At 46.8% G+C, this 118179-nt stretch overlaps 2 protein-coding genes across 4 annotated transcripts; one reads left to right on the forward strand and one right to left on the reverse strand.

Annotated features, from left to right (window-relative positions):
• The first annotated feature begins 2540 nt into the window (after positions 1 to 2540).
• AKAP12 (A-kinase anchoring protein 12) lies at positions 2541 to 82785 on the forward strand. Of its 2 annotated transcripts, XM_045842835.1 has the most exons (4): positions 2541 to 2854; positions 47179 to 47305; positions 74403 to 79389; positions 80015 to 82785. In XM_045842835.1, the coding sequence occupies exons 1-3, from the start codon at positions 2693 to 2695 to the stop codon at positions 79379 to 79381; spliced, it is 5268 nt and encodes a 1755-aa protein (XP_045698791.1). In that variant the 5' UTR covers positions 2541 to 2692; the 3' UTR covers positions 79382 to 79389; positions 80015 to 82785. The 2 variants fall into 2 exon arrangements, with proteins under 2 accessions (XP_045698791.1, XP_045698792.1); XM_045842836.1 differs by lacking the exons at positions 2541 to 2854; positions 47179 to 47305 and adding an exon at positions 62707 to 62869.
• A 7374-nt stretch (positions 82786 to 90159) lies between these two features.
• ZBTB2 (zinc finger and BTB domain containing 2) lies at positions 90160 to 115439 on the reverse strand. Of its 2 annotated transcripts, none has more exons than XM_045844243.1 (3): positions 115140 to 115439; positions 100510 to 100694; positions 90160 to 92865 (listed from the first exon to the last, which is right to left on the reverse strand). In XM_045844243.1, the coding sequence occupies exons 2-3, from the start codon at positions 100680 to 100682 to the stop codon at positions 91494 to 91496; spliced, it is 1545 nt and encodes a 514-aa protein (XP_045700199.1). In that variant the 5' UTR covers positions 100683 to 100694; positions 115140 to 115439; the 3' UTR covers positions 90160 to 91493. The 2 variants fall into 2 exon arrangements, with proteins under 2 accessions (XP_045700199.1, XP_045700200.1); XM_045844244.1 differs by lacking the exon at positions 115140 to 115439 and adding an exon at positions 114607 to 115073.
• Positions 115440 to 118179: the final 2740 nt, after the last annotated feature.

Consider the following 118179-nt stretch of genomic DNA (forward strand, 5'->3'; position numbering starts at 1 on the left):
CGCTACCACCAACTGCCCCATGGGAGAAGATGTGTGGGAGCACCTGCGTCCTGCTGTTGGGAGGAGAAGGGGCTGCTGGGGAGAAAGGGCGGGGGGTGGTGGGGCGTGGGTAACTGACGGCCGAGCGCTGAGAAGTGGAAAATAGAGAACAGCTGCTTTCCTCTCCTTCACTGACACTCATGCAAGCAATTCTGAAGGAGTCTTCCAGACCCTCGAGAAGAAAACCTTGGTCATTGGAGTTACAGCCTTGGATGGGGAGATACTAACTGTGCTTGGCCCATCATAGGCACTCAATAAGTATGTTGAAAGAAAGACTGACTGAATGGATGAATGAATGAACAAATGAACTTTGTACTGTTCTGAAGAGCTAATAGCATATCCAAAAAGGCTGGGACATCTTATTGCTGGGGTAGTGCATAACAACCACTCTTCTTAACAAAAATAGGAATACCTCCCATCTACACCTAACATGGAAAAGAGTCTTTGGTCAGTCTCAGAACCAATGGCAGTCATGTGGGTGCTTGTGTGAATTTCCAAAGGAGTCCATTATTCTTAACACCTTCTTGTCAAGGAGCTGTTACGGGCAGAAAAAAGAGAAGTAGAATATGCACATTTTTTAAAAAATAAGTTTTGCTTTAAAAAAAAATAAGAACACGAACATTTTTACAGCCTGGAAAAGAAACATGAAGCAAGTACTTGCTACTCTAAGCAGATACTGGTGAGGTCTTCCTCAGTATGCGGGGTGCGTACTATTGGCTTGCAATCTTTGACCTTGCGATCTACAGAGGCTAGGAGATGTGAAAAGCTTTGTTAAGAATTTCCCAAGAACTGAATAAATGTAATCTCACATTTTGATAGTATTTGTACCACTTACTGATACATTTTCAGATGTGTTGAGTTCATCCTTCTCAAATAGGCTTTAACAGTGTCCTCAGCTCTTAACATCCGAGCTGTTGTCTAAATGCGAGGTTCCAATCCTGAGAAGAGAGAACTCATTTGAAGCTTCCCTGCAGGAGGGTGAAGTGTTGAGCTGCGCAGTGTCAGACCAATGGACTCCTCACAACTCCATCTGCCAGCTGTGAGACCCTGGGCACCTGGGTTAATTTCTCGGAGCCTGCTTTCTCCCAGTACATTGATTGGATGTGAATAATAGGACCTATGTCATAGGGCGGTTGTTGCAAGGGCTAGATGTGATTACATATGCAAAGTGCTTTGAACAGTGCCTGATACAGAATAAGTAATGTTTCCTAAAGAATCAAAATTTAAGTTGAAAGGGATGAAATGCTTAAAAATGCTCAGAGCCAACCATTTGGCAAATATACTGCTTCTTCAGGGGTAAAATTCCAGCGAAAGGGGTACTTATGTACTCCTTCAAATAAAAATGGTAAACTCAGGAAAATTTCATTCCAAATAACTAGCACACAATTAATTAGGCATAAAATATTCCAGTGCTGAATTACTACTTACATCAGCTCTCCACTGAATTGTACTACATCTGGGTATGGATATTTATCTCCCATCTAAAGCCAATATTCCAATTACTTGTGAAAACTAAGGCACGTAATTTGCCAGCTAAAACTGGGGTGACTTTTCTTGCAGCCCCACCACCTTCATGCTTATGTGTCAAATAATCCAGCTAAAAATTTAATGTATTTCAAATATTTATCGACTGCTTGTTATACAACAAACACTATATTCAAGAACATGAAGGGAGAGAAAGGAAGCCACTTAGGCTGATACTATTTAGAGCCCTTATCTGTGGAGAAACACTGATGCAAAGGAACAGATCTATCCCATCACGGCCCAGCATGGCGCAGGCAGAAGTGGCCTGGACCTCCAGCACCAGGCCCTCATTTCCAGTAGCCCGTCTCATTTCCCCAAATTCCCCAGGGCAGGAGGGCGGCCAGTGTTGCTGATGACATCGCCTGACATCACTGTTCCGGATGATAGGAGAGCGTGGGGCCGCCTGGTCCACCTCATCCGTGGCCTGACTGCATTAACCCCTCGGTTCCCTGCTGCTGGCCACGCGAGGTGTCCTAATATGGTCCGACTACGGAGGAGCCAAGGAGCGCTTGCCTTTCTCCAGCTAATGGGGAGGAGGCAGGAACAAACGTTTCGAGTCACGCAATTTGAAGCAAAGCAAATGGGGCTTTGGGGTCGCTTCTGGGCGAGTTGAAAGTCAGTCGCAGCAGAAGCTTCTGCCTCGGGGTATCTATCATTTAATAAACCCGGGCTAATCCAGTCTCCCCAGAGGCTTTCTGCCTCCCGTCCCCTCACCACCGACAATCCTGGGTCGTCCCCCAGGTCTGGTCCCCATTTCTGAACCGGAGGCGCCCTGGGGGTTGCTCGCCTGGACCTCTGCGCGCGGCTCTTGCAGCGCCTCGGGTCTTAGCAGCCTGGGGGGAGATGCTGCTGAAAGGCGTGTCTGGGCTGTGCTCATGTGATGAAGCGAGGGAAAAACAAGGGGGAGGAGGAGGAGGCAAAGAGGTGGCTTTTTTTTTTTTTTTCTTTTAAGGAGTTTGCCGCGAGCGCGTCTCCTGCATTCGCAGTCTGGGCGCGTTCGGAGGAGGAGCGAGAGAGGAAGGCGCTCTTGGGACCTCGCGGGCGCACGGCTTCTGGCTCTGCCCGGCGTCCCTGCGATTTGGAGAAGGCGTAACCCGGTGGCTGGGCGCGGGAGAACTGCAGAGAAGACATGGGTGCTGGGAGCTCGACCGAGCAGCGGAGCCCGGAGCAGCCGGAGGCGGGGAGCCGGACGCCTGCCGAGCCGGAGCCCAGCGGCGGTAGCCCCGCAGCAGAGGCGGCGCCTGGAGCTCTGGAGGACCCGGCCATCGCGGCCGCGGACCCCGCCACCAAGGTACCGGAGCGCGGGGCCACCTGCCGCGAGGAGGCGGGGGTGGGGGAATTCCTCTGATTTCTGCCTGCCAGAACTTCCCGGCCCCGTCCAGCCCATCTGTAAACTCGTGCGCACAAACCCCTCTTTTCGGGGTTTCTTCTTTCTCTCTCTCTCTGTTTTTGCGCCGGGGCAAGACCTAAGCGGCGGCGAGCGTGGCGGGGTCTCACATCTTTGTCGCGGGTCTCCGGGGGAGGCGACTGCGCCATCCGCAGTCATAAAATCCTGGCCCTGCGCGCCGCTAACCGAGCCTTTCTCCACACTCTTCCGGTGGTAGCGACCCCACCCGAGACGCCTGGGCTAGGGAATCTGTGGAGAACTGATCCTGGGCTGAGTCTTGAGCCCTGGCCCCGCTTTCTCCCAGATGCGGAAAGTCATCTGCTTGGCCAGGGCCAGTGTAGTAGCCTGGCGATCGGGTGACTCGTGGGATCCCCACCCCGTACGGTTCTTGCTACTTAGCTGTGCCTGGAGCGACCTGGGTTTGGTACCCAGTCCTCCTGCGGCAGGGCTGGAGCAGACACCGCCTTCCTGATGCAGAGAAAGCCTAGGGTGTAGCTCGCTCGCAGCCAAAGAAAACCTGGGCAGACGCTGCATTCCGAAAGGAATGACAGGTTTCACAAACAGGGCAGCGTCTTCCTTTTCGCTCAGTGCATTGCCTATGGACTCGTTTGGATAAACAAATACTGGAGGAGTAGTTAGAAGTTCTCAAAGGATGCGATCCGGCATAGACGAGCATTCCCTGTATTCTTGTCTCTGGAGGTAGTGCTGAACCTGCTAGGAAATTTGCATTTTATAGTCTCAAGTCTTCAAGGCTGAAATATATCTTCTTGGACACTACAGCAGCCAAGTTTGTACTTGTTCAAGTCTGAATTTTAGATCCATTTTCCAGCGTGTGCGTTCATTAGCAAAGCCTCACCCTATCTGTTTTATGATATCCTTATAGAAAGATGTGAACAATCCTAGTTAATGTTTTTTTAATCCATGTGTAGAATTTGAGTATGCAGATTATATGAGGATCTTTAAGAGTTATCTCAGAAGGTATAGATGTGTAATGTATGTTAATGCATAGGTAAGAATATAGGGGAAAAAATAAGCTGAAATCTAGGTAAATTTCACAGAACCATGACCTCATTGTCTTGACCTCTTTAGCTGCCCCAGTCTAGTCTGGGTTGCAGCTGCCCTTAAAAACTAGATTACCTTTAGTCTTCAATTTACAAGCACTTGTAAAACCCATGGCCCCACCCTGGCCCGTGTGGCTCAGTGGATTGAGCCCTGGCCTGTGAACCAAAAGGTTGCCAGTTTGGTCCCTGGTCAGGGCACATGCCTGGGTTGCAGACCAGGTCCCTGGTTGTTCAAGAGGCAGCCAATCGCTGTTTCTCTCCCTCTGTCTCTCCATCCCTTCCCCTCTCTCTAAAAACAAATAAATAAAATCTTAAACAAACAAACAAACAAAAAACCATGGTCCCCACAGCTGTAGATACTAACCAGTACTAACTGCCTGGTGTATCTACATTTTCTAAGAGGTGCCCAAGGTGCTCCTTGGGCCTAAGGAATGTACTGTTCTTTGGAGGTCTGAATCACACTTTAATACTTACCGTACATCACTTTTTCATGCCAACGACTGTCCAATGGTTGTATAAGCAGTATTTACAGTCCAGTAATGAAAGTAGCTTTAATGTGTAATTGCTCAAAGCTTACAGTCAGGTTCATTTTTTTTCCCTTGGCTGATACTACGCCTAGGTTTTCTTATTAACAGTTCACAGGGAAATATGGTACTCTCATCCCAACACACTTCAGATTTGTTCATTTAAAGATATTCCTTCCGCTTTCTTTTTTAAAATTTATTGATTTTTTTTTTTGAGAGAGAGAGAGGAAGGAGGAAAGAGAAACATCAATTTGTTCCACGTATTTATGCACTGATTGGTGGATTCTTGTGTGTGCCCCGACCAGGGAACAAACCCACAACTGTGGCCTCTCAGGATGACATTCGGTTCTAAACAACTGCATTACCCCCCCAGGGCTCCATCTTCTGATTCTCTTCTCTTTATGTCCTTCTTCCATTGTCTTCTCCCTCTTTCCTGGCCACCACCGTCTTGAAACAGCCACATGATGTCCTTTAAAAAAAAATGACTTAAGTGACATCCAGAATATCACTGAACTTTTTGGCATTCTGCCCAGTTATCAATTTGGAAGCAATCAATACACTTACATGTAGCCTTGGAAGATGTGTAGTTTCCCATTTCAATTAGCCAGATTCATCTCTCAGGTTCTGAGGACCTACGTATTTTGGAAAGAACTCTCTCCCATTGAGGATGACTCAGCACATGCCTCCCCCCCTCAGCCTGTTCAGCTCCGGTTCCTGACCTCTGAGTAATCCCATCTGCCATTCTAGGCTCTCACCACTCCGTGGGCTCTCCTTCCCGGCAGTTTCCCCATTGGTGGGTTTGCTGACTTGACTAGGAAGTGTTTTTCCAGCTAGTCTTAAGGTTTCACCAGGGCAGGAGCCATATCTGTTTTCTTTGTAACAGGTGTTTCCCCAGGTGTGTCCCGCTGCCTGGCACATAGCAGCCTCCTAGGAAGGGTTGGTACTGGCTCCCTGGTTCTGACTGAAGACTATCACAGTGGGGAATGCCCTGGCCCATCTCATTTGTTTACAGTTTAACCTTTGACCTTCTCATCATCATCCATCTTACGTATCAAGACGGTGATTACGTCAAGTCAGTCCGTTCGGTTATTAATAGATCTAGTGAATATTTTGGCAAAAATTCAGATTTGGGGATTTTGTTTTCTATTTCACCAGAAAGTGTGGCATGCTAGGCAATTTCGAATTGCCTTTAATCTCAAGTAGACAAATATATTGGCCACAAATATGCAAGTGGCTCAAATGAGACCACTTCAATGCATTGAATTAGTCATGAATTGCATCTTGAGCTTTCTTGTTTGGGTCTGTGGGCATTTGAGGAGGTTTAGACTCATGCATCATTCCCTTCCCACTAGGAGAATGCTGATCATTAACTAAAGGCTGTTAGCAGATTTTTTCTCCCATCTAAATGACACTCGTATCATGCATCGTGCCTATTTAGCAGTCCAGCTTTGACTTTTCTCTGCTAATTTCAGTTACCAGTTACCGAGTCGGTGCTCACACATCAAAAGATGTTACACTGAGTTATTACTCCTATCAGATCAAACTCAATTACTCAAGCCTAACATTTAGATGAAGAAGTCTTGTTTTTGATCTGTGGTATTTTTCAGTAAACAGGGAGGTACCTTATCTTCCAGTCGATCTTTTACAGCTTTAATATGTGAATTCTGGGAGAAAATGGATTGATCAGTTATTTTCCAGGTTTAATGTTGAGTCTTGGCTATTTTGGCCATTGCAGGGAGAGGAGTATTAGACGGCCAAACACATGTAGTAAATAAAACCTCAGTAACCCTCAGTCATCTGCTTTAAAATTTGCCTTCCAAAGAGTGTTTTAAATCAGCTGGCAATATGGGGTGGCGTATATTGGGTAGAATTGACAAATTTACTTCCATGTCTCTGGCAAATCTTGATTCTGGAGTCAAGTTCCAGGCTAAGTCCAGACAGTCATAATCCTCTAAATTAGCTTTTCTGTGTTTTCTGCTCAATCAGTGACTTTGGAGCTAGAAATGGAACAGTGGTCAGTTGCAACAGTGTGAGGCCAGTGTCCCTGGCAGGTGCGGTTCTGGGGACTTTCGTTGATCCTTCAAGCTGTGGTTCCATTTGATTATCCAAGAGCTGAGTCACCAAAACGTAAACATGCACTCAAGTAGAAGAATCCATCATCTGATGAGTAGACTGAAGGATCTTTGCCTTTCATGCATTAAAGCGGACGATTGAGTTGACCAAGTGCATTTCGTAATTCCTCTTCCAGCCTAAGGGGTGGGTGCTTCCTTCTCTCACTTGCCCTCTGTTTACAGGACGGGAATGGAGACCGAAGGTGGCTTTAATGTGATGATGTCACTGGTTCTCCACTAAAAGGGCCAGAATTTAAGATGATGAGGGGAGAATTGCATGTTTGTTAAGACAGTAGGACATTTATGTGTGTGGCTACCTGTATTCTTAGGGATGTCCCTTAGATTATAAGCGGTGCCGCTATCTGATTGGAACACAGCCCCAGAATTGAAGATACAGGTGTGAGGATGGTCATTTAGGGCAGCCACAGCCTGTGGGGGCCGCAGGGCTTTCTTTTGAATCTGATACAGCCTTTTGGTTCGCAGCCCGCGCTCAACCCACTGAGCTACGCCAGCCAGGGCTTAAATTTGATACAGCCTTTTACGCCGGTAGCTGTATGAAATCAGTAGGGATTTCTCCTTGAAAGGCACCCCTCTACGAGCCACGGACCTCGACTGTGCATCCTTTTGAGTTAAGTTTGTCGACTGAGCTCTGTGCCTGGACAGCTTTAAACTGATGCGAGAAGGCTCATTCTAGTTCGACATCTTATGGGATAATTAATAAAATGGAAATAAAATGTGTTATTTTAAAGGGTGGAATGGAATTGCTTTTTCTTTTTTGCCATCAGCTTTCACACGTATGCAGTGCTGTAGAACACCAAAGAGAGGAGAATCAAACTCAGTGGGACTTATCCTTGACCTGTATGTGCCATCGCCATCCATGAAGTGAGGGATTAGAATTTACAGCACTCCGCATTCTGAGAAAAAGACAGTCAGTGCTTTTAGCTCATGAAAAAACCCAGAGTCTCCTTGAACCCAATTCCTAGTTCTCTTGTAACCCCCCCCCAAAGTTTACAATTTAGAATAAGTTTAATTTAAAAATAATATGGTGAAAAAATATGGGGGAAAGAGCTGGGTTTGGAAGGGAGAAGCACTATGTGTATTTTTAATACATTCTTGAAAAATTTATAAATCGGTTGATGTATCTACTTAGTTTTGGGGCCATTGTTCCTGCAAATTAGCACCGAGTTGGGGAATGTGAGTAAGGGTAGGAGTTGGTACCTATGATCGTCCCTTTGTGTCCTGCCCGTAAGCACATCTAGGGAAAGGACTGGGGTGAAGATGTCAGTAACTACTAGTTCCAGCCACATGTGCCTTCATGTTTGTTACCACGTCTGATGAAGTTTACTTAAAGATGACTGTAGCTCTGACATCATTTTTGAGTCGTAAAGATTATACAAGATGATCAGAAGCATTTGTTTACTTTTATTGAAATGATTTTTTATTTACAGGTATTGCATAACAGGATTCATTTAATGTTTATTTTTTTTTAAATGTTAATGGTTGAGAAGCTCAGTTTGTAGAGTGCAGTGAAAATGCAGGTCCCCTGTTCTTTCGGATCCCTCACGTACTTGCCAGTGACAATAGTTTGAAATCAGTGTTGGTGGTTTTTGCTTGTTCTTTCAAAAACTTTATGCATGGGCAAGGCTACAAATAAAAATAGTTCCATCTTTAACAAATAAGATCATGTTACATATATTCGGTTACCTTGGGTTTTGGATATCTTTTCATAACAGAATGTAAAGATCTACTCCTATTTTTATTAATGGCTACATATATAAATTCCTCCTTTATGGGTTGAAATACCATAATGATTTAACCAACCATAATGATTTATAAGTAAATATAAATCTATTTACATTTCCCTAGGCTTTTGCTATATGAAATTGACCCAGGGGATAATATCCTAGTTCAGATATCTATGTGTGTGTGCAAATGTACCTTTAGGGTAGATTTCTGAAGCAGAATTGCTGGATCAAAGGATTTCTGTTTATTTACAGTTTTGAGAGCCCTTGCTACATCTCCCTTTCCAAAGAGATTCCACCACTTTGCGTCCCTCCTCTGTGTGGGGCAGCACCTGCTTCCCAGCGCCTTCCCTTGGGGGACGGCGGATTGTCTCGCATCGGCCACTCTGCACCAGTCTGCGGGCACCTGAATGTCCTTGGTGCATGTTTGGTTACGAGGTTGAGTGCCTTGTCATATGTGTCGGCCACCCAGTCGTGAACCAGACTGGCTTTCGGAGCATTAAAGGCGATGGTTTATTTTACAGTTGATTAATTTTTAAAGACTTTTTCTCCCCCAGAAATGACTCCAAATCGGGGAAAAGCAAGTTTAAGAACACAGAGACAGCTGAGGGACTGCTCTTCTTTATTTCTTTTTTTTCCCCCAAATTAGTAAACTGTCTTCAAATTTATGTGCTTAGACAATGACCTACTTCTTCGGCTCTCAATTTAAAAATTTCCCCTCTGGGAACAATCTGAAATCTCGTTGCCAGGAATTTCTTCATCCTTAGGATCCATGAAATGTTGGAAACGGGGGTCGGGGGCCGCAGAAATCCTTTTCCCCTGGGCTTCGTCCGCTCTGATTCTCTTAACAAATGGTGTCCTGGCTCGGTTAACTGGAATAAATCCGTTTTCCCAGAAAAACGGAGGTGTTCAACGCTCTGGAAACTTCAGGATCTTTCCCAGACTCTCAGGCTTCTCTTAATACAAGTATTCATTCAAGGTCAAATGTTTTTGTCTTCCCTACAGCTTCTCCATGATATTTAAAAAAAAATGAGAAGAAACCCTGTAATTTCATTCTGTCTAACCTTAACCAGTTATAATAAAATGGTAGTGTTATGTTTGGGTAGTAAACGAGAGAAGCCACAATTTAAGAAGGGGAGGTTACTGCAACCCATGGGCCGCTCTGCTCTTTCTGATATGCAGATGTTGCAAATCGTGGGAATAGTGAGAGATTCGATTTTCCCTGGTTCCCAAACCTGGTTGTGCAATTCCATCATCTGGGGGCTTTTGAAAGACACCCGTGGGCCCACCCTAGGAGCACTGAATCAGAAAGCCCGGCAGGCGGAGGTCTGAGCTTCTGTAGCCTCAGTGCTCTTTGGTATTCTGGTTGGCCCGGTGTGGCCACCGTTGCCTTAAGAAGGGACATGGGGTGTAGGGGCTGATGGAGGGCCGGGGCCAGGCGGTCCAGGCCTCGGTGACAGCAGCACAGACTGACGGAGGTTGGAGCTAGTGTGGGTGGGAGAGAGGGTTTCAGAGGATGTTGGACAAGTTGTTAGGCATTTTCCTTCTCACATCTTCAGGAGAAAATAAAAATATTTCTCCTACATAGTTCCAGCCCTGTATCCTCCTGTATTGCATATGTGTGCTGCGGGAGAGCCTTCCCTGAAAAGAAGGTGCTGTCCTGGGTGAGGAGGTGTTGAACCCAGTGCTATTGCGCTTCCCGAGCGAGAAGCAGCTCCGTGTCCTTGTTCACCGTTTCGCTTCCACCTGATTGGCTCTCGAACCTTTTCCCTCTCTGATCAGTTTGCAACTTCTTTTGTGCTAGGAAAGCAGACGGCAGCTGAGGGTACTATATGGCATTGGGCTGCCCCAAAAATCTGTGGTGAGATCGTAAAACCTCACCTTTCCCCACACTTGTCCCTGTTCAGTTGTGATTCTGTAAACATTTATTTACTGGTTTCTAGGCTGTGGGAACCGTGTTAGGAACCGTGGAGACGAAGAGAGGATTCCAGAGCTCAGCCCTAAAAAAAAAAATGAATGTTTTCCCTTTCATATATTTAGCTCTTTAATCCACTAGAAATTTGATGATTTTATGTTTAGAGGGAGAAATCTAAATTCATTTTCCATACAGTTACCTATTGTTCCACTGATTAAATAGTCTCTCCTGTTAAAACTCCATATATGCATTCATCTGTTTATTGATTTTGTTTTACTTTAAAAAATTCGTGCTGTTTTTGTGCAGTAAGTTAAAAGCCCTAACGGAGCGTGGTTCAGTGGATTGAGCACTGGCCTGCGAATCAAAGGGTTGTTGGTTCGATTCCTAGCCAGGGCACATGCCTGGGTTGTGGGCCAGGTCCCCATTAGGGGTGTGCTAGAGGCAACCACACATTGATGTTTCTCTCTGTCTGTCTGTCTGTCTCCCTCCTTTTCCCTCTCTCTAAAAGTAAATAAATAAACAAATAAGTCTTCAAAAAAAGCATTAAGGGAATGGCTAAAAATCTAGTCAATTATAATAGCAAATATGCAGTTTGAAATACTTTCATATTCTACATATGAGGTGTTACCCTGGTCCCTCATGGTAAATATATATATATATATATATATACAAAATGTAAAATAAGTGGGAAGCAGGTGTCATCTTATAAACTTGTTTTCTTGATATGTAATAACATTATGCAATAAAAATAGTTGATTAAATTCAGCATCTCTCAACCACTTACAATATGAAAGGCGCCAGTCTAGATGCTTTGGGAGATAAAGAAATAAGACCACACAGCACTGCCCTTTCAAATCTCATCATCCGGGTGAGTTGATAGAGTCCCACTAGAGGAAATAGTCAATAATAACAAAGACTGGAGTGAGTTGGAGGAACAACAGAACAATTGCCATTAGTTGGTACTCCTCTGTCTGCTCAGTGAATTGTCCGGCTAACTGCTGGAGAAAGAAGAGCATTTCGGAAAGTGTTGCAGACAGATAAAAGGCCATTAGTCGGGAGGCCAGAAAGTACATGACATATTAAGGGCTGAATGATTGTAAGGGAATCGCAGAAAGAGCGCGATGAATAGAGTTGCAGCCGGTTGGTCGTGGTAAGAGCTGCGCGGGTAACCGAGAGCCAGTGAAGGTTTGCGGTAGAAAACCATGCAGAGAGAGAGAAATGCGGCCTGGGGGGCTGGTACCCTGCTGGGAGACCACCTCCCACGTGACCGAGGGACGTCTGCAGGAGAGTGCAGGGGGTGTGAGACTGGAAAGTCGCGTGGCAGACATCTCCGCAGTGTGGTAGATGTGTGTGTGTGTCAGATATTGATTAGCAGGGGGCAGGGAATATAGACGGCACTTGGGGGCAGTCAGAAATAACCAAGATTGCCGAAGTTGGAAAGCGGAGTACCTGCGTTTCTCCACTAGTCAGACAGGAGCGTCCCCCTCTCGAGGTTGGCTTTAACGATCTACTGATGACCCACTGCTGAGTATCCAACCGTGCCAGCAATGCTTTCTCTTTAGAAGGGAGGGCATCGCTTGATAGTAACGCATTTCAAAAGGAAGGGGTTTGCGGCAGACCCTGCAGGTAAGGACAGAGGGCATCCGTGAGATCAGTACCATTTCTCTAACAGTGGCGTGCGTCGGAGCAGAGACCACGGGCATCGGGGACAACCCAGGCTGGTGGGGTGCCGGGCGCTGGATCAGGGCGGAGGGTCACGTGTCACAGAATGCGAGACGACGGCACTGAAGGAGCCATCGGTGGTGTCTATGGAGAAGGTGGAACCCAAAGTGAAGATTAAGATGATGAAACAGATGGCGCTGGATTCAACAGCTATTAGATCGCTGCGTCATCGGGCCGCAGTGACCGTTGACCCCAGCACGTCTGCGTTCCCGTAAAAATGAAAGAGCCTGATGGTTGACTCACGTCCCTTCCATTTGTCGGCGAAGAAACTGGGCAGCTTGGGAAATGTCTGTCTTTATTTATCATCTTTCTTCTTTGCAATTCTTTCCATGGCCAGCGTCTGCCCTTTGGTCTTTCGTTCAGAGGACGAATTACGGTTTGTTGTTTTTCATTCTGTCAGAGCACATGATTGCTTATTGAATTGAGCCGTTGCTGGCCCTGGGTTTTGTCTGCTGCACGGTCTCGTTTCTGCCCTCACTCCCAGACGCTGGCCATCCTGGCGGGAGACTCGCGCCATTTCATCCCTGGTGATTTTCCTTTCTCTCTCACGTACGTGTTGTTGTGATGCATTAAATAAGATTTGGACAGATTTGATGGCTTATTAATCTTTTTGATTCTGGATGATAATTTTTCACTAAATTAGCGCACTCTTATAGAATGCCTCTTAAGAAACTTCTGTTTGAATGTGCCCTTTACTTGGGTATGTGTGTAAAAAAGTCTTATCCACACCAGTGGCATATTGAATGCTATGCAAAGCTCAGTCCTAGGTGCGGCCTATCTATGTTAAATTTATAATTGGTGTACAGTGCTGTATACATGGGGGCAGGGGATAGGATTATAATCTACAGGGAATTTCTAAGAATTAGCCAGTCTGTCTGTGATGAATTTTTCTGAATTATTTCAGAAATGACACATTTAACCAATATTTAGACATCAGTTCCTGACTCCTATAGTGCTAACGTAAATATTTAAATGGAAAATTCTGTCCTTGTTCTGCTCTGTTTTATATGAATTGAGTTACTGAAAAGCAGTGAAAAGTGTCCCATCTGAGGTTTGCTAAAACCAGTCCCGATTATTAAGACCTTTTCTCCAATCCTGATGAGACCTAGTGTATAAAATTTAAGCAAAAAAACACACACAAAAAACAAAAAACAGTTGGCAGTTAGTAATGGGGACCCAAACCCAGGTCATTAGTTTTAATATCTATTTATTTTCCATGTAAAGCCTTCAGGAGTTTAAATTCAATTTGATGGCAGTTTTAGATCTGTTTCTGTTTTATTTATGATGTAGAAAATTTGTTTTATTTGGATGAAAATGGAGATTGCTTATTCTTTTGATACTTATTCAAGGTACATTGATTTTTTGGGTTTTTTTTTGTGTGTGTTTTTTTGGTCCTATAACGGGAGATTCTGTAGTGACCAAAGAGGACCTGCAATATTATCTAGCACTGAAGCAGTGTCAAGAGGTTTCGAGTCACTTTGGAGCTGTGCCTGTGAAAGAGTCCTCTGTGACAGGGAGGAATGCAGAGAATGCTCAAGTATTCAGGGAAGTAGGTCATGGTTGAAAGTACTACGTTTGTCAGAGCAAGTTTCCCAAGCCGTGGCTGTGGTCCTGCTCCCTGCTCGTTACCCAGGGTGCTTTAGTCTTAGGCAAATGAGGTGACTAGAGGCTCTTGCAGCCTCCGGGAGGGCCAGATGAAAGGAACAGATTCCCCGTCCCCCATCTGTGCCTGCACTCCCCACAGCAGAAATAGAACATGAGGGCAGTGGATTGGGGACTAGAAAATCACAGATGTGACCGCTAGGGTTTTTCTTAATTGCATGATCTTGGAATAAAAATTATTTAAAGAGGAAATAGGCAGAGTGTATTTAGGAAGAAAAAGGAAAATTAAGAGAGTTCATTTGGAGTGCACTGAGGATCCTCTTTTGTTCCGACAGGTGTTAGGTGCTGAATTACCTCTAACTACCTTTGACCTTAGTGCTCACAGTCTATTGAGGGTTTAGCAAACTTGTGGAAACCACATTTTGGGGTGAGTTTCAGCCAAGAGCTGAACACGAGGCATGAACACGACAGATCCCAAAGGCAGGAGAGAGAGCACGTGCTGGTATACTACTAGGAAAGGTGGCGTCGAGGATGCCATAAGCTGAATGCATGTGCCCCTCTGCCCCCTAAATTCACATGTGGAAACTAACCCTGGATGTGCTGGTATTTGGAGACTGGGTCTTGGAAAGGTGATTAGGTCATGAGGGTGGGACCTCGTCCTGGGATCAGTGTCCTTATAAGGAAGGACACAGAAGAGCTTCTCTTGCAATCAGAGAGTGCCTTCAGCAAACCGGGGAGAGCCCTCTCACCAGGAACCAAATCAGTCCTGGCCGTGATGGACTCCCAGCCTCCCTAATTGTGAGAAGTCCATGCTGTCTAAGTCACCCAGTGTGTGGTAGTTCCTCACAGTGGCCTGAGCTGAGACAGGAGGAATGGAATTTATGGTGAATTTTTGAAGGATGAGATACTTGAGAGGAAGCAAGAAAGTAACATTTCAAATAGTAAGAAAGTGAGCCTCATGATACTGGGAGAGATACTGAGTGAAAAATAGTCTAGGGAAAATGCTAACTGCAGGACTTTGCAGAACCTTTCCGATGTTGGTATTAATTATGCCTCTCCAAAAGGGGACAGACAGTACGCATTTCACCCAAATACAACTAGGAAATGCCAGGCCAGGGAGGGGAGCACACCTAGAATAGCGAGTAAGAAACTCAGAGAGAGAGGTAGCTAGTTTGTGGCTCTGTGCTGTGGACAGTTCTGGGTACTAGGGTGTGACTTCTGCATCTCTTGTGATTGGCAATGGGAGACCAACAATTCATTGGAACCCACATCGACATCTGTTGGGATGTAGGTGGGGACTTCAAACTTAACTTTTTATTTCCAATATGAGACAGAGAATAATTCTGAGATATTAAGGAGATTTGTTTTTGTGGAGGCGGGGCAAGGAGGTTAGATTTTCATTTCATTCATATAAAAATGATTGTATTTTTTATATACCTAATTTTTAAATTAACAACTTGTAGAAAGATTCTTGCTGTCTGGCTTAAGAGAGTAAATGGAAATATGGAGGAATATGTCCCAACTTCGAAATGTACATTATTTGAGGAATGCCTCACATCACCTTGAAATGAAATATGTCATTTACATCTAAACTTGATGATACGTTTGGGGAGGGTGAGAGAAAGAAGTAGAAAATGGAGGAAACAATAAGGATCATTAAAATTTGGGGGATGGAGTATACTTTGGGTCAATTTCATTGTATTTGCAGGCTGCAGTAAGTCTAATAACTGTTTATAGACTCAATTTCTATGGCACTTAATTAAGTGCTCTTAGGGCTAAACATCCCAGTGCAAGCCATGTTATGCCTTCATAGTTTCCCTTAACCCTATTTTCTGGGGCCAAAGACAATTAGACTACTGTGGAGTTAAATGCTGTAAATTATTGTGTTCCTCAGACTCTTTCCAGCTCCTGCAGTGCATACTAGAGGTATTGTAACTGTTTGTGCACTTGAAGGAAGATTGGGAAAGGTCGAAACAGAGCCTTCTTGAATGGAGTTGCAAATCCTTCCTCTGGCAAATAAGAGTAAAGGGAAATGTCACCCGTTTGTTGCTTTTTATGGTCATGCAGAAGGAAAAATCCCCAAAGCTTATGATTCCTTTGCTATGAGCTGAGCAGCTGGCTTATTTCGGCCTCGGATAAGAAGTTGAGAGAAACACTGATGTGTTTTTTTCCTTGAGCCCGATCAAAGCAAATAACTGTATTCTGGGATTGCAACGAAGCTAAGTTTTTAAGGAAGCTGCTCCTCTGTAAAACCTTAAAGTCACTGTAGGGCTTTCCTTTTAAGATTAAAAGGGCGTTAGCCCCTATAAGCAGGAGTCACTTGATCTAGGCACGCAGTCCAGGTTAAGTTCCTCCTTCATAATAAATATTAACTAAAATGGTTTATTTTTAAACTGGCATACATACACATCAAGTTCTGTAGGCCCACTTATTGACCCCTTTCTTCAATGTGACTTCCTGTGCTCTTTCTCACCGAAAGCTTTACCATAACTGGACACGGGTGAGGGTGGGAGGGATGTGCCAGTGTTGTGTGTGCGGAAAGCTGTAGAGAATGAACTAATAAATGCGTCAGTGTTAAGCGTCAGTTTCATAGGGAAATCTACAAAATAGAGTTCCTTCTCTCAGTGACTGTTAAGTCACCAAGTCGTCTCCTGGATTTGAGAACCTCTCAGGGACCAGGCCAGTTTGAGGGAAACTTGTACATGCTTTTTCCTGTCTTACCAGTTGCTCAGCCCTTTTGTGAGGTGAGAGGCATCCTCATATTAAAAATCAGCGCACACACCTGGCTGGTGTGGCTCAGTGGAATGAGCGCCAGCCTGCAGATCAAAAGGTCACTGGTTTGATTCCCACTCAGGGGCACATGCCTGGGTTGTGGGCCAGGTCCCCAGTTGGGGACATGTGAGAAGCAACCGACCGATGTATCTCTTGCATATTCCTGTCCCTCTCTTTCTCAATCCCTTCCCCTCTCTCTAAAAGTAAATAAATAAAATCTTTTTTTTAAATGAGCCAACAAAGTGAAGATTTAACTCAGATGCCAATGCACTCTGCCTATATAGGTGTTTTAGGAGGTATTACTGTGTCTGCTGTCAAATAAATGACAAACAATCCACCTTTATTGACCAGCTAGTTGTTTCAGACTCTGTCCTTACTCTCTCCATGCTGTCATGGCCTGGAGACAGCTGATGCCGGGTTGTAGGCACTCTCTGGGTGGGAAGACAGGCCACAGACCTACACGAGAATGGACGGCACTCATTTTTCTCCTTTATTTGGGGGTCACTGAATGCCAGGCCCATACACAATGACCGTGTTCTTTCTTCCTTCCTGCTTTGCTCTGCCCTCCTGACCTCCAGTTCATCATCCACCGTCCTGCACCTCGTTGAGCTCTATTCCATTTTAAACACGTTTCCTTCCTTACGATCCCCTCCCAGCTGATTTGCCAGCTGAGGCCGAGGCGTCATGTGGAGGGGATTCTGTCCCATTCCAGGGTTTTCACACTCAGCCACGTTCCCCAAGTCTCAGACCCCTGTGTACATCTGTGTACTGGCCAGGTTTGCCTCCAGAACAGCGTTTCTCTGTCCCCTTTGCCCACCTCCTTCTCCGTAAAAGGGAACTCTGGCTGGCACCCTCCCCGTCTTGCAGATGCTGCCATCGGTCCACTGCTCCTTTTCCTTCTGCTTTCCAACACCCAGGCCGTCCAGAAGTTCTGTTACTTAAAATAATGGGGTTATGGGGGGGTCACTTCGTAAAGCATATGATTGTCTAATCACTATGTTGAACACCTGAAACTAATACAAAATAATGTTGAATGTGAACTGTAATTGCAAAATAAAATTAAAGTCCTGTTGGTTCTAGTCTGCTTCTTCAGATCTTTTCCTCATTCCCAAATTTTAATTATCCTGTGCAATATACCACAACATGAGTCCACAAACTAGTTTTCCTGGTTCTAGCCATTTTTCTCTGCATGCCATGGCTCTGAAGATGTAGACAGGAGGTGAAAGTACCCCGGGACCCCGTGATGTGGGAGGCCCCCTGCTTGCAGGGAGGTAGATCCCCCCAAGTCCTCCCTTTCGGCTTCCAGCCATTGGCCTCTGCATCCCTGACCCTCCACTCCCCAAGGTGCCCCTTGAGGGCTGGGAGAGAAGACACAAACCAATGGTGTGTTAGGTGTTTGCTTCTGATCTCCTGTATGTTTCCCTCCATTCGGTGAATGTGTTAATAAAGGGAAGCTCTTTTAATTTTTAAATACTTTTTTCCATGTGGTGCAATAGTGTGGCCTCAGAGAAATATCTACAGAACCGAAGTCAGTTTTCCACCACCTTGGGCATCCTAAGGTGGATGCAGACTATGGCATCTTGATCCTATTTGTCCAAAACATAATTGTAGTTCGGGCTGTAAGTTTATTCCTTGAGTGGGTGGGCTTTGTTTTGTGAATTCTGTCTGAAGCAGAAATACGGGCGAACATTTGATCTATAGGCATTTTTATTTTCAACAAACAGGTGTCTGGTATGCATGAACTAAAGTTCAGAAAATTTTTGTCTTCCTTCTCTTCCTTCCTCCAAAATGAAAAACAAACAAACAAACAAACAAACGAAACCCGGAAGCCTTTTCCAGCCTTCAGCAGCAGCCTCAGGGCAGGGCGGGTCTTCCCCAGGCCTGGTCCAGCAGGACTTGCCTGCAGGTGTGCGCTGTTGCCCAGCCCTGCGCTGCTCCTCCCTGGGTTCTTTTTTTTTTGAATCCAGAGACAGACATTCCACAACTTCAAGTCTACGATTTTAATGAGTTTTCTGGATTTTAGTTTCCTTATGCTTCAATGTTTAAGCTCATTTTCTTTTTTTTTAAGATTTTATTTATTTATTTTTAGAGAGGGAAGGGAGGGAGAAAGAGAGAGAGAGAGAAACATCAATGTGCGGTTGCTGGGGGGCCGTGGCCTGCAACCCAGGCATGTGCCCTGACTGGGAATCGAACCTGCGACACTTTGGTTCGCAGCCTGAGCTCAATCCACTGAGCTAAGCTCATTTTCTTTATAAAAAAGTTTTAAATTTGATTATTGATTAAAGAGAGAGAGAGAGAGAAGAGAAAAGAGAAACATTGACCTGTTGTTCCGCTTGTCGCGCATTCATTGGTTGACTCATGCACTAGCCCTGACCAGGAATAGAACCTGCAGCCTTGGCATGTAGGGGCAGTGCTCTAACCAACTGAGCTACCTAGCCAGGGCCTCAGCCCGTTTTCTTTGCCTGTATATAAAAGATGGTTTATTAGCAGCCTTTCGATTCCTTCTTTTCATGGGACTTTTCCAGAGTGCTTCCTTCTGTCATTTTTTTTGACTCCCATGGTGATTCTCTGAAAATCTGGGTGCCCTCACGGCAGGAGGGTTCCCGCTGACTTCCCGAACCAGCAGCTTCGGGCGTTCTCCAGCTCAGACCTCTTGCAGGCTCTGTCCATGCAAAATTGGTCTTTGGAGCATCACTTACCAAATACTAAATTCCTTCTGTTGACATTTCGTCACCTTTATTCCACAAGTTCTCCTGAGATACCTTGTCCACAGTCTAGGCTTCCGTGACCTGCGTGCTGTTGGATCCTGAAACTATCCGGCCCTCCTCCCGGGCACCCCTGTTCCGTTGTCTTCTGCCCTTGCGAGTGAGGGCACCCACCTCAGATCCATACCTTCTGTTCTTCTCCCTGTGTCCGGCTGGGGGCAGAGGGACAGCAGACGGTTCCAGGAGGAGAGCCAGTGGTATGTCCACAGCAGGGATTGCATGGAAGAGAGGAAGGGAAAGGAGACGTCAGCTTGGAGGACGGCCCGGCAGCCCAGCGAGCCAGGACAGCAGCTGGAGCGGGGCGTAGCCCTCAGCGGAGGCGCGGAGGGACTGCTGACACTTGAGGACCAGAGACAAAAGCCTGTCAGCTTTCTGGTGTTGTATATTTCAAGCACTTCACTAGTGTTGCACGCTAACAGTGTAAAAGAAGATGCGCATTTACTGTAAAATCCTAGGTGGTTCTTTTGCCTGTAATTCTACATGAAGATAGTGTGATAAACTAATGCATGTGAAAATACATTTTTACATACTATAAACATGCATGTAATATTTCTGGTTATAAAAGGTAATTTAACCTCCAAAATCTTATTTATGTCGATGATGTAGACTGAATTTAAATCTGTAGGAAAATAGGATGTCTAAAAGCTTATGTTTTAGGGACAAAGTCAAATTTATACACGTTAAGTCAAAGCAGTCTTTTCCTTTTTGCAACAGTTTTATTAATAGATAATGCATGTAACATACAGTTCGCCCGTTTAAAATGTATAACTCAGTGGTTTTTAATAATCAAACATTCTTAACTGAAAAACAGGAAATAGGTGATATTTTTTAACTGATCTGAGTTAGATTCTTATGGCTGCTTAAAGTTTTCCTTCATAAGAATTCAGTTGGCCCCTTCTAAACATTTTTGGAAAATCAAAGTCTAAAAAGGGAACTCCTATTGCTGTTTGAACTTTAAATCGTCACAGAGGGATTTCATGACCAGTTAAATCAGTGAGCTAAACGAATCTTAGTCCAGTGGACTGAAAATACAGCAGCAGCAGAAGAACTTGAAGACAACATAGCAGAAGAAACTGAACTTGAACATTAGCCTCCTGGGAAAAAAACCCACTTAGTTTAAAATTCAAAAATAATAATGTTTGTTAAAAATCTAACAGTACATGCATAGGTATATAAAGCCATTCTTTCTCCTTACCTCTCCATCCCCCCTCAGTCTCTTATCAAAAGGAAACGTATCATCATCATCATCATCACCACTGTCCCTATCTTTGTCCCTATTGACTGTCCCCATTACTGTCCCTAGCATCACTGTCCCTGTTGATTGATGGTTTTTTGTATTTCACCAAAGAGATACTAGACAAAAAGAACCCCAAATTTCCCCCTCCCCTCAGTGGATCCTGGTAACCACGGATCACTTTCTCTCTCTAAAGATTTGCCTGTTCTGGGCGTTCCGTGTCAATGAGGTTACATAGTGTGGGGCCCTTTGTGTCTGGGGTTTTTCACGTGGTGTAACGTTTGCAAGACTCACCCACACTGTAGCATGTACCAGTACTTCATTCCTTTTTGACAAATGGCGTTGCATCCTATGCACATCCCCCACGTTTTATTTATCCAGGAATCAGCCGATGGACACGTGGGTGGTTTCCCCATTTTGGCTGTTACGAGTAATTCTGCTATGAATGTGAGTGCGCACGTTTTTGCATGGACATGTGTTTTCATCTCTCTCGGGCACTTGGCTAGGCGTGGATCTGCTGGGCTGTACGCTGACTCCTGCGGAGGGGCTCACAGACCCTTTTCCAGAGCAGCCGGGCGTTTCACCTGCTCTCCAGCAGGGCGCCCGGCTTCCGGTCTCCCCACACCCTCCCCCACGCTTGTTATCTGCCTTTTTGATGACGTGGCGTGTGTGTGGTCTGTCTTTGTGGCTGTGATTTGCATTTCCCTGATGGGTGATGGTGTTGATCCTGTTGGTGTTTTAGTGAACTAAGTTTCTGGTGTTCTTCTGATACACCAAGTGCAGCCAAAAATTAAAGATGCCTTCTGAAATGACTGTGTGTGCGGCAGACACCACGATGAGCCCAAGTCAGAGTTCTGCACCCTTGGCTGTTCAAGCACGTGCTGTTCTGTTGTCTGAGGAATGGTTCTCCCAGGGCTGGCTTAATAGATAAGAAGGACTGTCCTGGGGCAGGGGGGAGTTGCTCAAGGGGTAATGTGTTTTTCCATGGTGGGGGGCAGTGAGAGTGGTGAGGATTTCTGTAGGTTAAATGCTTCTCACCAGAGGTCGTTTCTTCTGGAAGATTCACCAGTCATCAGTGTTTTGCCAGATGCTTTCTCTTGTAACTTTTTGTTGCTGTTGAAAGTTTTAGGCATCAAAATACTGCACCCCCTAAAGAGTTTAACACTGTCTCCTAAGAATAAATTCCTGTATTTCTCTGCTTACCCATGTTACTTTTATCACACTTGAGAAATTTACTATTAATTTAATGATTTAATGACACTAATGCAGTCTCCATATTCACGCTTCCTGTTATTCCTTAAATACATGTTATACCTGCATTAAAAAAAAATGGGTCCAGGATCGAATCAAGGTTCCCAAATCGCATTCAATTATGTTCCTTTTTAAAGTCTCTTAAACTAGAATACTTTTCCTGCCTTGTTGTTTTTCATGGGATTCGTGTTTAAGAAGAGCTCAGGTCAGTTTCTCGCATCGTGGATTTGTCAGACCGGTTATTCTGTGACTGGATTCAGGCTGTGCGTTCGCAGCCAGAATCCACCTACCCACCGGATCCTGAGCAGTAACGGTGACGTCACACCAGCAGCCTGCTTGCCCCGTAAAGGTACTCTGTGGAGCTTGGAGACTGGATTGAGGGCTCCCACCACATCCTCTCATCAGAAAGGTCTGCTTTCCCCGTGGGGTGATGCGACCTTTGGATGCCCGCTGTTTCGCTGCCCGTGTGGCAGCGTCTGTTGAGGGCCCTCGCCTGAATCACGTCGAGGGTAGCAAAATGGTTCTCATCCATCATTCCTTCTGCATTTCTACACCTGGCATTCTTCTGCATGGAAGAGCCCTTCATTTTTATCTTCTTCTCTCCTTTTTTTCCCTCTTAAAGTTAAGTTTTTTTTGCACTGGCTGGTATGGCTCCGTTGGTTGGATGTTCCACGACACTGAAAGGTCGAGAATTTGGTTCCCCATCAGGACACATGCCTGGGTTGTGGGCCTGGTGCCCAGTTGGGGTGCACACGAGAAGCAAGTAATCGATGTTAGTGTCCCTCTCTTTCTCCCTCCCTTCCTTTCTCTCTAAATATATATGTAAACATATATATTCAAAATGTATAAATATGTATTTTATATATTATATGTAAATATAGGTTTAGAATTTTTCTCCCCAATAATAAAGGTTATGAGCATATTCCCAATTTTATTTCAAACTAATGGAAAGAAACCTGTGTGCTGATTCAAAGACTTCCCTTGGTAGGGACATTTAATAAAAATCAGAGGATGATTAGGTAATCATTGTTAGACTGGTTCACAGAATGGGATCAAGACGGTTTTTCTGAAGATCACCTGAGTTCAGCGGCAGTGGTGGAAGCGGTGGGAGGAGGAGGGTGGCAGGGAAGTAGTTCACTGGAATAATAGATATTTTACATTTTTTTATCCTTACCTGAGGACATTTTTAAGATGCTTTGAGAGAGAGACAGACAGACAGACAGACGGACAGAGAGAGAAACGTCAATGGGAGGGAGAAACGCTGGCTTGGCTGCCTTCTCTTGTGCGCCCTGATAGGGGATTGAACCTGTGACCCTTTGGTCTGTGGTTTGATGCTCCAACCAACTGAGCCACACTGACCAGGATAGAAATAATGCATCTTGATTTCTTTATAGTGTGTCAGAAATATTTTGTCAGAAATGTCGATTTTTTCCCCTAAAGGTCGTTACGAATTATATGATAAAACAAAACTAAAAAAGATTCCATTCCAGACCAGGTAGGGGTCTTGAAGCATTGTAAGTATGGAAACTAGAAGTCGTAGGAAGATTTAAAAGTACCAGGAAAAAAAAACAGAAGTCCCAATATAACACGATCATTATATCTTGTTATAGATCCTTAGAAAAAAGGAATGTTGGTGACTGGGTGTCAGTTCACAATTTTATCGATTGTTTCTAGCTTCAAAATCATGAAGAACAAACTCCGGTTGATAGAAACAAGGCATGAACACGGGGGTGTGAATTATCCGCCAGTTTGCACAGCTGTGTGACCGGTCTGTGGAGGGGCCCTGATGCCCGACCTGTCACCTCGTCTCCATGTGCGCCCTCGGTCACCTTGAAGCGTGCATGTGCATCGCACATCCAGGAAAGGAAAACAACCTGATTTTTGAAAAATGATTTTACCCTCCAAGAAGGTGATAAACAAAACAGCTTGACTGAGACCTTCCCTGAGAAACCCCGTCATCGGAGACTTCACATTTCTAAAACTCACATTTTGTTGTAGAAGACATTTGAAGGAATGAGTCCTTAAGCATTTTTTTTAAAAAATCACAATACTGTACACATGTTATATTGACTGAGTAATTTGAATATTAGCAGCAAATCGTGTGCTGTGCCTGTCACCGGGAGGAGCAAGCTTGTATAGAATGACTTTCCTGCCATCTGTCTCGGGAGCACCCCCTGCATGTCGTTTGCCACGCCAAGTGGTGCATTTGTATTTTTCACCCCGGTGTGGGATTGCAGGAGGGCTGGTTTCCATTGTTATTTGTGTTGAGTGGCTTTGTGCAGATTAAACCAGTAGGATACTGCACGGACTGGGAAAACTGTTCTAATTATCTAGACATCTAGGCTGGTCTTGTTTAATTGCTTAGCATTCATCTTTGCAGGAAGAAGATAGCTAGTAAGTAATAAAAATTAGATGGAGCCTGATGAGTAATTGGTGACATCACTGACCATTTGTCTTGGTCTAATCATGGTTGGTTAACAAATGGGTCGGACTGAAATTTTGCATGAACATAATTATGATTGAGCCTGAAGATTATGTTGAGTCTAATGAGACCTTGAAATAAAATTATTAGCATAGCACAATAAATCCTGCATTTCTTTTATCCTTCCATGTTCCTGAACACTTTTTTAAAAATCTTGAACAAAATTTAAATGTAGCAAAGCTAAAAACAGTAAGAGTTCATGTGGACAGCATGGTGTTCTGGCGGTTTAGCATCATTGTTGCAAGCTCCCTAGTAGAGCCAGGAACGAGCCGAAAATGCAGATTCCTACCTCCAAGCGTTTGCTTCGTGTTAGAAGTGATGAAGACATTTTCGCAGGTGCCAGTACATTCAGTTGCACGTTTCTATTTCTGCCTAGGGCTTCAGTGGAACTGAGAAGGGGTGGCTAATGAAACCACGTTAGCTTTGTCAGCGTTCTGGGAAGTAGGAGGGATGCGGTTCGCTCCCACCTCTGAATGTGTCACCTCAGCCAGCCGACTCCCCTGGACAGAGCATCCCCAAGCCTCACACAAAGGGAAGCCAGCAGGGCTGGAGTGGCTCCAGGAGCACCATGCACCAGGAGATGCAAGATTTGGAGGAACTTACTTACCATTTATTTTGCCTTCCCTTCCCTACCCCCAAGTCACTGATTGTGTTTTATCGCCGTCATATGCTTTTGTGAAAGATTTAGCTAGCCCAATGATGTCATTGTCCCTTTATTGATTTATCTGTTTAATCAGACACGGCGACACGGGTTTTACAAGATTATCCCTTATGGAACGATAAGGAAGGATTGCATTTTTCCTGGCAGTTTCGAGGTGGAATTCTTTGTGTGTGTTTCCATAGGCACATACGCAGTTTCAGCTACGTATTTAAAGCAGATCTTGATCTTGGGCATTTAGTTAACAAGAAGACAAACCAACCTAAACACAAATACAGCACCTCATACAATCTTGAAGATACAGAAGGAAATGCATCCGGCCTTCCCCAGGGGCAGTTACTTCTGCAGCTGTCTGAAGGTGGGTTCCACCGCTGGGGCTCCCGGTCTCCGTCGGAGCAGATGGGGAGGCTGAGCCAGCGTCTGAGTGTGCCTGTTAATCGATGGGGCTGCAAGCAGTGTTTGTCAGTTATAAATGTTACATAGACCGGAGTGCTTTACTAAGCAGTATGCATGTTCGTAATTTAAAAGAAAGCCAGATTTATCTTTTTGGGGGTGGAAAGCTCTTCCGGTAATCACCCCCATACAGCTAAAACTCACTTTCTGGACCTACTCCTTTCTAACAAGAGTTTTAAAGATGCTAAATGAACGGAAGGAGGGCTCGTGGTACATTGTTTCTAAACATCGAGGTGTTTACAGTGGGAGAACTTCATAGGAGGGAAATAATTTGAAATAATACCTGTTAAATTCCTTTCCCTTAAAATCTGATGCTTAATAAATGGTAGAAGCTCAATAGATCTGTATTGAATGAATTAATTCATTGCTCTTCAAAGTAACCAGTTTTCTTAACAAAACAGGAAAACTTAAACCCACAAGTAGTCTGTAGCATCCTATTGAACCATTTTCTTTGTTGTGCTGTATTCAGAAAAGGCTAGAAATACAACTTATTTAACTTTGTTCTTTTGAACAAGCATAAAAAGGCATGTTAATGATAATAAGAATAGACATAGGAACAAATTTTAGGAGTAATATGTGGGTTTTGTAAGAATTCATTCTCCAACTGTATTGGTTCTCCTGGAATTGGTGTTGTCTTTTTCCTAATATTAAATAAAGCATTAATCACTGAAATATATGAGACATATTAAGCCTACCCTTAGGGAATAGCTAATAGGTGTGTGTGTGTCTGTGTGTGTGTGTGTATGTGTATTTCTTTCTTAGTGAAGAAACATTTCCATTAAACTCTATAATGAGAAAAATGTAGATTGCATCACTTAAGATAGTATTTGAAAAGTTCATGAATTAGTTTCATGTTAATCCCTGGGTCAGAGATAACCTTCGGGTCGCTACTGTGGGTAGACTCACAATGAAGGAGAAGCTAGGTGTGGTTTACTGCCATCAAAGAAGGACCCTAAATCGGGTTGGACTCAGGGTTTTGGAAAAGTCCATCCTTTGAACCAACCCAGTTTTGTTAGAGATCACTTTCTAGCTGCAGCGATGTTTTTGATGTTATAATTATCAAAAGATAGTATCTGGTTCATGACTTAGAACGATGAGTTTAAAAGCGTCCTTCATCAAAACTTACCTCCTTCTTTCTAAAACTCCGTGGATACATTTTAAAAGTTATAGTGGATTTGAAACTGGGAACAACAAACCTTGAGTGTCCGTAGTACCTCAGTGGCTTGCAGTGCCCACACCCAGAATCTAATTCTGACTCTTGGGAAAACAGACATTATTGTATTAAAAGATTGTATTTCTTGGTATTATCTTACATTATCTTATGAAAATGTTATCTTTTTTCTTTTTTTTTTTTAAGGGGGAGGTGGGGGAGAAGGAGACGGGAACAGTGGCCTGGAAGCTGAGCATTTTTAGCATGGTTTCTGTTCCCTTGGAGGTCTGTGACCTTGACCAGTGGCATTCTCTCAGGGCTTGGTTCTCAGCAGCATAATGGACGGCCTGTTGTGGACGAGCTCGAGGAGGAAGACTCTGCAAGTTCTTATGTTTCTTTCCTGTTAAGAAATACCATAGTGCGGGATACTTCCTTTAATCCTTACAACCCCCCACTTTGGCATTGCATTTCTAATTTCTTGACTTAGTTCTTAATTTACGAATTGGTAAGCCTATGAATTTTGGGGTTGCTGTTAAGGTTGGAATACTTCCGCTTTGCTTTCACTTACAGAATAACCACCCCGTATGTTTCCATGTCCTGTAAACAATATATTACCGTTACCTAAGCCAGTCTTTCTGTTTGCCAGCGAGCACAGCACAGCTCATGTCTGGGCCCTTCTCCTGTTATCTCCTGGGGGTAAGTCTCGAGGCTTTGGGGCTAAGTAGAAAGCCCGTGTTTTGTAGTCAAGACATGGATTTGAGGCCCCAGTCTGCCTCTTACCGAGTGAGCTCCCTTCTACTGGCTGGATGGAAACCTATGAAAGGGTATGAGTTCACAGCGTATGCTAATTTTGATGCCGCCGGCGACAGATGAGTGTCGAGATTTCACTGCTTCATCATTGGTATTGGTAGCCTTGACTTTGACAGGTGAAGGATGGTTTGTATCTTAGCTTTGCTTTGGTTTGTGCATTTCCTTCATTTATGGGAGCTGATAAATATATGTCTATGTGTTGATTCACTGATTTAATTTCACGTTATACACGGCGCTTATTGCTCACTTTATCTGCTAGGGTCTTGTGATATGCTTCGAAACTCATGTTCATCTTTCACATCTGCAGGCATTCCCTCAGCTAATAATTTTTCCCCCCAATTTTTTTTTTAGTGAGTTGAGTTGCTAGAAGTGTCTTCTCTTAGAAGTTTCTTACACACAGGGATTGGGCTTCCAGGCAAAGCCCCAGTCCTGGCTTAACCCATTGTATCCGCGTGATACCGTAGAATGTTAAGTCAGTGACTCCTGTAATCCTCTCACCCTATGAGGTGTAGGTACTATTAAATGAAATGTCGCATGCTCTTATCTTGGCGATTAACCCTTCAAAAGGACCTGGAAGGCCAGGTCTGAGTTTACAGTTCTTAGACTCCGGACCTTCCGTGCTAGAAGGTGGTAACGCAGGGAGCACTCGCCTCCAGCCTGTCGTCTCCCCACTCCTGGCTGCCCTTGCACCTCGAGGGGCCCTCAGCCCATGCAGGTGACAGTCCAGCCCACTGTGCATGCTCTGTCCCTCCCTCCCATCCTCCACCATAGCAAATGCCCTTTGGCTGGCCCCCTGGCCTAGGGGTGCCCTGGGAACTCCACAGTCTGGGGTCCCAGGGCAGGTGGGGTGTGCATGTCAGGCAGGTGTGACCTCCTGATTCATGAAGTGGGGAGGGAAGGGCCAGAGCAGGGCGGGAATGGGGCTCTCTAAAATGAGGGGCCCTTTGGTTGAGGTCTGTGGGTGTTGTTACTGCTCGTGGTGATTTTTTTGAAACAACCGCGTTCCCCCTGATGCCTCCTGTCTGTTTACTTGATCCTTTAATCCTGGGCTAATCAGAAAGAAATCCTCAGCCCTCACCAGTCACCTGCGAATTTGTATCCAACACAATGCATGCTCTGCTGTGGGAAGCAAGAGCTAAGCCAGGATAAAAGCTTTCAACTCTGCGAGGGTGGGGACAGCAACTCCCTCACATACCCAGCACAACAGAACACATAATGTGTATTCAGTAAGTAATTACTGAATTCAAGTTTGACCAGCTCCCCGCCACCGCCCCCCCCCCCGCCCCCCAGCCCCAACAGTGTTACAGCAACCCTGCTCCCTGCCTAGGGAGCAGACTCCAGGCACCGGGTTTCTCTGGGGAGAGGGATTGGGGGTGGGAGCTGGCCACGCCCACCACAGTACTATCCCTCTACCCCCCTCTACCGCCCCCTTGTGACCGGTGCGCAGTGAGGCTGGGCTGTCTTGCCATCGAGGTTGGGGTTTCCAGGCATCGTGCAGTGACGGGGCACAGGGGTCAGCAGCGCTGCGGCCGCCCACCCCACCCTTCTTGAACGTGGATCAAGGAGCCTTAACACGTGTGTGAAGTCAGGGGCTCCCAGGAAAGCTGCTCGTGGGGCAGTGAAGGTGAAGGCAGCGCTGCCTGCTGCGAGGTGGGGTACGGAGACCTCTCCAGCAGGGTGCACCGCCTGCCCCTCTTGCACACTGGGCGGGGGGCGGGGGAGGTGGAGCGTGAGCCATGGGTTAGGACGGGAAAGATGGTGAACTGTGCCTGGGCAGGGCCAACCCCGAGGATGCTCTGGTGGAGGCCCATAGTGGTCCTGATGTGACCTGGGATATAGGCATGGAAGACTAGCGAACCATCTGGTGGCTGGTTTCCTCTGAAGTTTCCCTTCCGATAACTGGCGCTGTGGCCTGCGAACCCGTGCAGTTTTATCCAGTAAAGCGAATGATTTAGAAGTCTTGGGACCACACGATCTCAGACTTTGAGTGGGTAGGAAGCCCAGCCAGCTGGCTGGAGCCCCGGCCGAGGTGGTGGATGCGAGTGCCTAGCGGGACACTTGGTAAGCAGCGCTGCGGGACGAACCCGACGCCGGTTAAAGCACCCGATGGCGATGCTCATCAGACCGCAGAAAAGGTGGTTATCCCGACAGTAGTCAGAAACTAGAGGCGGGCCGCAGGGAGTGGATTACGAGGCTGAGGACCCATGCTTCTCTGCCCAGGGCCTCGTCGGGACTAGGCATTTTCCGGGGCCAGAAAGGGGGTGATGAGGAGAGAGCAGTATAAAGACAGAAAGCCCAGAATTAGAAGCAGTGAACACGGGTGGGTTCTTTCTATGCTCAGAAACTGTCACTGACATAACCAAGCCCCAAAGTCGATTTTTCACATTGGCTTGTCTCCAAAATACATGTTTCGGGTCAATGCTTCCTATCCAGGTCCCCTCCCGGGTTCCCGCTCCAAACAGGATGCACAGCAGCTTCCCTGCCTCCTCTCAGCCTCCAGATGGATGGTTTGGGGGATGTTTAGGTTTGTTTGCTTATGGCCAGCTTACATCTAGTCCAGCATACAGCCTTAAGTGTAGAGCTAGATGGATTCTTACAGAACCCACACGTGTATGAAGACCCCCTAGTCCGGGCTGCTGTGGCTCAGTGGACTGAGTGTTGACCTGCGAACCAAAGGGTCGTGGGTTCAGATTTCTGGTCTAGGGCACACGCCTGGGTTGTGGGCCGTGTCCCCAGGAGGGGGCCCACGAGAGGCAACTACACACTGATATTTCTCTCCCTCTCTTTCTCCTGCCCTTCCCTCTCTAAAAATGAATGAATGAATAAATAAAATCTTTTTTAAAAATGACCTCCCAGATCAGTTTCTAGAATATTGCCAGTGGTGCAGAAGCTTCCCTTGTGGGCCCTTCCAGTGACTACTCCCCACTGTGGACAAGTCATGTTCCCCCAAACCCGCATGTTGAAGCCCTAACCCCCATGTAACTATATTTGAAGACAGGGCCTGTAGGAGGTCAGTAGATTAAATGAGGCCTTGGGGTGGGGCCCTGATTGAATGAAAGTACCCAGGTCCTTGCAAGAAGAGGCACCAACGAGAGCTCCTGCTCCTTCTGGTTTCTCTCCCTCCCCCTGGCCCTGTGAGCACACAGTAGGAAGGCAGCCATCTGCAAGCTCGGAATCAGGCCCTCACCAGAAATCAGACTGGCTGGCATCTTGGTCTTGAACTTCCCATCCTCCAGAACTGAGAGGCGAATGTCTGTTGTTTCAACCACCCAGGCTATGGTATTTTGTTACAGCAGCTTGGGCAGACTAACGCAGAGACTTTGGAGAGTGACCTTAGAAGGTCAATAAAGAGAGTGAAATGCAAGATGCGGAATTTGTGTGCAGTGGCCTAGCTTGCAAGGTTGTGCGACTTGGAGACTAGGAAGTATGAAGACCATCGTTTGTGAAGCAAAAGAACGGGGTTGCTGGAGATCAAGTGAGACTAATTGCATCATAGAAACTTACCTAAGAAAGCAAAATGCTGTCCCCTGCCCCTCCGAGGCAATGAATGGGAACACTTTCATAGGACATTTGCTGACCTAATTGATATACAAACTTTTCAATCTCAAAACTATATTCTGTTATTACAGGAATGGGTACCAAATCATGTATTTCTGTCTTGGCAGTGACTCCTGTTTTTGTTTGCCATTGAGTTTGCCAGAGAACCGTGTTTCTTTTCTGTGTGTGTCCTTTCAAAGTGCTGACTACCAGGGAGCTCACAGTCCTCAGGGGAGAGCTTATGGCAAAGATGAAAAGAGGATGTTTTTAAGAAGAATGCACAAGTCTGAGACAGATGTGTACTAAAAGAATCAAAGTTCTTTTTTGCAGTAACTTTCCAGCGATGATCCACGATTGTTTTTGGGGGGGCGGGGGGAATCAGTCTCATGCAAGAAGAGGGGAGTGTAGATTCTGTAAAGAGAACAGAAAAAAATATACTCATCGTATTACAGTTTACCATGGAGTGAGTAGGAGGGGGGAGAGAAAATCGTTTGTACAGTCTGTAATGAAGAAAGCTGTTAGGTGTTTCTGTGAATTTGAAGCAAGTCGTTTTCTGTAAGTTAGTGTTGGATCCCCAAAGAGCAGAGGTGCTGCGATCATTCACACCTGTAGTACGGTCACCTGCTGGAGGTGACAGTTTGCAGAAAGATGAAGATAGCGACTTCGAGAGCGGGTCATTGATCCGACACTCGTTCAGGAACAGGTTTCCCCCCCAGGAGCAAACTTGCTGTAGGAACGGCATCACGTTGAAAGGATTTCGTTCGCATTTCACATAACGTGAGCCGGAAAGGCTGGCATATGTCTCCCCAGCTCTGTTCTGATATCCAAATAATTTCTCCCTGGCTTGCTCTCAAACAAAGTTCAAGATCAGCAGCAGCCCACACTGCTTCACGAGGAACCCCCACCCTGAGTGAGGCCAGGCGTTGCCTTGCATTCTCGAAAAACAAAAACAAAGAAGCTTCCTTTTCGACTCCCTGAAAAATGGGAGTATCAGAGACTGTTTCACTACCAGTTTGAAGTCTTTACGTCTGGGATTCCTTTTACTTGCCTACAAGTCTTTTGCCAAGTGGTTCAGGAATCTGCCATCTCCATCCGTTGTTTATTGAAGCACTTGTGGATGAAACAAGCCACTTTCTACTCTTTGTCTGTCCAGGCGTCAACGCAGCCTGATGTGTTGGGCCTGACTGAGTCCTGGGAACCCTCTGACTCGAAGAAGGTTAGCCCCCAGAGCTCGCCAGCTCGCTGGGCTTAGGAAACAATCCAACGAGAACCAGAGCTGACGCGGACACTGTCGCGTGGGCCGAGGTCCCACGGTTGTCGGGGTGGCGAAGCCAGCTGCGTGGCAGTAAATACGTTTTATTAGGTTGAAGACACACAGGTGCATCATTCAAACTGACTTCTCAAACAGTAGGCTCTAAAACACAGTGCTGTTCTTGGGAGTTGGTAGGTAAAACTCATGGTTATGGAGATCTCCTAAAATATTCATGTTTCTGAGTGGGGTTTGGGATACATCTGATTACCCCTCATTCCTCTCGGCCCCGAGCCACTCCCTCTCAGGAGTAAAAGCTTCTACACGTGGCGGACAGAGCGGGAGTCTTCCCAGTTAATGCCCAATTCCTCCTGAAGCAGGGCAGGACTCCTCGAGGGTGCCGATGTGGGGAGCACGGCCTGCCCTGTGCTCCCCTGTGTTACTCTGCAGCTCACGATGAAGGCATTCATGTCGTTACTGAGTGTGCTCCGTGATAGCTGGCAGCTCTAAAAGCTATTTTGACAGGGATAACTTATGATTTATAAATTGGGTTAATGGAGTCCCTTTTTAATGGCAAATGCACTTGTCGAAGATCGCTTTTATTCACCCAGTAATTAAGTACCTGCTGCAAGTGCTTTCCTCTCTGAGGCTCGTATTTTTTCAGAGGATTTTCTTCTTTTTTTACTAGGTCTGGTAGGACACTTTTTCTTTTTTCTGCGACTGGGCTGATTTTGCAGGGAGAGGTCACTTCCCTCATGGAGTTGTAATAGGCTTGACCCTTAGCTTGGTCAAAGCCAAGGCCGAGATGCTTGACTCGCAGAGATTTCTGTTGTGTGACCTGGACTGTGATTCTTTGCTCCATAGGTAACATGATGACGAGTGTGTTTAGGATGAGTCGGTTTTGGTTTTTTTGTTTGTTTGTTTGTTTGTTTTAATATGTATTCATTGACCAGAAAGTATATTAAGTATCTTAGAATAGTCACTATATATATATATATATATATATATATATATATATATATATATATATATATAATTTATTTATTTTTTACAAAAAATTATTTTAGCACCTACTAATGCATAATTATGGGAACTAGTATTTGGAGTTCCCTTCCCCACTGAGTTCAGGTAGCCTGATGGGGTCATTCGGGTGACAGGGACCCTGGGGAGTAGTGTTCCAGAGGCTGAAGTGCCACCTCTGCAGAGCACTTGAGAGGAAGGTGGGGCGGGAGACCGCTCTGCCACGCTGCAGCAGCTGGGCTCCAGGGTGAGCCAAGTCCCAGCGTGGACCGGCCGGACATAATGGAGAAGCGGTGCCCACTGCCGCCCCTCGCCCAGCCTCAAAGCCCTGCTGCTGAGCGCCCCCAGAGGAAGCTCTCAGGTCAGGCCGGTGGATCCCCCCGCCCTGAGAGCTCAGGGTTCGGTCAGCGCCGTCGTTTTATCCAGGGCTGCCTTCCTCTCCTCCGCCCCTCAGCAGCGACGGGCAGCATTCCCGGGTCTCCGGTTTTTACCACTCCCCCTCCCCCAGTCAGTGACCTCCGCCCCCTTCCTTAGCAGTTACCCCTGCGAGGTCCCGCCCAGGAACCTGCTTGCGCGGAAACTGCCTCCCTGTGCATGGAAACTTGCCTCCTGCAAACTCACCTGCATTCTGACTTGTTTTCCTTTTGGGAGTTGGTTTCCGGTTACAGACAACCAAATGCAGGGTCCCCGCTCACCAATCGTCAGATTCCCTTGGTCCCTATCGTGCCTCTGGGCCAGTGCCTGCGCTGGAATCTCCGGGGGAGCTTTAGAAAGTACTAAACAGGAGGTTGTGATTTAATTGACTTGGGGCGTGGCCACAAGGTCCACTCTGCAGAGGATTATCCGTTCTCTAGGCAGAGAAAACAGAGGCTCAGAGCCTGAGAAGTGGGCCCAGATGTCTCAGGGCTGAGCTGGGGTTCTCTCCCCGTCTGTGTAATTTTAGAGCGTGCTCGTCCCTTCATCGCATGGTGCTCTGCTGGCTCCACAGAAGCACTGGAGCATTTTTACCCGTTAAGGGAAGGGTCCCACCACGACCTGCCTTTTATGAATCAGGGGCCCTAGACCAAGTCCTTGCGTTGCTCACACCAGACTTACCGATAAACACTGGCTGCGCCCCAGGAGCTGCAGGCCTGGGCTCCCGTCACTTTGCTTTGGCATCCTGCAGGCCGTTGGCATTCCAGGGAGTGCTGAGCTAAGCACACGCGTCAGAGGAGCCCATTTCAGTTTATCATTTTAATTCTGCTATTAACCATCCACCAACCCTAAATGGATTCTCCAAAACGGCCTCTGCAAGGCCATTATCAGAGCTGAATGTTTAATAACTTTCTTAAATGATTCCTGCCATGGTGCATTGGGAACTTTTTTTTTTTTTGCACTTTGTTTTTCACAAAGAAGGAGGCATTTCTGGAAGTCCCTCAGGATGGCTTAATATAGCTCTCGCTGACCCCCTCCCCTTCCTTCCTTGCCCACCGCCTTCCATCCTAACAGCTTCGGTGGGAGAGGTTCTGGCAGTGGAACCCCGACCTAGCAGGTGTCAGAAAGCAGCAGATGTGAGGCAGACACTTAATCAATGGAGAAGTGGCTTAGAATTCAGCGTTGGGAGCTGTGGATGCTCTTTAGCAAACAGAGCACGGCTCTTTGTGGGTTAGCAATTGGCTGCTTTTCTGTTCTGTTTCTGAAGTGTTCCCGTGATTGTGCTAGAAATATTTGGAGTAGAACATGATAGAATCACAATAGTTATTCTTGGTTAAAGCACATTAACTTAGATGGGCCATCTTTGCAAATTAAGCTCATTCTGCTGGAAATAGGACAAACGATGCTGCTTGTTCGTTTTCTTTCTCAATCAGATGGAGCACAGACGTAGGGAGGGAACACCTGGGTGATGGAAGAATTCTGACTGGATTTAAAAAAAAAATCAGCAGTCATTTTAAGCAATGTGGGTCAAAAATAGTATAGTCACTAAATTTACATACTGATAGTATATGTTATTTAACTTTGACAGTCAGCTCAATTACCCTCCTAATTAAATAATATGTTGCCTGTTTGGGTGGCATTGGGAGTAAGCTTCTGTTCCCATCTCCCTGTATTGCACTCATCACCAGGATGTAGAATCTGCAGGGGGGTTGGTGGGGTGCTTAAAACAACCAACCAACCAACCAACCAACCAACCAACAAATGAGCAAAATAAACACTTCTTAGGATGGGAGAAGAGCTTCTTATAAGAGATGTTCTGGTGTCTCCCCCTTTCCTGTATCTACCTTCTCTCTTCTAAATAGGTGATGGGCTTCTGCCACTGGAGCTTTATTCAAACCCGCATGCGCATCCTGTTTTGGAGAGTGGAGGTTGACGCGCCCAGTTTGGGCTCTATACATTTCTCCTCACTGACTCTCTCTGTGGTGAGGTGTCTCATACCGTGGCTTGGGGACACGTCTTTGATTGGAGGAAGTAACATTAGCATCCAGAATTTTTTGATCCTTAACATCTAAAGTTTACTTGAGATGATGCTGCTTTCCAACTTTTGTCAAAATTATTTATCCGCCAGCCTAAGAAACTATTTAGCCTTTCTGTGGCACACAGTGGATATCAAAATATTTTATATTATCAAATTCTTAAGCAGGTATGTGATGTGAGTATTTCGCTACCAAATGCAGATCCCTTTGAGAGAAGCAACCACTTAATGAGGGAGTAGTTACTTAAAGGTGACGTGGTGTGCGGGGATTGAGTGGGAATTGGGATCTTGACTTCTGCATGGACCACAGATGGTACTTACTATGAACTTGCTGGTGCAGGGACTCAAAAGGAACCAGGCATGACAATGGTCAGGAATGTCTTAGAACACAAACTTGTGCTTCTGAGCTACTCATTTTCGTTGTTGTCTTCCCAGGAATATTTTGCACTTGGGGTCTGTAGAGTCCTTACAAAGTCAAGGTGGAGGTTGACTTGCCCTGTACGTCTTATAGGTGCAGCCACTCACAAGGGGGGAAAATAGCTTGTCTTAGACATTCATGAGCTCTGAGGTCTGTGTCCTGAAGTGTCCAACTTGACAAGATCTATAGACAAGATCTTGACAAGCTGAAGGCCCCACCCATGGAGGGGGGCCCAATGTCAAATAAGTAAACCGGTCAATCTTAGGTGCTTCCTTTTCCTGTAAACATGGAACATGAGCATTGTTTTGGAGTTTAAGAAGAGCGTGGGTAATGTGAGAGAGGAGCTTGTCTCCTGTTCTTAACACAAAAGCTGTTTGAAGTGTTGGTTGCTTAGTCTTCTCCCCCAAGCAGACACCCCAGGTCAACCTCGGTTCACGGAGCAAGATCTGTGTTAGCTGGCTTGTATCACTGATCCAGCGTACTGTAACTAGGAATGCGTTTCCTTGGTTTAAGGCAAGTCGAGGAAGAATACAGTTCTTCAAGTTCGGTGCACCTCTTCAGGTTCCTTTTTGATTCCATGAAGGTGAGTAGTGGTGATTCTTAACCAGGAGAGTTAGGTGGCACATTTGGGGTGTGGAACAAGAACGGCTTGTGTCCTGCGATACCTAAGTAGAGTTTCCACCTAGAGGAGGATGCTGATGGTGTCAGAGGCTTGGCCTGGGATTCACAGGTTTCTACAGTTGTATTTATAGAGCATCTCTCTCTCCTAAGTTCAATGTGGACCTAAATGTCATGGGGGTTCCCAACATCCCAAGGTAGGCATTTCACGGACTTCTGGTAGACCACCTTCACGCGGTGAATTGCTGTTGTTAGTAGGTGGTGCCTTTTATTTCCTACATCTCAAGCAGAGATCTTATAAATTCCCTTTGCCTGAAATCAGCATGGTTGATCTCCCGCCTCTCTGGATTTAGAGCTCTTGGTTTTCTTTTACGTACTTTCCCAGAGAATCCAGGAGTTTTAATACTTTTAAAAACAACTATAACTTTTTACAGTAGGGCAATAGTTGACTGAAGTGTTGTGTGTTAAAACACATTGCATTTTTCCTGGTGTCTTTAGTTATGGGGGATGTTAATAGCTGTGGCTCAGAAAGGGTTCTCTGAGTCATGTTAGAAAGTGCTACATGGCCCTCCTTCTTAGAGGTTCAGAATGCACTTGAATGAGTCTCCAAAGTCCAAGAAAATCTGCTTACCTTTGTCTACACCAGAGTTTCCCCAAACTAATTGGAGCACAAAACATTTCCGAGAGAATACCTGGTTTAATGGTATTGGTACACCTGGTGTAGTACTAATATTTTTGGATATTGGTTTGGGAAAAAAGCTGATCTTTAAAATGTAGAGGCCTCATTTATAAGACAATACTATTTTTTGAAAGGATTTTGTTTATTTTTAGAGACAGGGGGAGGGAGGAAGAAAGAGAGAGAGAAACATTGATGTGTGAGAGAAACACTGACTGGTTGCCTCTCGTACACACCCCGACCAGGGACCGGCCCCATAACTGAGGCATGAGCCCTGACTGGGAATCAAACGGTGACCTTTCGCTTTGGAGGACTGCATCCAACCAGCTGAGCCACGTTGGTTAGGGCTGTAGACAATGTTCTTTTTTTTTTTTTTTTAAAGATTTCATTTATTTTATTTTTAGAGAGGGAAGGGAGGGAGATAGAGAGAGAAACATCAATGTGCGGTTGCTGGGGGTCATGGCCTGCAACCCAGGCATGTACCCTGGCTGGGAATCGAACCTGCGACACTTTGGTTCGCAGCCTGTGCTCAATCCACTGAGCTACGCCAGCCAGGGCTGCTGTAGACAACGTTCTTGATAAAATGAGTTCACCTTTAGTAGCCAGTGTCCTTTGGGATGTAAGTATGTAATCTGTGATATTATTCTCTGAGACACTCAACAGTTTGAATATTGGAATGTTACTCAGGTGAGCTGAAAATTAATTTTGCACGCTAAAAACAAACCAGTGATTTCAGTGGCTCTCTCTTAGCTTTCATTCTTTCTCTCATGTCTGGAGTAACGAGTCTGAGTTTCTCATGAATTCCACCGGAAACTTCGAGAAACCAGGGAGTCGCACACAGCGACCGGAGGCTATCCGGTGCGTAGCCACCCTGCACCGCGTGGCTTCTAGGGCCCCACGAGCTCATGTACAGTGCAGAGACTCTTCCAGAAACTTCCCTTATACAGTGAGTGTTGCCATTTCAAAGGGAAGATAAGATTGATTTTTGTATTCTGAACATTAGAATCTGTTCCGCTAGGATTTAATTAAATTAATGGAGCACAACAGAGATGGTTCTTAGCCAGTCAGGTGTGAACTTGGTTTGAGTGTTGCCTTTCGGTGAGTCGTTTTCGGTCCTGGCAGCGGGCTGGGGGCCGCGGCCTGGCCGCACAGCACGGTGGGCTCCGTGTCCCGTCTCCGAAGTGAAGGCCCGCAGGGTGACATATGGTGTGGCACACGGAGGGGCCCGGCAGCTAGCAGGACTGGGTGTGGGTCTCACTGTACGGGCCGGGGAGCACAGCGACTCCGCAGGGTGGGGACGGGGTGCCCGCCCCGCTTCCTGGGCCCTTCAGACTCACGCAGTCGTGCTGGAAGCAGCGTCACCCGTCAGGAGGTTCTTGTTCGCCGGTTGTATTTTGCAGAATATCGGACTGGAAAGAAGTCGCGTGAGATGTAAAACAAGCAGGGGTTTTATGGAAAGATCTGAGGCTTCAGGGCGTGCGTAGGCAGGAGGGGAGAGCTGCCGCACTTCCAGGAGGGTCTGTCGGCGGCTTCCGGAGGCAGATTGGGGTCGGAAAGGGACCTCCATGGGTCAGCTTCTCAGAGATGAGGGCTTCGTGTGTTCACTGGTCGTGAGCCTCACTCCCGACCCGGGGTGCACACTCTTCTCGGCGTCCTGTGGTCCGAGAGAGCTTCTGGCTCAGCGTGCGGACAGGACCTCTGAACCCCGATGTGCGGTGCATATTCTGTCTCTTTGAAAAGCTTGCAAGTTAAAAGGTCTCCTCATATTTTTCATCTGTGGCTTGCCTTACATCTCTTTTAAATGCATGGAATATAAATGCATCTTCCTTACTATATAAAGATTGCCATAGCACCGCTCACTGTATGCCTTAGGCTAATTAGGAATTAGATCATTACCAAGGGATGAACCATTTTACTGTCTAAACCACGAAACAGTTAAAGTATCCTGCTGACAGTTTTGACGTGTTCTGGATTTTACAGATTTTGACTGTACCCCAAAGTTAAACTGTGAGGAGCTTCTCTTCAAGAAGACTTATTTTTTTTAATTTTAATTCTGAAAAATGTCAACGCATATGCGAAAGTAGGGAAGAGTGGAATGAACCCCATGTACCCATCCCGCAGCTTCAACTGTAATCAACATTTTGCCAGTCTTACTTTGTCTAGTTTTAATTTTCATATTTTATTTATTTTAAAACGCACAAGCTATGTCATCGGTAGAGCCATCAGTTTAGCTCTTCAAGACCTGAGGACTTTAGAAAATGATATAACCATGTTGTTATATCACACATCACAGAACTCACAGTAGTTTTTTAGAATCTAAAAGAAAGCTTTTAAAACGATTTTAGCGCTGACGTCTCCCTGATGTTGCACGTCTGCGTCTCAGGCGGGGTGCGCCTGTGGGCGAGCATGGCCGCGTGGGAGGGGCACGGAGGGACTCCAGAGCCGGCCCAGCTCCCTCAGGACGGAGGGCCCTGGACCGGCCGCAGCTCCTGCTGTGTGGATCACTGGTGGAGTGTCACTGGTGGGTCGCTTCCCACATGGGGCCTCCCTTCTAGGTGCTGCGGGTTCCTAGAAACCTAAACATCCATTGGACCATTTTCTGTGTGCTGGTGTTTAAATAAGAGGGGAAAGGAAATATTCTTCCCATTGCCTGGATGTTTGCTGTCTGGACAGCGTGGTCCTAGAGGTATGAATTTGACTTGTGTAAGGGAAGTCCTCAGCCGTAAGATGGTGAACTTTTCCAGTGATGTTGGCAGGTGGGCTCTCACCACAACCAGGGGCTGTGCGGCTGTGTGTGGGTGTGTCGGGGGCCAGGGGTGGGGTGTCATTACGGTCCCATTCCCACAGTAGCATGACTTTTGCTACCTGAGGGTCAAACCAATCCTGTACCCAAGACAGAAAAGGCCACACCCCTCCAGCCACAGGTTCCTCTTGTTGTGACAGTCTGCTCCAAGGTCACGGCCACTTGACTGAGTCTTGAGCCACAGCTTTGAGTGCCTGTGATGGAGATAGTAAGGCGTGCGTTCCCCCTTCAGAGCTCTAATGATGCTGGATCTCCTTGTCTCAGATCCGATGCTGCCTCCTTCCAAGCCCCCAACACAAACCTGAGGACAGTCTATAACCTCCCGTTTGCTGGCCTGGAGTTACCGCCTGTGACATGGGGGGAGGACGATCAAATCCCAGATTTGGATTCAGTCTCGCGGCACCGGAGTACCCAGCGCCCACTCTGCTAGTCTGCTGTGAGCTCATGCCCCCCAGGGTTGAGTGACTAGGATTTGGTTTGCATAAAAAAAAAAAGCTCCTGAAATACGATTTTACCATTCAGTTTTTATCTTAAAGCAGTTCTATTTTTCCATGAAAATTCATGGGACTGGTAGAAGTTAGAATTAAAATGCTTCCCTTGCTTAACTGTTTCCTGCCCATACTCAGAATAAACAAACTCAAATGAAATAACTCGTGAAGGAAAAGCTTCCCCACCACCCAATTAATTGTAAAAGTAATCATGTCAATTAGGTAAACAACAAAACACAGAGAAGTAGAAAATTGAAGGATATTAAATAATCTTAGTTCCCTTCCCAGTGATGATTTGGTATGTTGTGATAGTAGCAGTTTGGTAATATAGTTGCTGTTTTACAGTATGTTCTTGTATGTACTTGTGATCATTCTGTGTACATGTGTTTAGTTTGCTTTTTAAATTTAATATGATGACATAAAATACATCTCCACACCATTACATATGCTTTGTAGGTACCACTTTCAATGCCCACAAGCTAGGCTGTACCCCCCCCCCCCAATTCTGGGTACTTACAGTTGTTTTGCATTTTAAGGTAGTTTTTTGTGTATCTTTTCTTTCCTTTTGAATTTTTTTTTGTTTGTTTTGAAGTAACCTTATCTATAGGGATCAGATCAATTTCATTGAATTAACTAAAGCATCTCCTCTTCTGTACCTTGTTCTCTGCCCTAAAGTTTTGTGCCCTGTTTAGATTTGGATTTTACAAAGGTGTCTGCTTAGAAATGATTCGTTTGAAATGTGATGGTTACTTTTAAAGCAACTCTTCCAGTTCGTTTTCCAACACCTCTGGAAGCAGTTCTCTTAGTGTTCTGTAAACGACAGCCAGGTTCAAGGGAAAACTTGTTGGCGCTGCACATCAGCTGGGATGGTGGGCGTCGTCGTGGGGACAGAAACGCCCATCCTATGGCCTGTGCCAGTTTTTGTGAAGAGGGTGGGCTGCTGGTTTCCCGAGTCAGCGACTCTGCTCCTAAGCGGCTCGGGCCTGAGGCGGAGCATTGAGACCGCACCGCGGCTCAGCTCACCTGGTTGGAGTTCTGGCCTCCCTCGCCTCAGCTCACCTGGTTGGAGTTCTGGCCTCCCTCGCCGACCCTGCCGCTCCGGGGGCGGAGCTGCAGTGCTCTGCTTCCGCCGCTGGGATGGTGATAGCAGGCGGAATCCTCCCAAAGGCGGAGGCTTACATGAGCAGCTGTGCATAAACATGTTTGTGAAATGAGGACACAATGCAGGTGTTAATGTATCGGGAGCCTCTGAACGGTGGTGGTATTCTCAGCTCGGCTGTGGTTTTGATGAATGGCTTGCCTGAGGACGCTCATACGCTGATCCCCTTTGGAGAGGGCTGGACCTGGAGTTAAAGCTCCCTGAGGGCGGTTTGCTCCTTAGGCTCAGCAGACCTGAAAAGATTGATGTTTCTCCTTTTTTATAAATTAAATGTGTTGGGGTGACAGGGGTCAATAAGATTATAGGTTTCGAGTGTACATTGATTTTTTATTAAATTTGTTGATAGGACATTGGTTAATAAGGTTATAGAAGTTTCCAGTGTACCTTTTTATTGTTGACACTATTACAGGTATCCCGCAATTTCTCAATTTCCCTTCCTCTGTCCCGCTCCACCTGGCCTCCAAGCCCTGCCCCCCACCGCCAGCCTTCACCACACAGACGTCTGTGTCCGTGGGAGGTGCACGTGTCTGTGATACGTGATCTGTATGCTACAGCGTTCACCCACTGCCCAGAGTCAGATCACCTGGTGTCACCACATGTGTGACCCCTTTATGCTTTACCCCCTCCCCCCCTTCCTTCTGGTGACCACAGCACAGTCTGTGTTGGTGAGTGTTTTGCTGTTTGTTCATTTGTTACTTTCAGTTTTATGTCCCACACGTGAATGAAAAAGCCTGTGATTGCTATTTCTTTCTGACTGTCTTGCTATTTCGCATAGCATGGTATTCTGTGGTCCCTCCGTGTTGTCCTAAGACTTACGAACCCTGGAAAGTCAGGTTCTTAGGCATGCTCACAGCGTCAGAGCTCATGGGCTTTAGGGTTCAATGCCTTTTCTACCTTTATAGTGATAGAGTGAACAGAAAGAACACCATGTCTCTTACCCAAACCCGCTCCAAAGGACACAAGCAAACAGCTATTCCACAGAGGCAGCCGTTGTTAAAGAGTTGGGATGTGTGATTCCTGACTTTTTTTTCATGCTTCTGTAAACCTTGGAGCTAGCACTCTACCCCTCGTTCCCTCCCTCCCTGTGAGTTGTTTTTGTTTTATTTTAAAGGAGTCATAAAGGATTCAAACATTCTCAGCAACTTGCTCTTTTTTCCACTTCAGCTGGGGACAGCAGTGTGTCCAGATGTACCTCGTTCCTCTCAGGGCGATTATATGGACGTCTCAAAATTTCGTTCTTCCCCTCCCCTGGCGGGCACTGCCCGTTGTAGCTGTTACAAACTGCACGTCTTTGCACCGGCATTTGCACACGCATGTAAAGCCACGCCTGTTCGAATGGACAGCGGAGCCCGTGGGTGTGCACACTCAAAATTCTTCTCCAAAGATGTCGTGTACTGATTTAGCCTCTGATTTCTGTTTGACTTTTTTGAAGGTTTACTCTCAAAACACTTTCGGTTAGGAGGAAGAAAACACACTGAAGAGTTTTCTTTACACATCTTGTCCTGGATTTAAAGTTCCTTCCGGATAATCGGTTTTATTCTAATTGTGTGTGTGTGTGTCTCCTTGTCACAGTCACAAGGTTCTGGTTCCTACAGCCACTTCAAGGTTCTGTGTCGTGGGGGCCGCCGCCGGAGTCGGGGTGCGTCGTGTGCTCAGAGCCTGTATGCCCCCTGGACTGTGGGACCCCGGGCTACTCCCACCTGCGTTGTCACCCGGAGAGAGGGAGAAGCTGGGGGCACCGCTTCTGGGGTGAGCACAGTGGCCTCAGCGGGCTCCCCTCCGCCTCCCCGGCGCCCCGCCAGCCGTCAGGAGCGCCTCCGTTTTGCTCCTTCGCTCGGGAGCTGGACCCCCTCTGACGGCCGCGCAGGAGGAAGCAGGACCCCCAGCGTGGCCGTGCTCCTGCGGTGCCCTGGCGGCCATGTGCGAGACGCTCGGTTCTTGTTCTTGCAGGAATGCGAGGAAAGTGCTGGAAGCATTTGAGATCTCTCTTCAAAAACTTTTTTTAGTTGTAATGTGGTAATACACCACGGGAATAAACTCTGGCTGACCTACTCGAAGGACGTAAGCTTGGAACCACGGAGGGTTTTGATTTGCTCAGAGGAGGCGTTCACCCTCTTTGAAGCGCAAATCCGGTGGGAAAACAGGTTTCCTGGTGCTGGCTACGTCTTTGAGTGCAAGGAGCGAGTCTTTCAAGTCGAGTTCCCATCCCCAAAAACATAACTTTTGAGAGAATGGCCGACAGCGAGCCAGATACGTGTGTATTGATTACTGATGAAGACATGGAAAAGAGAACAGAAAAGGAAAAACCCCGAAGAAATGCATCCACAATGCATTTAGTGAAGCAATTAGGTTATAAAAAGCGTGTATTCTCCATTTTTGTTTTTAGTTTTAAAAGAATATACATGTGCCTTTATAGACACAGAAAAGACAGAAAGGGCCTCAAATGTTAAGGAGCGTGGGTTAGGTTTCTTATGATTTGGGGTGACCTTCCTGTATTGATAACTCGGAGAGGCATGGGCAGCCTTAGCAATAATATGAATTGTTTAGGTGGTTGGGGTCGGGAGAAAAGGAAAAGAAGCGCCCCTTTTTGTGGCATGGGAAAAAGTTCATGATCCATCCTCGAGAACAGATGAGGTTTTGTGAAAAGCACCTCTAAGTGAAACACAGAATGGTAAAAATGGCTTGAGTGTGGCTAGGAGTGAAGTCCCATTTTTGTGTGGGGGTTGATGTGTCGCGGACTCTGAATGCTCACGGGAGACCTCACCCGTGGGTGGGGTCACAGCCTGGGTACACTTGCCAGACCCAAGCTGCGCGTATGCTGAGATCGTCCCCAAACTCAATTTTAACACTGTCACCGCCATAAATTGCCTGTCACTGAAGTCAAGTCATCAAATGCCTTCCTGAAGGAGAGGCAGTTGCCCTGAGGTCGCTGGGAATGACTAACCCAGGATTCACTTACCACACTTCAGATATAAGGAGGGCTGGCAGGTGAGCTCGGTTTTTAAGACTCCTTTTATTTACATCGTCTAATCTACTTCATTATATACATCTGCCATTTCTAAGCGTACAGGAAAGTTTGTACCTGTGTCTTGTAAGATCCTTCATGGTTTTTTTTTAAGATTTTAAAAATTTATTTATTTTCAGAGAGGGAAGGGAGGGAGAGAGAGAGAGAGAGAGGGAGAAACATCAATGTGTGGTTGCTGGGGGTCATGGCCTGCAACCCAGGCATGTGCTCTGACTGGGAATCGAACCTGCGACACTTTGGTTTCGCAGCCCGCGCTCAATCCACTGAGCTACGCCAGCCAGGGCGATCCTTCATGTTTAAAGATACTTGATATGACTCTCACTGAAGATACCTCGGGTTTGATAATTCACAAAGAATTATGAGAAATCTTTTGAGATTCATAGAAACTGTGTAGAACTGCAAACTCTGTCAGACGTCAGAGCTGTGGTTCCTAAACCAGGGCCAACATTTACTACACGTTTCTTATTTTAGTTGCCGCATTATGGTCTATGTGCCACCAGTTTTCAGGGTTAAGATTCATTGGGTTCCTGGGCATCCTATGATGATACGTTTCTTGCTTTCCTCTCCTAGCTCTTCATGTTATTAATCAAATATAAGTCTAACCTGTGCATGTAACTAGTGATATTTAGTTAAAATACTCTTTTTTTAAAGACTTTATTTATTTTTTAGAGAGGGGAGGGAGGGAGAAAGAGAGAGAGAGAGAAACATCAACGTGCGGTTGCTGGGGGTCATGGCCTGCAACCCAGGTATGTGGCCTGACTGGGAGTCGAACCTGTGACACTTTGTTTCGCAGCCTGAGCTCAATCCACTGAGCTACACCAGCCAGGGCTAGTTAAAATACTCTTAATCACTGATGTTTTTTGCTCATAAGCTGATAAAATTGTGGAGGGCCCCCCCTCCGCCCTTGCTTTTGTCGTTGGGTTTCATGTGAAAGTCCCATCTTGCAGAGTTCGGTAAGAGAAGACTTTAAGTGGAAATGTGATCCGAGCGTTCTGTCTAGTAAATGGACTCAGCCTGGGCCTGCGGAAGCCAAGCATGAGTATTCCAGCCCCGTGGCATCATTTCAGGAGCAGCTCAGGCCGCTGAAGGGCAGCTTTGCTGGGTGCGGGGAGTGGCCAGGTGAAACCACTTTAGCGCAGTTGCAGCCTCCTGGGTGGACTGTCTTGAACCCGCTGGCCCTTCCAGGCCCTGATGGAAGTCAGCGATTTGGCCCATGTGCTCCGCTGGCCTGTCGGCGCCGTGGAAGGCTGCCAAGGGGGGTGTTGAGCTTTGAGGTTTCTTTGGAGTGGCAGGGCTGGAGACCGTGGAATGCTCTTGCAGGCATTTTATCATCGCATGTAGCAACAGCTCCTTCAACAGCTCGTGTCGTGGAAAAACCCTGGGGCTTGTCAGGGGTGAGTCCTGGCCTTCAGGCCACGGCCGGCCCCGTTCCTGAGCGGCGGGACCTCGTCCAGTCCACCCGCTGCTCCGCCCTGGCCTCGCGCCTCAGGGCGCTCATCCGGAAAGTGGGGACACCAGCACCTGCTACGTCGGTGTTGAGACAAATGAGAAAACCATATGAACTATAAAACGTTGTTGACATCTTTAGGTTCCTCCAGGTTATTGTGCTATTTTTATTTGGCTTGAAACTTTTTACTCATACTCGCAGGATTTAAAAAATGGCCTGCGGGCATGTCTATAGGTCTACAGTTTTTGCAGCTGATGACCTCGATTGCACACGCTATATTCTATGGGGGAGATTGCAGATGACTATTTCAGTGATACTTTTTAAAGGGAAAACAATGACCGTAAAAACACGCATTCCGTATTTCCTTCTTGTTCACTCTGGATAGGCTGGCCTTTGAACCAAGGGGCCTTTCCACCTGCCCCTCTTCTCTGCACCCCTTTCCCCTTGTCTCAGACGCCCCTTGCTTGCCTGGCAACTCAGATCTCAGGGTTACCTCCACTTCCCCCGAGGAGCCCCCCTACCCCGGCCCCCCAGCCTAGGTGAGGGCCTGCTGTGTATTGTCACTTGTTCCATGCATTCCTCCTTCCTGACCGTTTGTGTATTTTTTCAACTGTCTGCTCTGTACCTTGAGAAAGGCACATTGTCCCTTATGCATATTCTAGTCAGATAGGCTTAACTTCTAATCACGAGGGAACATTATTTTAAGGTAAAAGATATTTAGAGAAGTCTGGCTTCCACGTCAGTTCGTCAGCTCCACGCGGTGGGGGCCACACGGGACGCGTTCCTTGTTTGTCATATCTCAGCCGAGCCCCGGGACAGTGGGGGGCGTGAGTCACGAATGGCGTTGGGGTGCACGAATGGGTGGCGTGCACAGCTACACGGATACAAAGCCTTGTCTGCCTGACAGCAGCTCCTGGTACCTTCTGTAAGGTGGCTGGGTCATTCAGGTGAATAAAAGACTTAAATCTTCACTGTCACCGACCCTCTGTTTCTCCCTATTTCTCCTCTAAGTGATCTGTTTTTCTTGAAGTTCCAGTGTCTCTAACTTGGCTGTGAAGACTGAAAGTGAGTTTTGTCTTCCCCATAGCTCCTGCAGAAGAATGGTCAGCTGTCCGCCGTCAACGGCTTGGCTGAGCCCGGAGAGCTCAGCCTCCAGGAGGGAGCCCTGCATGGCCAGGAGGAGGAGGAGGAGGAGGAAGTCATTGTCACAGAGGGTAAGCCACCTTTCCAGGCTGTGGGCCAGACCAGGGGCCCGAGGGCGAACCGCATCTGCAGTGGATGTGAGCTGAAGAATAAACACAGGTCTGGGCAGAAAGTATATACTGTCATCCTCCCTGGGGGCGTTTGGGGGGGGGGATGTTGACAACAAGCGCAGTGAATCGGTTACAAAAGGAAGTATTTATCTGACCATTTGTGCAGGCCCTGCGCTTAGGCTGGGAAGTTATACCGGTCCTCGGGGGACAGGAAGTGAGGTCATGTTTCCTTTCTTAGACCGTCCTTTTCTGCAACCTGCTGTTGTTTTTTTGGTTTTTGTCTTTTCACTGTTGCCTTGTCCCAACTACTTGTCTCGTGCCCCATGTGAATCCTTGTTGGAAACGCTGGGGTTGTGGTTGCTTTGAGAGCTGGTCCGCCCCCCCCCTCCCCCCCCGCCCCAAAGACTGGCCCCCTGACACACGGGTAGGTTTTCCTGGTGATGCGCGTTTCAGGGCGCACGCCTCTCCTTGCCCCTGTGATGTGCTGCGTGTTTGTAGCTCCGGAGCCTTGAAGCCCTGGAGGAGTGGTCGTGGGAAAGCGCCCCTTTCACCACACTGCCCGTGGTTCGGTGTCGGCCCGCGTGGAGTGTGGGGAGAGCCACACCTGCGGCGCGGAATCAAGCACCTTGACCAGTAGGTCTCGTGCGAAGGGCCACACGTTGAAGAAGAACCTTGCCCCATCCTGGAGGTCCGTTTTCACCGTTCTCTTTAATCCTAAATGAAGGGAGAATTTAACAGCCACTATTGGAGATACATAAGTTGATGATTTGGCGCCCAGTAAACTGACTCTTACTATGTGTCACGTGACCAAGACAACTGCACGGGAAAGGCCTCTGAAAGGAGAGGGTTCAAAGCAGAGGGAGCCCTGGCCGTTGCCGGGGTTCGATGAGGTGCTTCCAACACATGGAGCCGGCGTCCCCATAAAGCTGTGAGGGCGGGAAGTTTTTCCTTTCTTTCCCTGTAGGTTCTTCGGCTGGTCAGACGAAATGACATGACAAATTCACAGGAGAAAACAAATTTAATTACTGACATACGGGGTGGGGGCGCAAGGACAGGAGACCCAAGAGGCAGCCGGTCGTTGAGCCTTATCCAAGCTCCCGAGCTGAGGAGGGGGTGGGGGTCTGGAGATACAGAGCGGAAGAAGGCCATTCTCGGGGAGGCTGAGATGTTTGGGGTCGGGGGGGGGGGCAGGGGAAGATGCTCCCCTCTGTTACGTAGGCGAGTTTCTTAGGTAAAAAGGAATCTCTGCTGGGTACAGGCCCCTCCCCACTGTAAGTTAGTGGAGAGCCGGACACAGTTGAGGGTGGGGGTCAAGACGTTTCCCTGAATCCGTGGGGTTTTGACTGCCTCCAGCTCACAATAACCCTCATGCCGGAGTGGCATGCCGGGAGCCTTGCTTTGAAGCCCTTCACTACCGATCTTCATGCAGCAGCGTGGGCGCACCCTGAAGTTAGAAATGCGTACAGTCTCACAGGGGGAGGACTTGGCGTGACCTAGTGTGAGAGTTTCAGATAATTTCCGTAAACATCATTGCAACGGTCCACCTCAAATTCCAAGGCCCCACACTTTGTCCTCCTTGTGTTAACTTCCGAATCCAACCACACCACAGCAGTTTGGGGGTCTCCCGTGGCCAAGTGCAGGGTGCTGGGTGCTTTGGGGAAGATGGGTCCACCACCTACGGTGCTTGTCATCAGGGGAGACGGGAGGCCAGTCTACGGAAGGACACATCCCGTAAAAATAAGGTTAAGACGTGGTGGCGATCTAAGGAATTTTGCAAGAGGCGAGAGGTGCTCCAGGTTCAGGCAGAACAATCGTTTGGGGTCAGAGGGTCGGGTAAGAGCTGGGGGCTGAGGCGAGGATGGTGTAGGATTCGTGGAGGCGAGGGATGCTGCCGAAGCGAGAACAACAACAGCCAACACGTCACAAGTTTTTATTCGGGTCTCGGAACTGTGCCTTTGGTGCGCTGCAGCCCTGAAAAGTTACAGCAACGCTGTGAGGTAGGTTGATTGAGTTTTTGGGATTCAAAGCCACATCGGCACGCTGCTGAGGATGAGCTTATCACCACCGTGCTGTTCCTGTGCGGGGCACGTCCACAGACTCACCTACTGGAGTCATGGACTCAGCAAAGGGTGGGGTGGAAGCCCGGAAGGGAGAACAGCTGGGTGGTAGGGCCCTGAAAGCAGCGTGGTGCTTAGACAGTGTTCAGTAGGTCACGTGGGGTCACTGAGATGTGCCACGGAGGTGGCGCGGGGCCAGGCTTCTTATCCAACCGACGCTGTTGTTCAGGATTGACGAGAGCAGGGAGACCAGGGCTGATGCCCGAGGTCTCGTATAATCCTTTTATCTGGGACATGTCTGCTGGAGGTCTGGCTGTTTTCCTTCAGTCTGGTTATGATTTCATTCATTCACAGTTCAGCCCTGTGGGTCAGCACTGTTGTTAGAGAAAGTGATCTCTCCCTACCCTGTGATTATTCCATTTTCTCCCTGAACCCAGCCAGGCTTCTGACCCTGGCCTTGGGGGTCTGAGCCAAAAGCAAATGCCTCTTGCAAGAAGAGTGGTCACCCATACACTTTGTTCTTTAAAAGATCCCTAAAAGGCCTTGTTGTCTGGAGAACCGGCCCCTACCCCCCAACTCATACCCAGGGCTGCGGAGGCCACCGCCGGGACATTCCCGGATTCCCGGAGGCCCTGCCTTTGGGACGAGCTCTTACTGTTCTGGGCAGAGCTGTTACTCGTTTGGGCGAGTGGGTCTCTGTCTGAGGCAGCTTGGTGTACTTGCTTTGTGGTTCCTCTCCCTGTTTTGTCTACCTGGTGAGGTACATACAGACAGAGTCTTTGTGTTAAATTATTATTTTTTTAAGATTTTATTTATTTATTTTTAGAGAAAGGGGAAGAGAAGGAGAGAAATATCAATGTGTGGTTGCTTCTCCCACGCCCCGTACTGGGGATCTGGCCCGTAACCCAGGCATGTGCCCTGACTGGGAATTGAACTGGTGACCCTTTGGTTTGCAGCCCATGCACAATCCACTGAGCTACACCAGCCAGGGCTTTATGTTAAATTATTAAACAATATTTTTAGAGTCAGGCTATCTCTTGACATCAGTGATAGCCTGTGGTTAGATTTTATGATTATTTCATAAGAAATAATTAAAGAAATCCGTTCTACCTGTAAACAAAGGCATCATTTGTTATGTAACACTTAAAACTGAGAGTTTGGGGGACCTTGGTCTCTACCACCATCCACTTCTGGAAGGAGAGATGTGAGTGACTTATCGTGGTCCCGGGGGGACTGGCCAACAGCGGACCTGGTCCTGCCGCACGTGGGTCAACTGTTGAACTAGGGGCATCCCTGCCAGAGTGTTTTCATCTGAAGTGACAGACAGCATTCAGACAAAGCCGTACGTGAATATATGTTCGCACCTTTGCCGTTGGTGGGAGTCAGGCTCTTGCACCGGGTCCCGAGGCAAGCCTTCCGAGGGCCCATGCCTGGGAGGCTGTGGTGTGGCGAGGTGGTCTGTGTGGGGAGACGGCTGCCCCGGGTTTCCAGGGCCCCATCTCTGCTGTGCTCGCCGGGAGAGAAGTCCAGCTGTGTCCTCGGCACGGCCAGAACAAAAGCTGTTGTCCAGAGTTTCTGCTTCATAGTGAAGCTTCGTGTTTTGGAGTCCATGCCATCTTCTGCGGGCCCCAGTGGCTGCTTGACCACATGGCTGCGTGTTCCTGGGTGGAAGGGAACCTGCAGATGCCTGGGGGGGGGAGTGCATTGCCAGGTGGGGGAGGGAGGGAGAGGAGGGAGAGAAAGAGTAGGAGGGAGGGGGGTGGGAGAGGGAGAGAGAGGGAGAGAGGGTGGGATCGAGAGAGCGTGCTGCTTTGTTCCTCTGGGGTTGTATTAGCTTGGATTTGGGACAGACCAGGTGCTTTTTCAAAAGAACCAATGAACTTCCCAAGCTTTTACAGGCTTTTGATAGGTCCACACCCCCTAGGTGGACTGACAGGCCTCTTCAGTAAAGCACCTCCCCCTTGTGCCCCCCCAACAATCCAGTCCTGGAGGGCGAGAGGGAAGAGTGTTAATCCCCTCAGTGGAGCATTGCTGTGATGCCCTGGGGTGTGACGCTGTAGCTTCCCGGTGAAGCAAACAGGCTCATGCTCCCCAGCTTGTTAATAAGCTCACTGTCTAATTCTCTTTGCTCTCTTTCTTATTAATAGTTAGCTAACTACCTACAGTAACACCTTGACTTGCTTGCTCGCTCTCTTTTTGCAGCCAGAAATACTGGCAATTCAGAACCAGTCCTCTTCCTGTAATGAAGATGTAACCCTGTTCCTTGTAAATGTTCTGTAAGTGATAGCAAAAGGGAACAGCCCGCTAAATGTTTTCTAAACTGTGGAGCCGGGACAGATACGTGTGTTTTGGAGGGGCTTGAAGGTTATTTAATTTCAGGGGCCATCTTGTAGGTAGCATACAATAAGAAATACTTAACTAAAATGAAAAAAATTCACAAGAAATTACTTTAGGCTGGAAGATTTAGTCCCTTTGAATTCTTTTTAGGTGATTTATCATTGATCAAAACTACTTCTATAGAAGTGCAGCTTTTTCCAGACTAGAAAGTTCTATCACAGCGTGACACTCCTGGGGTTCACAGGGGCTGCGTGAGTGCTATTCGTTTTGTGGAAAATCTGCTTCTGCTGAAGAGATTAAAAAAAAAAATCTCTCAACCCAAATTGTCATTTGTTCTATAGTCTTTGGCTTGTATGGTTTTTTATGAGTTAAGTGCCTTAAAAGGAGTTTTAAAACATTATCTCTTGGTCTGGGTCCAATTTTAGATTTAAAACTTTTGTAGGTATTTGTGTGAGCAAATAAACAGCGGTGGTCTTCTCGGTTTTGACGTTTTTGTTGACATTTTTGTTCACATATGCTTTGTATGATTTGCATACCCAGCGTGAGGACATTTCCACCAGCAGTTGGACACTCTGCCAATGGCATTTGCCACGGGGGTGGGGTTGGGGTCGGGGTGGGGGGCACTGCTCTCAGAGTAGGGGCCAGCTAACCGGATGGACAGGCTTTGTTACACTAACCCGAGAATGGTGATGGGGTTGTTCAGGTAGTGCGTAAGTGGAACACTGTTGTGTATCTGCTCTGACCCTGGGGGCAGTCCTCAGCCCTCAGAAAAAAACAAACAAACAAACAAACAAACCCCAAATCCCCAAATAGTGTTGCTTAAAGCAGGTTTTCTGAGGGTCTGTTTCTTGCATTTCACAGAATTCCACTTTTTTCTCTCTGGATATTTCTCCCAGACCCAGTAAACAAATGGAGAATTCGTTGCTCAGTTATCTAGGAGCTTAACTTGCAACACGGTGGCGGATTTCATTTTTCAAATGGTGCTTCCTTCGTGTCCCAGTCTTTGCTTGTATGAAATTTGCCGTTGGAGCCTGCCAGCTCCTGGCGTACAGTGAGCGCCTCTGGGGTGTGGAAAGGCCGTGAGGGCCAGGCGATCGCAGCCCTCCCTGCAGACCTTGTTACCTTACAGAAAACCCATTCTGGAGTGACAGGTGGTTTTTCTTGGCTTTTTGATCATTTCAGAACTTTCCGAATAGTGAGTACCCTAAACGCTACTCCAGGTCTATGTTCAAAGATGACCGCCCCGCCACCCCTGCTCCCCTGCAGCCAAATACTTGTTTTTCTCTGAGAGGCTGCTTTCTCTGTGGGAGAGAAGTGTGTTTATGATTCAATCCCCTTTCTCTTTCACTTTGTGACATAATTGGCACCTTGTTAGTATTTTCATGAAGACGTGCCTGTTGCCCACACTGCTACATTCCATTCTGCGTTATTTCTCTCCACATCACTTGCCAGCAGCTGGCAGTCCCTGCCTGTCTCTTTCCCCCACCCCCACCTCTGGCAGGGACTGGGGGAGGGGTCTGGATGGTTCAGTCCTGAACCCCCTGGTCTGGAACAGTGTCTGACACCTTGTAAGTGTTCCACAAATATTTGAGTAAATAAGACACAGTTTTCAGTTACTTCTGTGGGAGAGGAAGATCTGGTAGCGTTTCACTTTCTAGCCACTTATTTCCTTCATAGTTACCTTTTCACTGTTTGTTCATTTATTTCCTGCATGGTTAAATATACAGCTGTATAGACCCACCCAGGGCTTTCATTGTGGCAGCAGCACTGGCAGAGCGGGATGAGTTCCAGCGCACCGTGCTGGACCCTCACAGGTGTTCATGCTAGCGGTTGCCCAGGTGTCACCTGGAAACATGAAATGAGACCCCGACCTGCTTGTGATTAAATTAAGACCTGCTGGTCCTGAAATGTTATCAAATATAGGTGCTCAGCAGACAAAGAAAGGGATTTTTGTTTTTCCCCACTTTGGTGTTTTGAGTATAATATTATCACATGACAATTTTTTCAAGCTGTATCCTGTTTTGTAATATTTTGAAACCTAGGGAGAACACTCACAAAATGGGCCTTGACAGGTTCCCCAGTAGGGGGCGCATGAGAGGCAACCACACATTGATAGTTCTCTCCCTCTCTTCCTCCCTCCCTTCCCCTCTCTCTAAAAATAAGTAAGTAAAATCTTTAAAAAAAAAAAAAAAGGCCTTGAACTTAGGCAAAAGCACACTGGTATCCAGTTTCTGGAAGTTTCTCCAGTTTCTCCAGTTTCTGATTTTTATGCATTCCCCTGCTCCGCGGACATATTTTTAGTGTGCCTCTCTGAAATGACTTATGTCATTGACAAATTTCGGGTGTAACACTCTAGTGCTTTCATCTTTAAAGAAACACAGATTTTTCTTATTCTTCTTTTTTTTTTTTAGTAATTACAGCCAAACTGCATAAAGAAGCCTTTTTTTCCTCTGAACTATATCCAAGTAATGAACCTTTATTTTTTCTTCTAACTTAAAAAATGGGGGTGAGGAGAAGAAGAAGAAGGAGTAAGATCTTTATTTACCGTCCCTTGCTTTGGTAAATCACGTCAGTCCACTGTGTGACCTTGACTTGAATGCACCCCCTTATCTCACGGAGCGTCAGTTTCTGTCTGTAACGTGAGCATCCTCATCCATCTGTGAAATTCTACGACCAGCAGCATCAGCACTGCTAGTAACATAGGTATTCGAAACCAAGTGATGGATTAGCTGTTGGAGACACCCAAGCGACCTTGGGCAGGTGGGAACTTACTTGCGTAATTTCATTATGCTTTTTTATAAAGACACTTTTATGCTTTTTTCTTTTGAGTCTGATCTTAAAAGCCGTCTTCTAGATTTGAAGTTTTAATGAACAAAAAGTTCAAAAGGGGAAAATGTATTGAAGAATGCCTCCATATGTAATCATTTAGGTATGAAAGAAAGATAAGGAGCTTCATAAATGTGTCTACAGGTAACGTATCTCTCTCCCTATACGAGAGAATATGGGAATGATGTAATTGGGGTTGGTTATGGCCCAGGATGGGTACGAGATGTTGATAAAGGCCGTATCTGCTTGCCCTAAAGACTGTCAGTCAGTCTGAAATTACTGCAACGACTTACAAGTGGCAGTCGTTGGGGGCTTCTTGAGTTCCTCACGAGTAGGGTGGATGCTCTGGTCCATTGGAGGGGGAGTGCAGGTGAGCGTAGGTGGGCTCGTCCAGACCGCACACCGAGAGTCAGACCCTTTCCCTCGGAGAGAATGGGGTGGTCCGCGATGAACGGTTCTCTAATATGACTAAGCCACCAATGGAGACCTTAAATTGTTTTAGCCATTTAATTTATTTAGTGAAACAGTTTGGGTGCTTTCTCACAGACTGACTCATCCCCAGTGTCACCTAACATAGCGCCCCTATCAGGGGTGGGCCACCTGCAGCCCAGGGTGGCGGTGAATGCGGCCCAACACAAAATCATAAATTTACTTAAAACGCTGTGAGATTTTTTGGTGATGATGTGCTGCAGTGTATAGAATGTGCGGCCCAAGACACCTCTTCTTCTTCCGCTGTGGCCCAGAGATGCCAAAGGGCCGGACACCCCTGCCGGGTTCCACACTGATGTGCGCGAGCGCGGCGTCCCTACGTTACGGGAACGGACGCCTCGCTAACTTCCAGGAGACACGTTGTCGGGGCTGAAATTTTACAGCTTCTTAGCTTACCCATATGGCGTCTTATTCCTGAGTGCCGTACTTTGGATTTTTTCAGACTACTTTTTAGTGAAAGCGTCAGCGCAGTGCCGATGTCCCCTCCGACCTCCAGTGTCCGCGGTGTGTGCATTAGTTGTCCTGGTGGAAAGCGTGCTGGGTTAGAAAGCGGGCACCTACGTGCTAGATTTGATTAATCCAATGAACCTGTTGCTTCAGTGCGTCTTCATGTCGGACGTGCCGCACTTGGACTGACACCGAACACGCAGCGGTCATCATCCCGCTGTACCGGTTTGCTAGGGCTGCCGGAAGAAAACATCACGGAGCGGGTAGCATAAACAACAGAAATTTATTTTTTCACAACCTGAAGGCTGGGAAGTCCAAGATCCTGAGGTCCCTCTCTTTGGCTGGCCAATGATGGCCTTTTCCACATGGTCTTCCCATCATGCTTGCACATCCATGGTGTCTGTGTATCCTAATAACCCTTTCTAAGAAACGCTAGTCAGACTGGATTCTGGCGCCCCCCGGGCTTATTTTAACTGAATCACCTCTTTAAAAGCCCTCTTTCCAAATACATTTAGATTCTGGTGGGCTGGGTTAGGGATTCAACAAAGGAATTTGGAGGGGACGTAGTTCAGCTCCAAACAGCTGCCTTCATGTAGGACCAGCTGAAGACTCAGGTTTGGGCCAAGGAGCCTTAGTGGAAGGGGGCTGTGGAGCTGGCTGCCTCACCGGGCTCTGCCGCCACGCCGGAGGCTCTTCTGCTCCAACCGGGCAGGCCGGGGGAGTCCCCCTGCAGCTCGGAGCCCAGCTTTGCCCCCGGTGCCGCCTTCCGAAACTGCTGAGCACGAGCTCACCTCCTTTTTCCACACGGCAGCCCTCTAAATATTTGAAAACATTTATCATGTCTTCCCTTTCATCTTTTCTTCTCTAGGCAAAACATCTCCAGAGAAAATAAGCTGTCTCGCGTTAAAAGGAAAATGTCGGGGCTTATATATGTATTTCAGATATGAGTGCTGGTGGTGGAGGCTTGCCAAGCGTAACTGGGTTTCATTTTCAGCATTCCTGCTCCTTAAAAATAGTTTCTCCCTCTAACTCTATAAACAGTGAGAACAACTTGGTTGCTTCACACCGAGTGAGTACCATGTAGCAGAAGAATTGGTTGGGTAGAGGAGGTAAGCACACTGATGGAGAATACATAAAAGACACCCCTTACCAGAGGGTGTTAGTGAACAAGCCAAACCCAAAAAGGATGAAGAAAATATCAATATATGTTGTTATATATTTCTTCCTTTTTTTTTTTAATCCTCACCCAAGGACATTTTGTCACTGCTTTTAGAGACAGGGGAAGTAAGAGCAATCGAGGACAGTGGGGGAAGAAACAGTGAAACAGTGTGAGAGAGAAACACCAGTTTTGCCTTCTTGTTCGTGCCCCAAATGGAAATCAACGTGGGTGTGTGCCCGACTGGGGACCGAAGGCGCACAGCCTTTGGCTTTGCAGGTTGGTGCTCCAGCCAACCAAGCCACACCCAGCCCTGCTGGGGCTGTTGCTGTGTATTCCTCCTGATGCTGGAAACGTCACTCACCGTTTTGGTGCTTCACTCACCATGACCATAAGCTCATAGCCTCACCCACTACAGCAGCTAGAAAGAAGGATAAGAGAATTCCCACTTTCCAATTAAGTGTTCGTTGTGAACGACGTAGCAGAGTCTCCGCCTCCAGCGGAGCGGTCTCAGCAGAGCCAGGGCTGGCACCTGAGCAGCCCGCCTCCAGCCGAGCCCCCGAGATTGACCTCCCGCTGCCGGGCCTCATCATCCAACCCACTGAGGGACTTCATACAACAGTGCGAGGCTTCCCTCGTGCTCCGCCCCACACGTGTTAATTTCCAGTCGTGTTAATTTCCACTCAGTGTTCAAACACAGGATGCAGTCAGTGTCCTCCTGCTCAGTGTATTCCTGCTGGAATCCGGTGCTGTTCTGAGCGTCAGTCTGCGGGACAGCGCGGATGGTCCCGTCTGTCCTCGGTCTTATGACGGTCCCGTGACGACGAGTCCCTTGCGAGCCCATTTACTCTGCGTGCAGGGCTCTCCTGGCCACGCCCAGTCCACAGACGCATGCACGTCACTTCAGGGACGTTATTTCTTCTTTTCCTTTCTTTGTTCTCTTTTCAGAATGACCATCATTCAGATTCTACACTTTCTAGCATGGTCCTAATTCAGGCTTTTTCCCCCCTATATTTTATCTCTTTATATTTGGCTCTATGTTTTGGGAAAATGTCCTCAAGACTAGATTTTTTTGTCTTGCTACTATATTTTTAATTTCTAAGAACTGATTTTTGGGGCTGTTATTCTAACTATTCTTTTTTGATGTATCCTATTTTTTTTCTGGGCTCCAATGTCTTTGATATTTAAAAATTAAAAAAAATGCAAGATTTAAAATAAGCAAAATCGCTAACAAGTATTCTGCTTCTACAATATGCTCATCAGTGCTAGCGGTAACCTTTACTTGCACCTTGGAATCACATTAGCATAGCAGGTATATTTATCAGTGGAAGTTCAGAGACATTCGCCCCGGCCACACAGCCGTGGGGAGTAGCTTCTCCGGCTTCGGCACCCTCTCCTGCCCGCCCCAGAGACGGGTGTTCGGAGTGTTCAGACGAACAGAGCGCCGACACACAGGGCGCTCTGGACAGAATTGGTTCCCGTCCCTATGTCCGCCCAAGTCTGGCAGCGGAGCAAGTTGTTTCTTGTTTTATATAAAAGATGGTACTTTGGCTTTAATCTGACTTCAGCTTGCTAATATTTACGTCCCCGATTGGAGAGTTTCAGATCATGGTTTAGACTGCCTCGCATTGTGGGCAGAAATCGGAGGTGCGGCTCTGAGGTTCGGGGTCCTGCGGTGTGGGGCCGCCTGGACAACCCAGGGCCAGCTGTCCAGTGTGCTTCCGTCTCGCTGTAGAAGTAACAGAAGGTCATTGACAAGATGTGTAAAATGCAGGGAAATACTGAGACAGAAATTGCTCATAATTCCACTACAGTTGGCCCCCCCCCCACTCTTTTTATCTCAGCCTTCTATAATATATGCGTTTTAAAAAGCAAAATTGGGATTATATGGAATGCATAATTTTATCCTGCTTTTACCCTGAACAGAGAGGTGTGGGTTTATATATCAGTGTAGGTGTTTTCCTTGTCATCAATGCTTCCAACATGTTGTTTTGTTAAATAATCCACTGGAGAGTTAGATATGCCATTTTCCTCCCATTGGGACACTTAGGGTTGTTGTTGTTGTTGTTGTTTTAGATTTTATTTATTTTTACAGAGAGGGGAAGGGGAGGAGAAAGAAAGAGAGAGAAACATCAATGTGTGTGAGAGAGAGAAGCAATTGGGCTGCTTCTCACACCCCCCCAATTGGGGACCTGGCCCACCACCCAGGCATGTGCGTGACCGGGAATCAAACCAGCAACCTTTTGGTTTGTGAGATGACACCCAGCCCTCTGAGCTACACCAGTCAGGGCAGAGTACTTAGGTTCTTAAATATTATATGTCCCAAGCAGTAAACATTCTCATACATAAACCTCTACCTCTCATTTAGCATATTTCTCTTTTTTTAAAGATTTTATTTATTCTTAGAGAGAAGGGAGGGGAGGGAGAAAGAGAGAGAGAGAAACATCAGTGTGTGGTTGCTTCTCATGTGTCTCCTAATGGGCACCTGGCCTGCATCTGAGGCATGTGCCCTGACTGGGAATTGAACCGACAACCCTTTGGTTTGCAGGCTGCACTGAGCTACTGAGCTGTACCAGCTGAGGCCGTGGCATATTTCATAGACATAGAATTGACATAGGAGCAAAGAATATCAATATATGTGGACTTGATAAAGAGAGAAATGATACTTATTATACATACTTCTGTTATTTGGATTGTGTTTTTAAGTACTTATTTATCCCTTGCTTTTTAAAAACTGTTCTGTGCTTTTTAAGTCCTTCTTTAGCTCTCTGGTTGTATCACAACAGTCCCTGAGGAACTAGTCTTCAGACTATTTGTCTGGAGGATTTTGAGTCTAAATAACCATGTCTGTGTAAACATGCCCAGTCCAACTGGGTCATAAAATTCAGTTAGCTGGTATTTGTCTGAGTTTGTAGCATAGACGTTGAGCTCAGAACATGCCCATCCTGGCGGGTCTGAAGTCGTATCTCATGGTGGTTTTGATTTGCATTTGCCTAATGGCCAATGGCATCTTTTTATATGCTCATTTGTCATTTGTATATATGTCTACTCGGATCCTTTGCCCATTTACTTGGATTACTGTATGCATTACAAAGTTTTAAAGATGCCATTCAAAACCCTTCATAATCTGGCCTCACATGGAATATTTATCTCATTTCCAGTTATTACCTCCGTCTCGCCCCTCCTCTCCCCTGGTCTCCCTGAGTAGACTCTGAGCTTGTAGCTATAAGAAACTCACACTCAACTCCCTCGATGTCATGTTCTTCTTGTCTTTGCCCACGCTGTTCCCTCTGGGCCCCAGACAGGGCGGTCCCTCTCCACCCCCATCTGTTCCGAGGCTGGCTCAGAAGTTTTGAGGTCTGTGTGCATCTATCTCTGGGTGTGTCTGCCACGCAAGACAGCTCCCCGAGGCCAAGGACGGCATCCAGTTGTATCCCTGAGGGCTTAGCTTAATTAACACGGACCAAGACGTTGGTAAATATTTGTTGCATGCACTGTGAAGTTTTGGGAAAACACTTATTCTGTCATCTGTCTATTTATGTTATTGGTAAACATTTTCCCATAACTTTTGCTTTGGGTGATGATGTCATCCTCTAAAAGTTTTGGTGTAACACAAACAAGCAAACCGAATGGAGCGATCGCAAAAGAAAGTTGCCTGCATTGTATACTCACCTTAGGTGCCGTCTCTACTCTGCCTTTGTCCTGATGGATGCCTTTCTCTGTAAGCCCAGACACAGGCTTAGGGAGCAGCTCTGCCCCACGCTCTGCCTTGCTGACTCTTAGAGGTGGAGAACAAAGGAGAACTGTCCGCTGAGTGAGTCAGCAGCTTTCCATATGACCTCTCTACGAATAGCAAATCAGATGTGTTCGTGTCTTTACTAATGTCATACAAATAAATGAGAAGTGGAAGTGACAAAACTGAACAGCAGTAGTTACCTTTTTAAGTGTTGTTTTGGGCCTAAGCTTTGTGACTAGTGAAGTTTCTTCCTGTCCAGCTCGCAGGGAAAGAGCTGTTGCTTGTCCTGTTGTTAGAAGTTACACTTTGGGGATGAAAAGGAGCTGGTGGTGCAGCCAAGCAAGGTGATCATCAGCGGGTGCATCCATAAGGTGAACATGTGTGTTTCGTAGGTGGCGCACAATGGAAGCCAGGTGCTGTCCCCAGCAGCTGGTGTTGAGAAATTGAGAACTGAGACTTCAGTCTAGTTCTAGCAGGGGCTCCTGGACAGCTCCAGGGAGGGTGTGGGCTCCACCTGGGGGCAGTGTGTGTGGGCTGATCCTAAGCCATGCTTGGTACGGCTGCAGACCACTCAGTGAATGGGCATGAGCACAGCCTCCGGAGTCAGCTTCATCCATGATCTGCACAGCCAGGACTCTGCGGGGCTGGGGGTGGGGCTGCGGGCTGCGGGCTGCGGTGGGTAGGAGAGGAATGCGGGGCTGCCCTGACCCCTGGGCCGTGTGGACTGGGGAGGGACTATAGGACCAGCAGCAGGTCTCACACACCAAAACACTCTTAATAGAAGCAATTTGTAAACCAAAGTTAAGACTCCTTTATGGAAGATAAAAAGTTAGGGAGCCGGTAAGTGGCTCACTCTTGGAATCTGCTCCCAGGCGGCAGGATGGGGAGCATTACTTCCTGTTCCCTCGTGGACTTAGGGCTAGGCTGGGCGTTTCTCGGAGAGGATGAAGCTGATTTTTGTAACGAGATCCTATTGTCTGTCTGCAACTGAATATGGTGCTTTGCGCCCCCTCGCGGCAGGAAGGAGCAACTACGTGCCGTGCCATACCAGCCTGTACGCCGCGTACTTGGTTATTTCTCAGTTACAGTTTACATACATTATTATATTAGTTTCAAGTGCACACCTCAGTGATCAGACATTACATAACTCACTAAGTGATCATCCTGATAAATCTCGCACCCCACCACGCTGGTCCACTCCAGACCCCCACCTTCTTCCGTGCTTCCCAAGAAGTAGTGAACAAGATTTCACGGTCTAAAGGAAAGAGAAATAGTAAAATCTTACTTTTATTTGGTGAGAGGAAGAGCTTGAGCTAATGGGGCCAAGGCAAAGCATGAAATGATACTAGGAAAAGGGTGGAAAGAAGGGAATAAACCCAGGTGGCCAGAATGGACCTGGCCTCATCAGCAGTTGACCTACAAAAAGAGTGTGCCAAAATCGTGAGAATACACCGACTCTTTCTACCTTGTGTCTTTATATAGAACACATCTGAAGTTTCGGTGGAAAAGAATTTAGGGCTGCCTGAAATTGTCTGAATGTTTAACATAGGGTCTAACTAATTCACGAATATCCAAGCTTGGATATTCGAGGCGGGATATTGTCTGTGTGTTGGAATGTGGCACAGTCTGATCGAAAAGTGTAGCTTTTACCATTAAAAAAAACCAAACAGACTTTATGCTCAAGTATTTAGGCTTTTTCAAGTTGCCTTGATTAGATGTTGAAGACACAAAGTTTGCCTGGTAACAGCCCTCCTTGCAGAGTTCCAGGGAACAGGACACCTGAGAGTGCCAGTCCTCAGACTGGCAAACAGATGTGTGTGTCAAACAGATGGCGAAAATATTTTAGCATACTGCAGGTGCTAAAAAGGAGTGGCGTTTTGCACCTCATCAACTTTTAAACAAACATAAGGATACAGAACACTGTTAAAAAGGGCAGTAGAATTTAATATCTGTGCAGCTATTTCCTTCAAGTAATATTAAAAGCTGAGATACAGAGCTAAATCGGTGCCAGGAGTGAAGTAATGGTTTAGATAAAAAAAAATGCTGCTGACTCTTGTGCATTAATTCATCCCAGCAACTCTTAAACCCTCCTTGGGTCCCTCGGCAGAGACTGGCTGACCACTAGCAGACCAGCTGCAGGGAGGGCTCCCCGCCTTTAAAGTGAAACACGTGACTCGGAGTCCCCTAGCGGCAGCGGGGGCGGGGCCAGGCTCCAGCCCGCGGGCGGAGGGTGGGTCTTCCTATAATTAGCGGGGGAAAGGCGACCTCGGCCACTTTGTGCTGCGGCTCCCCCGGCACCTTGGGTTCTCCCTCCTGCTCAGGGTGGCTTGGCGCTTAGTTCTTCCTCCGCCCAGCGAGACAGCGCGGGGTGGGCAAGAGCCCGGCCGCTCCAGCCAGCCGTCAGAGGAGAGTCAGGACCGGCTGCGCTTCTCACCTGGAGGAGCTGGTAACTATGCTGGGGATCATCACAATCACAGGTAAGGGAGAGCCAGGTCTGCGGTGTTCCCCCGAGGCCGTGACAGGTGGAGTAAACGCAGCCTCCCCTCTAACCTGCCTTTGGGTGGGGACCTCGAGGTCAGTGGCGGGACACACTGTTGGACGTGTAATTCTCTCAGTGTGCTGGCTTTTGATCAGACGAGCCTTTTCTCTCAGTGTGCTGGCTTTTGATCAGAAGAGCCTTTTCTCGGTGGCTCAGCAAGGACCAGACAGACCTAAGGTTTTCATTTTGTCAGTGCAGAAATCTTCATGCTGTGCCTAGAGGGGGCCTTTAATGTATTTTGTTAGGGACTGTCCCCTTTCCCCTCGTGGAGTGGGACCACTGCACCAGCTGAATCGGTTCACGTTAGGTTGGGGGGAATTTCAAAATAGGTTGCGACAGCCTAATCACTTGCTGTCATAAAATACTGAATTCCTGTATTTGAGAAATTTCAGCGTTTGCATGCTTGTTAGGCACTTTCAAGGAAGGGTTCGCTTGGTGATTTAGGGGACCAAAATGCCTGCACTGGTTTGAGTGGTGGTTTTAGTGAAGCCCTAGTCACTGTAAAATTGGTGACTAGCAGCTAAGGGCACATTTAGGCAATGGCGTAGTAAAAATGTATGTTTTTTAAGCTTGCTCTCTCGAAGTCTGGCTGAGTACGAGTTATATTATTTAATACATACCTCCAGCATATAAATCACATATATCAGACTTGCAGAGTGTGCTTATAGCAAGCACCTCTGACTTGGTTTTTATCATTTCAAGACTCCTTGGGAACCTGCCTGTTTTCCTTCTCTCTTGCATTTCCTGCCACCAAGAAAATGAAACCCCATTTGGTAGTTTATAAGACCAACTTTTCTCTAAATATTTGAGATCATTGCTCACCAAATCTACATGTTTTCTTTAAAGTGGAGTATAGAAGAATTTCTAGGACTTAATTTTTTTCTCAATGTAATTGTTCCTGAAAAGCCTTGTCCTCTTACAGAATATTAAATGAATGTGAAAGTTTAGCCAAACTCAAAATGTCTCTCACTTCCTATAGATTAGCTTGTTTACTTTGAGATCTTCTTAAAATTCCTTCCCCAAATTAACTGGAGTAGACTTTCTGTCCTTTACCTCGCATGAACATTTACATGGTACCTAGAAATTATTATTAAATAGACTATACAAAATGTAAAAATCAAAGAACAAAACTCTCCATTTTTTTGCAGATCACTGCTTTTTCTGTGCAGGAAACATATTTAACGCCCAGCCCAAAGAGGGTCTGCCTGGGAATATGGTTTATGGGTTTCACAGCTGGGGATGGGGTTTCTCTGATCAAAAGTTTTTTCTGGGTGCTTTTTGTGTATACAGCCTGGCCTTTATTATATTCGCTGTTTGATTAATTTGTCATATGCTGAGTTTGTCAGGGGAAAGGAAGGTGGTCCTTTTTAGCACCAATTGGGAGTTGAACTTAGGGAACTTGAGAGGGCTTTTGGAAATTGGTTCGGTTAACCCAAGTGGAATGATAAGTTATCAGAAGCGGTGGGAAGGGCTTTCTAATTTTTAAGGCAACTTCAAGGCATTGGGTCTGTAGCTTTCTGAGTTTCACTTACGTCACAAGGGAGAATGTGACAAAATGTAGTACTTTTTCCCGGTAATAAGAAAGTTCACCGAAGAAAATCTTCAAAAATTATAACAGCACATAAACATTTCATAGTGGAAAGGGAAACAATGACAAGAGTCATTGTTTTCTGCAGCTTTTCCTGATGAGGAAGCTTTACAGCCAGTTGTCTTTAAATAGTTGGTCAGAGACTTTAGTAATTGGCATTAAGGAGTAAGTAGATAATCAGATTACTCACCTAAACGTGAGGTGTTTTAGTCCTAATCCTCTGCAGTACTACGTTATGTAAGGAGCATTTAAGTTTCACAATTAATAGGAAGGGAACAGGATGATAACGTTTTTTGTAGAATTACTTAGGAATGAGCTTTCATTTCTGAAAGTTGGGAAAAACTGTCCCCGATGGAACTGACCCCCCCGCCCCCCCCCCCCCCCACTGAAATGGATGCCACAGGACATGAATTTTGAAATGATTGATGATTCGTGTTACATACTATCGCCTTTCTTGAAGTCTGTCACTCACATCACATTAGCAATAGCTTACTTAGTTTAAAAACTAGAAAAGTGATTGATATGACGATGATCAAAGAGGTGACCTTTCCCCCACCCGCTTACCAATGGTGTGTCAGCAAAAAACAACAAGAAGACTTTCTGAATTAGGGAACTCACTCACTCCCAGGGAGCTAACTGCAGAGCACCATGAGGAATTGGGTAACATTCTTCTTTAAATGTAAAGTAAACTGGGGAGGAAAGAATCCTTCAGCATTCATGCAAGTTCTAGATTATTTAAAATGCGTTTGTCTATGCAAGCTGTTTTGCAAGATGAAATAAACCTACCCTTCACGCGGCTGCCTTTTTCTGCCATGACGGTGTAGATTAGTTGTCAAGAAACGTGTGGGACATGAACTTCATCCAGTCATGCCTGCCCATGCCCGCTGTGTGGCCATAATCATTATTCCTCACAACAACCCTGCAAGAAGTGGTGGTTTCCCTCCCCCTTCATCCTGAAAACGAAGTTTCTCCTGCGGCCCACAGCTGCAGAGGAGCGTAGATGTAGAAAACCTCGCTACAGGACCCCTTTCTCACTGTGTGTGAGGTGTCTGAACGCCACCGAGCGTCACAGGAGGCCAGGTGAGGCCCTGTGTGCTCCCGGAGTGAGCTTTGCTTATCTGAGCTTTAATCCCAGTTAAGCCTCTCCCCTTGGAGGTTTTGTGGTTAACGAGCCTCAGAACCAGGGGAGCTGGGTGTGTAGGATATGCGGGATGGATTTAGAATGCAGAGAATTCCTGGAGACATTCCAGGACAATGCTGCAACTCGTAGGGGAAAGTTAACCAGTTCCAGATGTCACTGCAAGCCAGCCCTGTGGATGTGCTTGGGGATGGGAGAGCGCTGGGATTGAGTGTACTATTTAGCATACTACACTTAACAGTTAAATGAGTGAGATAATACATGTTTTACAAAACAAAGACTATTAAATGAGTGAATGCCTCTTGTCTGTACGTTATTTTAAAATAATGTCTTGCTTCTAAACGGTGTTTTCAACATGCTGACACGTGCGGGCACATTAGAGTCTTCTCCCAGAAAAAGGAAGTCAAGGTATGTGGGTTCAGTGAAGATGTTCACTTAAGAAGCAACCCTTTAAATAAATAAATAAATAATTTTTAAAAAAGATTTTATTTATTTATTTTTAGAGAGGGAAGGGAGAGAGGAGGGGGGGGGAGAGAGAGAGAGATCAATGTGTGGTTGCTGGGGGCCATGGCCTGCAACCCAGGCATGTGCCCTGACTGGGAATCGAACCTGCGATGCCTGGTTCGCAACCCGCGCTCAATCCACTGAGCTATGCCAGCCAGGGCAATAAATAATTTCTTTTTTAATTAAAAAAGTTTTGCCTTGGCTGGTGTGGCTCAGTGGATTGAGTGCCAGCCTGCGAACCAAAGGGTTGCTGGTTCGATTCCCAGTCAGGGCACGTGCCTGGGTTGTGAGCCAGGTCCCCCAGTGGGGGGTGTGCAAGAGGCAACCACACATTGACGTTTCTCTCCCTCTTGCTCCCTCCTTTCCCCTCTCTCTAAAAATAAATAATACGATGTTGCCACTGATGGCTGATGTGGAAAAACATGTTGCACACACCATGTACCAGGCAGGACTGTGTTGGGCGTGGTGCCCATGAGTGTGCACTGTTGCGAGGACTGTAGTATTCTATTTCTCACCCTTTTAAGTGACCGTGGGGTGGGAAGAGGACCAGGGGCTGACAGGGACAGTGTGAACGAAGATGGAATGACAGTATCCGCCAGCTCTGCCTCTTGGAGGCTTTTCCACTTGACACACTGACCGATTCCCCCACCCAAACTTGCTGGCATCTTCCATGCCTGGTGAGAATGCCGAGTTTCCAGCCAAACCACAGCGTTGCGAATGAGCACCAGGTTGGCACTCAGGGGCATCTGAGAGACCTGCTTGATGCAGAGCAAAATGGCCGGGTAATTCAAAGTCCCGAATGAGTAATAATCATATGTTGTGTCAGAAAGGCCCACTCTGAAAACAATAACAACAACAACAACAACAACAGTTGTTTCTGTAGGACTTTAGGGTGCCGAGAAAGTGCACCCCTAAATCAGCGATGCATAGAATCAAGCTTTGTGACTCTCTTCCTCCTGTTGAACCCAGCAAATCTAAGGCACATAACAATTCTGTAGGGAGCCAGTGTGTCAAATGAGAACAGAGAGGGTTCGAAGTGGTGTAAAAGTACATTTATTAATAGAACGTTTGTAGGTGCGGTTATGAATGTGTTCTACTGGGCAGGGGACCGCTGGCCTGTCTTTCCCAGGAAGTACTGTAATTCCCGGCTTCGTGTCCCTCACCTGCTACTGCCTGGACTCCTGGTAGCCAAACCCGTTGGCTTGGTTTTCTCCTACCTGTGCCCCTACCTGTTCTTTTTCACTCCATGTGCTCACCCAGCTATGCTCTGTAACTCCCTCAGAACCAGCGTGCACACAGCACATGAAAATACCTTAAAGAAAGACCCCTGACTGAGAACCACAGACTAAGAACATGGGTGGGACAGACAGGGGTTGCAGGGAGGCCTCTGTCCTCAGCCAGCGCCTGGGAAATGGGGGCTGACTTGGGTGTGTCCGTGGGGTGTGGAAGTGAGGAGGGAGTTTTAACACAGAAAAGAGGGCTGCAGCCACAGCTGACCGGCACTCGGTGCAAAACGGGCTACAGATCTAGATCTTTAGAGGGTGCGAAGAGAGACGAGAGCAGTGTCTGTGCTGTTCTTTTCCCCTTGAAATGTTTATATTGGAAGACACCGACGTAAAGATACGTGCACTATGGCATTCGACTTGGAGAATTTAAAAGGACACCTGAACTTGAAGTCTTGGTGGATCTCCGCAGAGTCTGCTTGTCCTGAAGGTCTGGGAGGGTTGTGAGCTTCCTGTGGGGAGAGCCAAAAGCTGTTCGCTGCTGCCCCCTTCTGTTTGGGATCATTCAAGGGTCTGGACGAGGATTTTATACCCGTGAATGTTTCGGACACAGGGTGACAGTGAGAATTGGACTGATGCAGATTGTTTAACAGTAAGGGGTTGTAAAAATAAATTATGCAACCATTATATCAGGTTCTAAGTCTGTTGAAAAACTAAGAAGGATATTCAAATATGAATAGTGATTATCTCTGGACATTGTCTTTATGGATGTTACTCTCTTTTTCTGTATTTTTTGTTTCCCCCACCCTCTCACGGAGGCCCGCTCTCTGGGAGCTCACCTCCCGCAACTCAGGGAGCACCCTGTTGGGGTCGCTGTTGGCCCCTGTCTTGGGCCTTCCCAAGGGACACGTGGTGGAGTGATGAAATGCACTCAGTTCATAGCCCCACCTATGAGCTTCCCTCCACCCTCCCTTTTTCTGTATTTTAAAATCTCCTATAATTTACATAGGTAATTTTTTGGAATTGGTAAAAAGATTTTAAAACCCTGGCTGGCATAGCTCAGTGGATTGAGCGGGGGTTGTGAACCAAAGTGTCGCAGGTTCAATTCCCAGCCGGGATACATGCCTGGGTTGCAGGCCACAGCCCCTAGCAACCGCACATTGAAGTTTCTCTCTCTCTCTCTCTTTCTCCCTCCCTTCCCTCTCTAAAAATAAATAAATAAAATCTTTAAAAAAAGATTTTAAAAGAAATAGTTCTGTTCTCAAGAAAACAATGAAGGTAAAAAAAGAACAAGTGTACTTTTTGTTTCATTATTATTATAGATGACCGACTGGTAGTTCATCCTCCTAACAAGTCTTTCTAGGATGTACCTGAGGTGACCTTACAGGTGAGGACACGAAGAACAGAAAGTTCAAGAAATTTGGTCCAAGGGCTCTGTCCTGATAAGGGGGTGTGGCTGAAACCGAAACACCAGTCTGTCTCCAGAACACCTGCCCTTTAACCTTTCCCCCTCTGTCTGAATTCTGTCTTTCTTGGGGGCTGGTGGGTAAGGGGAGAGTAGTTTTTTTGATTACTCAGCCCATTGACAACATTTACTCCATGCTCTACAACGTGAGGCGAAGGTCCAGTGACCTCTGAAACTGGGCAGGGCAAATCATCACCCTCTCCGTTTTTGTTTTCTGTATTTTTATTATCTATACTTGTTTACCCTTCTGAGCGATTTTTTAAAAAACAGTAACTTCAAACTTACGGAAAGTTGCAGGCATAAAAACAGTCCAGGAAACATCCAGATGCAGCTGTCAGAAACAGTTACCTCATTTGCTTCATCCTTTACTCTCTACGCTGGAAAAGAAAACAAAGACCAGAACCAGCATGAGACAAAATTTTCTGAACCATGGGAGGCGAGGCGTATACATCGTGCTCCTCGACTCCCCAGTTCTTTACGTGTATTTCCTAAGAACAGAGATATTCCCACAATGCAGCTATCCATGTTATACATTTATATCACAATACTTCAAAATAACCTACTATCCTAATTTCCGTTTTACCAGTTAATCTAATAATGCCTTTTTTAACATTCACCCTTGCACTACGAGATCCATCCTTTGGTCAGGGATGATATGTTATATCCTTTAGCATCTTTTAATCTGGAACATTTCCATAGCATTTATCTTTTAAAATATCAACTGTTCAAAGCATATAGTATTCTCCCCATTCCCATGCATTCCTTATACGGTCTTTGTTTTCTCCTGGTTCAATTCTGATTATGTGTTCTCAGCCACGGGTCTGTCCTTTTCAGGGTGTGTGGCACCCAATGTCTGTCTGTCTGTCACAGGTGGATGTTGAATTCTTGTTTTGTTTTGTTTTTTTTCATCTGCTATATAAGTAGGTTTCCTCCACCCTTTCTGCTGTGAAGCATGTAGATATCTTGTCCCTACCTTCTGCCTTATTCCCATTTAGTCCCCATTGATTGTGGCTTTACCCGGTCTCCACCATGATGGTCGCAGAAACGATGGTCAGGTGACCTTTCCAATCTGTGAGCGGGTGGGCAGGATGTATGTCCTGTCTTCCTTTCCTTTCCTTTTTCCTTTTCCCTTTCCTTTCCCTTTTTTCCTTTCCTCTTTCCTTTCCTTTTTATTTTTAAAAAATATTTATTTATTTCTTTTTAGAGAGGGAAGGGGTGGGGGAGAGAGAGAGAGAGAGACAGACAGACATCAATGTGCGGTTGCTGGGGGCCGTGGCCTGCAACCCAGGCATGTACTCTGACTGGGAATCGAACCTGCGACACTTTGGTTCGCAGCCCCCGCTCAACCCACTGAGCTACGCCAGCCAGGGCTCCTTTCCTTTTTAAAAGCATGACTACAACCATGAAAAAAACCCAGCGCTTTACACTGAAATGGAATTTAAGTTGCTATCACATTGGACAAATAGCAGTTTTCCCATTGAGGTGTGGGGGCTGACATGTCTAAGTACTTTTTCTTGTCATAAGCGGCATTTACAAATTATAAGAAGTTATCATGATTTATGGAAAATTCGAATTTTAACACTTTGAGAACTATTGAAGTCATTTTTATTTTAAAATGATGAACTTTGTATTTTGCTTTTCTGTCCATCTTTGGCTCTCTGGAGATGTCACACGCCGACCGTATGACACTGGTCATGTCATGTGGCCTTTAAAAAAAACATTTTATTTTTTAACTAGTCGTTAGGTTCACAGCAAAAATGAGCAGAGAGGACAGAGAGTTCCTCTGTGTTCCCTGCCTCTCGCACGCCCCCACCAGAGTGGTATAGGGGTTCCAGCGGATGAACCCCCCCACTGACAGATAGATCAGCGTCACCCACAGTCCACGGCTTACCCCAGAGATCACTGTTGGTGTCGCTCATGTGGGTTTCACAGCCCCATACACAGTGGCTTTGCTTCCCCGAATAATCCCGTGTGCTCTGCCTATTCATCCTTCCTCCTTCCTCCCTCCTCCCCCCTCAACACTGATCTTTTCGCTGTCTCCATAATTTTTCCCTTTGCCCAGAATTTTGTGTACTTGGAATCAACTTGGCATGTAACCTTTTCAGATGGGCTCTTTTAACTTATATAATATACATTTTAAGGTTTCTCCATATCTTTACATGGCTTAATAGCTCTTTTCTCATCACTTAGTAATTATCCCATTAGCTGGATATACCATCATTTATCCATGCACCTAATGAAGGCCATCTTGGTTGCTTCCAAGTTTTTGCAGTTATAAATAAAGCTGCTGTAATCATCTGTGTGCATGTTTGTGTGGATATAAGTTTTCAACTCATGTAGGTAAATACCAAGAAGTATCATGGCTGTGTCTCGTGGTAAGAGTGTGTTTAGTTTTATAAGAATCTGCCAAACTGTCTTCTCAAACGACTGTGCCATTCTGCACTCCCCACAGATAACAATTTTTGAGTCAGTGTATCCCCTGTAAACCAGTTGGAGGGACCATTATAGCTCTGCCTTCAAGCTCTGAGACTGTACAACTACACATGATAACTTTGTAAAGGGAACATGCGTGAGGTCCCAGTTTTGTGCTAATTAATACTCACGAAATGAAAGCTCTTGCAACCTAACAAAAGCATGCGCAGGTTCCTGCTGTGCATTGCGGGTTTTGGCATCTACTACTGAATGTGAACTTACAGCTCTGAGAGGAGAGGGTTTGGGCACGTGCTCTGTCAATGCTCCCCTTAACGTAGCGCGGCTGAGAGAGAGAGGCAGTTCCGGAGCCCAGTGACAGTGAGGTTTAGCGGCAGTGTGGCGGTCCTTTAGGCAGGCCCGGCTGCCAGCCTCCAGTGTGCTTGGGTTTGAAGACGGACCCCACCTGGGGGGATGCACAGGGCCGCCTGGAGGCTTCGCCTTGCAAGCTTGCTTGGGATTGCGCCCTCTGTGACGTACCTTTTTGGTAACCCCTAGGGGGCGTTCCCACCAGCAGCGCAGCCCACTGGCAGCCACCAGTCTCCACCCAGCGATGGGGCTGCAGTGGGGAGAAGGTTGGGCCTCTGGGGCCTCTGTAGGGCGGCCCCTGCCCGGCAGCACACACCATGCCCTGGTGGAGTAACCTCTGCTGTGAGTAGTGCCCCCCCCCCGCCCCCCTATCGGCAATTCACCCCGGAGACCTTGCGAGCGCGGCAGCTTTGAGGGTCGCTGATGGTTGGTTAGTGTTGGAAGCAGAGGTAGACCATGCTACTAGTCTCAAAAAATTGCTAGACTTTAGCAAGGGCCAGAAAGGTGCTCTCACTAGAGAGCCTGGAGGTGAGCAAAATGGGTGATGTGGGACAAGATGGAGCCAGCATTGCTATTCCGGATGCAACGTAGGGTCAGTGCAGCCTATTAATGAGTAGAATCTAGGTTGAGGTTTCAGCGCGGCTTCCAAGATGAGCGGGTAGCCTCGTGATCGCACGTGGTTTGAGGCAGGATACCTGCCTGTAATGTGCATGTGTGTGCTCATAGCTGGCTTTTATGTCACAACCTAATAATGTAAGCCTTGGCTTCCAGTCTAGGTAGTTTAGAAGGCTACCCTCTGTGCCCTGCAAGCATTAAAGATGTGCGACAGCTTCCTGATGTGATCAAAGCGGTATTTTAGGAAGCACAGTGTCTCTGTAAAGTCTGCACGGGTCCCGCGGGTACAGAAGGCAAGCGGAGCTGAAATCTGGGCCGAGTTCGGTTTGTCCCGTCTTTGTGCGAAGCGCGGTGGCGCCGGCTGGGTCCGCGGGGCCCGTCTGGAAGATCGTTGTGCGAAGAGTAGCTCCTAGGATTACTTAAGTCAAGGGAGGCCACAGCCCAGTTGACAGGATTTAAAAATTTTCTGTGATCCTATATACCATTAAAAAAAAATGTACTCAGCCCATATATCACTGTATAAAGAGAAGATCTGAATCTTGCTAAGCTGTACGGCACTCTCAGTAGCTATTCTGTTCTGCCCATTGCTAGCTGGTCATCTTTGTTTCCCCAGTTTTGACTGTAAACGTTGCAGTCATCCCAGAAGGTAAGAAAAAGTGTTGCGAATTGAAACACAGACTCAGGTACCTGGAAGGAAGGAGGAGGGGCTGGAGGTAGGGGTGGGGGGATGGTGTGATTAGTACCTGTTTCCTCCCACTTTGTTAGCCCAGTGTCCCTGCATCTTCTAATGAATTCTAGAAAGGTTAGTTAATGAGTGTTTTCACCTCATGCTTGCTGGCACGAAATTTATGTTTGTGTTCATTACTAGTGAAACTGCAGTAGAATGGAGCTTGTTTTGGGGGTTCCACTTCTTTCTCTGGTGTACTTCCAGTGATAATCATGCACCTTTTTAAAAAAAGCCACACCTCTTGCGTTGCATTAGAAGTGTTTGTGGGCGTTCTCTCATGAGTATTTTTATGATTTGGGGGAATTTGTAAGAAGTACTGCAGGCCATGGAAATGCATTTAAAGTAATCTTTAATTCTTGATGCAGTAGAATGACTATAAGGATCAAAAGGGAAGTTAGGTCTAAATTTATGGATTGGCATTTTTTTCATAAGGACATAATCCCTGCTGCTGTTTACTTTTTTTTAGTATCTTGATATGTGGATTTATTTTTTTTTAATTTAGTGCATTGTAACCCATCACTGTCAGTCACTATTACTTTTTGGGCGTCAGAGTCTGGCCAGCGGAGCCCCTTCAGGCTGGCCCCTGTGCCCTTTGGATAAGCCGCCCCCCCCCCCCCACCCCAGCTTTTGAGCATCTCTTCCCTGCTACGCTCATGTGTTCCCAGTGCCTTCCCTGACGCAGCCCAGAATTTCCCAAGGAGCTCCGGTGTCTTTTGGGGACATGTTAGAGATCAGACTAGTGACTACACCGAATGCCCCTCCTTTACGTTTGTCTAGATACACTTATTTGTGTCGTTATTTGCTTATTTCTCCAACCCTGTATTTTCTGCGAAGTGGAAGTGATGTCTAAAACTGGATGGACTCTAGATTATGGATGTGGTATGTGATGATGCCACTTCACATTGTAACATACGCTGTCTGGTTGGCCTGCCCCTGGTGATGCTGTGGCTACTTATATGTAACTAATTTTTAATAGTTGATATTGTCAACTTTACCGGGAACAGAAAGAGCACAGGAGTACCTTTGAACCTGAATTTTTCTTAAGGTCATCTGAAAGGAGTAGACACTGCCTAATCTGTCGACAGTGACAAATACTGGTAAGACCTGTACCTGGGCTGGTATTGCCTGACATTAAAGAAAGTAGTAATTGGTTGTGACTTTAAAATATTTAGTCTTCTTGCCCTGGCTGGCGTAGCTCAGTAGATTGAGTGCGGTCTGCGAACCAAAGCATCGCAGGTTCGATTCCCAGTCAGGGCACATGCCTGGGTTGCATGACAGGGCCCCCAGCAACTGCGCATTGATGTTTCTCTCTCTCTCTTTCTCCCTCCCTTCCCTCTCTAAAAATAAATAAAAAATAAAATATTTAGTCTTCTTGAATTGTAATAATTTTATTCTTTCTTCTCCCCCAACCCTTCTCTTGTTTCTGTTAATAGTTGGACAGAGAGACTCTGAAGATGTGAACGAAAGAGACCCAGATAAGGAGATGGCTGCCAACTCAGCCGTTGTTCAGGACATCGCAAAGGAAGGGCAGGAGGAAGTGCCCGAAATAATCGAGCAGATTCCTTCTTCAGAGAGCAATTTAGAAGAGCTAGCCCAGCCCGCCGAGTCCCAGACCAACGACGTTGGGTTTAAGAAGGTATTTAAGTTCGTTGGCTTTAAATTCACCGTGAAGAAGGACAAGAGCGAGAAGTCTGACACGGTCCAGCTGCTCACGGTCAGGAAAGAGGAAGGTGAAGGAGCGGGAGGATCGGATGGGGCTGGCGACCACCAGGAGCCCAAGCCGGAGCCTGGAGAAGCAACACCCAAAGAGAGCGAACTGAAACAGTCTGCAGAGAAGCCGGACGAGACCACGAAGCATGAGCAGAGCAGCACAGACACCTCTCTTCCAGCGGAGTCTGGTCCAGCGGCGGAGGAGGGCAGAGATGGGGAGGAAAAGCAAGAAAAGGAACCAGCCAAATCTCCAGAGTCTCCAACGAGCCCAGTGGCCAGCGAAACGGCATCACCCTTTAAGAAATTCTTCACTCAAGGTTGGGCTGGCTGGCGCAAAAAGACCAGTTTCAGGAAGCCGAAGGAGGAGGAGCTGGAAGCTTCGGAGAAGAAAAAGGAGCAAGAGCCAGAAAGAGCAGACGCGGGAGAACACGAAAAGATGGAAGAGACCTCTGAGAAGCTGGCTGCCTCTGCACAGCCGCAGCCACAGGGGACCACAGAGCGCGCTGGCGATGCCAGGCTATCGGCTGAATATGAAAAAGTGGAGCTGCCCTCCGAAGGTCAAGTGCAGGGATCTCCCGAGGAGAAACCCGCCCCGTTAGCAACCGAAGTATTTGATGAAAAAGTGGAGATTGTTGCAGAGGTGCACGTCAGCACTGCAGAGAAGGAAACGGAGGCGCCGAAAGCCGAGGCGGAAGAACTAGAAGAGCCCTCGCCGTCTGAAAAACCGGCTGAGACGAATGCTGAGCCTCAGGAAGCCGAACCCCCGGAAGAGCTGGCGAAGGCCCGAGAAGCGGGGGCCCCCGGAGGGGACCACACCCGGCCGCCCGAACCAGGTCCTGATGACAAACCGCCCGCGCACCCCGAAGGCGTCGTGAGTGAGGCCGAAATGCTGGCGTCGCAGGAGAGAGTGAAGGCGCAAGGAAGCCCCTTAAAGAAGCTTTTTACGAGCACTGGCTTGAAGAAGCTTTCTGGGAAGAAGCAGAAGGCGAAAAGAGGAGGAGGAGGAGGAGGAGACGAAGAGTCGGGGGAGCAGCCCGCGGCCGCAGCAGACTCCCCAGACAGCGCAGACGAGCAGAAGGGCGAGAGCTCCGCCTCGTCCCCCGACGAGCCCGAGGAGATCACGTGTCTCGAGAAGGGCATAGCGGACGCCCAGCAGGACGGGGACGTCGAGGAAGGAGCGACTTCCGACGGAGAGAAAAAGAGAGAGGGCGTGACCCCCTGGGCGTCTTTCAAAAAGATGGTGACACCCAAGAAACGAGTGAGGAGGCTGTCGGAAAGCGACAAGGAAGACGAACTGGAGAAGGTGAAGAGTGCCACCCTGTCTTCCACGGAGAGCGCGGCGTCCGAAACGCACGAGGAGGGGAAAGGACATGGGGAGGAGCCCAAGCCGGAGGAGCCGAAGCGCAGGGTGGACACTTCGGTGTCTTGGGAAGCTCTGATCTGCGTGGGGTCATCCAAGAAAAGGGCAAGAAAAGCGTCGTCTTCGGATGAGGAAGGGGCACCGAGACCAACGGCAGGAGAAAGCCAGAAACCGGACGACGGAGGGAGAGACAAAGAAGCAGGAGCAGACACGGTCCCCGCTGCTTCCCAGGAGCATGAGCAAGGGCAGGGGAGCTCCTCGCCTGAGCCAGCGGGAAGCCCCACGGAAGGGGAGGGCGTCTCCACCTGGGAGTCATTTAAAAGACTAGTCACCTCCAGGAAGAAATCGAAGTCGAAACTGGAAGAGAAAACGGACGACTCCGTAACCGGGGCGGGTCTAGAACATTCGGCCGCAGACGTTGAAACCGGGAAAGAGGAGTCTTGGGTTTCGATTAAGAAATTTATTCCTGGGCGAAGGAAGAAAAGGTCAGATGGGAAGCAAGACCAAGCCGCGGCTGAAGACACAGGCCCGCCGGAAGTCCACGAAGATGACGCCGACGTCCCAGCCGTGGTGCCTCTGTCCGAGTACGATGCCGTGGAAAGGGAGAAAATGGAAGCACAGGGCGCCCAGAGGACTGAGGAGAGGCCTGAGGAAAGGGGAGCGGTGCACGTGTCGGAGGAGCTCAGCAAGAGTCTGGTGTGCACAGTCGCTGTGGCTGTGGTGGATGGGGCGAGGGCCGTTGCCGACATCGAAGAGAGGTCACCTTCCTGGATCTCTGCGTCGGTGGCCGGACCTCTCGAGCGATCAGAAGATGAAGACCAGCCACCGAGCGGAGAGGTGCTTGAGAGACAGGTCGCGGCGGAGGAAAGCCCCCTTGTCGCCAAAGCTCTGCCCGAGAGCCGGGATGCCAGCGACGACACGATCGTCAGTGAGATGGAACTAACTTCCGAAGCCGTGACAGCTGCGGAGACCACGGGGGCATTTTGTGCTGAAGAAGCAACGGAAGCGTCTGGTGCCGAAGAGACCACCGACATGGTGTCGGCGGTTTCCCAGTTAACCGACTCTCCGGACACCACAGAGGAAGCTACGCCAGTTCAGGAGGTGGAAGGGGGCGTGCCGGACACGGAAGACCAGGACAGGCGAACCCAAGAGGTCCTGCAGGCAGTTGCCCAGAAAGTTAGAGAAGAGTCGCAGCTGCCTGGCGCCACAGGACCGGAAGACACAGTTCAGACAACGTGGAAAGGAGAATCAGAAATACCAGAGGAGGTGGAAGGAGGAGAAGAGGAGTCTCAAGTGCCGGGTCTGAAGAAAGAGATGGACGTCGTGTTGAAAGGACACGTCGAAGAAACAGACACTGAGAATTTGACACAAGGGAAGGCAAATGCACAGGCCACTCCAGAATGCTTCAGAATAGTCCCTCAAGTCACAGAGGGTGTAGAGTCCAGTGAGCTTTTGACCACCTGCCAAGCTGAAACCTTGGTTGGGATAAAATCAGAGATTCCACTGGAACAGGCTGCTGCCCCCGACTCAGCTGGAACTCTCACAGACAGTGAGACCAACGGAAGCACCCCGGTAGCAGATGGTGAAGCTCTCCAAATCACACAGCAAGACAGAGTCGTGGACATCCACGCAAGTGGTGAGGTGGCCTCTGGCACGGGGTCACAGGTCACGGAAGCAGAGGCCGTTCCCGCGCTGAAAGAGACGCCTCCAGCACCCTCCGGTGTTCCATCCCAGGAAGAACGTAAGGAACGTTCACAACTGGAAGAGGTTCTAGAACACGTGGATAAAGAGGTATCCGTGGAAACTGTACCCATTCTTTCAAAGACAGTGGTGATTCAAGAGGCCGGCCAGTTGGCTGATGACGAAATCAAGGACATGCCATTTGTTGAAGGACTTGGAGTGTCTGCAGACACAGAAATAACAGCCAGTCAGAAAAAGGTCAGTGAGGTTGTCCTGCAAGGTGAAGTTACTGAAGAAGCTGAATTTCAAAAGAATGGTAGTATTGGACGCCAGAGTCACACTCAGTTTGTTCCAACCCCAGAGCGGGGAGAGGTGGTCGTTCAGGTAGAAAGGGAGGAAATGGAAGCCAAGCCAGCTCCAGAGAGTGAAGAGAAACTTGAGCCAAAACCAGTTGAAGTGCACAGTCAACAGCTGGTCCAGACAGTTCACGTAACTATCGTAGATGGGGAAAAGGAAGTTATCAGTTGTGAAGAAAGTTCTTTTTGGCTAGTTGAAAAGGAAGCAGTCTGCACAGAAATTCAAGTTCAAAGCTCTGAGACATCATTACCTCTAACAGTTGCAACAGTGGAGGAGAAGGTCTTAGGAGAAACTGTCAAGATTTTAGAAACCCCTGGAACCCTGGAGTCTGCGGAAGCACATTTGGAAGAGGGAGAAAAGTCCTCTGAAAAAGAAGACTTCACTGTTCAGCCAGGGGAAGATGCCGTGCCCACGGGGAAGGAGTCTCAGGCAGAATCAGTACCAGTGATGGTACCTGCTGCCCCTGAAAAAGGCATCAGCGCTGACCCGGAAGCAGATGAAACCACATCACGGAAAGGGAGGTCAGGTGAAGACCACGAGCAGGTTATCTGTCAGGAAGTCAGAGTGAGTGAAACCAAAGAGGAAGATTTAAAGGCTGAAAAGGAGATTTTGCAACTCACGACCGAGAGCCGTAAACTTGTACAAAACGTAATTCAAACAGCCGTTGACCGGTTAGCAAGTACAGAAGACATAGCCACCGATGGCCAGACACCGGCTCTGCTGATACAAGCGGACAGCCTGGAAGCTGAACCGAACATTGAAAAAGAAGAAAGGGAACCTCAGGTCTCCGCAGAGGGCGAGACACAAACTACCACAGCCAAAGAGGTGACCGCTGCGGAACAGACGTGCTCAGATGTTTCCAAAGATGTGAATGCGGCTTCCCAAGAGGTCATGACTCTTGAGGTCGAAGGTTCCTGTGTTAGCGATCAGCAGCTTGAAGAGGTAATTTTCTTAACCCAGGAAAAGAGAGAAGCCACTGGAACCAGGTCTGTGCGGGAAGATGGTGATCGAGTTGGCTTAGGAGAAAGAATAGAGAAGCCTCCGTCGGAATCGCAGGAAGATGAAAACGGTGATGCTGTCGGTCACCCCGAGAACCATACCTCAGCCCTGGAAGACACCGAGGCCTCGGGAGGCTTAACCAAAGAGTCCGCCGATGCAAATGGGCCAAAACTAAAAGAGAAGGAAGTAGAATTTCAGGACGGGAACGGGCAGAGCGAGTCAGAAAAAGAGATCGAAACACAAACCCAGGAGGAGACCCAGAAACCAGAGAGGCAGCCGGCAGCCCCAGAACTTACAGAATCCTAAAACGTCATGTAAGTAAGCTTCCTTTTCCTCTAAAATAATTTTTTTCTTCATCAATGCCATTTGATGGCAGATTTGTTGTAAGGGACGCAAGAGTTCAAATAATTATGATTTTATGCAGAGCTATCAACCAGACTAGATCTGGGCTCGTTTCTTTTTTTTTTTTTCCTCATTGAAATGTCATCCAATCATACAGGCTTTGTGAAAAGAATGATTTCACTTTGCCCCCAATGTGACTGCTTTCGAAGAAAACAAAGGCCCGCATGTGCACAAGTGTGCATTTGTGTGCATGTCTGGCCAAAGATCTAAGCAATACGCTGTGCTCAGTCAGCCCCATACTGACTAGTCAGCTGAATTTTTTAGGAAGAAAAGTGAATTTTTTTCAGCGGCGGTAACAAACAATAAAAAAAAATCCAGTATGCAGGTGATGAGCCTGACTCCGTGAACCGCAGGCATAGGTTGTGAGGTCGCGGAGCAGCTGTGGACCCTCACCTTCCTGCTTCCCTGTAGAAGGAAAGGGTGGTGTGGGGGTCTCCAGGGACCGCGGCTCACTGGAACGGCCACTCTGTGGTGAAGTCAATGAGGAGGGAGGAAAAGGGCATTTTACTCACTTTTGAATCTTTCCTGCCCCTCTAGTTACCCTCGTGTACTTGTGAGACCAGAACGAGGAGAACAAGTGGTGGAAGAAAGTGAACGCTGCTGCTAAGACCGCAGAGCAACCTCCAGACCTTGGACAATTGAAGAACAGGCCCATCGACTGGTCTTATTCCGAGGGAACCCCGACAATCCCGAGGCTTCATCGGGAGCTCCAGCCGGTTCACAGTTCCTCCTTTCAAGACCACCCTGTCGGCTGTCCCTTGATTCCACGTAATGTCTCTCATTTAAGGTCCTGTGTTCTAAACCTGGAACTGGAGTTGGAAATACCTAGTTCCACGTCTCAAACTGGAGTATCATTCTTTATGTATTTATATGTATGTTTTAAGTAATCCTCCTCCTGTATCTATTGTATATTTTTTTCTTAACGTTTAAGGAAACGTGTAGTTTCAGTGTAGTACATTTCTCTTGTATCACACAATACTGACGGGGCATGCGGCCACAGTGGAGCTTTGGGGAGCTTCTTTTACGACCTGTGAAAACAGCTTCCTAGAAATAACATTCCTGATCAGATACTACAGCTCTAACTATAAAATTCACTAAGGATTAGGTCCATGATTAGTATTACTCTGAGATTGGTCACTTTCCTACTATGCACAGTGCTAAAAATAAAAAGCTTTTTTTTTCTTTTTTTTTTTTTTTGGAAACATACAGAATGTTCCATTGTTACTGTGAAATTTTTCTTTCTGGCCCAGTGGAAGTTGCAAGTTTTTTTTTTTCAGTTGCACATTAAGTCTTTTCTCCTAATTGTTATGCTTGTTTTGGACAGATGAGTGTGCTTAATCCTGATGCAAAGCAGTGATCTGTTTTTCATACTGTTAAGGAAAGAATTGACTGTTTTTTTAAGTTTTTGATTCTACTCCTAGATGCTGGAACCCATTTACACACAGCATGAAGCAAGTCTGGCTCTTTACAACTGGTATTTTGATAGGTGCTGGATGGTGTCTGTGCCGTATCTGTGCCCACTCTTTTAAGACAATGTTGCATTATGTCCATTTCCAGAAATTGTGATCTGACAACTGATTTAAATAAAACATGTGCTTCACCTAGATTTGCTGGTTTTATTAGCTACTAGGAAGCCTGGGACAAAGGTTTACTGCATTCTGAAAGCAGTATGAGTTAGAAATCTCTCATGCAGCCTCTGTATGATGTTACCACTTCCTACCAGTTCGGGCCGATGTTCAGAGGAAGTCAGCAGATGGTTGTATGCCAGGAGGAACACGGGGCTTTTCAGAGGGACAGTGCTGTTACAATGCTACCACCTGGTGGTGTCTTCCTGGAAAGGTCAGTTTTCGGCGTTGGTGTTTGTTAATGACTAATGTTTCTAGAAAGAAATTTTAAGAAGGCTTAATAGTAAAAATGCCATGCCTGACAGGTGATCTATCTGGGGATTTTTTTTTTTAATGTTAAAGTGATTCGTGATTCTTGCTAATATATAAAAGGTTCCGTCAAAGCATTGCCACATAAAGAACAGTCACCTGTCTACCATAAAATTCCACTTTTTTCACATGTAAAACTGGCCTGGCAGATATATTTTTTTACAAAGTTTACTCAAACTCAGTCCTCCAGTCTGAGAACTTAATTTCAATGGCCGATTAGTGATTTTAAAGCATAACAGTCTAGATAGTCTAGAATAGTCTTACCAGAAAGAAAATTTGCTGTTAAAACCAGAGAGTAGTTTCTGTTATACCAACAAACCTGACTACCACAAGAATTGGCTATAGTAGAAAGACACCTCCTCACCATGCAGAGGACCTTGTGGTTGGAAAGCACTGAATTTGCTTTTAGGAGCTACTCTGGTGTATAATAGCCTTAATTATTAAACCTCAAAATCACCAAATTAAAAAAAAAGTCCTCTGATCTAAATAGCTTCTTTTGTGAACTTGAGACTTTCAAGAAAAAAGTGCTAGTGTCCATTTTTGAAGATGAGCCAAAAAGTATTGGAGATGACAGCAGTTTGTAAAGAGTTCGTGATAGCTGCCCTGTTGCCTTCCTCTCTGTTGCAGGAAGAAACTTTGTGCTATTTTGAACAGATTAAAAGGTTTTTGTAGATTGTGGTAAACAGATACTCTTTTTTCTTTTCTCTCTTTTTTTTTGGTTGTTTGTTTAATTTCCATCCTGCCACTTCATCCCGTTTGTTTGACACGTGGCCAACCAGGTCATCACCAAAGCTGGTCTTCTCTGCGACGGTGCCTCTTGCACTAATTAATATCTGGATGTGCCCTGGGTTACTTCTGTAATTCCTTCCGTACAAGCTCTGTACCTCTGTCCGTTAGCAACACTGTCTTACTAACAAGAGGAATGTTATGAACAGTAGCATGAAATACAGTTCTGTATTAAAAAATTCGGAAGCTACTGTTACTTCACAAAGTTCCTAATAATCATGTCAACTGCAGAAATTGGAGCAAGTGCCTAAATTTTGCTGTTTTTGGCATTACTGTGGAATCTTGTACAACAGAAAGCAATGCAAGACTTGTAACCTCTCGCCACTTCTTGTAATTCGAGGACTATAAAATGTTCCCCTTCAGGTTATTTTGCTAATGGTCCCCACAAGTTGCCTCTCTGTATACATGTACTTTGTTCCCGAAATTTCCTTTGATGTTTGGAGCTACAGATAGTCAAGGGCTGAAAATTTTAGCTTTCAGTGTAAGCTTCAAGCTTAGCAGTTTTCTTTTTCCTGAGACAACATTTGATTCCTAGTTCTGTTTGGAGGCAGATTTTCATTTATCTAAATAAAATGCAACCTAATCAAATACCATGGATTTTCTTTCTGTAATTTCACCCTAATTCAGTTTTGATTGCTTTTCTCTTTCCTGCTGTGATATTCGTCATCTATTTAACTTCTGCTTTTAGCTACTTAGTTTAACTTCTACTTTTAACTACTTAGCCATCCCTCTGTGACACTGTCCACAGGGCATCATGGGAGTTGGGGATGTACTTGGGGTATGTGTGAATTCACCGAAATCTCTATCTCCGGATTCTTAATGTTTTCGGGTCAGGGGCCCCTTGAATTGGAATCTTATTAAACCTGTGGTTGGCCTCCCAAACCCAAAGTGAACACAGTGTTGTTATGTGCTGTTTTTGGATAGTCACACAGACCTACTTGAAGTCCCCACCAACAACAGACCTTGAGTTAAACCCCTTACCCTACTCTACTGGAAGGGAAATGGAGCCCTGGCTGGTGTGGCTCAGTGGATTGAGCACTGGCCTGTGAACCAAAGGGTCACTGGTTCGATTCCCAGTCAGGGCACACGCCTGGGTTGTGGGCCAGGTTCCCAGTAGGGGGCGTGCGAGCAGCAACCAAATAGTGATGCTTCTCTCCCTCTCTTCCCCCTTCCCCTCTGTCTAAACATAAATAAATAAAATCTTAAAAAAGGGAAATGGATGTGATCCAAGGATTCCAAGTATCCAAAGAGTAGTAAGAGGCTGGAACTTGCACACAATGTGTCCAGTAACTTCAAGTTGACGGGACTTCATGTGCAGTGTGATTCTGGGAATGCATCTGCTGGACAGCCTTGCATAATTCCTTATCATCTCCAGCCTAGATCACTGGAATTAGAAAAATGATCTGGGGCCTACTTTTATTTATGAGACAGTTGAGATTTAGGTCACCTCCTCTGAAGTGGTAACACAGGTTTTGGCTAAGGTGGCCAGGACTTGGGGGTGGCATGGTGGTCAAGATAATTTTTTTTTTAATGCCACAGCTTAGAAATCAAATCTACCTCTTGGTATGGAAATATAACTGGCATCCTTACAGCTCTAATCTCATAAAACTTTGCAAACTTGCATTGCTTAATAACATTAAAAATTTTAACAGAAGAGTTGCGTCTGACCTCCTAAGACAGGTGTCAAACTCATTTTCACCAGGGGCCACATCGGCCTCACGGTTGCCTTCAAAGGGCCGAATGTAATTTCAACTCCTTAGCAGTTAGGGAGTAGTTACATTTATACAGTCCTAAAATTATTTCGGCCTGGAATGAGTTTGACACACCTGTCTTAAGAGAAGCTTCACTCGAACACTCCTATTTGGAGACCACGGTAGAGTACCAGTCCCTGATTCAATTAGGACCCAGTGTGCCACTTCCCTACAACAGGATATTGAGTACTAAAGCCTAGTTCTGACTCAACCCTGTGTTTTTCCTTATATTCTAATACAAACAATTTAGCTTTTAATTAATGAGCACGGAGGCAATACCATAAAGTAGGCTAATTGAAAAACCACATTGCGTTTGATCCTGTGAATCCCCATTAGCCTTAAGGGCTCCCCTAATTCCTGGAACAGTGAGGGTGGGGGGTTGCCTCAACACAACTAGGGCTTTTTAAAAAAGACTTTACAGAAAGGATTCCTCAGGGTTGGCCCCCGGGCTATTGCAAGAAATGGGATTGTTTCTAAGGGTCATTAAAATAGTTGATCTGGGAAGTGATGCTATCTAGTCAGGCTACTGATTCCCAAGGCAGTGTTGGGGGGGGGTGGTTCGTGAGGTTTTGGTTATCACAAAGGCTAGGTGGAATGGAGAGATCTGATCAGATCACTGGGGAGGAGTAGGAAGGGGCGGTAGTAGGAGGTTGCCCAGGGCAATGATAAATGGTCCGGGATGAGCTTGGCTGAGAAGTGGAATGCCTGCAGAGCGCATGGGATTGTGGGTGAGAAGATGTGAAATAAAAGAAGGGCTCGGGCTCTCGGGCTCTCTTCCTCACTGAGGATGCTGCGCGGGTAATCGGCTGCAGCTGCCTGCGCTTCCCAGCAGACGGTAATTTGGGTGTGTTTTGGCTGGGAGGAGAGACTCGGGGCGCAGCCTCGGATCAGGCTGGCCCGGCGGAACGTGGGAGGGTTATTCTTCGGGTGTTCTAGGAGGGGACAAGCTTTGTGGCAGATGCCTGCCATTCTTCCAACATTGTGTGGCTTTTGTATCTTATGTTTTAGTTTGTAAACTAACCCTATGGAAATAAGATAATGAAAAGCAGGGAAATTGCTAGGAGAACCCAGGAGTTAAAGATACTAGCCTTAATTGATAGGCTTCAGTGGCATGCCTGTGGAAAGCTCTTATTCCAAAGTGGTGTAACTTCTGCGTAAAGACTCTTATCAGCAGACCTCTGCCTCGTCTCTGGCATTATGCCAAAGGGTGGCGGCAGGCAGCAGGACCCCCATTTGCTGTTCGGTAACACAAGTTGTCACCGGAAATGAATGAGTGGAGGTTAGATACTTGTGACCCTGCAAGGCCCAGGACGGCCTTTTTTAAGAAAGGGTTTTCGATCTTAAATGCCAATGTAGCGAGAGAGAGATTTTCTTCCAGCTTTCGGAGAATTAAAGGCCGGAGGTGGGAGGAAACTAGCTAACGTGTTATCATATAATCCAGACAGGAGCTGATAAAGGCCTGGATTAAAGTAGCGGCAGTCTGTCTGCAGAGATGTGGGTGCGATCGAGAGACAGTGGGAGGCGTAATCCACAGGACACGAGACCTGATCATCTGTCCTGGGAACAGTGTGGGGTGAAGGCGGAAGTTTCTGGATTGCCGACCTAGATGTGGGGTCATGTCTGACATGGGTGGAGGTGGTGAGATAATATTAGTTTTGGAAACATTCCATCTGAGAGACAAGGTCTCTAAGGATAAATGCGGAATGGGCAGCTGGATAGGTGGGTCTGACAAATAGAGGAGTTCAGGACAGACAGACATCAGTGGCTCTTCTGTTCCGCCTCCGTCCTGGAGACGCCCAGGGAAAAAGAACCCGCGCCAGATCCTCACAACATTGCTTATAATCTCACGCACAGACTCTGGTGGTTAGGAAAGACAAGGCTTTCGAGTTCACTTACCCTGTCCCAGCAGTTTCATTGCAGAATGGGTAACCAGCCCTGGCTGGCGTGGCTGGTGTAGGTTGAACGTTGTTCTATGAACCAAAAGGTTGCTGGTTTGATTCCCAATCAGGGCACATGCCTGGGTTGTGGGCCAGCTCCCTGGTTGATTGATGTTTCCCTCCCTTTCTCCCTTCCCCTCTCTCTAGAAATGAATAAAAGCTTAAAGAAAAAATAGAGCCCTGGCTGGTGTGGCTCAGTGGATTGAGTGCTAGCCTGCAAACCAAAGGATCACAAGTTCAATTCCCAGTCAGGGCACATGCCTGGGTTGCAGGCCAGGTCCCTGGTAGGGGGCACGCAAGAGGCAACCACACATTGAGCTTTCTCTCCCTCTCTTCCTCCCTTTCCCTCTGTCTAAAAATAAACAAATAAAATCTTAAAAAAAAATAGAATGTGTAACCAAGTACTTCACAAGATTTTTCCTGTTGTGATAGTGCTTTACAAACTGGAAAGCAAAATGCACTGTCATGCGTTAATGTTAGTAAGTGGAAGAGGAGAAACTTGAATAATGTCCACCAGAAGCAACGTTGTAGCTGCCGAGGACTGTTGTGTCCCTGAACATTTTGGTGGAATCAGAATAATGGCATTCATCTTCCTAACATTTTATCAATGCTCTTTGTTAGCGAGGAAACACCCACTTTGTTCCACCTGCATTTCTTTGTTCTCCCCTCTCCCTGGTGCCTTTCCGGTACCTGTGGCTTGCTGGCCCCTCCCCCTGAAACACTGGAAGGGGGGCCATGTGAGGAGGGGGCCGGTCGGGAGGGGCCCACCTGCTCTCCTCCAGGTCCCTCCTGAGGCTCCGAGGCTTCTCGGACTGCGTGTCGCTCAGGCGCCCGGTTCTTTCTGGCTGGCTGCCTTCTGTCCTTTGTCCGCTAAGGAGCATCTCTAACCGAAAAAATAAAAGAATCCTTTTTCAATTTTTTATTGCTCAATTACAGTTGTCCCCATTGATAATTCTGTATCCATTTTTTGCTAACAAAAAAAAAATTAAACAACAGCTAAGAAGGATTTCTGAGGCAGGGTGCTGGGAGCAGAAAGGGTCCTGGATGGGAGAAGACCTGGGCTCTGTACTTACCACTAAGTCATCCTATGACCTTGGCCGATGGTCTAACACCATTCTGTCTCTTCATCCTGACCCTTCTTCTCTCATGGTAAGGAGGCCCACCAAGGTGGTCTCAAAAACTATGTAAGGAGCCAGGGGTGGAATGGGAAAAAAAGGAAAAAAAAAACTGTAGGGTATTGGGTGACTTTTCTGTGCTCGCCGGTTAGCAAGGGCATTTGGAATGAGAACGGGGAGGTGTCCAGGATGGACGCCAGGGCTGTTTAGACGGCACCCAGCTGCACAGTGTGCTCCTCACTGAGGCACAGCTTGCCTCAAGTCAAGGAGCTGGCTAAGAATGGCTCACTGATAGCCCCTGGTTATTATAATTCGGAGAAAAGTAGAACCAAAAAAGGACAGTAATACTAGAGCAAAAATTACATAGTGACGCTGTGGTCCTCAAAATGTGGCTATTGGCATCATCATCATCTGGGAACCCGTTCAAAAATGCAAATTCTTAGGCCCACCCTGGACTGACTGAATTAGACCTTCTGGGGGCAGGATCTGTTCTATCAAGACCTCCAGGGGATTCCAACGTGCTGATGTTTTAGGACCACTGTGGTGATATCAGACTGTAACACGGATTTACGTTCATTGCCTCAATAATGGAACAAAGAAGTTAACAGTTGGAAAAAGCTTTCCTCTTCCTGACCTCCCCGCCGCCCACCCCATGACCCACCTGTTTCCACCCCCACAGAAAGGTTTGTACATTTGGGAAAGTATCGTTTGTGCCACATGGGAGTTTGAATTCTGGCTGCACTGCATTTGAATCCATGGGAGCACTGGCTGGGTAACCTCAGAAAAATTGCTTAACCTCTCTGGACCTCAGTTTCCCATGGGTGATAACCATGGGGGACATGGGTGATAAGGCATGTCTGACAGGACTGTTGGGAGGAGTCAGCGTCAGCACCCCTCACACAGACACACAGCACAGGACCTCACTTGCTCCCCACTTCAGCCCTCCAGCTGACAATGAATTCTTTCCAAGGAGTGATCTTCACAACCACCAGGGAGTTTGGGCAGGGCAGGCATTATGCATTTTCCAGAGAATAGCAAAAGCTCCATTCAAGAATGTAATAGCCAGCTTTTTGTTTTTCTCTTCACCCAAGGACAGGCTGGGCAATTTTTTTTAGAGAGGGGAAGGGAGGAAGAGAGAGAAGGAGAGATACATCAGTTGGCTGCCTCTTGTACGCACCCTGATGAGTGGCCAGACCTAGTCATGTGCCTGGACTGGGAATTGAACCCACAACCTTTTGGTTTATGGGATGATGCTCCAGCCAAATGAGCTATACCGGCCAGGGCAACTTTTCATGTTCAAAACTATTTTGATCTTTCCCGAGGAGAATGAAATGACACAATAGCATTGCATCCTGGTCCATATATATATATATTTTTTGCACTAAAGATTCTCAGTCTAATTTTTATTTCATTTAGAGCTGTTAATAGTTTAGTTGACACTCCGGTTGACTTGAAGGAGCAAGTTTTAGAGAAGGCAGACTACTTGATGTTTCGTAAGATCATGAACTTTTTATTCGCTTAAAATCTGTATGCCTGAATTTTGTTTAACTGCCAATAATTTGTCGTAGACTGAACTGGAGGACTGAAACAAAGCAAAATGCACCTGAGGTATTTTGAGGGCCCTGAGAATTGCCATGAAAACGCAGTCCACCTGGAGAACAAGTGACAATCCATTACACTGCCCATGCAAAAAAAACTTTGAATTCATCCCCAGGGAACCCCTGAAGACAGAGCTCCACCGCCCCATCACACCCCAGCCAGACTGCAGGAGGTGCGGCCGCACAAACACACTCTGCTCCCGCCCACCCTTCCAAGTGCCTGCAGCTTTTCAACACAGCAATTGGGAGTCTCACCTGAACTGTGCGACCACAGCCTGACATTTGGAACCGAAGTGATCGTTCTGAATGCCTCTGCTCTTTCCCTTTCTTAGAAGGGGAAATAGCAAAACACAACGGTGTCCAGTCCCTATGGCTTTCACGAGGTGTGTCCACTGTACCTTCTTGTGTCGCTATCCGGAGCTGCCTTATTTACCAGTGTTACTGGAAAATTCTACGGTACAACACATCTCTCCGGTACTTGATGGAATCGACGTTTTAGCTATACTTGCTGAGTGAGTGCGTCACCGGCCATGGTTTCCCCTGCGGAAGGAAAAGCAGTAGAACCGGAGGCATTAGTGAAGGCTAGGACAAGAATGACAGCTCCAAAACTCAGGTGTTCGCTCATACCGTCAACTGAAACTTCTGAAGCTTGTTTAAACTGGGAGCATCAGAAACTCAGAACGAATTGAAAATGTGCAACCTCTTGGATTAATTAAATAGGCACAAAGCATCCCAGGGAAGGCTGGGTGGGCTTCCTTCTCTGTACCCCGCTCTTTTGGGAGGAGCTGGCGTTTTGCGGTACACAGTGTCTGAAGGCTGGTGCTGAGGCCCCTGCACCCCACACACAACGAGTAGCTGGACACAATGCTTGTCCCTCCGCTTGACTGAGTTGCTGGGGCTGCGTGGGGGCAGGCCAGCATCTTGCCCTGCACCCCCCCCCCCACCAGATCTCTTGTGGTCCCCACCGCTTTCTACTCTTCAAGCCCCTGCCCCTTGGCTGCATCCCTCATCCCTGCAAGGCAGCCTGGGAGGTGGTGAGGAGGGCTGTGGAGGCGGGCCCCGATGTCCCCTCTCACAGACATTCAGAGAAGCACCTTGGCACAAGACTTGCATCTGAGTTGGGAGATGTGAATATAGGTTTTTTGGGTTTTGTTTCTAGTGAGAACACAGTTGAAACCACTCAATACTGAATAATCTAGGTTTATGTAGCAGGAGTTTGTGTCATCTTTGGGCAAACACCCCTTGGCCTCTTCTCCTTCCCTGTAAAAGAAAGCTGGGTGACACCACCTCCAGACCTGTGCCTGCTCACACTTGGGCTCTTCCCAGCATCTCCCCATAGAGCTCATGCGTTGCAGTCACGCCGTGTCACGACCCGACGCAGTTATCAACGTCTTCCGTTCAAAACATGGAGAACGCCATTCAGGTCAGGAGACCACCCAAGTTCTGCAGCCAGGAGAGGAGGCAGGGCAAGGGAGTGGCTCCACGGGCCATGCTCTCTCTCCACTTCCCCTCCTCGCGTCGTTTTGGGTTGACAGAGTAATGCATGGATACAAATCATATACCCATTTAATTAAATGTTTATTCAATGAAGGCATGTATAAAAACTTACAAATCTGAGAACTCAACTATACATGAGATGGGGTGACGGGACAGTCAGTTTAACATACACGTACAGCACAGCTAGTAACCGTTCTTCCCTCTCCCCTTCGGTCCGCGTTTCTGGCTTCTGTTTTGTCCCGGGAGACCGGTCTGTCACTGGCCTAAGGGAAGACTACAGGGACGATTTTACTGCTTCAGGCCAATAGAGGAAATTGCAGGTGTTACCAAAAAAAATTGGACTAAATATCACAGTCCCGTTTTTTTCCCCCCCAAATGCAATTGTTTTTTGGTCCTGATTTCTCTTTGCCATTTTTTGATGTTTCAATGGATGTTGCCAGTAAACTATGAGCATTAATTTTTAAAACCATTAAAGCTACCACAGGTCCTGCTCACAACTTCCCCTCTACGATCTGTATCCTCCTTCCTGTGGCAGACACACTGATTTAAAAGCAGCAGGTTGGGGCTAAAACAAATTTACCGCTGGCAACTGCGAGAATGGCATGTCAATTCTATTCAGAAAAACCGTCTATTGAACAGCACTTTCAAATCTGATTTTTAAAACCAACACGTTTGTCGAAAATGAAAATACAGTATCTTGTTGTTCACCTTTGAAAGAAGCCAGCAATTAGATAAGGCATGTGCATTAATTCACCTGTTTATAGTAAGTATCCACACATTTTCTCTTACAAACACACAAACTCACAGCTTGTCATGTTTTACCCAAAAATTAAGATTGCCATCACATTATTACTTTTTCTCCGTGTTTTGTTCAAGTAAGTTTCCTAACTAATGATTTTCCTTGACTGGACATAATCTCAAAGGATGCATTCTGACATAAGACACCTGGAGGATGAATGCTGAGAACGTCCTCTGGGGTTTAGGGTTTGCCACACCGAGATTTTGCATAGTACAGAGCCCAGCTGTGTCTCGAAGAAGCATGCTGCGTTTTCTGACATTGCTCCTCTGAGAAGGAAGACACTACCCAGGGAAGGTCATAATTTTAGCTTACCAAATTGCATTCCGGTTGTTTTGTGTTATACCCTTCATTACTTCCAAGTTATGTTTTTAAATAATCTAAAACTCAAAATCCATTGGAGTTGGAAAGGACTACTGACTATCTCCTTTCTGATATCCCCTGAATCAAAGGAAATGTTCCAGGTTTATAATGCACACAGCCTTGAGGGGGGAGGGGCCAGGGACCTGTCTGTATCATGCCATAGAATTACAGTTCTGCATAGGGAAAGGGAAGGAAGAGAGTCTCCGTAAAAACGACAGTTTTAAAAAGGTAAGCGACGCTCAGTCCAACAACACTGTTTCCTGTTCCTTTTTAATGGACGCTAACACGGGGTGGTCGGGCTCCGTTACTTCGGAGTCCCCGCCGCCCAGGAGGATGGAGCGTCCCTCGTCCAGGGCAAAGACGTCCGAGTTCTGGTTCTGGCACGAGTGTTTGACCACCTCGTTGGGAGTCGAGAACGTTTTGTCACACAGGTTGCATTTGTAGGGCTTGTTAGTCTGCACCAACATGTTGTCCATCTGACTCCCTTCCTCGAACGTGCAGAGCTCCAGGGTCTGTTTGTCCACCATGGTGTACGTGTCGATGCTCTGGTTGAGGCACACGTGCCGGGCGGCCTGGTTGGCCCTGCAAAAGCTCTTGTCGCACGTGCTGCACTTGAAAGGCTTCCCCGTGTGTATGTACATGTGCTCCCGCCAGTGGCTCTTTTGGATGAACTTGCGCCCGCATATCGTGCACTCGTACTTGCGCCTCTTGACCTCCCTCTCCTGGTCCGCCTGCTCCAAGTTGTCGATGTCCGCGATGTCCGAGGGCGGCGGCGTCTCCGAGTGCTGCTGCCCGTCGATGATGGGGGAGTCCGAGATGTGCTGCAGCTCACTGTCGCTGATCATGCCAGCCTCAGGCACTTCCATGGCGTCCTTCCCGAGGTCGGCCGCGTTGCTGCAGAGGGACAGGGGCACGCGGCCTTCTCCGGGCTGGCTGGCCGTGAAGGGCACGCCGGTGTGAATCTGCAGGTGTTCCCGCAGACTGCTCCGGAGGGTGAAGCGCCGCCCGCACAGGTGGCAGGCGTAGTACTTTGGGAAGCTGCCATTCCTCTTCATGATGCTCGGCTTGACGTGGGCTATGGTGAGGGTCGCGGGCTGCTCGTCGGAGGAAGAGGCTTCCAGATTGGCCTCCTCCCCGGCAGCAGGGGCAGGGACAGGAGTGGAAACGAGTTCTGGAGACAGGGAGGTCTGCAGGGGGTCCGAGGGAGTCATATGTGTCCGGTTCACCTGGGTCAGATTTGAAGCCAGCTGAGACAGCTGTGCGGCCTCGGGCGCCTGCTCCTGGCTCATCCTGGAGGTCTGGGGCCGGGGCTCTCGCCCGAGTTTCTCAGGGGCCGAGGCGATCTTGGTGGCTTGTCTCAGCTGATGGTCTGCAATCTGGATGCCGTACAAGGAAGAAGCCAGCGGGAAAACTTGGTCAGGGTGGGAGAAGGCTCCTTGGCTAGCCAGGCTAGCCTCCTGGATCAGAGGGTAAGCGTGGAGAAACTTGATCCCCTGTTCCAGTCGCACAGGATCAATCAGCTGAGGGGCCATCTTCCCAGTGTACATCAAGTGTAAGAGATAGCTGAAAATGTCAGGCTGTATGTCAGTTGGTTTCAAACGGACACATTCACTGCAAGAAACAAGTAAAAAGTCTGTCAGTCAATGCCAATCCCGGTCTCAAATGATAACATTGAGCCTGAAGAAAAACAAAACAGGCACTTTTAAAAAAAGGCAAATGAAACAAGGACACTTCCCGATTCTTACTGAAAGTTGAATGAAATGGAGTGGGATACTCAAGAAGACAACAGGAATCTATATAATTTAACGTTAACTATATTAGGAACAGAGAGAAATACTGTAAATGTATTTTACAGGACTAAGAGAGGTTCATGTGAAACAGATGTGCTATTCTAACCCATACACTCTTGAAGCAGTTTTTCACCTAGCAATTTATGTAAAACTGTATCAAGTTTGTGTTTTATGGAGAGGACCCCTCGCTTTCTATCAGTCTGGGAGGCCTGCGAGTCAGGGATGGTTAGGAGCCACTGACCTGGCACATCTTTTGGCTAAAAGCCTACGATTCTTTATTGACCCCAATGCCATCCAGAGCTCAGTAACGAGATCTTTTAAGGGGAGTCAAACAATCTACCTGATTAGAAAGTTTCTTCATTTGTACAACAACCTGGGGAGCCAGACTAGTATGCACAAGTGCCTAAGAGCAAGACAACAAAAGTGAGAGAAAAATAAGCCTAAGTCTGTTGTGTTCTCTGACCTACGTCCACCATGGCGGCGGGCGCTGCAGGGGTGCGAACAGAGGGCCAGCTGCGTTCCAGCCCTAGTGCAGTCGGATCACCTTCCCAGCGCTGCTGGACTGCATTCGGAAGCAGTTGTGATACTGCTGATTTTCTAACTCTTAGACTTCAGCGTCTGCGTCATTCCAGACAAGGCATACTGATTCAAGCAGCGGTAGGCAAAGAGGTTCCTAAGAGCTCTTCCCGGGCCATCAGCAATGATGGAAGCTTCACTGCATCATTAGCTACCAGCGAGATATAGCTCTGCATATTATGGGGCCTGTGCTAGCACCCACTTCCTGAATATACTGTATAGACAATGCATTTTCAACTCCAAAGACTCCTTCTTTAAATGTCTTCAGATTTTATCATTTTTTCAAAACTTGTGAAAATTAATTTTTGAATATTTTTATTTTAAATCATTTTTCATGTATAGTGGACATTCAACAGTATATTTGTTTCAGATGTACACCTCAGTGATTAGACATTAGATAACTTACTAAGTGATCATCCCGATACATCTTGTATTCATCTGACACCATACGTAGTAATTAGAATGTGACTATATTCCCTGTGCCGTACTTTTCATCCTTATGACCATTCTGTAACAACTAATTTGTACTTCTTAACCCGCTCACATTTTTTACTCCCCCTAAACCTCTCCCACCTAGCAACCGTCAAAATGTTCTCTGTATCTATGAGTCTGTTTCTGTTCTGCTTGTTCATTTGTTGTTTTTTAGATTCCATTGTTGATACTTATGTATTTACTGCCATTTTACTGTTTATGGTTTTGATCTTTTTTCTCCTACTTAAAGAAGACCCTTTAACATTTCATATAATTTTGGTTTGGTGGTGATGAACTCCTTTAGCTTTTTCTTGTCTGGGAAGCTCTTAATCTGTCCTTCCATTCTAAATGATAGCTTTTCTGCATAAAGTGATCTTGGTTGTAGGTCCTTGCTTTTTGTCACTTTGAGTATTTCTTGCCGACCCCTTCTGGCCTATAAAGTTTCTGTTGAGAAATCAACTGACAGTCTTATGGGAGCTCCCTTGTAGGTAACTAACTGCATTTCTCTTGCTGCTTTTAAGATTCTTTGTCTTCACCTTTTTGCATTTTAATTATGATGTGTCTTGGTGGGGGCCTCTTTGGGTTCATCTAGTTTGGGACTTAAATGTCTATTTCCTTCACAGGGTAGGGAAGTTTTCTGTCATTTTTTTCAAATAGGTTTTCAGTTTCTTGCTCTCCTCCTAGCACCCACAACGATGCAAATGTTGGTACCCTTCTAGTCATCCCAGAGGCTCCTTATGCTATCCTCAGTTTTTGGATTCTTTTTCTTTTCCTTTTTGCTGTTATGGTTGGGTGTTTTTTTTTTTTGCTTCCTTATACTTCAAATCACTGAATCAATTCTCAGCTTCATCTTCTCTACTGTTGATTCCCTGTAAAGCATTCTTCATTGCAGTTAGTGTATCCTCATTTCTAACCCTTTTTTTTTATGGTTTCTGTGTCCTTTTTCATGCTGCTGCAATTCTCACTAAGTTCACTGCGCATCCTTATAACTACTGCTTTGAACTCTCTATCTGTTCATTTGCTTGCCTCCGGTTCATTTAGTGTTTCTCTTGTTTTTCACTTGTGACCTGTTTCTCTAGTCTCATTTGGATTGCTTCCCTGTGTCTGTTTCTATGTGTTGGGCAGAGCTGCTGTGTCTCCCAGGCTGGGTGGAGTGGCCTCATGTAGGAGGTGTCCTGTGGGGTCCAAGGGCGCAGCCTCCTGTTCACCTGAGCTAGGCATTCCAGGTGTGCTCCTCCTCTACTCCCACCACATGGGCTGTGAACATTTTCTGGCCTAGCTGAAACTCGAATGCTTTTGGCACATCTATGCAAGGGATTTCCTCCCAGGCCGATTGACTGCAAAGATCGGCAGGGACCACCGTGGAGGATCAGCTGTTCAGGGTCCCACCCCACGGAGCAGAACTTACTTCAGTGGGACTCGGGTGCCTGCTGAGTCTGTCCAGGTGGTGTGCTGGCTCTGGGGCCTCCTACCTGTGCAGGCCCCAAGTGAGGGTCAGCCACTGCCTGTGTTCTGCCCAGGGCCTCCTGGCATGAGCTACAAAGCAACCTGCAGATGGCTGCTATTTGAGCTGGCTTTGGAGGTACCCGGGAGAGGCTAAACTGCAAATCAAGGCCAGCTGTACTAGTGCTGGGCCTGGGGCCACTTATTGAGAGGTATGGGGCACGCAGAGGCCAGATGCTCCTTTTTTTGGTGAGGTTTTAGGGAAGTCTGAAGCATGCGCCAAGACAGACCATTTGCATGGAAAAGCCAATGGGAATAGTTTGCGTTGGGCCCACACATTGGGTAGTGAATCACTATGGCGGGGCTAACAGTGATAGCCAGGTTGATGGAGACTCAGATATGGTACCTACCAGATATGGTCTCAGAAAAGGAGCAACGGCCTCTGCCAGCACTTCTGTCTGGGAGAAAGCTGACCCCCCAGCTGTCACATTGATGCCAGACAATTTGGTTCCTCCCTGAATGTCCCTGGCACCTTTTGAGCGGTTGTCCCAGTGCCGGCTCAGAGGGAGTGAGTCTAACTGAGTGAGTCTGTGTACAAGTCCATTGGAGCGCCCTCTAAGAACACCTGAGGGACTCCAGCTCTTGGTCTCCATCAGCCACAATCCCCACTGGTTTTTACAACCAGAAGTTATGAGACTTTTCTTCCTGACACTGAAACCCTGGACTCTGGGGCCTGGGACCCCTCAAGGGGGACCTCCACTACTGAGGTAACCCATCCTGAGTTTTATGTGCCACGCGTGGGGTCTGGGTCCAGCGGGTGTTGAATCTCCACCCCTCCCACTAGTCTGGATGTGACTTCTTCTTTATATCTTTAGTTGTAGGACTTTTGTTCAGCTGGATTTCAGATAGTTCTGAATGATGGCCATTCTGTAGTTATAAATCTAATGTGGCCGTGGGAGGATCTGAGTACTGCATTTACTTATGCCACCACCTTGACCAAATGATTAACAAATAATCATTTGTTATTATACTACTTCTTACTATTGTAACTATTTTTGTCTGCTTTACCTGTGTTATCATATTAACAGTTTCCATATGCTAAAATATTAACAGTATACTCAGCTCTTCTAAATTTAATGTTTTATGCTATTGAAAAAGGGAAAAAAGTAACTAATTGGAATTTAAAGATTTGAATAATTACTGTATTACTATACTAATATATTTTGATAAATGCATACAAACAATTATGTGAAAAATATGCGACTACAAACTGCGACAGCCGAAGAATAAAGGACAAGCATAAAAACTGGCATCCTTTGACAGAATAGAGGGGAAGACTTAGCATGGCTCTATTCAAGAAAGAAAGACATGGAGATCATTCACATTCTCATTTGGACTCTTTTTATAGTCCTTTATATATTTATATTCCCTGAAAGAGGAATGCAGATACAGGTGTTCTTCCCATTAATTACGAGGTGAGCACCCACAGTATTTTATGTATATACTGTAACACGTTCTGGTGCTCTGGGGAAGTTCCATGTTCAGGATAAGCTTCAGAGATTACATGTGGTGAAGAATACACTAACAATGTAATCAGCCCCAAAGTGAAGACATAACCAGAAGGGATCTTCCCAGTGCCAGGCAGAGGCCCGGTGAACTGGGAAACCGCAGGCCTTTAGGGATGCAAAGCATCCCCAGGGGATGACAGGGCACCTTGTGTTCTGCCAGGATGAACTGTTCCTCCAGGCAGAAGGAAGAGCTGGAGTTAGTGAGCCCTTCTGCCCCCCCAAGGGAAGAAACGGAAAAGACCGAAATCCAAAACTGGGACTATGTTCATCAGCATCCCTGCGGGGCACCAAGCGGAGCCCCTTTACATAAGAACTTTGTCGTAAGTTTTGTCATTTCCTCTCACTTGTTATTGTGCAGGCTGTCCTTTGTCTACAGCCTGTGAACCGGTGTGCCTGGACAGAGCACATCTCCAAGTTTCAAGAACACTGTGTATTCCCTGATGGCAAAGGAAAGATGGGGCTGGGGAGGCCCCAGTCCACACTTCAGCCAGGCCTGGAAAGACAAGGGTTCCCAGGAGCCCCGGAGAGCTGGTGAGAGACCTCCAGGGAGAGGAAGACAGGGTCCCTAGGGGTAACTGCCAGGGCCCAGGGTGGTTTCCAGGCACCAATTTATCTCCATTTCTTCACTATACTTTTTTTCCCCCTTAAAGCAGAAGCACATACACGCACATGAACATGTAAAAAAGTTGTTTTAAGAAGTTCCTTGTGTCTGCTTCTAGCCATCTCCATCCTTGACTGCTTTCACTTCCAGGCAGTTGACCTCCTTTCTGAATCATTCAGCTCGCTATGGGCCACTCAGTCCCTTCCAAGTCCTCCAGGAAGAACATAGCTCTCCACATACAATTATACCCAAGTGGCTTGATCTGCAGATGTCTGCCTGACAGAGCTCCTTTCTGCAGGAAAAACAGCTCTAGCACAGCTACAAGTCCCTTCATACACACCTCCACGGTAATTTACAATTTCAGTTTTTCCTTCACTAGCATCTTAAGATGGGCTTAAAGAACTTTGAAAATAAAGATGTTCAAATGTAAGCCACCGTGAGAGGCTGTACTTAGCAAGGCCTATATCTTAGTTTTATTTTTGAGAGCTGCAAGTCTGCAGCCCTTAGAAAAGCATACGGGGCACAGAGACACCTAGTGGTAACTACAGACCAAACACTCAGAGCAAAGATAAGTGTGAAAAGAGGATCTTCTCACCCTCTCTCTCAAGTAGCCAGGCGGCAATTCTTAGTGGCCTCCAAAAAAGGTACTGGTTTAAAAGCATGTCTCTGGTCTTCACCCAGTATTTGCTTTGTCCCAGTGAGGGGGCAAGGCCACTGGGCGGCAGCCCAAATGGCATGTGCCATCTCTAGTGCGGTAACACGCTGTAGTTCAGACTTGGGACTACCATCTCCTGGGATGTCACACTCCCTGGTTGGAAAGTCCTTTACTTGCTGCCGACACTTAAGATAAGTTCCCTGCACCTATTTAGAAGTCACTGTGTTCTTTTACTCCTCAACATTAAAATCTTCTCCAAGGCAGGTTTAATTCAGTGTGTTGGGGCTTCCAAGCATACATCAGCTATGAAGTCTCAGGAGCATGAAGTATCTGAGCATGAGGTAAAAGGGGGCGGGGGGCGACCTTAGGGCCACAGGATAAAGCATATCAAGTGGCTATCAGGTACAAATACCTGAACTACACACTATGGAGTTCAAAGATTTGTACAACCTAATGTCTGCCCTCAAGAATCATACAAATGAGGAGGGGAGGAAAGCACACAGGTAACACCAACAAAAGGAAAATGGATCGGTCTTACAAATGGCATAAAGGGCTAGGAAAGGTGAGAGAGAAAGAGATAGCTTTTGATCCTTTCGGTTTGGGCAGGGGTCATGGAGAGGCGAATTGGGACTTAGTGGGCAGGCAGAATACCAGCAAAGTGTGGGTCAGGTGTGGGGTGGAGCTCAGGCCAGAAGGGGGCAGGCTTTCAAGCCTGTGGGGCTTTGAAAGGCGAAATAAGGAAACCTGTACAGTATTTTGATAAGCAATGGGCGCACTCTAGGTTTCCGATTACAGGAATGGCACAGTCTAGTAGGTGTCTGATCAAAGGGACACTACAATCAAAGCAATGTTTGGGAATATTAATCTGACCGTAATGTGGAAATGATTAGGAAATGGAAATGAAAAGGGGAAGGAAAGGATTATATGAAAGGTATTTTGAAGAAAACCTGATTTGGGAACAGACAAGACGGAATTTAAGGAGAGTTTGAGTTTTTCAAAGGTAAAAATTTGGGGAAGCTAGGAGGAACCTCAGGCATGACGTAATTCAGTTTCTGAATGAGATAAAGGAGGAAGTACACTGTAATCTTCTGGCAGGCGGCCTGGGGCCTTGGGAGGAGCACAAAGATCAAGGTCAGAGCTGTAAACCGGTTTCCAGCAGAGGCCAGACCGGAAACGGTGCACACCCATCAAGAGAGCGTGCACAGTCCAGAGCGGCGCCCACCAACACTCACCGGGGGCAGAGAGCGTGGGACGCGCAGAGCGATCAAATGCAGACACTGATCCTTAAGAAGGACGAAACCAGCAGCAAGGGCTGCAGAGGGCAAGGCCCACAGAGGCTGAGAGCAGAACAGTGGTTCTGAGGCAGAGGTGACCTCTGCGGACGGATTTCGGGCAGCGCCCGCAGCGCCCACGGTAGGAAGTGTGGGCTGAGACCACCCTGATGCATTTCCGTAGTCAGACGGAGGGGAGCAGCCCCGCAGCTCGTAACTCAGGTGGACAGCCGTAACTCAGGTGGACAGCCGTGTAAGGGAGCGCCGCCTCTTCAGGCTGGGGGGGGGGGGCAGGGGCTTCAAAGTATAAAATCACAATGGAAACTGAGGGGTGGAATCTGGGCCCTTAAGGTGCAGGAGGAAGATTCTTTTCCTTAAACACTGAGGGGCCCTTTTCTCCAAGACAAGAGAGATGGGAAGAAAAAGCCAAGTCAAGATACTGAGATTGAGTCATTTTTAAGAGAAAAGAAGATTGGGGGAATCAACGCGGTCAGTCTTCTCATTAGAGGAGGAGACAAGGCTAAATACTGGAAGTGGGGTGGGGGGGTTCTGGGTGGGGCAGGGTGGGGCTGGATTGGGGAAAGGAAGAGATTAATGGGGTCTGGCTGCAGCTGGCTTCCTGATGGACTTGATCTGGGATGCGGGCCGTGTAGGTGACGCTGGTGAGGGTCCCTGGGGGCGCTGCTTGGGGCCCCAAGGCCCATCATTCCTAAGTGCTGCTGGAAGGATGAGTAACCAAGAGTGAGAGGGCACAAGTGAGGTCGTGAGGAAACGGGGAGCCCGGGAGCCCAGGGACAGGGAGTGAGGCCCGTCAGCGGGACAGAGGGCCCCGGAAGTGCGGAGCCTGCAGTCGTCAGATTATCACACCCACGTTAGTTACCTGGTCTGATGGACAAACAACATCTTAAAGTAATTGGAGAATGACGCAAGAACTGATTTGTGTGCCTTGAAGTACACATCGCCGATGGCAACCGTGCAGTCACACAGGAAACCAAACTCGCGCTGAGCGTTTAACTGCTGCAGGAGAATAAGTCCATGGTTGGCCAAATCCATTTTTTAAAAAATCTGCAAAGCAAACAATTTTTTTTAAGAAAGATGATTCATAAACAAGTGTGTGTCCTTATAGTCACCAATAGTAACGATCACAGGTAACATGCCAGGCACTGCTAAACACGTTCCCTCGGTTCACTCATTCAGTCTTCACAAAGCCCTCAGCGTAGCTGGCTGCCTCCCATGTCGCGGAGGAGGCGCTGCGGCGGGTTTCAGGGATGGCTCCCTTGGCCCAAGTCCGCGCAGACGGTTTAAGTGGAGGACTCAGGCAAGGAACGCAGGCAGTCTGCCCTCCAGACAGCAAAGAGCCCCGGGTCATTTAGCCTTTTAGTTTAGGATTTCAAATGCAAATCTCCAGAGAGATGAATTAAGGTGCTGGGTGGGGCCCCAGCAGGGCAGGGCGAATGTAAGTTTGGGGCAGTTTTCCAGCCCCCGCAGTGGCTAGGAGACAGTGAATGCACATCCATGACACTGTGGGGATGAGGAAGCGGGGTGCGCTTGGAGAGCTGTGAGTGTGAGGAACACAGTCCAGGCCACCTAGCTAGAAGGTGACTGCAGGTTCTAAGATCTTCATTCCTCATGGAGCCCTAGCAAACCCAAATCCATCTACAGCAGAACTGACTCTAGAGGAGCTGGTTCATCAAAGCAGGAGACAGCTCCTTCCCACAGCCAGACACCATTTATCAAAGCCCATGACACACAGATTAACATTATACCTGACAGTACACCTAATGCTCAGACTCTTTTTCCCAAGGATGTCTGCTCTCACTATTCAACACAGCACCGGAAGAAGCAGGAAAGGAACTAAAAGGCACTCAGACAGGACAAGAAAAAATAAAGTTGTCCCTATTTGCAGAGGATATACTTGTTACTTAGAAAATCCCAAGGAATGTACAAAAACTCCTCGAACTAATAAATGAGTTTGACAATGCCACAGGATTTAAGATAAACGTAAAAATCAACTGTAATTCTATACATCAACTTTGAACTTGTGGAGCCTGAAATTAGAAATATTCTATTTACAATCACTAAAACCCCTGGAAAACATACACGTAAATCTAACAAAATATGTATAAGACTTGTTTGTGGAAAACTATAAAATACTAATGAAGAGAAATTAAAGAGCTAAATAAATGGAGACATTATATTTACAGTTAGGTAGATGCAACACAGTAAAAATTTTGGCTTTTCCAAATTGATTTGTAGATTTGAAACAATTATCAAAACCCAAGTTAAAAATTTTTTGGAACATCTAATTGGCTTTATTAAGCGATTCACGAATCAGGCAGCATCCCATCTAGCAAGCTGAGAGATACTCTTCATGTGAGACTTTTTTTTTTGGAGATATAGACAATCATCTAAAGTGTATGTGTAAAGGCAAAGGAACTAGAATAGCTAAAGCAATTTTTAAAAAGAGTAGTAAAGTAGGAGGAATCAGTGTATTTGATTTCAAGATGTATTACCTAAGCTACACCAGACTGTGTGGTCTCTGGAGGGGTAAACACACCGATCAGTGGAACAGAGGAGGGAACTCAGAAGCAGACCCACATAAAAATGCATAACTGATTGTTTACAAAGACACAAAAGCAATTCAGTGGCGGAAGAATCTTTTCAATAAAGGGTCCTAGACTCACTGGACTTCCATATGCAAAAGAGGGAAAAAGAGAAACTTAACCTAAAAATAACCTTAAATAAAAATTAACTCAAAGTAGATCACAGACTCAAATGTAAGACACCAAAGTATAGCTTTTTTGGAGGGGGGGGAGAAACCGGGAGAACACCTTAGAGATCTATGGTTAGATAGAAAACTTTTATATCTGGTGTCAAAATTATAATCCATAAAAGGAGAAATTGATAAATTAGACTGTATAAAAATTTGCCCTGGCTGGTGTGGCTCAGTGGATTGAATGCTGGTCTGCGAATCAAAGGGTTACTGGTTCAATTCCCAGTCAGGGCACATGCCTGGGTTGTGGGCCAGGTCCCCAGTAGGGGGTGTGCGAGAGGCAACCACACACTGATGTTTCTCTCCCTCTCTTTCTCCTTCCCCTCTGTCTAAAAATAAATAAATATAAATAAAATCTTTTTAAAAAATTAAAAACTTTCATTGTGAGAGAGAACCTGTTAAAAAGATGGAAAAAAAACAAAAACAAAAACAACACAAACAAACCAAAGCTCAAGACTAGGAGGAAAAATTTGAAAACCTTTGCAAATTAACCTCTTGATAAAGAACTAGTATCTAGAATACATAAAGAATTTTCAAAACTCAACAGTAAAAAACCTACTGAATTGGAAAATGGGCAAAATAGTTGAAGAGACCTGCAGCGAAGAGGATGTGCAGATGGCAAATAAACACATGTAAAGACATTTAACACAACAGCGATTCAGAAATCAGTAAAACCACAATGAGCTTTCAGTACAAACTTATCGGGATGGCCAAAATAAAAAATAGTGACACCAGCAAATGCTGGCAAGGATGCTGAGAAACTGCACTGCTCCTACATTGCTGGTGGAAATGTAAAACCCTGTAGGTAGTCCGGAGAGCAGCTAGCAGTTTCTTAAAAAACGGAATACGTAAAAACCATATTACCTAGCAAGGACACTCACGGACATTTATCACAGAGACATTGAAAACTTACGTTCACACAGAAACCTGCACGTGGATATGCACAGCAGCTTTATTCCTAATAGTCAGAAGTCAGAAACAACTCAGATGTTCTTCAATGGGTGAGTAAAAGTGTGGTATGCCCACGTAAGAAACACTACTCACACGTAAGGAGAAATGAACTACAGACACATGTTACAATGAAGGTGAGTTATGCTGAGTGGAAAACCCAATCCCAAAGGGTATGCACTGTACAGTTCCGTTTATATAACATTCTTGAAAATTACAGAAATGGAGAACAGATTAGTAGGAGAGGGGCGAGGGCAGCAAGAGGGAAATGGGCTCTGCTACCAAAGAAACACGAGGGGTCCTCACGGTGATGGAGATGCCCTGTAGCTCGGCTGTGTCAGCGTCAACGTGCTGGCTGTGATGTCAGTCTATACAGTATTGCAAGATGTCCCCATTAGTGGCAAAGGGGTAAGGGGCATATGGCATCCTGCTATCATTTCTTGCAATTGCATATTAATCTACAATTACCTTGAAATAAAAAGTTTAATTTATTAAAAGGCCTACCACACACAAATTAGCCAGATTTTAAAAAATTGATAACTTGAGAAATACGGAAGCTACTGAGGAGAATGTGTTACCAATAACCTTTAAAACAGAAACTGACCCACAGCAATTCTTCCTCAGCCGGGGAACTCCCCACTCTCTTTCCCGTTGTAGGGATTAACGGACAGACTGAGAAACTGGCAAGTGTTCCCTAAAACAAAGGAATCAAATGGAATACTACTTTAAGAGACAGATCGGGTCATAAAGCAAGGATCCAGGATATCCAGTTTTGTGTTTTCTGCCAAGAACTGTATCCACCTGTGCAGCAATTTGAGTATAAAGACCTAGACTGTGGTCTCATTGAAGTGTGAACATGGATGGCAGGGGTCAGGAGTTGAGGTCCCCAGCATTTTCCGTGTGTGTGTCGGAGAAGGTAGGAGCCTCAGATAAGGAAGGGGAGACAGAGAAACAGGCATGGATTCAGGCTGAACCCAGAGAAGGTGTCAGGTTGCAAAGGAACTGGGATTCTAAAGAAACACCCCTCTAACCTAACCTCCACCAGGGCATGCCTTGAGAAGCCTGTCTCCACTACTTTTCTCTGAATGGTGCCCAAACACTGTCTTCCCCACCTTACTACCTGCTTTTCTCTACACCAGCATCTATCCTCTAAAAGCTGATTGTCATGGGCTGCTCTGTCCGGTACTCGCATGGGCTGGCGGCGGTCACCTTCCCATTCAGGCAGCTTTAGGTGGCAACTGTCACCCACAGCAGCTTCTAATGCGTTAACACATTGCTGTTATTCCCCTGATGTTTTGAGAAGAGTGGCTGTTATTTATGGAGTATTTACTGTTAACCATTCATTTTCATATGCTACTCATTTAATTTCACATTAACTTATGTGAGCTATTTGAGGCTGTTTGCTTTTTTCCTTACGGATCCATACAATCCTTTCTATACAAGGTGCATGGGCCCTTTGTCACAGCTGTTGCTAATATGGTTCTCTTTCGAATTTGCTTTATACAGATTTTTGACACACAACTTTGTTTTAATGCCATCAAACTTAACAATATTTCACAGGAGGCTTTGGAGGTACTGTGTTAACAGACATGTACCGTCTCCTCTGACACAGCAAACTGCACGCTCCCTCTCATCCCTGGAGCGGACCAACATAGGGGTTTTATTCCGACCGTAAGAACGAAGCCACGGTAAAACTGTGAAACGTTTCTTCTTTAAGGGGTCTACTAGTCACTTCAGTGTCTCAATTGTGGAGCCTCTGGAGCAGGAACACACTGACCACGCCCTTCCGATGCCCAGGGCAGAACAAGTGCCCAGGAGGGGTTTCAGTGGGGTGAGGACAACGAAAGGAGGAAAAACGAAGACAACAGTTAGGTCCACGCTTCACGTGGCAAACTCCCACAAAGATCAGCTCTGAAAAATCTTACTTCGGAGACTAAAAAGTCTTTCTCAGGAAGAGAAATACCCCCTCCGACCCCCTTACAATTGTGAATGAGCCCGGGGTTCAGGGGTGAGAGGGAGGAGGGCAGAGGACGGGGACACGCCTGGATTCTAACAGCAGTGCATCACTGGCAGCTCCTGCCCCGCCCTGTCCAGCTAACAGCACCGCCCTTTTCCAAATCTTCTTTCCTCACTTCGGCCCCTTCATCATCATTCCCATGAGGCTCTCCTTGCAGAAGAATACTGCGTAGGCTGAGGATGCAGCATCCTCGAGGGCTGGCCCTGCTCGAGGCTACCCCCCGCCCCCTTGTGGAAACGAACGTCTGCTCTCCCGCCTCCACCAGCGGCTCACCCCCCTGCACTGCTGCGGCTCACCGAGCCTCCCAGGGCCACTGTTTCCCGGCCCCACGGACTAGTAGCTTACTCCGCCGCTCCCCGGCGCGTAATACCCTTCCTCTGGCACCATACAGAGTCCGTTCCTGGCTTCTAGGCCAGTGCACTCTGGTTTGGGTCTCACCTTTGGCTATTCTATTTTAATTTCCATCAACGATTCCTCTTTCGCGGATGTCCTCCGCCTTTGGCCCACAGCCCACTGTCATTCGGCGGACTCTCTTTAGTGATCCAATCCGCTTTCACTTGGCTGTCCCATCAGAACCCTGAATTCAGCCTGGGCAAAACCACCCAAATCCTCTCCTTCTTTCCACCAAAAGGACGGTAAAAGCTATGGACACAAACTCACTCCTGTACGCCCAGTGCAGTGCGCGCCGCCATCATCCACCCCTCGACCAAGCCCAGAATCTCAACTCGGCGTTCAGGCCTCCACTTCTCTCACGCCTCACATCAGTCTCCCACGTCCCACCAACCTGAACTCTAGGCCACGGCCACGCCTAAGCTCCGCCTCCGCCCTCATCTCCTGTCTCCAGCTGTAGCTCCTCTAATCCATCCACAACGACGTTCCCACAGGGCAAATACGATGTTCCTATCCTGCTGAAAATCCTTCTGTGACTCCCTACTGCTTTTGGGACGAAGCCCAAATTCCTCAGCAGAGCTCACCCCGCCAGCACGACCCAACCCCTGCTGACTCTGCACTATATGCTCTAGTGTGAATCTAACCTAATGGTTTCCAGACCTTCCGATTTCACAGACCTACTAAAAACCAACAACCAACCAACCAACCTCGAAACAGGGTTGCCATGAGACTCTGGCTCCCTCTTTATTTTCCAAGAAAAGACATAAAACAGTCAAATATCTGGTGGGGACAGAAGACTTTTAAAAATACAAATAGGTAGAAAGGACATAATGTCAGAATATCTTTCTAAAGGAAAGGCAAGTTTGGCACTATGTTTAACATATGGAAACAATTTTTTTCCTAAGGCAAAGAGAGCACAGCATAAAATCTTACTTTATGACATTAAGTTGTGCCTAATCGTTTTCTTATTTTAAAAGATTCTATTTATTTATTTTTAGACAGAGGGGAAGGGAAGGAGAAAGAGAGGGAGAGAAACAACGATGTGTGGTTGCCGCTCACATGCCCCCTACTGGGGACCTGGCCTGCAGCACAGGCAAGTGCCCTGACTGGGAATCGAACCGGCAACGCTTTGGTTTGCAGGTCCGCACTCAATCCACTGAGTCACACCAGCCAGGTCCTAATTGTTTTCTTGATACAAGATCGTCCACTTGGTAATCTTTAGAAGTGATCATTAGGTATCCCAACTTGTCCTGAAGTCCAAGCATATCAGAAGCCCACTGCCCGGGGAGCTCGGTCGGTGAGTGTCGTCCCCATGCACCTGCACCAGGGTTGCGGTTTCCAGCCCCATTAGGGCAAGAAGCAACCAACGAACACAGAAGTGAGTGGAACAATAAACTGATGTATCGATGTTTCTCTCTCTCATCAATTAAAAAAAAACAACCCAGTTTCATTCATGTTAATAATAGAGACAAAGTGATGTTACTTCACTCACTTTGGAAATCCTGGAAGAACTGAGATAAGATGAAGAACGGCAATCTTCTGTGCCCAGAACCTCCCTGGGTCCTCCCAGTCTGCAATACTCACTGCTAAGGCCTCACTGTCAGTGCCCGGCAGCTCGGCAACCTGATTTCCACGTGTGGTCAGGAGCGGCGGCCTGTTTGAACAGGGCCTGGGACCCTCGTGCTGGACCACTGCCACCTGCCCCACCCCCAGCTCTGTCCTCTGCACAGGTTCCCTGATCCTCAAATTAGGAGGCTCTGCCTGCCTCTGGGGCATCTGTGAACAAGCTAGTTCACATATGTCTGCCTGATGCTTTCTGAAAGCTGGCATGAGTCTTATTTATCATTTATTATTTTGTGCATGTGCACAGCACATTGTCTGGTGTTCAGTATTTGTTAAATAAATTAATAACTCTAGGTTTGGAGAGGCGGGGGGGCGCTCCAGTCACAGCTTGGTCTCTGACTAGCTGGGTCACCTGGGGTAAAAGTTCCACTTCTACTGATCTTAGATTAACCTAAACATTCTCATCCATTTACTGTATGCTATATTTGGGAAGAATATTTCAATTTTAAAATGTTACTTCATGTTTCTTCATGCTAATAATTAAGTTCTGAATAGTGTTTTATAGTTTATGATAACCCTTCACACATAACATTTAATCCTCAATACTATGATACATTGTTTTCTTATTATTCATTATTATAATAACTACTAATGACCACATTAATAAAAAAGACCACTTATGTGCCAAAGATCAGTGATCCTCTTTCCCGAAGAAATTTAGCCTTAGCGCAGTGAGGTCACTTGCCCACATGCAGGGCGAACGCTGAAGAAGCAGATTTGGGAAGGCGGACAAATATCCGGTGAGAGCCTCTAAGGTGCCAGGCACAGTGGATGCAACGACAGGCAGAATACAAAGTCTTCCATGTGGTCATCAAGTAAGCGCACACATTTATAATAGCCAACTCGGATAACAGCTATCAAAGAAAATGTAAGTAAATACGAAGTCATCAACTGGGGTCTGATTTGGAGGCTGGGGGTCAGGGAAGGCTTTTGTAAGGAAGTGTCAGTTAAGTAGATAAGAGACTCAGAAGAGTTATCCAGGTGGAACAGACTATTCCAGGAAGAGGGATCAGCATTTGCAAAGGGCCTAAGATAGGAGGGAGGAAGATACAGCTGAGGAATGGAAAGGAGGTCAGTGTGGCTTTAGGGCTAAGAGCCAGAGAAGGAAGAGGCAGGAGGAGGCTGGAGACTCAGGTCGGTTAATGATTTTGTTTTGCATCTTAAAAGTGATGAGAAGCCACTGAAGGGGATTTCCAGCAGGGCGGTGAGATCAGATGCCTGCAAGTGCAAAAAGTAACTAAATTGGAGTGGTGGTGACAAAAGAGGTGGGTGGGTGGGTGAGGAGAGACATATTAAAAGTCGTGGAACATCCTGGCTGGGTAGCTTAGTTGGTTACAGCCGCATCCTGATACACCAAGGTTGCGGGCTCAATCTCTAGTCAGAGCACGTACGAGAAGCAACCGATGAATGCATAAATATGTGGAACAACAAACTGATGTCTCTGTCTCTCTCTCTCTTCCCTGCCCCTCTCTCTAAAAGCAGTAACATTAAAAAGAAAAAGAAGTGGTAGAGAGGGGAGATGACAAACTGGGCGTGGTGATAGGAAGGGGAGGGGCAGGACTTGAAAGACAGTTGGAAGATAAAAAATCAGCAGGACTGGCTGGTGGATTAGGTGGAGGAGGATGGGGGAAATCCAGGTGTCCAAGATGACTCCGGCATTTCTAACCTGTGTAACTGGGTCGATTGGGGAGCTCTCCGCCAGGAGAGGGAACACAGGCAAAACGCAGTTTTGTGGGGAAGATCATGAAGTTAGGTCAGACTTGTTGGGGCTGAGATGCTTTAGAGACAGACACCGAGGAGAGATGTAGAGTACATGTCTGTTATAAGGGTCTGGAGCTCCAAAGTCTTGCCTGTGATTCATGTCTTCAGAGAAGCTGACCGACTCCCGAAGTCACATCCTTAAATCACTACATGATAGTTCAGAGAAGTTAAAACTGTAAACAAACAGAAGTCAATTGAACCCTGGATGTAAATTTCATGCTCTTTCTACTACACTACCCTGCTATAGATCATTCCTAAAATTTCACCAAGGGCCAAAAATCAGACACAAACTGAAGATGTATATAAAGCCCCCAGCCATTTAACAATGTAAATGGAACTTAAGTGGGCTTTCATAGAATGTCTTCTTCATGTATGTGTAAGTGTACAAAGCGTTTTCTTCTTAAGTAAATTCAGAGGCTGTAAGACCTGTCATGTTGATATAAGGAAAAAACACTTTCCAGAGCCAAATGTAAATGATCTTTTCTATGAATCCTTTTGGGTTTGATCGCCCCTGTTTCCTGCACTGATAACGGACACTCAGATGCTTTCAGCTTCCATCACGTAAGCTCGTGTGGGCTGATCTTTCAGCTACTCGGCCTTTGGAGGTGCAGCTGAATGGGACAAACGCAATCACACTATATTCTGACAACCCAAGTTCTTCCTTCACTTCCAATGTAAGAACAGGAGGCCAAAACAACTTGTGGGAATTGATGATTCACTTTTTAAAGATAATAGCTCTCTTCAGATACTAAATACCACTTAGACTACCCATTTCAAAGCACTAAAAGGTCCTCTGAAGTCCTTGGTATTATTTAAGTGAAGCATATATGAATATTGTAATGCACAGGGTGCATCAATAACAGAAAAGCACTACCCACAAGTAAGATTGATTCTTTCAGGCGGTTTAGACCACTTACCAGGATGAACAAACCTGCTTTTTTCAGTTAGTAATATTAATAATTAATACTTGAGTGCCCATAAAGTAAACTTGAATGAGCCTGGTCATCTGAATTTTAACATATTTTAAAATTGTATTTCAAAGTAGGAGGTGTATCTTATTTAGTGTTGGTGACAGATTGGTATTGATGTGTATGTATTTTTAACATTTCTTTAGTCAACCCTCTTCTACAATTAGAAAAAGGAGGGACATAAACTGACCGACTGCACTTATTTTGACTTTGTAAAGCATGCATGTGTAAAAAATTTTGTCTTTTCAATTCTATTTTGCCTAACTTAATATTAAAATTAGTTTTTAATTTTTGAGTATAAATTGAAGTCAGTTCAGGGACAGCTTAAGGTGTCAAGGAGAAGCAGGTCAGAGATGGATGGCTAATAAAGGGTTGATATGAAAGTAATAATTCTACAGACATTATGTTAAAACCAACTTTAAGGAAACCTACATAACAGCACACAGCAAAATTTAAAACCCAATCTAATTTGTTTCAAATAACCCACCACAGTAGAGATTGCTTTCCTTTGTTAAATGCTGTGTGAAGATTAGTAAAATGAATCTGAAGAACATACAGTCACCTAAAGGTACCTTACTTGAGCCTTACTGAGCTGTACCTTTAGGTGTATGCCAGAGAGGAGCACCAATTGTGTTTTAATTCAAAGTCTTAACTCAGTAATTTAGTTCAATATTTTAGGGCAGGGGTTCTCAAACTCTTTGAAATCAGAACCCCTTTATACTCCTTATTTATGTGGAATGTAACTACTGATATTTACCATATTAGAAGTTAAAACTGAAAAATTAAAAAATTTATTAATTCAATTAAAAATAGCATTAATCCCACTGTGTGCTAACATATTTTTATTTAAAAAATTGTATTTTCAAAGCAACAAAAAGTGAGGTGGCATCTTCTATTTTTTAAAATCTCTTTAATAGAAGAGAACTGGATTCTACATTTACTCTGCTTCTCCACTGACTGTTGTGATATTTGTTTTGGTTGATTATCGAAGAAAATCCAGCCTAACAACCATGTAGTTGGAAAAAGATGAATTTTAATAGCCTTTTCTGGTAACTGTGGATATTCCTTGATACTACATCAAAACCTGACAAGTTTTAGTTTCTTAAAGGTTGTGTGATGTAACAATAGGTTAGTGAATGATATTTTCCTACTCTATTAGATAGTAAAATTCATTGCTCTACCTTGCACTTGGAATGGATTGTTTGCGCAGGATTTTTAACATCATCCATTGGTCATTTGGAAGTATCAGCTCATTGAATGATGTGGATCTTCCCACTGCAGACACATTTTTTTTTCAGCAGTGGAAAAGGGCAGTAACATCTCAGCATCATTATAAAAATAGCTTTGACCTTGGGGAACCTTGAAAGGGTCCCGGGAATTCACAACGGACTGCAGACGACACCTAGACAACCCCTGTTCAGAATTACTCAGGGCGTTTGGAGAATCTAGGTGACGAGGCATGGTGCAGGAGAATGGAGAATACATGTATGCTTTGATATCGTGCTCAAGACCATTTTGACGATCACCCTTGGTTGGTGGAGAACTTAGGGGCACACACTATTTAAAGGAACTATATGCTAAAAGTTCTTAAAAAGTAAAAACAGTTGTTTCATTAAGTACTATGTGTAAGTGCCCAATTCCTATCTTTGCACACGACTCTTTCTTGAGGTGAGGAGGTCACATGATACATACCTCATGCATGTGAACTGCGGATTATGTGTTTGAGCACAGATGCCAGGCTCTGACTTGTAACGTGGCCTTTGTACCATAAAAAAAGAAAGGTAGTAAATGCCTTGGACTGCCAACTCCCAGTAATCGTTCTGTGGCTATCGACTCCATCTCTTAATGGCCTATCAGCATTGGAAAGACCCTGGATCTTAGTTACTATTGATTCCAAGTAGTATTTTAATTAAGTTTAATTTACTAATAAAAATTATAACTTACGTGAGCCTAAAAAATGTTTTAAAATGTTCTCAATCCAATGCTTAGGATGTTTACTTTTCTTAACTACAGGAAATAAAAATTCTCAACTCCCTTTTAGGCTTCCAGGGTCATGCTTTGCAACCTGAAGACCAAAAGCAGTATGTAAAGTGGTCAGTGCCCTTTCGCCAGGAGCACTTTGAAATTCATGGTAGAGTTTCCAGCCCACCAGCAGTTCTTCCTTTACTGTGACAGCTTGGTGCCACACTACTTGCCCAGTCTTAAAGTTACTTGAGAGAAAGATGAGTGGATCTAGGGATGAGGAACTGAGAGACAGGCAGGAGACGGCAGGAGAGTCTCCAGCTCCAAAGAAGCTGATCCCAAGGCAAATGTCATGTATCAGCCTCAGATGTTTCCTTCAGTCCCTACCTCTATATTTCATTAATTCTCAAGCTGAGCAAAGCCTATCCCCTTATGCACGGATATGCAGTGTTCTCAAGGTACATATCCTTGGAGGTCTGGGGTGAATAAGATTTCACATTATATCATAAAATTTTTTATAGCACAATAGCACAAAACTTGGAGGGCAGTGGAAAGTTCATATTAATCTTTAAAATAAAAATGAAACGGTCAGTATGGCCGTTTTTATTCTATGACTTAAAACATGCCTAGTGTTTATTCTCTGCTGTTGGAGTATTTTGGTAGGCGAGTTTGTGGAGCACTATCTATTTACACTGTCTTTGAAGAGAAGCTTTAAAACTTACAAGCAGCGGGACTGTACAACAAAGCTTTAGTGGTGGTTTATTGCCACCTTTTAAGGACACCTTCACTGTTGACTATCAGTGGTACTTAGTGACACTGGTATAGTATTTCTTTGTACTTTTCAGAGCTTACAATGGTTTCAATAAGATTAATTCTTTGGCTAGAAGATAAACTTATATACACCCCATATATGAGAAACCCCCAGTTTAAAGGAATGTAGTATTAGTAGTAATTTATCTTCTTAAAAATTACCTTTTAACAATGTTAAAACACCCTGGATAGAGACCAATAATGCAACGTAAACTTTAACAATTTTGGTCTGTAATAAATCAGAGAAATGAGGATTTAAAATGTCTTAATTCTGATTTTCTAATGAAATTTCAGGCCTCTCCGATTAAAATACTAGTGCTATGTACACGATGTTCCTGTGTTGCATCAGGGCCAACATAGATGGTTCGTCCTAGCAAGGACAGAGCAGCCCAATTAAGGAAACCCACAGCACCCTGGAGTTCAGCGAGCCCGTAACTCCGACTTTTAATGTTTTAAGACAACCTATGAAAATGAATACAACTGAAACTCACGCACTAGCGTGTTCCCTCTATGATGAACAAGCGAACGCTGCAGATGGGTGGGGGGTGGGGAGCAAAAAGCCTGGGATTATTTCCCTAAGGCATAATTAGGAGTTGAGCAGTTGCAAATTCTTGCAGTAAATGGCATAGCAATAACTAACTGTATTTTGACTCTGCCCAATGACTTTCTTGCCTGCTCTGCTATCCTTGCTTTCTTCTTTATTGCCTTCTTTAATTCACTACCAGCTAAATGCGACAAAAACCTCGCTTCCTAAGCATCTTCTGTACTACTAGTTCTCTATGCAGCCTTGTTCAAATATTAATAGCCTGGGATTACGCTACACAGAGAAAAAGCAAGGGGCTGGGAAGCGGCCTCCGCGCCCCGACCTCCCATTCTCGCAGCCCTACGGGGTGTGAAGACTACGCGGGCAGGGAGCGTGGCTCCAGGTCGCCAGTCTCACGATGCGAGGCAAAGCAGGTAGAAACCACAGCGTGGCTGTGCGCCTTATCGGAGACGCACATCGCCGGTGGAGCGGAAGCCCGAGACTTCCCGCTCTGCGCGCCCACACCCGCTGTCCCGGCAGCAGGCTGCGACAGGCGAGGCACCTAGGAAAGCCTACGTTTGCCCGGCCCGCAGCATAGCCGCCCAACGGCCGCACCGCCCTGCCTGCTCCGCCCCGACCCAGGGGGCGGGGCTAGCCAGACTCCAGGGGGCCCTGAGGGACAGGCGCCGCGCACCCCGGCCCGCCCCCATTCCCCGGGGCCTGAAAGGAAAGGAGGGGAGGGGCGACGCACTCAGGCTGCGCCGTCCCACGTGCGCGCGCGCGCCCGCCCCAAGTCCCGCGGAGTTTAACACAATGCCGACGCCTACGCCGTGCGCTACGCCCCGGCCGGCGCAACAGTCCCGGCGCCGGGGGCGGAGGGTGGCCAAACAAGGAGAGGGGAAGAGCGCGCGCGAGAGCCGGAGACAGCGCGAGACCCAGAGGCCGGAAGCGCGCGTGCGCGCCCCCGCCCGCGGGCGGGGAGGCGGAGCCGCAGCAGTAGCGGCAGCAGCTGTAGGAGCCGCTGCAGCTGGGAGAAGCGCCAGAGAGGCCGGGCCTGCTCCGGTCGGACCGGATCCCTCCCCTCCCCCTCCCTCACCGCTCCCCTCCCCCAAACCCACTTCCGCAGCTCGCGGCCTTGCCGCCGGAGGAGCAGCGGCGGCAGCAGCAGAAGGCGGCGGCGAGGCGTCAGAAGGATTACGCACCTGACGGGCCCACCTCTTGGGGCTCCAGCGCGGGACGCTCACCGATCGCCGCCGCTCGGGACGCACTTCGCGGAGGCGGCCAGAAGGGAGGGACCGGCGACGGGGAACGGAACGCGAATCGCCCCCTCCCCTTTCTCCCTCCCTCCTCCGATCCGCCGCCCGCCCTCTCGGCTTCCGTCCCCTCCCCCTCCTGCAAAACCCCGGATGAAGCCGCCGCCGACTCGCCGCCGCCTGGCTCCGGGGGATGGTTTTGTCAGGCGGCCAGAGCCCCGGCGCCAGGCGCAGCCGCCGCCGCTCCCAGGGGCGCCCCTGCCCTCACTTCCCAGAACCGGGTCCCCGTGTGGCCCAGGCCCTCCGCCTGCCTTCACCCGGAGCCCCGCGACCGGGGTCATTCGACTTCTTTGTTGCCACCGTCGCTGCCGGAACCGTTTGCGAGGTCCGGTGGCCCCCGCCCCCCCTCCGCCTTCCCGGATCCCGGGCAGGGGGCGGCACGTGGGCACCAGCCCCGGGAGGCGGAGGCGGTGCGTGCTTACCTGTCGCCGGTGCTGCTGCGGCGGGGGGTGTGGAAGAGGCACCGCTGGGCAGCCTTGGCCGCGCTCTGCCCGCCGCCGCCGCCTGTCCCTCTCGCTAGTGCTGCTGCTGCTGCCGCTGCTGCCGCGGTCGGTGTCTCCGGCGCGGCGGCGGCGGCGGCGGCGGGGCTTTTCCTGTCCGGTTACGTTAAGGTCACATGACCGAGAGAGCGGAGCGACTAGTGCAAAGAGGCTGAGAGCGGCTCCCGCCGGGGGGGAGAGGCGGCGAGAGAGCAGTGGCGGCAAGAGCCCCCCTCCGCCCCCCTCCCGCCGCCTCCCCTCCCCCCGCCCGCCTCCGCCTTCGCCTCCGCCTCCTGCTGCTCAGCCGCCGCCGCCGCCGCCGCCGCCTGCAGCACTGACTACACTGCCGCTCCCGCCCAGGCTCCGCTCTCTGCTCCGGCCAAACTTCTGTAAACCATGTGCAGCCGAGGCGAGCAAGGAAACTTCTCTCCACTTACTGGGGCTGGAGGCTTGAGTCACAAGCCCCGTGTTTACATAAAGTGTTTAGGTAGGACGACCCTGGAGATATTCAGGGAAGAGATGGGGCACTGGGGCTCGAATCCTTCTGCAAGCTTCTGCTTGACATCTCTGGGCGTATGCTTTTGTCCCTTGACTTCCTGTGTTAGCCTAAGTTTTAAGCTTAAGGCTTGAAATGGAGTGGACTTGAGAATCAAAAATAATTATAAATCACGAATACCTTTTATCCCCAATGGTAATCGAAAAGTCATACTGAAGGAGAAATGCCTGTTTATGCTGTGTGTAGAGGTAGAGGTGCTAATTTATAGACTAGTTGAGTGTGATATAAGACGTTTCTGTTAGACGTTTTTGTTAGTATTGGATTTGATGTTGATTTCAATAATTGGGTTTTACCTGTTGAAGCTTTGGTCCAAAAATATCAATAGTGTGCAAAACGTGTTTGTTACTTGAGAACAGTTTACTCTCAAGTTTGGCTTCTGAGGTGCTGTTAGAGTGGAGTCCAGAGTTGGCCATTCTGTAAATTTACAGGTGCTGAAATCTTTTTAACAGGGAGCTCCTGAAATGTATCAGGTCAGGCAAGGGACTTGGGTCCTCTGATAGTCATTCTTAATATTTTACAGTTAACCGTTGTGTTGTTGTCATTTTGATGGAATTTTACATCTGTGGAGGCACACTTTAGTCCCTTGAGGACTGAGTTGAACCATTTATTTATTTTACATGTATAGTATTTTGAAGACTCAAAAGAATGGGGCTTGATTTGTAGGGGAATAGAAGCAGCAGTTTCCAAGGTACTCTGGTTTTAAAGCATGTTACCTTGATTATAAGGTTCTTGATTTGATGTTGAACCCACTTCGGTTTACATAGCACAGTGCCGTGGCACATAGTTCACAAATACTTAAGGCAAACTCACCATCTTAAGACAGTTAATTTAACACACAGAACTGCCCCTTCTAACACTCTCAGAGTTTGATTTAGTAATCTAGTTAGTTGTACCAGGGCTGCTGATGACTAATTCTTTCTTTGAATACAGAATAAATAAGTAGCTGTGTAACTATAGTGGTCCAAAGCGAATAATAGATTTAGTGCATACCTGCCTTGAACTTTTCTTGTTCTTTGATCAGCTAGATAAATGACTTGTTGAGTGGTTAAATGTCTGTCTGCAAAACCAAATTCTGACCCTGACATAAGTATTTCTAGTGCACTATCACTGAAACATCAAAGTGGGCCTTCAGACTGGTGTGCCTGGTTTCTTGGATTGTTTCTATGGTTGAGATCTGTTTCATCTTATTAGGAAATTAAAGTGATTTTGATTGGTAGAGAGTCACAGTAAAGATCTTTGGGTTCTTAGTTCTTTCAGACCTTGACTTTGAACTTTCTGAAGTTTATGGTCTGATGGAGTGAGTGCTCACATGGAGAGTGAACTGATTTAAAAGAAACTAAAGGAAAAAGTGGGCAAAACTAATGCTAAGGTTGTAAGTTGAAGCCATTGGATAGAAGCTTGCTTATGTGTTTAGGGTAACTGGCTTTGAATCAAAGAAACTGCTTATTCTTAAAAACAGCAAATAGTTTCTCAGTACTATACTCTATGTAGTTGTATAAAAATAGATCCAGGGTTTATCCCTGAAACTCAGTCTCATTCCTAGAGAAAGTGCCGTCAAGGACCAATCTGCCTTCTCTTCAGGAGCTGCTAGTTTTCTCAAGACAGGCATGCATGCTTGAATTTTGTCAGGTATGCTAATTATTTTGATTTTTAGTCACCATCATGTCATAGCATTGTAAGGAATGCTATGCAGATTATATCTGCTTTCTACAGCTTGTCAAAGTTGAAATATTTAGATGGATGCATATGCAAAGGTTGGGGAGAAAACCTTAGTCCTTGCAAGAAGGGCTAGCTGTGTATCTCAGGACAGGACCAAGAGAAGCTGTTAGTCTGGTGGTGGGAGAGCCACAAATGCCCGGAATTAAGTAATAAGAAAAATACGTTAAATCATCTGTTTAGTGTTTGTGTGCTGATTTATTTTGTATTTTGGAAGTACATTTGGCAATTTAGGAGTTCAAAAATAGTTTCACACATTTTCAAAGAAAACCACAGTGCAAGGAAATAATCTAAGTGGATTCATCAAAAGTTGTTATACATAAATATTCTGCAAACTCTTGTAGTGCTGAAAGTTTTGATATGTTAATGCTGAGGCATGAGGAAAATATGTGCTTGCTTGTGTTCTGAAGAAGAGGGTTCCAGTGAGACTTGGACAGTGGGCAGAAAGTGATTTAATAATACTGTACTTTATTTTCTTTGTGGTAGAAATTTGCAAGTGTGTGTGCTTAGGTTGAAGATGGAATTTCTTTTAACATTGATTATTAAAGTAAAAGAGGAATTCATAAATGTGGGTAGGTCCCAGAGCAGCTTTTTCACTATAGTATTTTATGGGTAACCTCTTAGATTTAGAAAACAATATGCTTTTACATGTTAGACTTACAAGTCTACTATGCCCTGTGTTTTATATCAAGCCTAACATATACATCAGAA

This window comes from Phyllostomus hastatus, unplaced genomic scaffold (genome assembly GCF_019186645.2).
Source record: "Phyllostomus hastatus isolate PE091 unplaced genomic scaffold, TTU_PhHast_1.1 phas_contig_40, whole genome shotgun sequence".
Lineage (NCBI taxonomy): Eukaryota > Metazoa > Chordata > Mammalia > Chiroptera > Phyllostomidae > Phyllostomus > Phyllostomus hastatus.

Excerpts from the sequence above, each read along its gene's own strand:
- ZBTB2 (XM_045844243.1), bottom strand. The coding sequence starts at position 100,682 with ATGGATTTGGCCAACCATGGACTTATTCTCCTGCAGCAGTTAAACGCT. Across the intron at positions 92,866-100,509 it reads TTGTTTGTCCATCAGACCAG|TGAATGTGTCCGTTTGAAAC; the intron begins GTAACTAACGTG and ends TGTTTCTTGCAG.
- AKAP12 (XM_045842835.1), top strand. The coding sequence starts at position 2,693 with ATGGGTGCTGGGAGCTCGACCGAGCAGCGGAGCCCGGAGCAGCCGGAG. Across the intron at positions 2,855-47,178 it reads CCGCGGACCCCGCCACCAAG|CTCCTGCAGAAGAATGGTCA; the intron begins GTACCGGAGCGC and ends TCTTCCCCATAG. Across the intron at positions 47,306-74,402 it reads GGAAGTCATTGTCACAGAGG|TTGGACAGAGAGACTCTGAA; the intron begins GTAAGCCACCTT and ends TTCTGTTAATAG.